General features: G+C 38.9%; 2 protein-coding genes across 2 annotated transcripts; one reads left to right on the top strand and one right to left on the bottom strand.

Moving 5' to 3' along the window:
• Positions 1-9317: 9317 nt before the first annotated feature.
• SGCG (sarcoglycan gamma) lies at positions 9318-80708 on the top strand. The gene is made up of 7 exons (XM_054384406.1): positions 9318-9512; positions 25290-25391; positions 29527-29614; positions 44536-44655; positions 54784-54856; positions 78124-78247; positions 80482-80708. The coding sequence occupies exons 1-7, from the start codon at positions 9318-9320 to the stop codon at positions 80653-80655; spliced, it is 876 nt and encodes a 291-aa protein (XP_054240381.1). The 3' UTR covers positions 80656-80708.
• Positions 80709-86560: 5852 nt separating this feature from the next.
• On the bottom strand, positions 86561-106862 carry SACS (sacsin molecular chaperone). Its single transcript, XM_054381346.1, has 5 exons — positions 106832-106862; positions 105407-105553; positions 102691-104173; positions 102070-102161; positions 86561-98258 (listed from the first exon to the last, which is right to left on the bottom strand). Exons 1-5 carry the CDS (start codon positions 106845-106847, stop codon positions 86698-86700), a joined length of 13299 nt encoding a protein of 4432 aa, XP_054237321.1. The 5' UTR covers positions 106848-106862; the 3' UTR covers positions 86561-86697.
• Between the last annotated feature and the right edge of the window lie 37317 nt (positions 106863-144179).

Consider the following 144179-nt stretch of genomic DNA (forward strand, 5'->3'; position numbering starts at 1 on the left):
TTAACTTCAGTTTTATAAAATTTGCTCCAATGATGCAGCAAGTGATGTTGCAGTGGGTAAACTGTAAGCAGTACTTCTCCAAAATATTATTAAAAGGTATCATGGGGTAGCAGACAGTTTGCAAAAGATCATAAATCCCTGCAAGCTACACAAGCAGAGAACTCCTGACTGGGAGGCAGTGACAATGTATAGCATGTTCTGTAGTTGGGAAGTGAAAATGTGTAGATCCCTGGTTTCCTTCTTCTCCATTTAAGATGAAGTGAAAGTTATACTAAGGAGTCTTACAAGGCTTAACGCTTATTACTGATACCAGAGTCCCCACTGTAATGTTAGTGCATGCTTAAATGTTACTGAGATTTAATCTCATACCCACTCAATTTCCAAGAAAATTAGGAGGGGAGGAAAAAAGAGGTGGCTGTCAGGGAAGTTCTGAGTGTGTTATTTTGGCTGATTCATTCATTGTTTCCTAGACAGACAGCTACTACGGTCTGTGTTTGAAGAAATAATTTCCATTCCCACTAAAAGGCTACTTTGGGAAGAATATGACTATATACGGTTGTTAAACAAAGTGATGTCATGGGATAGAGAACAAACTTCATTAGTACAGTCCTGGACTTGGGTTGGGGGAGAGAAGGGGGAAAGAAAAGCATGTGAAGGTCATGCTGAAGAAAATTTAATTTGGTATATTTCTCATCTGTATATATGGTAGCAATATTTAAATATAATGAAACTTTCTGTAGGTCCAGGAAATTAGTGTCTTTTATGCTAGAAGCAGAACTTGTCATTAAGCTTAGAATCTTAGTCAAGTGAATGGGAATAAAATAGTCCTCTGTGGCTGCAACAGAATCGCATTTTAAACTCTTCTTTATACATAGCTGCCTAATTTATCCTTTTTTCCTTTTTTTCACTTGACAAATCTAGCTGCTGCAGGTGGATTTCAGATCTGCAGGAGCCATATATCTACAATTATAACAAAGACAGAAGAAAGCAGCATAGTTTGTGACTCTGCAGTTATAGCACCAGTAATTCCAGCTCCACATGCAAGGCAGGAGTAGATATATCAGAAGTAGCTACACCTGGTGTTCAGCAGGTAACTTGACTTTAAGTTGGGTAGCATAGGAAAATTTTTCTGTGTGGCTGATAGGTCAGGGAAGGCAGCAGGATTTTGTGGAAAATTGCCTATTCAACTAGACCAAAAATTGGGTGGAAGACTGCAACCATGGAATTGAGGGAAGCGCTAAAGCTAGTGAGAGTCTAAAAAACTATCAAAGAAGTGTCAGTTAAATCTTAGGCTGAAATATGGGTAACTGAAGGTCAGGACATCCCTGGTAGCAATCTTTAAAATAATTTTACTGCCACATGCAAGACCATATAGAAAAAACATGAGTAAGGAAAGAGGCTCAAATTCATTAGGAGCTGGGGATATTTGTGGACTATTTAACAGAAATGGAACCAGGCACCTGACACTGTAAAAAGATTGGAGCTATTTAAACTTCATGTTGAAGGGAAGCTGAATAGGACATTTGGAACAATATGAAGAGGGAAGTCATTAAAAGCATACATCCCTAGCTGCAGGATTAAAAAAGAACCTGCCAGCATGGTATGGTGAACAAACAGAATCTCCCTTGAACTGGAGGTAGAAGACTGGGAAGTAAAGGAAAGTTCTGCATATTTCTAGAGCCTCAAACCAAGATAGGAAAATTAAAATGCTTAGCTTTAAGGGACCTAAGAAACTATATGAACCTGAATGGCCACACTGAAAACATAATAGACAGAGAATAGTCTTGAGTAACACCAAGTTAAAAATATATGGGAAAGAGAATCAGATGTGCAAATGGTACTATGTTAACAGAAGTTTACTGTAGATTGATAAAGCAATTGTGTCAACAACTCAGCAGTTATATTAATATGATCATGGACTTAAATATGCAGTCTAAACAGACATAATAATAATAACAAAAACTGTATAAATGTGATTGATAATAGCAAGAACTATATTGCAAATGACCTGACCAGGGTGATTACAATGACTGTGACTTGCTGTAGTGCTCAGTGCAGGCTTCAGAGGAAACTCTATTTTTCCTTTTACCTTTGTAGTAGAAATGTCATAATTAAGCCTAACATTCAGAATACATTTTTAAATCTCATAAATGACTAGTTTTGGGAGCAGTTTCTCAGGAAGCAAGAGTCATTTCCTGATTTAATTCTGAGCAATGCACAAGATCTCTTTCATGTTGTTGTCAAGGTCTGTACCTTTTTATTTCCAAGAAGTAAGCTATTCTAAAGTCAAAGTTAATCCAGCTTTGAGCAAGAAATAGAACTAGATGATCTCCAGAGGTTCCTGCCAACTTGTGTTTTGTGATTCTGTGATTCTCTTGTGGGAAAACTGTTGCATGATAAATCAAAGACTACCTGTCATCATCTCATGAACAATTGAACCCAGTAACACAGGTATGCACCATTGTTCCATAAAAAACCTCTGTCTTCTGTCATACTGTAGAGGACAAAAAAGAAGGTCAAGCAATCTCCTTCTACTTTGTCTGTTTAAGAGAAATAAACCTCACAATGAGAAGAGTCTGCAATAGTTTCTGTTCTGATACTGACTGCAATACATTATTGTTCTCCTGGTGGACTTCTTGTCCTTTGTGTAAACACTTAAATGATCTTGACTCCATTACTGAATCTCAGTCTTTCATTGTTAAGTGAAAACTCCTATTTTCTCTCTTCTTAAAGATGTATTTCTAAAATCTGTAATGTGAAGATGTGGGTGGGACACACACAATCACTTCTACCTCAGTTATTCTAAGTTCTTTGTGTTCTTGAAAAGATTCTTGTTGTCTACCAAGACAAGAGTAACAAGTACATTGGAAGCCTCAGGGATGTAATAACTCTGAGATTTTGGTGTTTTATTCCACGTTACAGTACTCAAGGTCAGTCAAAGAAATTTAGTTGTAATGGTGACTGAATTTCAGAGAGAGAAAGTTCACATTTGTTTTTTTTAATGAAAGCATTTTACATGAAAGTCGTGGGATTTTCATACCAGAAACTGACTCCTTCAAATGTTAGTAAGGCATGCAAAAGTTAAAAATAGTTTATAAACATCTGTCTGGTTTTTTTTCCCCTTGGCCTTTTGATTTTGAAGGAAGTATCACGAAAATTACATCTTTTCTGCTCTGATTTATGTTTTAGGAATTTGTTAAATGGGGGGAAATAAAGTAAGTTGAAGGATTGAAAACAAAATTTTTGAAACATTTTTACTGTGAGAACCAAAAGTACACAAATATTAGACAAATAATATTTTTTAATACAGCACTTCATCCTGTGGTGTCAGTGGCTACCTTTCAGCTATTGCAGTGATACTTAAAATGAGCAGAGCTGTTAATTGTGACCGTGTCAGAGTTATTATGTAAATTTGCACTGCAGGGTATGCAAACAGTTAACTAGGCTATATTAATATCTTTGCTGGTTTCCACAAATTACACTGCAGGGATCCATCTCTTTTTAGCTGATGACACTAGTTTACAATTCAAACAGTAATACATTACATAATACACAATCTCAACAAAGAACAAGGTTAGGCAAGATTAAATACAATATGTTGGAATGAAGGAGGGTGGAAAGGAATTGTAAAATTTTCCTTCGGTCTGATTTTGTCTTGAAAGCTTTTCCATGTGGATTCTAAATGTTTCCTTTTTTTCCTATTTTTTCTTTGAGTAACAGGTTTGTCTCAATGTTTTTTCTTCTGTTGTGAAAATCCTTCAACTGCACCTATTTCCTATTAATCAATGGGCTTCTTCCATCCTCCACAAAGGCAAAAGTATACATGTCTGAATGCTATCAAAATGTGAAATCTTGAGGTACTTTTGATGTTCATACTACATAATAATACCCATCTAGCCTGATGTGTTATATGAAAACAACACTGACAAACACAGAGTTCCCTGAGGATACTGTTAAGTAGATCATAAAAGTAGTTCTGACTTGCCTGAGTTGACAGGTGGTTTTATTTCAGTTTACATTTTGTTTATAATTGTACAAGAATTTATTTTAAATGGTTACAATGATGTTTCTACTGAACTGTTTTAATGTAACACTATCACCTCTTTCATTCCTACACATACTGTGAATTTTCTTGCATGTGAATGAATATACTTCCATGTAAAGAGAGGAGTAGAAGCATTGATGACTGAAGTTCCTTGTCAAAACAACCTGTATAGTATGAGCATCAGTGGTGCAAATTTCTTCATGAAACCTTACCAGTTTTTAACTCTGATTTCAAAGGTTCTCTTGAGTGCTAAAATTTTTGTCCCTTTGCTGAAAATCTCAACATAGTTGGAAACAGTCCAAAAATATAAAATGCTAATAAAGATATCATTATCAATGGAATGATAGTTGGTTATTAGTATTAGCCACCTTAGTAGTATTATATTTAAATTGTGCTTTCTAATATTTCATTCCTATTATTACTTGCTTTATTACAATATGACAAAGCTTACTCAAGGAATAAAGTTCTGAACTGTGCATTAAGGCAAATTTTATTTACATTTAAGAAAATGACAGCCATTTATGAACAAACCCAGTGAAAACACGTTTTTGCTATTGAAATAAACTGAGATTGCTTATTTTAATTGAAATAGTGTCCTATTATATATCTTACAGGTAAATATTTCCTGAAACTAATAGGATTAACAAGCTTCTACTCAGGCTTGCTTTTCCAAGCAGGCTTACTGATAAGTTTGCAAATTCCTTCTTCAAAACACAGCTGTCTTAACTGAATATTCCAGAGCAATCAGAACAGATTTTTTTTTAAGTCGATGCCCAAACTAACCTAAATCCAACAGTACCATTATTGATTGACAGTTTTTCAGTATCTAGATACTAATATAAAAATCTTCTGGACCTCTGAATCGTGCAAGTCATGGAGGCCAGTCTCTCAAGTCTTGCATGAAAAAGACAGAATAGATCCAAAGAAATGTTCTGTCTTGGGTATGTATTTTTAGTGGACATCTTTGGTAACACCACATAAAGAACATACATACATACAGCCCTTTTATCAGTAGTTCATATATGTATTCTTCTAGGCATGAATTTCAGGCATTATGTGCAACCCTTACAAGTAACACCTGAACACATGAGAATCTCACATGATATCTCTCATTTGAAATCTGTGACAAATCTTTTGGTGGCTGATTAGCATTCAGTATTTCTTTTAAATCAGTAATGGGCAAGAAGTAATTGGTTGATCCCAGTAAAACAGAAGATGACAACTGGAAAATACTTTCAAATAGACTATCATGAGGAGAGCTCATTCTCATGGATTATGGCCATTGTATACAAAAATCTGTAAGGAATACTTGAGTAGTTGAGCTTAATCTTAATTCCATCTGATTGCATGGAGCCTTGAGTAGGAACATCAAGGAATTCTACTTTTATTATGATATTGATGGCATGATCCAAATCATATGTATTGTCATGGCCCGTTTGAATGGTGTTAGAAATTTCATCCTGAAACTAAATAGCCATTTTACCCCCACTATAAGTTGCCAGGAGTGTTCTTACTGTCTGTAGTTTGTCACTGTGTGCTGCCTCCTTGCAAAATATAAGGATAACAGTTTCCAAAGTCATTGTCCATTTTGCTTCTCCAACTCATGTACACTGAGGTGCTATGTAATTATTTCCTTTTCAGTGCTCCTGCACAGCCAGCCTACAGTTTCATGGTTATTCCATTTAGCAATCACATTTTTGCATCACAGTACTAAATACCTATTGTTTTCCGAGTGTCTCTTGAATCCTGGCAGGTTTCACCATTTAACTATGAGATCTGCCTGTCTGAGGCTTTCCTTTCAGTCCAGCTTCTTAAAACAGCCTGAACCTACAAAAGAATTTCTTTCTGACCTCTCCAGAAGTCACATCTATGATTATTTTTCGATGTTTTCTGTTATTTATTCTATTATTATTCTATGTTTTCTATGTTATTTCAACTCATGAACTTATAAATAATACAGAAAGTTGATTATCCCAGAAGAAACAGTCCAACATTATTAATTCTTAAAGGATTTCCCCTGTAATTACTTGGTATTGGGCCACTAACTGTCTTCATGAAATACTGTCTTAAGTAGAAAAATGTAATCCTTTTCAAAGCAGTCAGTTGTCTAAGCCATCATTACCCATTTGATAGGACCAAAGCATTTTTTAACAGTATTAATAATACTCAAGAACAACAGTACTGTTTTCTATCAGAAAATAATAGTAATAGTAGCAATAGTAGTAAAAGTAGTAACAATAATAATTAATAATAATTTTTGCAGGGAACAGTGCTGTGCTGGGACATGACTCCTGTGAGATTTCTGAAGGGCTGAAAACAATCACTAAATTCATAGGGTTTTTTGGTGAAATGCAAAATGGATTTTGACCTTGCCTCATTAAACAGCAGTACATAATACATTGTGTGTAAATCCCTCAACTCACTCAATAAACGTTTTACAACAAGATAAAAATGGAACAGAGGAGAAAAAGAATCAAAGTAATCCTATCTTGTTAAATTACATGCTTCTGGAAATCATTCTGGTTAGCATTAATTTGACCAAATGCTTATGTCCAAAACATGTGGTTTTGTACATGTGAAAAATTTGTGCCAGGCTTGGTTTATTTCTCTTTTTATGGAGAGAATTCAAACACATCCAAGGTGCAGTTTGTTGGATGTCTAAAATATACATCTAAAGTAAGTCAGATAGATAATTCCCAGCAGAGGCAGATTTATTTCCATTGATGATAAAAGGAGTCCAGTATCTGACTGGCTCAGATACTGACAGCTATATTTTTGGTATCTAACAATGTGAGATGAATCCTGACCTCAGAGACCACTGTAATGAGGTTAACATAAAAACTTGGAGATCTGAGAAATTCGTTTACTCTTTATCAAGGGGTGTTTACCTTGAAGCTGTAGCTATCAGCATCACAAGAAACAGGCAAAGCTTAGATATCACAGCCAGAGATCTGTTGTGAAAGGGTCAGCTAACTCCATGATAGTGGGCAGTTTCTGATTTTCCCACAACCTATTGAAATGACCTTTCAACTGGGACTTCTGTTACTATGGCAATTATTTCTGTATCTGGTTTCTTATTATACTGATACTTAGCAAGAGTGTGCAATGAAGGAAACGGTAAGAAACTCAGAGGATACTCTGAGTATTAGGGTATTATATAGTTGTACTGTACCCGAGCAAGAACTGCATGGGTTATTTCTCAAAATGTATCTCTTGGTGTCACCAGGTAACAGGTACTGCGTTCTAACCTGTAAGAGTGTTCAGGAGCAATCTGTGTCTAAGAAAGCATAAAGGTTTTTCAAAGCATTTTATGAAATCCATTGTATGTATTAATCTGCCAGTTTGTCTTGCTTGGCAGAGCATGGTAAAGTAGGTTTAAGATGGGCTACTTCTATATGAGTGATATGGTTTGTTATACAATGATTATTGGAAATAATGAGCAATTGTACAATGATTATCAGGAAAAAGCAAAGTAATAGCAGCAACTCATGTATGAAGAGTATCCTATAATCAGTATTAGGTGCTTGAGTAATACATGCAACTGAAAAATATCATGTGATAGTTTTAAACAAATGTAGTGCATGTGGTGAATATTAACTAACATCTTGTAAGTCTACAATGTTTTGCAGTAATGTTAAGCTGAGTGATTTCAGAATCTGATTCTTCACTAATAATCATGATACTATTTTCAGTATTTTCAGCAGATTAAAAGATTTATGTACACTGTATCATGAGCAACTGAGACTGAAAGCAGCAAAAAATTAGGTAGAATATTGTCTCATAATAGCTGTAGTGCAGTTACATTATGAACTGCCAATAATGAAGTCTCATTCTTAATGTAAATAAACAGCAAATTAAAAAAAAATTATTTAATGGAAGTGCAGAAATTAAATTAATAGTGTATATATGCAAAAAGATAATGCATGAACTGGTATCCAGATGTAAACTTAAATTGTGTTCCTTGTGTTGTAAGCTCAGTAAGAAGCTATAGGAACAAATGTTGACATCTTTCTAAAGACAAGGGTTAGAACTGAGAGCCACAATCTTGCTACAGACAAAGGGTGACTCTGAAGGAGACCTGAACTTCTTTAATGACTTACAGTAATTCAGCATCTGGGCAAGGATGTAATTTAATCATGTGTTTGATAGTTGTGTGAGCAGAGCACAGTGATCTCATTCCCAGGAGTAAACTGAGAATTGAGAGGAGACCTTGTGTGAAACCTGACTGAAGGTATTTTCATTTAGAAACATTATATTGTAGGAAAGTTGACCAGTTCTTGGATCTAAGATACTCGTGAAATATACATGGCTCATGGGACATGTGAGAACTCTTTTCTTTTTGACAAGTGTGGTTGGGCTTTTTTTTTTTTTCCTCTGTTTTATATTGGTGGAAATGAGACCAATGTTGCCCACTGTTGTTCTAGATAAGCAGCTTTAGCTGCTGGTATTTATTCTTGTGGCTGAAATTGCAAGGTTTAATGAATGGTTCAAATTGCTGGTGATCTCTATGCTTCAAAGGTAGAAGTTTCTAGTGAACATCCTCATGGTTTAAGGAAGTGCAGTCTGGTAAGATTTCTTTAAATTCAAACAATGCTTCTTTGAAAACAATAAAAAGTGAGGGAGGGTTTTTAAACCCAGTGAGTATTGGGTTTATTGCTAATACCTTTATGTATGAATGTCTGATAAACTGAGAAACCATCATTTCCCTTACATTTTCAGAAATAATTTCTTTTTTATATAGAGAGAGATTCTGAAGCCTAACATATTTTGGCATTTCAGTGATACAGAGTTAAGTTTTGCCACACAAAGAACACATTTTATTACTGAATTGAGGAAAGAATATGCAGAATTGTTTTTAAACCTGTGCTTACAAGATACCATTAACGCTTGTAACTATTTTTCCAGTAAAATAGTTTTGTTCTGTAAGCCACAGATTATGATATGAAACTATGAAATATTTACTTATGAGAGAATTAGGTTCTTATGAAAAATGGGAAGAAAGTGTAGCTGTCTTACATAGAGTAAAATACATTTTAGCCTCCTGAAAATGGCAATTGATGCAGCTCATATACTAAAACATCACATTGTGTATACCAAAAAGCAAGACGCAAGGGTAATTTGTATGCAACATGATGAAAATGCTTTCCAGGTGAAAGTTTCTAGTTTATAGTAACTTCTTATTACAACTATATCTTCATGTTTTCCTTACAGGTTATACAGGTAATTTTAATTTAACTCAACTAATCAGTCCCTTTTCTTCTTTACATAGCAGATGGTACGTGAACAATACACTACAACAACACCGGGCACTAGCCTAGAGAGGCCGAAGAATGAATATGTCTACAAAATTGGAATTTATGGCTGGAGGAAGCGTTGCCTCTACCTGTTTGTTCTCCTCCTGCTTATCATCCTAGTTGTGAATTTTTCTTTGACAATTTGGATTCTTAAAGTGATGTGGTTTTCCCCAGTAAGTGTCCTCTTTAATTCTCCGTTCTTTTCATATACTCCTCTCTTCCCTGCCTCACTGCTTCACTTATTGTGTAGATACCTCAGCTTTTCTATATGTCATAGATAGTTCTTTTTTGTTCTCAACTATTTATTTGTACTTTGATTGAAAGTATATAAGATATAGCTATCTTTCAACATACTTCCTGGTCTGTAATTTCTGTATTGGAAATAATCTCTGAAAAACTGAGGTTGATGATACCTTATATTGAGGTGTGTTCTACTTGTTCTAAGAGAATGTATTTTACTGTTCTCTCATAGTCACTGTTTAATTTCTATTTTATAAATATGTTTGCTGTAATTTTATCTCATCTGGAATTCCTTAGTGTTAAAATGTTGCTGACAGTTGCTGCTTTTTCTTAGCTTCCTTCTCCTATTTATCAGCATCTTAAGTTTAGCAATTTATTTGCCCAATTAATTACAGCTCAGAGGTAATTATTACTACTTCCTGCTTGATGCTAAGCAGCTATATTATTCAGCATACACTGTCATGTGTATTTTAATATTTATAATTTAATTTTACGTGTAGTAGATGAAAGGGCAACTTTCAGAAGTCTGCAAGATGTAGCTTTAGTCAGAATGCAATAAAATGCATCAGTGACTAAAGAAGCTAAACTAATTTGTTCCTGACATGCAGTCATGATACACAGATGAATTGAATAGATTTGTTACAAGAAAAACAAGAATAGTAAATTGCTACAGCTGCTGAAGGTGTTGTTTTAAAGTTCCCATTATCTATCATTATTACACCTCTGTCACTAAATGAAGGCTATTATATCTTTGTAGGAGCATTTCTGTATTCATTCTCTATAAAGAAAGTAGGTTAATTTTAAGACCTACTTACTAATATAGTTATTAGTGCTTGAATTCCCATCAAGTTCTTTCCCTATGTAGGTTCTTTTCTGCACTGTTACTGTCATACAGATTGCAATGCAGAACATCTTAGATCACATACAATTTTTCTGCTATTCAGTTTATACAGAAGATGTGCACTTACTGACTGCACATCATGAATCACAGAGAACATGAATATTTTCTTTTCTCTGTGGCTCAGGTTTATATTTTTAAGGAAGTTTTAAAATTATTTTCTGTTGATTTGGTTTCTTTTTATGAAACTGGGTATTTCTTCTCTCATATCAGTACATTGGTCAGGACTGAAAAAATAACATTAGAAATTCCACTTCTAAGAATTCCTATTTCCCACTAGTTATCTATGAGGAAACCACCAAATGCTGTGATCTGCTGAGGGACAGTGTCCTTCTGCCTTGGCAACAAGAGAAGTGGAATAACAGTTCAAGTAGTGCAGATTTACATTCTTTCACAGGTTGGACTATGAATGCCATAGTTTGTAAGGTGTTTTCTAATACTCTATTAAAGAATCTGTATTCCTACTAGGTTAAGTAGGGACTTAACAGTAATGCCTTCATTCAGTTTGGATAGGTTTAGAGAGAGATTTGTATTTCAGCTAAATATCAGCTACAAGGACATTTGTGCAAAGCACACATGTATGTGTTTGTGGTCATTCAGAATAGAGGTTTTTTTTGGCTGAGCATTTTTTTCATAGACTGTATCTGTCAAGACAAGAAGCAACTTTGAAGATACCAGAAATGCCATCCAGAGAAGCACTGTTAGCCTCTAAGAAAAAATCTTAGAAAGAGTATAGATTCTAATTGCATGTGATGCATTGAAGTAACTCAGTCTTTTTCTGTGTCTATGGAAATACTCTTTATAAAGAACGAGTGTAAGCAGTCATAGAAATTGCCAGCAATATCATCAAGCCCTTTTCCTGATGGAATTAAGCATTTATGACTCCAAGTTTTTGGTTATCATTTGAAAATAGATTTTTATGGTTCTTGACTTCCAAGCTTGACAAGTATTTGCTATTTGGGAAATCAGTTTATATCCAATTACGTATTCTCATTATTAGGGAGAGTTTAAAAGCAATTGTGAGATATTATCCTATACAGTCATCATTTTTTTGGCAAATATTAGCCTGTCAACTGTGATAACACTATTTATATTTATTAATTATGTGTTCTCGGTGTATTATGTAGAGATTGCACTCCATACAATGTGTAATATTAATAACAGATATTGTATTTTTAGCTAATACTTTAAAAGTATTCAGCCCTAGGGTTTTTTTTTTAAATACAATAAAATGTAATCCCTCTTAACTATTAATAGCTAGTAAAATATTAACTGTTTCTGTGTAAAACAACGAGGTGTGTGTTTTGCTAAGGCTGATAAATGTATTTAGAAACAAACCTGAGAATCTTTAAAAAGTGTTTTTATGGTAGAGCTCAGAAGAGAGCTTATGCTCAAAGGAAATTCTAAATGTGGTTGTAGCATGTAGTTTTACTAGGCAAACAGTTCTGCAGTATAGTGCACAGTAGTGTTGGTGCTTTGCTGTTTGATTGGCATAGTTCTATAGCACAACCCTTTCATCAGCCTACTCAAAGCTGGCAAAAATTTTAAGTAGGCATCAAAGCGTCTTTTATAGGATAAAAAATATTTTCCCTTTCTGTAACGCATCCTCAAATCTTTCACAGTATCACAGATGTTGGAAGGGACCTCAAGAGATCATCAGGTCCAACCCCCCTACCAGAGCAGGATCTCTTAGGGTAGTCTGCACAGGAACACATCCAGGTGGGTTCTGAAAATCTCCAGAGAAGGAGACTCCACAACCTCCCTGGGCAGCCTGTTCCAGTGCTCCATCACCCTCACTGTAAAGAAGTTTCTCCTCATGTTGAGGTGAAATCTTCTATGTTCTAGTTTGAACCCATTGCTCCTTGTCTTATCACTGTGAACCACCAAAAAGAGCCTGGCCCCCTCCTCCTGACACCCACTCCTCAGATATACACATTGATCAGATCCCCTCTCAGTCTTCTCTTCTCCAGACTACATAGCCCCAGGGATCTCAGTTTCTCTTCATAGAGGAGATGCTCAAGTCCCCTAATCATCCTCGTGGCTCTCCATTGGATTCTCTCCAGCAGGTCTCTGTCTCTCTTGAACTGGGGAGCCCAAAACTGGACACAGTATTCCAGGTGTGGTCTCAACAGGGCAGAGTAGAGAGGCACAAGAACTTCCCTAGACCTGCTGGATACATCTTTCTTGATGCACCCTGGGATCCCATTGGCTCTCTTGGCCACAAGAGCACATTGTTGTTCCATGGAGAACTTGCTGTCCACCAGCACTCCAAGGTCTTTCTCTGTGGAGCTGCTTTCCAGCAGGGCAGCCCCTAACCTGTACTGGTACCTGTTGCTATTCCTCCCCAGATGCAGGACCCTGCACTTGTCCTTATTAAACCTCATGAGGTTTGCCTGCACCCAGCTCTCCAGCCTGTCCAGGTCACGTTGGATGGCAGCACAGCCTGACAGGTGTCAGCCAACCCCCCCAGTTTTGTATCATCAGTGAAATTGCTGAGGGTACTCTCAATCCCCTCATGCAGGTCGTTGATAAAGATATTGAACAAAACTGGACCCACTACTGATCTCTGGGGGACACTACTGGGGACAGGCCTCCAAGTTGACTCTGTGCCACTGATGACAACCCTCTGAACTCTGTTGTGGAGCCAGTTTGCAATCCACCTCACTGACCAGCCATCTATGCCACATCTCCTGAGCTTTTCTATAAGGATGCTATGGGAAACAGTATCAAAAGCTATACTGAAGTCAAGATACATGACATCCACTGCTCTTCCCTCATCTACCCACTTGGTCATAATTTCATAGAAGGCTATCAGGTTAGTTAGACAGGATCTCCCACTGGGAAATCCATGATGAAAACTCAGATCCTAAAATATTTAACTAGAAAAGTACTGAATGTAAGAATATTCCTTAGTCTTACTGTTCTTTTCCAAATTCATATTGTGGCATTGACTATAGAATCGGACATTTTTCAGCCTTTCTGATTGAAACTGTCTTGATTTATGTGAAAAAGCTGGACTTTTATTGTGCTGGGGATAACATACACTTTAGCAGTCAGATGTTTACAGCACTCACCTTGGAGACAGAAGCTTCTGTTGTAGCTTCTGTTGCAATTAGTGTTTAAGGAACTTCTATGAAGCAGAACAAACTAGAAAAAGAGGGAGTAAAAAATTCACAGCATAACTGTATTATCATCCTTTGGTTAGAGCATGGATCTCTGGGAGAAGATAGGAGAAAAGGTTTTCCTGGGAAATGGAAGTGTTTTAATCTGGGAGTGCAACAAACAAGTCCTGCAACAATTTATTCTTACTAAAGAGGGCATCAGTACCTCTTCACATTGCCCCTCTTTGTATCTGTAGACTATTGGCAAGATGATCACTTACAAGATTTTGACTGTGTCTGATGACATTCAGATAATCTAACTGCAAGAATCATAGAATGGTCTAGGTTGGAAGAGACATCCAAAGCTCATCCAGTCCAACCCCTCTGCAGTAAGCAGGGGCATCCTCAACTAGATCACATTGCCCAGACCCCTGTCAATATCTCCAGAGATGGGGTCCCAACCACCTGCTGCCTGGGCAACCTGTTTTGATACACCTAGATCTGTTGGACAAGTGACCAGGACTTTCAAGGATCTATATTTCAGAATTTGATTCCTAAAATATTTAATTATCTCCTATACTAATTTCCCAACATATAAATTCCATATTGACAAGACTCTAGAAGGATGCATAAATGGAAATCAATTTTGAAAAGTTGGACAGTGTTTAGCTAATTTGCATAACATTGTTTTATACAACACTGAGCATCTGAAAGCTGTGTAGAGATTAGTTGCTCAGTTGGAGGCATTAACAAGAGCTGTTTGGCTTCTCAGTTTGTTACACAACTGATATGATTTCACAACAGTAATCTTTTGCTGCCTCAGTGATTTGAGTTGTTTTTTGGTTTTGGTAGTGTTTTGTTTGTTTTTTCTTTTTGCATTTTTACTTTTCTATGATCTTTATATTCCTTAGAGAAAACAAAGTTCATGGGACTGTTTTCACATTTTCTCCTGAATATAGCAATCTTTAGCTGTCCTACCCTACTGTCACATAGAGAATGAGTACTCACATCCTCAGAACTTCACCCATAATACTGATCTGTTGTGTCAACATTGTAACCAGTGAAGACTTGGACCAAAATTTTTAGGTTGCTATTGAATTTCATAGATTGATATCCTAGCGCTCCAAAGCTGAGGTGTGAAAAATGCACCTGAGCAGATGATTACCTTTTCCAATGCTGAATTCAGTTATGATAACATTTAGGTTACGCTAAATTGTTGTAATGTTAGGAACAGTGGTGCCCCAAAGATTATTCCCAACTTTTCGTAGCCATTGTTGAAGAAATACATTACTGTGCAACCTGATCTAGGTGAACATGCTTTATCAGGGGAGTTGGACCAGATGTTCTCCAGAGGTCCCTTCCAGCCCTTACCATTCTGTGACTCTGTGAAACCCATGTTTCCATGGGTTTTAGTGGATACCACAGCTATCACGTCCTCCTGGAACAAGAAATGCCAAGGCAATTGTGTTGTATTTGACACTGATAGGAACAGATGGTCATGAAACAGGAGTGTTCCCCAGGATAATTTGCTTTCTTTCTCCAGTGTGCAGAATTTGGCATGAAGCACAAGTTTTTCTCTGAAAAAGATTTTAAGCACTGTGTCAGTAAGAGAGGCAGACAGGTCTTTATAGTTTTACATGTACTGCCCATCAAACATGATTCAAATCTGCACCCTGTCCCCTGTTCTCCTGCCATCCATATTAAAACTTACTTGGGTATGAGTCAGTAACAAGAGGAAAGTCTGTGGATCAACTTATCATGACAGGAATGAATGCAGTATATGGAGGGCCAGGCACAGAGTGTCCAGTCCATCAATGCATATTCTAAGCATGGTTCTTCCTAAGTACAGGACAAATGTTCAGCCTGCTCTGTCGCCTGCAATTCAGCTGAGCATAAAGTCATGAGAACTGGGAAGATCTCAGCATGTTTCCCATGGAGGGAAGGGATGCAATCCAGAGGGACCTTGGCAGGCTGGAGAGGTGGGCACAAGCCGACCTCATGAGGTTCAACAAGACCAAGTGCAGGGTTTTGCATCTGTGTCGAAGCAATCCCAAGCACAAATACAAGCTGGGCAGTGACTGGCTGGAAAGCAGCCCTGAGGAGAGAGACTTGGGGGTGTTGGTGGATGAGAAGCTCAACATGAGCCAGCAGGGTGCACTTGCAGCCCAGAAAGCCAACCAGATCCTGGGCTGCATCTGGAGAAGTGTGGTCAGCAGGTCAAGGGAGGTGACTCTCCCCCTCTACTCCACTCTGGTGAGACCCCACCTGGAGTACTGCGTCCAGTTCTGGAGCCCCTATTACAAGAGGGATATGGACATGCTGGAACATGTCCAGAGAAGGGCCACCAGGATGATCAGAGGGCTGGAGCACCTCTCCAATGAGGACAGACCGAAAGAGCTGGGGCTGTTCAGTCTGGAGAAGAGAAGGCTCTGAGGTGACCTCCTTGTGGCCTTCCAGTATCTGAAGGGGGCCTACAAGAAAGCTGGGGAGGGACTTTTTAGGCTATCAGGTAGTGATAGGACTAGGGGGAATGGAATAAAGCTGGAAGTGGGGAGATTCAGGCTGGACATGAGGAAGAAGTTCTTCAGCATGAGAGTGGTGAGAGCCTGGAATGGGTTGTCCAGGGAGGTGGTTGAGGCCCCATCCCCGGAGGTGTTTAAGGCCAGGCTGGATGAGGCTCTGGCCAGCCTGATGTAGTGTGAGGTGTCCCTGCCCATGGCATGGGGGGTTGGATCTAGATGATCCTTGTGGTCCCTTCCAACCCTGACTGATTCTATGATTCTGTGATTCTGTTTAGGCTAAAGTGTGGGTTTTACTTCCAGTTTCTCTTTAAAACACACATATTTCTGGACTGGGAACAATAGGACAGTTGCTACAGTTAGACAAGCAAATGTAGGGTTTTCCAAATATTATTCACAGCTGTTTTCTTCTCTTGGCCTGTAATTAGTTAGTGCTCTAACCATTCATCTCTTCTCAGAAACTTTTTTATCACAGACATACCATTCTGCTAATTTTCTCAGGTTCTAACAGGCAATTAATATTTTATTATTAAATTGGGGGGGGAAATAATTAATTATTTTAAAATTTTTGAGATTATTTCTCATGGTTTTCTATGAGACAATAACAATGGATAAGAAAATGTTACTAAGCAAACTAGATAATCTTACTACATATACACATTAGTCGGTTGATAAGGATACTGCTCTAGATTTATAAATACTACATGTATTTTGACAGAAATTAACTGATCATGTTATCAAATACTTATGTAAACAACTATTGAAGCACTTGACAATTTCGGGCACCAAAGATGGAAGGAAATACTTACAGAAATGTGAAAAATATGAAATTAGGAATGTGATGGATTAAGAAAGCAAAATTATAACTGAAAATCAAGTAACACTTTCTGACAGTGAAATTTACCAGACTGTGTAATAGCATGACTTATGAAATTGAAGATGCTCAGTCATTTGGAACATTTAAAACCAGACTAGACAGCAATAAAAATGTAGGGCAGAGAACACTTATTCACAGCAAGAGTTCTCCTTCACGGCCAAGACATACAGTAATGAATTTGTACAGCCTTTTCATGAGTTTTATGAGTAACAATGTGTGCTTCTTGGAACTAGCTTCCATTTTAATAATGTTACCATTTTGTACATACAGAAATGAAATAAAATATTTGATCACAAATTCTCATCCTAATTTTCACTGAAATATTTTCATGTCAGAAAACCAATATTCCCTAGTTTCTACTCTGAATAGTCTTGAACAGCTGTGTTTTGCTATTTTACGTTTAAGTAAATATAATTTGCCTCTAACCAGGCCACAGTCATTCTCATTGTCTCTATCAGATGATAAATGTTTACATGTTTTATGCAAAGAGCAACAGCTGATAAGAAAGGCATTGAGATACTGCAGAAAATCTGTTACCAAAGAAAATAAGACTAGAAATATGGTGGTGTGATATATGCTTACACACATTATAGAACACTCATTGAAATGAAAATATCTAAGTTCACTGTTGAAACAATTTCTAGTATTGATAAAGAGTTTCTTAAAATCTGAGTACAGTGAGATTCTAGTGTATACTCAAGTTTGAGAACTGTGGATGCATGAGATCATAAGGGCTTGACTACAGATTCTGCTTTGCTAGTTTTAAGTTGTGTGAAGAAACCTAAACGAAGCTTCCCTTGGCAAAATCTATGCCAAAGGAAACCCAAATGTCCTGGTGTCATGGTCTGAAGTACCACCTTCTTTTCTGAGCCCAGATACAAGCAGTAACTCCTTGGAATACCTGAATTACTACTTTTCTGTGTGGGACTCTAAGGACATGTCCTGAGCTGATCTTGGCAGGGGATACAAAGAATAGCATGAAGGGTTTCTACAAATATGTCAAGTGCAAAAAGGAGGGTAGAAAGTGTAGAAGTGTAGAAAGTGTAACTCCCATGATGAGAAAGAATGGTGAGCCAGTAGCAACACACAAGGAGAACGCTGAGGTACTCAACAAATTTTTTACCCAAGTCTCTATTAGCAGGCTCTCTCCTCATACCTCCTGACTTGATGGACCACAAGTCAAAGACAAGGGGGGCAAAATCCTTCCCGAGGGAACTGGCTGATGTAGTTCCCAAGCCAAACTCCATGATATTTAAAAAATCATAGAAGTCAGGTTAAGTCTCTGATGACTGGGAAAAAAGAAACATTAGACCTTCATTAAATTTCCAGATGACACCAGCCTCAGTGTTGCAGTTTACACACTAAGGGAATGTGATGTCATCCAGAGAGGCCTGGACAATCTTGAGAATTGAATTTACCCAAGATAACCAAACCTCTGTTCTTAAACTTTATTTAATCAGTGATACTAAGATGAGCAGAAGGCTGGGTAATTCAAAATGAAGTGGGGTTGTTATTGGAGATGATCTATTTTTAATTGCAACACACTGCTGTGGCTGCTATTAAATATGATAATTTTGGTTTAAAATAAATCTGCATGATAGCTGCAAGACAAAACATAAGGTAAAATATTTAATTAATTCCTTTCACGCAGAGCTGGAGATATGTTCAGGAGTATATTGTGAGAGATACAACATCCTTCTCCTTTTTTCATCTCACATTTTTTTCTTTTTGACTATTCTGTCAGGGTAGAGATGCTTGTGCTTACACAAGGTGTATGCTGACACAAATGTAGAGAATTGAGACCACAGGATGAAATATCCCCTGGTACAAATGATAGGATTTACAGTACTGAATCAATACATAGCCTGTGTAATCGTATACACCGCGGAAATATCCCTGATTTCTTAGAGGAATTCAAAAAATAAACATCATGAACTGTTTTTCTGAAGAAAATCCTTTCTCCAGCCTTTACATATCAAAGGAAATTACTTAATTCCATTTCTTTAGCTAAGTTGCATGATTACAGATGTTAATATAATAAAGTGAATTAGCCAACTTAGAAAAACTCAGTTCCCAAATAAATATTATGTAGCAGTGGGAGCAGCAGTCTTGTTTTTCTGATGTTGAGTACATTGGTCACAGGGAATGTAATGCCAGATGTAATGGCATTTTTATTAACCAAATATTATTCAGCTTTGAAATAACCATACCGTACAGAACCAGGGACAGAATTTGGTCCTTGTCAAGCAAGGAAATGAAACTGGAACTGAATCTGTTTTGAGAAGCTATTTTTTCTGCTTGAGTAATACCTGTTGAAATTATCATAGGATCATAGAATCAACCAGGTTGGAAGAGACCTCCAAAATCATCCAGTCCAACCGATCACCCAGCCCTATCCAATCAACTAGACCATGGCACTAAGTGCCTCATCCAGTCTTCTCTGGAACATCTCCAGGGACAGCAACTCCACCACCTCCCTGGGCAGCCCACTCCAATGGGCAATCACTCTCTCTGTGAAGAACTTCTAATATCCAGTCTATACCTCCCCTGGCACAACTTGAGACTGTGTCCTCTTGTGCTGCTGATTGCCTGGGAGAAGAGACCAACCCCCACCTGCCTACAACCTCCCTTCAGGTAGCTGTAGACAGCAATGAGGTCACCCCTGAGCCTCCTCTTCACCAGGCTAAACAAGCCCAGCTCCCTCAGCCTCTCCTCATAGGGTTTGTGTTCCAGGCCCCTCACCAGCTTCGTTGCCCTTCTCTGGACACGTTCCAGTACCTCAATATCTCTCTTGAATTGAGGAGCCCAGAACTGGACACAGTACACAGTGGCCTGACCAGAGCTGAGTACAGGGGAAGAATAACCTCCCTTGTCCTGCTGGCTACACTATTCCTGATACAGGCCAGGATGCCATTGGCTTTCCTGGCTGCCTGGGCACACTGCTGGCTCATGTTCATACCTTTCTTTACTTAAGAAAGCCAGTTATTCTATATATAAGGGCAAAGAGGACCTGGAAAATATCTTGAAAGTATGCATCTTAAATATCGATCCTATTTTATGAAAGAAATCTTCCCAAAACTAAGAAAATGTCAATGGTATCATGGATTTACATCATTTGTAGCCATTGCCTTTCAAAACTGTTGAGTTCAAAGTGGCCATCTTTTTTAGATCAAATGCCCATTTTTTGGATCATGGAATGTTACATACCCACCTTCTAGCTGTATCTACAAGGGAGGTTTTAGTCTGTATCCAGCCCTAAGCCAGGTGAGACTAACCTCTCTACCGGGAGTGCTTGCTGTTGCTAAGAGCTCTGATTTGACTAGTGTCTGTGACAGAAAGACTCCACTGTCACCTAAGAAGACAAGATGGATAACCTTCTCTGTCTGAGCCTAAGAAATAGGGTCCTTGCAAGAGAAAATGAGATGAGGCATCAATAACATTATTATACCAAGCACGTACTTAGCTCCAAAATAGATATTGTAAGTCAAACAGAGAGTTTCATCAGATTCATTACCAATCCTGTTTTGCTGATTGCTCTTTAACAATCTCTATCCCCAGCCTTATTATCTCAATGAAACAGTACACTCTTGTTTGCAAAGCAAGTTCTCTAAATAGTAATTGCTGCAAGAAGTACTGCAGTGAAAGCTGGATCTATAAAGCCATTAATTGAACTAGCTTTGGGGCACAACAAACGCTATCTTGGTCTGAAACTGCCAAGGTCTTTCCCTGTGCTGGCCTAGAAATAGGATGTAAGTATCCTGTAAGAAAAGGTGTTATCTGAATGGAAATTCTGCACCCACATTACTCTGATGTTAATATCATTATCAGTTCCAATCAGCTTGGAGATAAATCAGATCCAATATGGGCTTGGGAGATAAATCCCAAATGTGTCATCTGATGGTCTTCTGACTCTGTAAGCCAGCATGATGCTCAGCTACTTGACAGCAAGTCACTGGGAGTGCAGGAGCCCTGGAGCTGCATCTGCATGTTTCAAAGCCTCGTAACCCCATAGCAATGTGCAATGTGCATCTTTCCATGTGACTTTCTTGGTCATGAGCCACAACAGCTGTAACAAAAGGCAAAAGAGGAAAAGTCCTTGCATTCAATAAAAAGACAGGCCTTTAGCACTAGCCATATCAGTGTTGTCAAATTTTATTTATTCAGTTGTTTCTCCATCTTCCTCAGAACAGATATTCATAGCCAGAAGGTGGTGGCCATTCAGCCACAGCCACCAGCCTAGCTTTTATGACTTTTTGGTCCTAATGAAGAACTCAGTCCTCCTACAGACCTCCAAAAGAAACTTAAAGGCCTTTCCACAGCTTCTGGACTTACTGTAATTCTCAGCTGGTTTTGTGTAGAATGGAGCTTCTTCCCCTTATTTCAAAGGAAAAATATTTTACATTTGTTGTGTCTAGAATCCATGAGAATGATAAACCATCCAAGATGGTCCTCCCATCCAGATGTTTCATAGTATAATCAGTTTTATCTATGATTCTAGCAGTGGTGGCTACACATTTTGTGTGGTTTAGAGTATCCCTATGTAGCAAATTCACTGAAGAGATGTCAAAGATCCATTAGACCATGATTTCTGAATTGAAAAAGCCTTTTGTTGAGCTTTTCAAGGCTTGAAGCTACTCAGAGCATTATTTGGGGGTTTTTTGTTGTTGTTTTTTTTTTTTTTTAGAAGGCTCTGTCTCTGTTTCTACAAGCACTTAACCTCCTCAGGAGCATTTTCAAATTATGAAAAATGTTTCTGCTATATTTGAAGATGTCCTGTTACTCCAATTAGAATATGCCTAGCAGTTTTGAAATTAAAACTGGTCACACCTTTGTGAACACTGATGCTAAATTGCGTCTTTAGTGCACAAGGGCTTGGCAGCTACCAGTAATTTCCATGCTAGTTAACTCCTTGCAGCAACAATTAGCTTAGTGTTTACAGTTCCATACAGCCCAGCCCTTGCCTTGCCGAGGGCTTTGAGGATGTAGGAAATAAGAGTCTTAGAGCTATATGCACAACAATGTTTTACAGCTCAGGACCAGCACATGCAAGCAGTGACAGTCATGAGCATGAGGACAAGATCATAGACTTGCCATGCATTTCCTGTGTTTAATGGAGCACTTTTTGTTGTTTCCTTATCAATCGCTTATTGTAAAGCTGCGTCAAAGTCTGTGTCTAACTGATATTTGGAGCCTTTCCTCAAGGTGATAGGAATATTTTTATTCAATAATTTGAAGAGGACCAAATCAAATCCTTGAAACCGAAAGGACCAAGGTTGTTCATCACTGAGGAAGACATAATACTCAGTAAATAATAATTGGCTTCACTTAAAGTGGTAATGTAAGAAGCAGAGTAGTTTCTGAGAGAACATTATGTGTAACTATACTCTTCCTTTTTATGGTACTTACAATCGGATCTCAGAGCATTAGGGTAATTGTTTATCCTAAATCCATCTCTTTTATATTCCATGTAACTTCAATTTGCCAATTATAAAAGAGGAGTAATAGAATTTCTCCATCTCACAATGCTGCATATCTCAGTGCTTTTACAATTTTGGAAGCTCAAATATCATGGTACTAAGGAAATAATAATTGTTTACAGTCACAAAGGTAATAGAAGTAAGGATCATTATACGAGATCCACATTTTTGTTTTCTCATATATGTTGCACAGTTTATCTGTTAATCATCACAGATAGTCACTTATGCAGGTAACCCAAGTCTGAATTTCAGTACGTTTTTGCGCTTCCCAGGAGTCAGTGAGAATGGATAATGAGGCTCTTACTGAAATACGTTAGGATATGAGCTCTGTGTCAATGCTTAAATGAAATAGCTGATGAAGAAAATAGGACATACCTGAGGACATACTTATACAAAGTAATCCTGAGTGATATGACTGGATTTACTGAAAAATAAGAATTCATAGATAAATTAATGTGCTCAGTTCTTCATATGGCATATTATTCTTGATGTCAAAGGCATTCCTTTGTCTGTATATAGTGGTTTTAGAATAATCATTGCTGAAAATCTGAATGATTAGAAAGACTGTGCTGAGTAAACTGCATAATCTTTTATTTCAATATCAGTTACAGTACTTTTGTCTCTATGAAAAATTTCTTCCTGGGAAAGCCAAAGGCAGGATAGAGATTACCACCCAGGAGTTTGGTAATTTTCCCTGATCTCCTTCAGAGCAAGAATTAATTGCTGCTTCTCCCTCTGCCTTCTTAAATTTCAGATTTGTCACTATCGTTTTTTATATGCACTTTACAATACACAGTTTATTTAGTTATTTTCAAGAAAAATGTACAAACTGTGTTTAAACCTGATGGTTAATATAATCTACTTTAACCTGATGGGAAGAGGCATGAGATCAGAGCAAATAATGAGACCCTAAATTCAGCTAATTAAATGAGAGCAAATCGTTATTGGTACTCCTTTAGAATATTTCATGTCAAATCTTTCATAAGTGTTTGTCTTAAAGCCTGTGTGGTTTTATGGTGTTGGATTGATCTCTGTTGTGTGCAACAGCTTAGGAAAAACTGTCTGTAGTCTTCATTAGAAAAACCTATTTCTAAATCTCGCTGTGCAGGCTAGTCAATGTCCCTGGAGGTGTTTAAGGAAAGACTGGATGAGGCATTTAGTGCCATGGTCTTGTTGATTAGTTAGGGTTGGGTGATTGGTTGGACTTGATGATCTTGCAGTTTTCTTCCAACCTGGTTGATTCTGTGATTCTGTGAATTATGATTATGAAAGGTGACTCATCGTAGGTATTATTTTAGTTTTGCCTCAGTATGTGCCAGGGTTTTTTTAAAAGCTTTACAATGGTCAAGAATTTGAAAATTGTATTTACTTCCACTGACAAAAGTCTGTACATTATATATTTCAAAGCAGTAAAATATTTGACCCCAAATAACAGATTCCATAAATAGCTATTCCAAAAGCCTCTTTCCTGGAATAAATTCTTGCTCAGGAGGAATCACAGTTGTACTCTTCAGCGGAGTGAATTGCTGACATGAGTATTTCTTACTTTACTGAATTTAAGCAAAGCATATTTCTCTCCTTGTCTTTCTTCAAGCTTGTTAAAGGAAAATAGCTACAGATTATCACTGAAAGCTAGTTAGACACATTATTTTGCATTTGATATATATACATATATATGTAAAATATATAATCTCACTGGTTAGAGCATAGCCTATTTGAAAACAATTACAGTCCCTAAATATTATAATTTTTATCAGTAGCCATAATTCATTAGAGGAACAGGTTATTGATGTGTCATCAGTGGCCTATTATATATCTCTTCTCTGATGATGATGAGAACAATCTGAAAAGTATTTGGAATGAAAATACTTTTTGGAGTTGTTTTTTATTTAGCCCTCCCACCTACTCCTTGCAGTTTGAGCCAGTTTACTCAAAACATTTCCACATGTGGCCAAACTGTAAGGCTGCAATTCTTTTGCTAGCTTTTACCTCACGTTTTATGGCAGGGGTAGGAGTAAATCTTGGCTAAAGGCCTGCGAAATACCTTGCAACTGAATCCTGCAAGACCGCACATGTACTTACTGAGGTAATTTTGCACTCATTTTTCACATTACCAATTTTATGATAATGATGAGAGAATGTAAAAATAATGAAATAAGATCTGGGCTGGGAAGCACAACTGGGCTAAAATTAGGAGACTGAGAGAGAATGAAGAAGGTACAAAAACTGAGGAGCAGGTGGTAGAGAGAAAGGAAGAGGGCAGTGTGAGAGATGCAGCCTTGACTTACAATTAGAGAATACCAAAAAAAAAAAAAAAAAAAAAAAAGCCAAGGAATGAAAAAGTAATTTAAAAGAATTATTTCCTGAAAGCAGGAGCAAATAAAGTTCCCTCTTTGTCTGTTCAATGGGCTTAGAAATGTTACATTCCGTGCAAAATACATTATGGATAAAATAAACCTTGAGATGTTAACATAAGGTTTGTTTTATGTGAGTACTCTTGTAAAAGTTTATTGTTCTTGACATTTTTAGAAGGCAAGCACAAAGTGCATTTGTATTGAGCACAGCCAATACAAATGCACTTCAAGTTAATAACTGCAATATTGCCTTTTTCCCTCAAAAACAAAACAAAACCCCCACTTTAATAACTTTTCTTGAAAGCTATGGTTTCTTACAGAAAAAAAAGAAACAAGGAATTTTCAAGTTTTTAAATGCATTAGTATGGGCATCCTTATCAATAGACTGGAGGCAGGGAGCTCTGGGAAATTTCTGTTTATGAAAAGAAAACCCAAACAGAGCAACAATAACAAAGTGTGGAAAACTCTTGCATCTTTTCCTCAGACTGGAATGGGACACCTGCGTGTTACAAAAGAAGGCCTTCGTCTGGAAGGGGAATCAGAATTCTTATTCCCTCTTTATGCCAAAGAAATCCATTCTCGAGTGGTAAGCAGATAATTTTTCAATAATGCTAAAATGAAACTCATGCAGTTATGAACAGCTGAATTCATGCCAAGTCCAGGCATCTGTCATGCAACTATATATGTGTGTATGTGTGTGTACATACATACACAGATATTTTTGCCTACTTTACAAGGATCACAGGATGGTCATTATGTCAATGTTCTGATGCTATGATAGAATTAACATTTCTGCTTTTGGGCATGAGATAAGGAGCTCTAAAAGAAATTAGAAATGTCACTGTATGTAAGTAATGCTAAATTTTTAAGAGTGTGTAGAAAGTTTTTCATTATCATTACAGAGCTTAGTGTAGGCTTCCCTTTGAAAATGTTCATTTTGTTTATTCATCCATTACAGCACAGTTTCCGTATCTCTAAAATTAGTAGATACTATTGGAAAAGTTACAGTTTCTTTAGTAAGTTTGGGTTTTGTCATTTCTAGGACAATGATATTAAGTGTATGATATCTTTGTATGTTGATGGTTTTTAAATCTACAGGACTAAATGGAGAGATGCTCTTGTCCCCTAATCATATCTGTAGCTCTCCACTAGACTCTCTTCAGTATTTCCTTGTCTCTAGACCTGGACGCAGTGCACCATACATGGCCTCACAGGGCAGTGTAGAGGGAGAGAGGAAGCTCCTTCAACCTGCTGCTCACACTGTTCTTAATGCATCCCAGGGTACCACTGGCCTTCATGACCACAAATCCACATTGCTGACTCACAGTGAACTTGTTTTCCACCAGGACTCCAATGTCCTCCACTGCTGGGCTGCTTTCCAGCAGGTCAACCCCTAACCTGTAGTGGTGCAAGGTTCCTCCTGTGTGCAGGACCTTATACTTGGCCATGTTGAACTTCATGTGATTCCTCTCTGCAGCATTTCCAGTAGAATAGCACCTCTTACTTAGATGGTGAAATTCCATTATTAAATCTGTATTTCCATTTTGTTTCTTAAGCTGTATTTCTGCCTCATAGGCAGTGGGAAAACCATTGATGTGCTTAAGTGAATTTCCCTTGAGGTAGTTTATCCAACAAAATATGTTATTTAAGATCAGCATAGCTAATGCTTAAGAACTCCCTCTGCCCCAAAAAATTATTATGCAATGTTAAGCTACTTTTCGTGCTCTTTTAATATTCCTTCCAGCTTTTAACACATTTAGAACAATACAGGAAGAAAGAGGTATGGCAGCATCTAATATAAGCTTAGCTGTTTAATGACCAATCATGATCATTAGTAGCATGGATTAATTAGAGTCTCCAGGCTATTGCATGTCTCTGCCCCCTATGAACTAATAACTCATTGGAGGTTTTTTGTTTATTTGCTTGTTTTGTGAAATATTTAAACTCTCTAGGGCTTAATTGCCTGTATCTTGATCTCCTGAGTGCCATCCATATATTAATTCTTAGTGAAGTTATGATTTCTTTCTCTAAGTTTTTCTTAGAAATTTGGTGCACTCACAGCTATAACAGCAGCTTTCTGCCTTGCCTTAATAGTTTTCTCCCAGCAGTCTCCTAACAGCTTTTCTTACCTAATGAGGTCTCCAAAATGCTGAGAAAATATGTAGCAGAAGATGTACTGGCTGTGCATGATCTCCGGAGGCTGTTACAAGTTTATTCCTTCATTATGAGTCCAACACAGAGTTGTGGGCAACACTATTGCATCTTAGCTAATACATATTCATAGCAAGATACAAGATGAGAATTTATAAATATGTGACTAGATTTTAATTAGTTTAACAACATATGTATGAGATGCCTAGATTTGTGGGTCATTTCACACATGTACTAACATGTTACATATTTTTCTGACCTTTGCTGAACTTCCTTTTCCACTTCGTACTAACTTCTTACCATAAATATGAACTTACTTTTTTCTTCAGACTTTTTGTTATTCATGTTAATTCTGATAGCTTTCTCTTTTCCTGATATAATTTGCAAAATGAGATTAATTTATTTTGCCCACTTAATGACTTCTTTTGAGATAACCTATCTTCCTGCTTGTATGATATGTTTTTTTTTTTTTAAATGAAAGTTGGACTCTCAACTCTGTGTTGCTTTGACCACTGTTATTAGGTAAGTGTTTGTAGTAACATTCTTCACATAATATATGTTCAAAATTCTTAGGTTATCTCATACTGTAAGTGTTAAATTACAATGGGAACTTACCTGGGAGTGATTTTCAGGGGTTAGCCTTTCAATGTGCTGCAGAGCCTCTCCTGAGTCCAGAAAAAGTACTAGAAGCCATGTATGTGAAAAAGATTGATCTTTAACAACATTCCAGTAGTTAGAAACTCTTTTATCTAGGAATGAGTATGCCCTCTGAGGTCACAACCAGGCAACTTACTAATACCCTCTTCATATCAAGTATTCCCTGATTCTGGGTTCTTGTCCATTAGATACATAGTATGCTTTAGTATGAAAGCACCTGCACTGCAAACTTTCTCCCCTCTTTTTAACTCTACCAGTTAGGTACAATTTACTGATCCAAATGCGTGTGACAATACCCAGATGATTTTATAACAGTTAACATTAGGTAAAGCCAGTGGCCAGTGTGATCTCCCTGAAAATCAGCTCCATTTAAAGACAATTCAGGTGGTAAACTGAAGAAAAATTTTAGAACCCACTCAGTGCCCACTTCACAAACTTTTTGGGACGCTTCAAATGACCTCTTGCCGTGAACCAGTTTCATTACTGTCTTATGGGGCACAGTGGTCAGCTAGGTCTGTCAAAACAGTTACTCACCTGCTCTTCAAGACAAGGAGAAGCTTCAGAAGGCTCCAACAGTCCTCTAAGTTTGAGTGGAGGATACAGAGTCATGAGCTGGTTATCCTGTACTAACCCTGGTCATCAGCAGCTTCCTGTTCCAGTTGCTGCTTCTTGGGTGTGGTCTCTGCAGGCATGGCAGCAGAAAGAGTGGGAGTCAGGTGGCTGCTGGTTTTGGCTTTCTGTTCTATGCTGGGTTTTCCCTGTATTTCGCTCTACTTCCTCTGCAAATAGGCTAAGATAAGGTAATCATGCAGTGTATTATTAGATTATTAGACATGCCTTGTATTATAGATTAATTAGGTTATTGGCTAAGGTAATTATGCATGGTGCTCATGATATCTCATGTTATATTAAACTCTTATCTCTGTATCTCAGCTCTGAGTTGTGTGTTACTTTTCCCCTCACTTTTGTGTTGGGGGGAGCAGGCAGTTTAGCCCTTGCGTAAACCATTAGATCATGGTGAGGTGTGGTAGGGATGAGTGAAGACACCAGTTGCACCTTCTCAGCATGTTCTGGCTTCCATAAGTAGCACAGAATGGTTACTCTGCAAATGCCCCAGCTGTGATGCAACTTATGGAGAGAGTTAAGCCAAATATGAGTGCCATTGCTTTGTGACCTTCAGATGTGATTTTCTATACTGGGACAGCAGATGTGGAACAGCACAGGGTGCATTAGACTCAAATCGTGGTGCAGGTCAGTGGACAAGTAGCTAATGCTGATCAGCCTGCTGATATACTTCTGGCATACTTCCAAGTGACAAACAGGAAGATGATTTAATTTCAACTGATACTCTTATCTGTACTGTCATCTATTACAGTCAGCTTTGATATAGTCAACTTGCCACTTTCTCCATCACCCACCCAATTGCCTTGCCAGGAAAGTCAGGGCCAGGTGCCAAAATCAAGCCAAAGCATGCAGGCTTCATGGACTACAAATGCATGTTTCTCACCATATTGATAGAACAGTGGAAATTTTCAAAATGGGTTACTCACACTTCAGTTAAGTGGCAATCTTCTAGGACCCTCAATTATGTATTGAAATGAGTAAATCTAGTACTTTACCATTTTTTTCCAAAGGATAAAATATTAGTGTGATGGTTTGAAATGATGTTCATGTGACTAGTAATACAGATTTTGTCCATCTGAAGTTTTTTTCTTTTTTTTTTTATTTTAAGTCTGATATGGTTGAACTAATCAAAAATACCTGCCCAGGTTATTTGATAACATCCACAGATGGTTTTGTAGCTGAAAAGCTCTTCCAGTGACCGACCTCATTTAAACAGTAGACTAAATGTTTTAAATTGTTAAAAGTTCTAATTATTCTACTGAATCTACTCTTTTTTCTCCATACTTCAGGACTCATCACTGCTTCTCCAGTCTACCCACAATGTGACTGTGAATGCTCGCAATTCAAATGGGGAAGTCACAGGCAGATTAAATGTGGGTAAGTCTAGATGATTAGTTCTCTGTTTTGGAAACACTGTATTGAATATTTTCAGTGAGCTTCCAGGATATAAAGCACTAAACGCATGATTATATTTTACTCTTCTGGCCATATTTTAATAACCCAACTGCTACTCAGTAAGTACCCAGAGTATATTTTCAGTTTCTCAGTCAAACATTAACTCTGTAAGTATTCAAAGCACTTCTTCATTGCAGAGTTACGGAAGAAAGGTCACTGAAGAAGTTACTCTTTTTCTTATGTAAATACCTATTGATAGCTGCAAATCATTTTCTAAGAAAATGTGACAGGAGAACATGGTGAGAGAGGTCTGCATGTCTTTATTTCCTAGTATTCCAGAGACTAATACGTTTAAAAGGATGCAAAAAATGTACATGTTTTACCCTCTTTGGTAGCAGTAAGATTCGTTGGTTTACTGAGTGAAATCAATAGACCTAGGCGGATCAGGTGATAAATATTGGCAGCAGGAATAAGCAGACTAAGACTCTTTAATAAAAGCACATTTTTAAAGCAAGAATGGCAATGATACATGTCAGGTTTCCTAAGGTTTGTTAAATTTTTTTCAACCTTTATTTGACTTTAGAGAAAAAAGTATCAGTTTATTAATTAGTTTCTTCTAAAACTGAGAGGATATGCTGAAGTCATTTACTAGACTGGGGCTCAGATAAGCATCGATGAGCAATTTTCAGTGCTGATAAGACTGTGTCACTTCTATAAAAATTCCCATTTGAAGAATTATCATATCAATTCATTAAACACTGTGCAAGCTTCACTGTTTTCAAACAAATATAAAAATAAAAAGTAGCATTTGAAACTCATCAAGGAGCCTGCTATTCCCATTAAGAATGTATAATTATACAATTTGGCCTTTCAATGTTTTTTTTTTTTTAATTCCAGCTATTCATGAAGATCTGAATTATTCCTCTTAAGAAAATGCTGCTAAATATTTTTCAAAACTTGACAGCAGCATTCAAATCTCGTTTTGATAATAATTAAGGGTATGAATATTATTGGTAAAGTTATTAAATAATTTGTAATAATTAACCATAGAGTGACCACATGAGCAAAACCAAACAGACCACATGGTCAAAATTTTTGTGACATGGCACATAAGCTGCTGATTCTGTCTGCTTTGTCATGGGATCAGATGTGTATCTGCACTGTGGTCATGTGCTAATCCTGCCTGAGAAGAAGCTCTTAGGAGATCTGATTTTAGGATCAGAGCACTGGAACAGGCTGCCCAGGGCGGGTTGTGGAGCGTCCTTCTCTGGAGACTTTCAAAACCCACCTGGATGCATCTCTGTGTGGACTACCTTAAGTGATCCTACTCTGGGAGGCAGGGTTGGACCTGATAATCTCTTGAGGTCCCTTCCAACCTCTGATATACTGTGATACTGTGATAGATCCTTTGGGAAGGGCAGAATGCACAGCTGATCATTGACCAGCACTCTAATTTGTCCAACCTGATCCATGCCAATGTCTGAGAAATTTACAGGTAAAATCATGTCACACAGTGGCCCAAAAGCCTAGAACTGCTAATAGCAAAGGTGTGCTATAAAGATGTTCATGACTACTTGGTCCTGTATTGAACTAAGGCACCTGTCAGAACAGTGACCTTATTGTTAATAAGTGGTTTTGCACGACAGTGAAAAGAGCTATTCTGATTGCTGCTGAACTCAATTCTGTCATCATGTTTTAATACACACATAACATACTTAGGGCACTTTGTCCCTATGGAAATAAATAAGGAGCCTGAATATTTCAAGATAGAAACTCGACATACCTTTGGCAGATGAAAGTGCATTACTTCTCAGACAATGTTTCTGCATGAACAACTAATAAACTTTGTTGGGGTAAAAATGTCAGCACTGAAATGTGTGTTCAGCACCTTTAATGTAACTGAGATTCATAAGTGAACAGTCTAAGATATTCAACCATAATGTACCTTTCCTGTTAACTTCAGTGCTGGAAGCAGTGTAAAAAATATATTTTACTGAAAGAAAAGATACTTTAGTTGTTTTGCCAGCCAGTGTGTTTAGGTCTTACATTAGGAAAATGAAACCTGGCAAAAATGACAACAGATCTCAGACAATGTTTTATTTTTTCCCATTCCCAGTCACTACTTAGTCTTCTTCTGAGAACATTAATAAAGAGCAGTACAGAAAGTGAGGTGTAGTGTGATACTTTAAATAAATAGAAAGTTTAAAATATCTGCTCTGTAGGGCTATAGACATCTAGATTGTATAAAAGTTATAAACTGATGACCTAATAAATGGAGAAAGGCTCACAAGATTGAGAGTCAGAGGGAATTATGAAAGCCATGGAGAGAGATGCTTATAGTTAAGGCAAGGATGTCTACAGAACATATGGTAACTATTTTCATTAGAATAGCTCCTGTGTTTGAAATCAGGAGTAAGTTTCAGATGTCATTAGCACAGCTTGCTGATCAACATTCATAACTAAAATATCTAGAACTATATTTGATAATCTGATAAAGCTGCCATCATCTCCAAGACTCCTGTTCTTATCATTTCAAAGCCTTATTCAACCTTAGATTAAAAAAGAAATGTGGCACCTCTGATTTATACCCTGAGACATAGTAAAACAATTTATTGTAAGAAATTATTGAACTTTTTCAATACTGAATGGTAACAAATATATATGATATAGAAATAGACTATATAGTCAATTATTAAATACTTGGTATCAAACAGTAAATGATGCTTCATCTAATAAACTTATCCCTACATATACAGCCTGCCAACAAATTAATATAGTGCAGTCAGATTTTGCAGTGGTGTTCCAATGCCATATATTAAAACAGTGGATGAAGAGCAGCGTGTTTCTAACTATCTTTGCTGAAAAGCAAAGGGCTGGGTTTTTTTTAAATATCTTTTTTAATTTCAAGAAATTTAATTTCAAGCGTGTAAGAAGGCTTCAATATACAAAAGATCCTAAGTTCTGCTTGTAATACATCTTTATCAGGAGGAAAACCAAACAAACAAACAAACCCACAAACAAACAAACAAAACACAAAGAGGAAAGTCACACAAGGTCTGTGAGAACAGATTCTGGTACACTGAACTTCTAGTTCTCCTCCTAGTTGAATCTTTTACACCAAGGAACAGTAACATCAGTAGCTTTAGGTCAGGGGTTTGGTTTCAAGTATTAAAGCTAGAGGGAATTTATTTAGACAGCTGTATGATGAAGCTGTTCTATACTTGGACACATTAAATCAGCACCACAGAAAGCATAGGAATACAGCAGTAGTCAAAATGGCTTATGTAGTCTGAAAACAGAATTACAGTTAAAATTCTTCCTAGAGACTCTTTTCATGTCCATCACATTAATCTGAATAGTTGCTACAATGAGAGCATTAGTGCTATCCCACCCCTCTTTTTTCAAACAGCAACAACATTCTAAGGAAACATGTAAGTGTCAGTACCTAATATATTGCTTCATTAGCATTAATTGCCATCTTTTAACTACTGCTTTCCGATGTCAAATAATTTCTGGTGTTCTTATCAGCTTTTCGATATTTCATTTTGGTATTTTTTCATCAGAGACATAACAGGAATAAAACAGTGTTAATGAAGCATGATATATGTAAGAAGAGTTTGATGGTGTTTTTACAGGGAAAACCCTGAAGCCAGTTTCATAAACTTGACTTAATTAATGACATTGTAAAATCATTTAGTTTTTCCTTCTTTATTTTTCCCAGAAGGCTTTCATTAAAAACTTCTTTTTTGTCCAAATAAGTTCTTTCTTATCTTTAAGATAAAAGCCAGGATGTATTTCTTGAAGATCTTTGTACTGCAGGAAGATGATTATTGGCACAACTTTAATTGCTGTCCAGCTGGGTTATAACACGGAAAGATACAACATAGGAGTAATTAATAGAAAGATTAACTGGAAACTTCTAAGTCTTCCTATGACTGAGAACTTAAAATATTTGTTCCAAGAGGATTAAAGTAAGGACTTTTACTTCTGGAAGCATAAATAATGTAGCTCCCCCTGAGTCCAATCATGGCAAGACATACATTCTAGCTTTATTTAAAAGTAAAATTTATTTGACTCAGGTCAGGCAAAATTTAGGGAATGACAGGTGGCTGGTAAAACATCCTGCAAACTTGTCAACCAATCCTCTTTTCTAATTTCCTTTTTTAATCCATGGCAGATGTGTTTCTGTCCTATATTAAATGCATATGCTATTCATCTTTTGTGAGACCATTGTGTATTTAAATGGATATAATTTTGAAAATACCTAAACAGCATAGGAAAGTAGAGTGGTAATCAATAGACATTTAAATTAAAGCTGGCTAACTCGTAATTTAGTCATTCTATCTACAGTTTAATATTTAGGCTCAAATGAAAGCTACCCTTTTCTGCAAGAAATACCATTGATCTCTATGTACCATGTATAGTAAGGTGCTTACCATAGCAAGATTAACACACCCTCTCCCCAGATATGATAATCTTTATGAAGAAATATGTGATAATGTTCAGGGTCAGCAATGCTGAGTTAAGGCAGACTCTAAACATGCTCTAGAGTTATGTGTATTGCCAACTTGCTCAAATATGCCAGCATCACAGTTAAGGGGAAATTTAACCTGGCCAAGGGGATTTGAACCCTTCACTGTCACTTCTTTTCTAACTGTGTCTAGAAGAAGTGAAAAGCAATGTGCATGTAAGTCTACAGAACTTAGCTCTGGAAAAAAAAAGGGTTAATGTCTGGGAAATAATTTTTTAATTGGAATAAGAGCCAGATAGTGGACTCCTGTCTCTCATCCGGCAGTAATTACTCATCCTATTAGGCCCATTCTCTCTTTATTTTAATGGAAGGAATTAAAAGTAAGTTTAAAAAAGGGTATTTATTAAATATTTTTTAACCTCAACTTTCAGAGTCTTCTGTAAATTTGCAGTCCCCAAAATATTTTGGTACCTCTGGTATAGTAATCATTAACATAAGCCTGTGCATGATAATTTTGAAGATAATTGTTGTTGCTAAAGATGAGGTCAGTTCCTGTACTTCCTTCCTTTAAAGCAATAAGATTGAATTATTGGCATTGGTTAATGGTAGATTAATTTGTAAAGGTTAGCTTAAAATAACTGAAATTATTGTGACTGTGATCTAGTGGAGAGTTTGGATAACCAAGTACATCTAAAATCCTAGTCATTTCAAGTGTAATAGTACTTTCTTCTTAAAGCTAACATGACTCTTGATCTGAGTCAGTGGCCAAAAAAGGGATCTAGATCTCTCTTTGCAAAAGTCTGCAGAAGACAGGGAGGTGGTTGAGTCACCAACTCTGGATGTGTTCAAAGGTCTTTCGGATGTGGTGCTTGGGGATATGATTTAGGGGTGAACCTTGTAGAATAGGGTTGTCGGTTGGACTTGGTGATCCTGAGGGTCTTTTCCAACCTGAACGTTTCTGTGATTCTGTGAAGACAAACCACAGCTCATCCTGGTGAACTACTTGAACGTATATCTGCAGTGTACCCTGGTGGCAATGAGGTCTAATAGCATACGGGGCTTCACCTCTCCACTTGTGGTAAGCTCTCTCCAGTACGAGAGAGATAGGAGGAGATACGAGGAGATATGAGGAGACATGAGGAGACTCACACAAGGAGCCATTAAGATGGTCAGGAAGGAGAGGCACATGAAGAGACTGAAGAAATTCTGTTTGTTTAACCTACAGAAAAGACGGTTTAAAGGTGGCTTTTAACATCTGCCGGTGTCCTGGGTTTGCTGGGACAGTATCTCAGGCTGCAGGCCATTAGCAGTTTAGAGTGAGTCAGGACAGATGACTTGAGTTGGTTTACAGGTGTGTCCCAGACCATGAGCATCGTGCTCAGTACAAAGGAGGAATTCTGCTGAGAAGAGGGGAGCCTCTTGCTCAGGCTCTGTTTTGGGGTTTTGCTTACCCATTTCCTGCTCTTGAGGGCTGCTTTCCTGGATATTGTGACTGCTACACTTCTGCTGGCTGAGTATCACTTTGTATATCTTATATTGACACTGGTATTAATTTGGCTATTTCATTAAATCTGGTTTTGTTTCAATCTGTGGGTCTTCTCTCCTTTTCCTTATGCCCCTTCTCCACCGGCAAGAGGTCATCAGGTGATGCAGTAACTTCTATAGTTACTCTACAGATACAGGCCAAATGTAAACAGCCTGCTACTAGGAGGCTAGAGACAAGATGAGGTCAGACTATTCTCACAAGTGCAGAGTAAAAGGACAAGAGTCAGTGGTCATAGGTCACATTGAGGCAAAATGCACCTGCATAAAAGTGAGGGGAAATATAACTGTTAGAATGGTTAACCAAGGGAACAGGTTGCCCAGGAAGGTTGTTAAACCCCCTTCCTCAAAGATATTACAATTCTACCTGGAGAAGACCCTGAGCACATTCATCGAACTTCCAATCAAGTTGACTCTGCTATGAGTAGGAGGTAGGACTAGGTAAGCTCTAGAGGTGACCCCTGACTTGCATTCTTCTGTGATTTTGTCTTGCCCAGTCATTGGCTGGTGTTCTGGATGAGCTCAGGTTTCTTATACATCCCATCTCAGACTTTATAGTTCAATGTAGAAATCTTTTGTTGTCTAAAATAAGCTACATGGCACAAGGCAGCTATGTTGGCAACCTGAGTCATGCCCCATCTGTTCAGTTGGTCCTCTCATATTGTCCTCTGAGCAGATCCAGTAGTTGTGCATGGAATACTTCTGGAAAACAGTGTTGGCATTGACCTCATGAAAATACACTCATGGATAGGGTGGTTAATGTATTTGCTCAAAGATGAGAGGCTCAGATCAGCTGTCCTCTCTGCATACAGGATTTCAAAATTATGATGCTTTATCTCTTTTAGTACTTCTCAGCTTACATGTCTGGGGGACCATGTTGCTTGAAGTTGTAAGTCACCTTTAGGTGAGCCTTTTTGTAAAGTCACTGTGTGAGAAACATGATCTTCTATTCCTGCCATGGCTTCTATATGCAATATTTCATTTTACAGCATTCTCCTTCAGAAACTCATGTCTCAAGGCTTGGGTAAGTGCACTCTGCACTAGATACAAAACTGTCTGGATGGCTGAGCCCAAAGAGTGATGGTGAATGGAGTTAAGTCTAGTGCCCAGTTACTAGTGGCATCCCCCAGGGTTCAGTACTGGGGCCTATCCTCTTTAATATCTTTATCAGTGATCTGAATGAGGGGATTGAGTGCACCCTCAGTAAATTTGCAGATGACACCAAGCTGGGTGGCTGTGTTGATCTGCTAGAGGGTAGGGAGGCTTTGCAGCAGGGCCTGGACAGGTTAGACCAAAGGGCCAAGGCTAATAGTATGGCGTTTAACAAGGCCAAGTGCCAGGGTCTCCACCTGGGTCACAACAACCCCATGGTAAGCTACAGACTTGGGGATGTGTGGTTGGAAAGCTGAGACTGTGAGAGAGACCTGGGGGTTCTGTTTGATAGTCGATTAAATACAAATCAGCAGTGTGCCCAGGTGGTCAAGAAAGCCAATGGCATCCTGGCTTGTATTAGACACACTGTGGCCAGCAGGAGCAGGGAGGTGATCATCCTCCTGTACTCAGCACTGGTGAGGCCACACCTCAAGTATCATGTTCAGTTCTGGGTCCCTCACTACAAGAGGAACATTGAAGTTCTGGAGTGTTTTCAGAGAAGGGCAATGAGGCTGGTGAAGGGCCTGGAGCAGAAGAACTAAGAGGAGCATCTGAGGGCACTGGCATTGTTCAGTCTAGAGAAGAAGAGGCTGAGGGGAGATCTCATCGCTCTCTAAAACTACCTGAAGGTAGTGAGGAGAGGACCACACTCTTCTCCTTGGTGGCAAGCAACAGGACTAGAAGAAATAGTTTCAAGCTGCACCAGGGGAGGTTCAGGTTGGATGCTAGGAAATACGTCTTCACAGAGAGGGTTATCAAACATTGGAATGGTCTGCCCAGGGCAGTGGTCACCATCCCTGGAGGTGTTTAAGCAGTGTGTGGACCTGGCGCTTAGGGACATGGTTTAGTGTTGCCCCTTCAGAGCTTGGTCAAAGGTGGGATATGATGATCTTTGAGGTCTCTTCCTACTGGATGTTTTCTGTGGTTCTACGATTCGGTGAAAAATTCAGTTAGGGCTTTTTTTTTTTGAATAGAGACTTTCATAAGGATAATGCCTAGATGGAGAAAAACACTTAGTTAGCTAAATCACTCTGAGAAGGGAAAGTACTACCATCTAAATACTTAGCACTGGGTTGAATTGCCAGGTCATAAGATCAGTGTCTGCAATGATCATTCAGAACCAATTTTTAAAAGAGCTCTAGACTTGTGTTCAACCATAAAGAACAAGTATAAGAACTGCTGACAGTCAGGCATCCTTACTTTGATCCGAGAGAGTATAATTGTTGCATACATTGCATAAAAGGAGAACTGAGAGAAAAAGAAGAAACAAGAGAAGCAAGTATTCTATTAATAGCATGTATTTTTTTTATTGAATGTATTTTTCAAGGTGATGAGAGAAGTTTGATATGGATGTAAAATGTATATATGCAATATGCTGCATATTCGCTGTGATAATGCATTCATTCTAATAAAAAAAACAGCAAGTAATTCCATACCACTCCATATGAAAATCTGACTGATTTTATACTTCTAAAGTAATGACTTTATATTTATTGGTATTGTGTTACTAGAACTAGAGCTGAATCTGTGGGAGTGTTACATTTTTAATACACTTTTAATGAGATCTTATTTTAAGCAAGATGCTTTAGTATAATAAAAATTAACTAAAAAATTGCATAGCAAAACCCCAAAGCTTATATTTCCCTTTCAATGATTTTAGGTGGTAGGAAAAAAGTTAAGCATACAGAGTAGGTTACAGCCATCAGTTATCAGAAATGATGAATAGCAGAAGAGAGTAAGAAAAGATCTGAAAAAAATAAATAATTTCCTTGTTGTAAAGCCTTTTCTTCTGAAAGATCTACAGACACTGAAAGTGCTTAGTACTTGGCAGAACTAATTGGATTTGAAGGGTCTGCCTACTTGTTACCAATTACATTGACATTATGCCTTTGTGGATGTGTATTTCATGGCAGGCCCTATTTTTCATAGAAGATTGTTTGCTGCCTTGCACTTCAACATTTGTATTGGCTTGGAATTCAAAGGTTTGGTAGCCGTAGAAGGGACTTTATTTAAATGCTTTTTGGCTGAAGTGGACTCACTAAACTAAAGACCTTCCTTTGTTGGAAAACCTCCTAGGAAAGTCAACAGTGAGCAAGAGAAACAAAAAGAAAGACTGTTTAGCAGTGTGCTCCTTTGCAAACAGTAGATCTTCTGTTTCTGGAACAATTTTTCATCATTTAAAAGTGTATCCTCAATGTCAAGAGACAGGTGATGTGATGATCACACACAGGTTCTATACCAGAACTTCAGGAGGAAGTGTGAAGAAATAATGGGCAATAATTGTTCTGCCTGATTAGCAAGGATAACCAATTGACCTGGGAATTCCTATGGCATTTCTGGTAGCAATGGGAAAACACTTTAAATGCTCTCTATAAACCTTCATTCAACTGTGTTAGGTTTTTAATTGAAGGATTTTATCAACAAGTATGATTATATATTATTAGTTGACTTACATGTAGTTAATGTACTGGAGTTGTAAACAAAATGCGTTTAGGAATTAGGAGATTAAAGTTTCAGATATTGAATTTGGCTGCTGTCTGTGAACTGAAAATTAATCTTACTAGGATCACAACACAATTAGCATTCATAGCTAGTGCATGTGTATTGTGGAATACAACTAAGAGAAATTAATGACCACTTTTGGTTACAGAAATGTCACAGAATCCTAGGATGCCATGGGCTGGAAGGGAGCTCAAAGGATCATCTAGTCCAACCCTCCTGCAGAGCAGGACCACCTATACCAGATCCCACAGGAACACATCCAGGCAGGTCTTCAATATCTCCAGAGAGGGAGACTTCACAACCCCCCTGGGCAGCCTGTGCCAGTGTTCCAATTTCATTGACATTGGGAAAAAATTTTAACTCATGTTTACATTTCTTTAAAAGTCTATCATTGCCTTTTGAAATTTGTTCCACATGTACTGAGATGTCTCATCTCTAACATGAATAAAACAAATGCTTGAATCTGGTTAACCCACCACTCCCTGTGAAGATTTAAAACACATTGGTTGTTATCCATACTATTCTTTGATAATGAGGATTATCTTTAGGACAATCCTTGTCCCACTTTACTGGGGCATTTGTGTTGAACTCTCCAGAGCTGGAGATTGTCATTGATCCCATCTGTAAGAAACAGTCCCTAGTCAGGGACATTGTCTGGGAGGTCTCTGTGTGGCACAGGTCAAGAGAGTGATAAGTAGCATGCTGCCAGATTAGCAGAAATTGGCAGTGCTTGTGTCTCATCTGCCATGGCTTTTTCCAATTTATCAGTGTAGATGTATTCATTAGCTTCTTAAAACTTCCTGCTCAGCCAGGGTGAGCACTTTTCTACAAATCCTGTTCTGCCTCTTGTTACTCATCTATCCAAGGAGAATTTTCTCTCGTTTTCCCCTATCTCATTATTTTAAGGTAGGACTCAGTCCATTTTCTCATATTAAAGGCATTCTGCCTTGTCTGGAATAATCTGATATTAAATGGGTAGATGAAAAGAATAGTGGTCTAACATTAAAAAACAGTTATTTGGGAGTAAAAAGACTGAATCCCAGCCATGTTCCTGTCACTGTTGGAATGGAGTTAATGCATGCCTGTAGTACTTTAATTTAACTGATATATATCACCTCTCCAGTTGTATCAGTATGATATTTGTATGGACATCATGCCTCAAATTTGCCTTTTAGAGGATAGATGAGGAAGTCAGTCTGCACGCATGTATTTGTATATGTTTATTTTTTTTAGGTAGAGGAAATAGAATTTGACCCAAGGTATGTAAATATCACATAGTATGTATATATTCATCCTAAATTCAAGCAGTTGAAGCAGCTGCTGTATCATCAATTTGTGATGTCACGTTTCTCTGTGAATTAATCTACATGCCATATAAATCAAATTAATAAACTGTCAATATTCTGGCAATATGCAGATGTACAAATTATTTACATTAATCAGTCTGTGCTGTTTGAGTTCTTTCCTGTTCGTACTATGAGAAACATGAAAAATCTTTCTTTGACAAAATGGCTTGTGAAGCAGATTCAGCAAATCATCGAATCAAGAAGATAAATGTACTCTTAGAAGAGATCAATATAGGCCCTTATCACATCATGCTTCTCTGGTACTTCTACATCCTCTTTTTTTACCCCCAATGCTTTATTATCAATGGAGGCTTCTGTGTCTACCAAGGTGCAACAGTGTGAGAGCTGAAATCCCCCCCCACTGACAGTAACCAGGCTAGCTCAGGCTGGAAGCAAATGAAAGCTGTATTTACAAGCAAATCTACAATCTATGACGAAACACAATGAATATGTACAAATATACACAACTCACAGCATTTACAAATATATACAATCAACAGAAAAGCACAAGCAAGCTCCCTTTGCTTCCCCCAAAGAAGGAACCTCCCAAGGGGCCTCTCCCCCCACACACCAGAAGAAATCCCTCCAGACCCCCCTGGCAGAAGGCAGAGAGTTAAGCAGCAGAGAGGCTATTAGCTTGCCAAGGTCAGTGTGTTTTCTTCAGCCAGAAAAGAAGCAGCAGCAGCAGCCAGACAGCCCAGCAAGGAAGATGAGAACTCAGACTCTAACTGCCCAAACTCTGTTTTGAGTAGAGATTCTTAAACTTTTCTAGCACTCCAATGGAAGTGTTTAGCACAAACATTATTTTGCTTTCTTACACCCAATAGTGACTTATTTACATTCTTTAGCTTTCTCTGCTTGAGCTTTGCAAAGAAAACTTAAAAAGACAGTTTTAAACCATCACACAAGGTGCTGAGAAGGAAAGAGCAGAGGTGCCGGTATCGAAGCCTGCCAATTTATTTTCAAAGATGACTGCCTTTGTACCAAGGAAATCAGTAGATAACATTCTCTCTAAGCAAATGGTATCTTCACACATTAAAGTGTATTTCTGTGATCACATGTAAATAATTAACAATTATGTATAAACTGCAGCATATAGTTCTGAATCCTTCAAAGATATTGCTACATATTGTTTGCAGGCTTGCACAATTGTTCAAATATACTTAGAGCACTTTCTAATTCATATTTTAAAGATTACCCACACTATACAACATCACAGCTTAGAACTGAAACTATGGGAGGTCTTGGGGCACCTACTTTACCTTAAAGTGCATATATCTAAAATGTAAGTCTTCAGGATCTTCACTCTGTTGTTAAATTCTTTTAATCAATAAATATTCTATAGCTATATAAAAATACCTGCTTCCAGCATGTCAGGCTTACTGAAATATTGACAGCACTGGAAAGTACTTACCTTTGTCAGAGCCTACAACGCATTCCCATTTCTGTTTTGTCTGTTGGAACTAATCCAGTAGATGTTTTAGTTGCTTGCTTTTTAGAATGAGGTCTGACAACAAGCAGAATCAGAAGAAAAAGTGTAGCACAACTTTCCTCCAGCAGTCCTATAGCTGCCTTGTTGACCCTGGAAGCTGGAGACTTAGGTTCCTGTTCTCTAGAGAAAGTAAAGATTCCAATCAGTACGTTCCTTTTCTATGCAGTGTAAAAGTCTTCAACAAAGGGGATCAAGAATCACTCCGATATCTCTTACAGCAAAAACCTTCACCGTGCCTGAATCACCCAAGCTGTTTCATGTCAGACAGCACAGGCTTTGATTTGTGTTTCCCTCACTCAGTGCTGAGTGAGTGTTTGGATGAATGGGAAGGATGAGGATCTGGCTCCTACAGCACCAGTAAAGGTGATAACAGATAGTTTACTTAGGCTTTTGATTTGTTTGAATAAACAAGAATCTACATACATTAAAGAAATGGGCAATTTCCTTACTTAACCATATGACACCTTAACCAAGGTTTTCTAGGAAAGTATTGATAGGGATCTCTCTTTGCCTCCTTGACTCACTTACCCAGAACTGCTACTTTTACAGTTAAAAAAACAACAACAAACAAACAAACAACCCCACCACTTTTCACAATACACTTCTCGGAAGTATTGTCACACATTTCAGAGGAGTTTCAGAGAAGAGCCACATTGAAATCAGTAAGGCTGTGCCTGGGTGCACATGTCCAACAGAGTACTGTGAACTGTAGAGTTCACCTCTCCATCCTGATCATTTCCAAGTAGATTCAATATTGGGTTTTAGGCCTTAGAACTGTTGCCCTAGTTTAGGGCATTATGGCTTCTATAACCCTTCCTGTGCTTGATGGGCACTTAAAAGTAGAATTTTCTGTCTGCTAAATGAAGCAATAAACAATTTGATATTCGTTATGGTATGTATTCCTCACATGAGCTACCATGCAGACTTTAGGAAATACCTGAATATATTTCTTAGCAGTGTCAATCATCTGTCACCTCATGCCATCCAACAAAAGCAAAAAAAAAAAAAAATCCTATTTCTTGTGAGAATTACTGCCTGGAATATATTTAACATGTATGGAAGTAGGCATGGTAAGACAGACTCTTACTAGGAAGGAAACAGCTCAGTGCCTCTTAGTGCCATGGATAGTCTGTGAATTACCTTTATTAAAAATTTCTGAGAAGGAGTCATAACTGCTTTGGCCATTTTCTGTAATTTTAATTCTGAACATATATTTAGATGATGACTTTATCAAATAGGCATTCAAACGGATGTGATGAGAATTTTTAATCGATTGAGTTGTGAGGGGAATACTAAGGGTTTGATTTATATGTGCTTTACAAAGCCATTACTGTAGAAAAGGATGTTTTACTGAATTTAGTGTCTGCTAATATGTAAAGACACTCTTAAAAAGATTTTAATTTTTGGAGTACCAGATTTAATTGCAAATAGTTTCGTAGCTGTTTGAAACTCTTCAAAGAATATAATCAGTAACATTTGTTAGATATATGGAGCTAAACCGACATTTGTTATAAAGAGCTGAAGATCCATCTCCCCTAAGAAGAGAGACTGAGATTCCTGGGACTGTTTAGTCTGGAGAAGAGAAGACTGAGAGGGGATCTGATCAATGTCTATAAATATCTGAGGGATGGGTGTCAAGTGGAGGGGACCAGGCTCTTTTCGGTGGTTCACAGTGATAGGACAAGGAACAATGGGTTCAAACTAGAACGTAGAAGATTTCACCTCAACACGAGGAGAAACTTCTTTACAGTGAGGGTGACAGAGCACTGGAACAGGCTGCCCAGGGGGGTTGTGGAGTCTCCTTCTCTGGAGACTTTCAAAACCCGCCTGGATGCGTTCCTGTGCGGACTACCCTAAGAGATCCTGCTCTGGCAGGGAGTTGGACCTGATGATCTCTTTGAGGTCCCTTCCAACCTCTGATATAGTGTGATACTGTGATACTGTGATCCTGCTCTTACATGGAATGGTTGTAATTTCCAAGTATTCAAACCTCTCTAATCAAAAGGGAAGATTCTGCAAAGACTTCGGTAATTAGTATTTATGCTAAAAAAATAAAAATATTAAAAAAGATAGACTCATACTGATCAAAGACTCTTAGCAGCTTAAACACCAAGAACATGAATGGTTGTCTTGATCAATTCTTGAGGGATTGCTTAAATTTCCTGGAAATACAACTTGAAAGCATGACTCCACATATAATTTTGAACAACAAATTAGACTTACCCAATTTCAGTATTTACAGGTTTGCTCTCTTTAGAATATCTGCGTGCTTCATGATCCTTATGTACTTAAGTGAGTCACTAAATTATTAAGACTCCAACTCCAATTATTAGCAGTTTATGTTGAAAACTGAATAAAGCTGATGCAATTATTCTGTTATTCTACTTATGTTTCACAGGTCCTAAAATGGTAGAATTCCATGGCCAGCAGTTTCAGATCAACTCAAAGGACGGCAAACCACTTTTCACAGTTGATGAAAACGAGGTTGTCATTGGCACTGATAAACTTCGAGTAACAGGTCTGTAACACTTTAAGAAATGCCCAACAATAGCCACAAGCAAAGCACAATGAAAATGTCATTTAAAAATATATCACTGTGTATGAATGTGAGTTCTGTTTTTACCTCATGAGAAAGTAGAAATATGAAGATATTCTGACCATTTTCAATAAATAATCTCAACTTTTTACAGCAAAATAGTAATATATATTTATTTATGTATGTGTGTATTTTATTTTAAAGTGATTGGAACTTTACTACTGCATTTTTTCTGACTATTTTCATGTTCCCACTGCACACTCTTCACTGAGGCTGAAAAACATTTCTAGATATTGCAGTTTGAGTGGTATTGAGCTTTATGTGTGAAAACTCCTTAGTCTGTCTCCGATATTTTCATAAAATTTTCTTTTTCAAAGTGAAAACCACTATATTTCTGCTTTGTGTCTGACACATATGTCACAAGATGGTATTCGTAGTAGATTTAAAATGCCTGCTGTCAAAAGACACGTTTGTCTTAGGCTCTTTCTGCAAATCACCAAAGTGACACCTTACTTTGTAAATGAGTAATCACATGAAAAGCTGTTTCCTTTCATATGACCTGATAAAGTCAACCTTCATTTTCCAGGTGTAAGGTGGCATTAAAAGAGATACACCAATGTTTGATTTCTTTTTAAGCAGAAAGAGCCATGAAAGGAAAAATTTTAATTATCCTGTACCTTGCTTTCAATTCAATCTTTAATATTTTTAGCCTGATTGCAACTAATATGTTTAACTTCTGCTAATTGTTGGTCCTCTAAAATCTTGAGGTCTTATTTTGAATGGATATATTTGCATTATTTCACTGTGAAAAACTACAAATGTGGTGATAACTATACAATTAGTGTTTCAAAGCCAAAGTTAAGTCATAATAAACGTGTTAATAAATTTTGTTTACGCCTGAGGGTCTTATCTTAAGTTTTTTACTTTTTAACCTAATTGAAATTGCAACTTTGTTTAACCAGAAAACCATATCAAATAATTATTATTTGCCCAAGGGATGCTAAACTTTAATAGAAAAGCATGTTTAACAAAGATATGGAAAACCACATAATTGTTAACTGATTTGGGAAAGGTCTATCTCTGCTCAAAGTAAGTACAAATTACTCATACACAAGCTGAAATTGTTATGCTAAAATATGTGTTCTGACTCGGCCAATATTAACCTTTACACTGCAAGAATAATTGTTTATTTTAGCAGATACTGTAGAAAGGCACATTGACTGTTCCTCTTTTACACTGTTGTTCAGTTCAAAAGCAAATCCATTAAAGTCAGTGAGGCTATTTCAGTGTAAAATTAATATAAGTGAGAGGAGATTCATGCCTACTTTGCTTCAAATTTATTTATTAAATTGTGGTTTAAATTATACTATTACCACAAAGGATAAATTATTAATACTTTGCTTACTGAGATTTTAAACATTTTAGATAGAGAACAAGATCAATGTGAAATGCATTTTGAAACGTTCACGCCATAAGAAACAGAATACCTCAGGCTTAAAGTGTGCAAAGAACATTTTATAGCTTTTATTTATAATATATTGAACTATTTGATTTTGTTTCTTATGTGAGCCATGAAAAGCTCAGTAACAATTTGTAAGAAAACCTGACAGTTTTCAACTAAAATACAGTACAGCAGAGAGCAAATATCTGTGATTTATGGTATTTCTGGAATAATGAAAAAGTCTAAAACCAAGGGAGTCAGTCTCTTCTCTCATGAAGCAAGTGGCAGGATGAGAAGGAATACCCTCAAGTTGTACCAGGGGAGGTTTAGATTGAATATTAAGAAAAACTTACTTTAATGAAGGAGTGGTCAAGCATTGACCAGGCTACCCAGGGAAATGGTGGAGTCACCATCCCTGGAGATATTCAAAAAATGTGTAGACATGGTACTTGAGGACATGTGAGCTTGGTGATGTTGGGTTGACAGTTGGACTTGATGATCTTAAAGGTCTTTTCCAACCTCAATGCTTCTATGATTCTAATCTTCCTGCACAAGTTATCTTAGAGTCCCTGACCATAGAAGTCCCATTTTTCACTCCCTTGCCTGCCCTGCAAACTTGACAACTAGAAGACTATCCAAAGACTGGAGAGCAGTGCAGGGTCTAGTTGGAGGCCTATGGCTAGTGGTCTTCCCCAGAAGTCAGTACTGGGTCCAGTCTTATTCAATATATATAAGGGTAAGAGGGTGCTGGCACTGGGCTTGGCAGGACTCATTGGGAGGGCTTTAAACTAGGTCTGAAGGGGGTGGGCGTGGAAACCAGTCTCCCTGGAGAGGAGGGAGGACCACATAAACTGGTGAAATCAGCAGCCCAGCTGAAGTGCATGTACACCAATGCACGCAGTATGGGCAACAAACAAGATGAACTGGAACTCTTGGTTCACCAGGAGAACTATGATGTAGTTGCCATCACAGAAACATGGTGGGACGATTCTCACAATTGGAGTACCACACTGGGGGGTTATAAGCTCTTTAGGAGAGACAGGCAAGGGAGAAGAGGAGGAGGGGTGGCCCTGTGTATTAGGAAATCCTTTGATGCCTCAGAACTTGAGGTTGCAGAAGAAAGGGTTGAATGCTTGTGGGTTAAAATCAGAGGGAGGCCGCACAAAACTGACATCCTGGTTGGAGTCTGTTATAGACCACCCAACCAGGACGAGGAGGCCGATGAGATATTCTATAAGCAGCTGGAAGCTGTCTCAAGATCATCAGACCTTGTCCTTGTGGGGGACTTTAACCTACCAGACATCTGCTGGGAACTTAATTCAGCAGAGAGGAGACAGTCCAGAAGGTTCCTAGAGTGCATGGATGACAACTTCCTGATGCAGCTCTTAGGTGCATCTACCAGGGGTAAGGCTCTGCTTGATCTGCTGTTCTCAAATAGAGAAGGGCTGGTGGGAGATGTGATGGTTGGAGGCTGTCTAGGGTGCAGCGACCATGAGATAGTGGAGTTTTCAATATGCAGGGAAATAGGGAGGAGCAGTAACAGAACCCTCACTTTGGACTTTCGGAGGGCAAACTTCAGGTTGTTCAGGCAACTTATTCAGAAAGTTCCCTGGGTAACAGCCCTTAAGAACAAAGGGGTCCAGGATGGTTGGACCTACTTCAAACAGGAGCTCCTAAAGGCACAGGAACTGGCAGTTCCCACATGCCGTAAGACGAGCCGGCGGGGAAGACGACCGGCCTGGATGAGCAAGGAGCTCCTGAAGGATTTAAGGGAAAAAAAGAGGGTTTATCACCTTTGGAAAGGGGGGGAGGCAACTAGTGATATGTTTAAGGATGTTGTTAGATCATGTAGAAGAAAAATTAGAGAGGCAAAAGCACAGTTAGAAATTAAACTGGCCGCTTCCGTGAAGGACAACAAAAAGCATTTTTATAAATATATTAATGCTAAAAAGAAGGGCAAGAGGAGCCTCCACTCTTTATTGGACGTGGAGGGTAACATTGTAACTAAGGGTGAGGAGAAGGCTGAGATTCTAAATACCTTCTTTGCCTCCATTTTCAACAGTAAGGCAGGAAGACTTCAGGATAACTGGCCTCCTGAACTGGTTGATGGGGTCAAGGAGCAGTGTTGTACTCCTGAAATCCATGTGGAATTAGTTCGAGACTTGTTGAGTCACTTGGATATTCACAAGTCCATGGGACCTGATGGGATTCATCCTAGGGTGCTGAAAGAGCTGGCAGATGAGCTGGCCAAGCCTCTCTCCATCATTTTCCACCAGTCCTGGCTCACTGGAGAGGTCCCAGAAGACTGGAAACTGGCCAATGTGACACCCATCCACAAGAAGGGACGGACAGAAGAACCTGGGAACTACAGGCCTGTCAGCCTGACCTCAGTGCCAGGGAAAATCATGGAGCAGATTGTCTTGGGGGCAATCACTGCACACCTGAAGGATGGCCAAGGAATCAGGCCCAGCCAACATGGGTTTAGGAAGGGCAGGTCCTGCCTCACCAACCTGATCTCCTTCTATGATCAGGTGACCAGCCTGGTGGACATAGGAAAGGCTGTGGATGTAGTCTACCTGGACTTCAGCAAGGCCTTTGACACCATCCCCCACAGCAAACTCCTGGCCAAGCTGGCAGCCTGTGGCTTGGACAGGAGCACTCTGTGCTGGGTTAGGAACTGGCTGGAGGGCCGTGCCCAGAGAGTGGTGGTGAATGGTGCCACATCCAGCTGGCAGCCTGTCACTAGTGGTGTCCCCCAGGGATCAGTGCTGGGCCCCATCCTGTTCAATATCTTTATTGATGATCTGGATGAGGGGATTGAGTCCATCATCAGTAAATTTGCAGATGACACCAAGATGGGAGCAGGTGTTTATCTGTTAGAAGGTAGAAGGGCTCTGCAGAGGGACCTTGACAGGCTGGACAGATGGGCAGAGTCCAACAGGATGGCATTCAACAAGTCCAAGTGCCGGGTGCTGCACTTCGGCCACAACAACCCCATGCAGAGCTACAGGCTGGGGTCAGAGTGGCTGGAGAGCAGCCAGGCAGAAAGGGACCTGGGGGTACTGGTTGACAGCCGCCTGAACATGAGCCAGCAGTGTGCCCAGGTGGCCAAGAGAGCCAATGGCATCCTGGCCTGCATCAAGAATAGTTTGACCAGCAGGAGCAGGGAGGTCATTGTACCCCTGTACACGGCACTGGTTAGGCCACACCTTGAGTACTGTGTCCAGTTCTGGGCCCCTCAGTTTAGGAAAGATGTTGAATTGCTGGAGCATGTCCAGAGAAGGGCAACGAGGCTGCTGAGAGGCCTTGAGCACAAGGCCTATGAGGAGAGGCTGAGGGAGCTGGGACTGTTTAGCCTGGAGAAGAGGAGGCTCAGGGGTGACCTCATTGCTGTCTCCAACTACCTGAAGGGAGGTTGTAGCCAGGAGGGGCTTGGTCTCTTCTCCCAGGCAACCAGCACCAGAACAAGAGGACACAGTCTCAAGCTGAGCCAGGGGAGGTTTAGGCTGGAGGTGAGGAGAAAGTTCTTCACAGAGAGAGTGGTTGGCCATTGGAATGTGCTGCCCAGGGAGGTGGTGGAGTCACCATCCCTGGAGGTGTCCAAGAGGGGATTGGACGTGGCACTTGGTGCCATGGTTTAGAAGGTCATGAGGTTTAGGGTGACAGGTTGGACTCGATGATCCTTGAGATCTCTTCCAGCCTTCTTGATTCTATGATTCTATGATATTCATCCATAATGTAGATGAAGGAAGACAGTGCATTCTCAGCAAGTCTGGTGATTATACAAAACTGGGAGGAGTGGCTGAATACAAGGGCACCTGAGGAGGAATAACCCCATGCATCAGTACGGGTTAGGGATTGATCTGCTGGAAATCAGCCAGAAGGCAGCTCAGCAGAAAAGGACCTGGGAGTGCTGGTGGACAAGTTCACAATGAACCAGCAATGGTGACTCTGTGCTGCTCTGTGGCATTTTTGCCAGCTGGGCAGAACGGGCTGCCCAGGGAGGTGGTGGAGTCAGTGTTTAAAGTAAGTGTTTAAAGTAAGACTGGATGAGGCACTTAGTGCCATGGTTTAGTTGATTAGATGGTGTTGGGTGATAGGTTGGACTTGATGATGTTGAAGGTCTTTTCCAACTTGGTTAAATCTGTGATTCTGTAATGTGCCTCATGGCCAAGAAGGCCAATGGTATTCTGGGGTGCATTAAGAATAGTGTGGCCAGAAGATCAAAGAGGTTCTCCTTCCCTCTACTCTTCCCTACCGTGTCTCCGCAGTTCAAGAAAGACAGGCAACTATTGGAGGGTCCAATGAAGAGCCACAAAGATGATTAGGGAGTAGAGTATCTCTCTTATGAGGAGAGGCAAAGACCTGGGACTGTTTCACCTGTAGAAGACTGAGAGGTGATTTGATCAGTGCATGTAAATATCTAAAAGGTAGCAGTGGTGAGGATGGGGCTGGGCTTTCTCGGTGCTGGCCAGTGATAGGACAAGAGGCAGTGGGTACAACTAGAACACAGGAGGTTCCACTTGAACTTAAGGAGAAAATTCTTTACTTAGAAGTGGAACAGGCTGCCCAGAGAAGATGTGGAGTCTCCTCTGGGGACTTTCAAAACCCACCTGGGTGCATTCCTGTGCAACCTGATCTAGACATACCTGTATTAAGCAGTTGGGTTGAACTAGATGATCTCCAGGGGTCCTTTTCAATCCCTGCCTTTATATGCTTCTGTTATTTTAAAATAGGTTCAAGGAAATAAAATTATATACAATAGAAAAATAATTAGCATTCAGTAAATATAAAGTGGTCTCAACTACTGCACAAAAACTTACTTTTTGACAGATACAAATTATAATTTATATATCACAACTGTTGTGTTGGGTGATATTTTGGTGATAAGTAGGTAAGAAAGTAATAAAATACAGTTGCTTACCCTCCACTCTTCTTGAAGAAAAGGGCAGAAGGAGTCAGTGTCCTTATAGAAAACCATATTGTATCACCCTTTTTTCAGTTTACTATTTATCCTTCTGTTGTCTTTCGTAATCTCTTAAAGTGTTTGCTGAGTATTGTTGGTAATTTTCTAGTGCTCTGTTCTGTAAAAAGGTTTTCAGTTTGAGTGGGTAATGCTGAAGTTCAATGTTCATTGTTTAATTTAAATGCTTTTGTTCAGAAGGTAAGTTAAGTAAGAGACAATTTAGGGGTATGAATAAACATTCTGTTAGATTTTGAAGAGGCAGACAATCCTTGCAAGACAGAGTGTGTGGGTGGTAATGAACCTTGCCAAATTCAATCCTCTCATTAAGAAAATTAGTATCAATTTTGTATATTTTAGGTTTAAATATTTTGTCTTCATAAACAGTCTATAAAACAGTAAATATAGTAATATTCATCTACAGTTTAAAAATTAAATTACAGTTTAAAAAATATAGTAGGTAATGAAATTAATATAGGGCTGTCAAAAAAAAAGATGCCCTGAGATTATTTTATATTTATTTTAGTGTCATGATGTCCAAGCTTAACACTGATGATGAAGGGTTGTTTTTATTCCCAGGAAGGCAAGTTGCTGAGATGTCAGCTCTAGAAAATTCAGATAAGCCTTTCTGTTCCCTCTTACATCACCTCTCCCCCCTCAATCTAGAGCACTAATACTGATGTTTCCTGTTGCCTTTCTTCCAGTAGCCCCTATTTCCATGCAAGTGATACTGTCTGCTACCACTTACCTGTCTTTATATAATCTTAGATTTATGGAATCATTTAGGTTTGAGAGGACCTTTAAGATCAAGTCATTAACCTAGTGCTACCAAGTCCCCCACAAAAGCATGTTCCTAAGCACCACACCTGCACATCTTTTAAATGTCTTCAAGGATAGTGACTCCACCACTTCCCTGGGCAGCCTGTTCCAATGCTTAACATCCCTTTAATGAATAAATATTTCCTAATATCCAATCTAAACATCCTCTGGCTACTTGAGGCCATTTCTTCTAATCCTGTCACTTGGTACTTGGGAGAACAGACTGACACTTCACTTTCAGAGCAGAGTGTCTGTTCTGGGAAGTGGGAGACCTGGGCTGAATTCTTTCCTTGGCCCAGAGGACTTCAATTCTGCAGCGTCACTTCCCAGACAGTGCTCTGTAGTACTATATAAGATGTTAGGTGCCCCGAGTGAGGGGACAGCTGGGAGCAAGCACTTTTGATGTCTGTCAGCAAAGTGAAGCTCTGCCTCTGGCAACACGATTTCATTCTCTTTCATGGTTCACCTTCAAAAAAGAATGAGAGGGTGAGATCCCCAGAGTTGTTCACTGCTGTGCGTGGGCTTCAATCTCTTCCAGTGAGGAGGGAGTGCCCCAATGACAATGCTGTTTTATAAAGGCATTCAGAAAGATTATTTTTAATTAAAATTATATAATTGCTGGGGTTTAGTGCTGACTCAGAGACTCCTAGTTTGTTCAGGCTGACAACTAGCAATACATTTGGGCTTCCCAGGGGTGTTTGGGTCTCTCTTACACTCTCTGCCTTGTTTTAGAGCCACAGTGGTGCTTAAACCAAGAGACCTGCCATCCTGACCAAGAGATAGGAGCAGATCTCTGAAGTAGGGATCTGCCTTATTTCAAACAAGCCTTCAGCAACCATGATTACACTCATAAATCTCTTTCTGTATAGATTTCACTTCCCTCCTCCAATAAGTTTTGCCAGGCTTCTCTTTCTGATGTCTCTCTGTGTATATCTGGTCATCTTTAATGCAACTAGTCCAATCCTTGCTAAAATCATCTAATTTACCAGTTCACATCCCTTTCATAGACATATAAGTAAATCATATAATTTCTTTTCTAAACTTACCAAGCTCTTTCTCAAACACAAACACTCTTCATTTTTATATCACCAGAAGTTCTGTAGTGCTGTAGTGATTGTATGGATTTCTATAGATGACAGAGGAATTGCATAAAAATCAGGCAGAACACAATAGAGCTTTTCAAAGTCTGCCCACGCTGATGATGTCTAATGTGGAGACAAACCTCACCAGCTGAGTTTGAAAGACATCTTTTCCTTTTAAAGTCTGCTATTTGTTGTTTTGTCAGCAGTAGCAGATAATAGACTGTATTCATGATATTCATGATTAAATTGTGAGGTTCCATTTACCTTTTTTCACTCCCAATTATTACTCTTAAGAGAGGGTATGCCATTTCTTCATTCTGTGAGTAGCCATTCATGTTACTTTTGCAAAATATTAACAAAAATGATTATTTCATTCCCTAATCTTTCTAATAATTGAAACTGTGTGGTTTATAGCAAGTGGACTAAATAAAAAGTAGGGCTGTGAGACACAGACATAGCAGGAAAATTTATTGGAGTTGCTCCAGTATGTACTAGCTGTTTCAGTGCTTTAAATCTGAGGACTGTATCTACAATGGTGCCACACCATAATATGCAGATCGTGCAGGTGCTTTGCAAACATGAGGCTCAAAATACTTCACTGGAAGAGAGGCTCTTCAAGTAAGACAGGTTAAGGCTTGTAGTGATAGGATGAGAGGGAATGGATTCAAGCTTGAGGAAGGTAGATTTAGTCTAGATATTAGAAAGAAATTCTTTACAGTGAGGGTGGGGAGACGCCAGAACAGGTTGCCCAGGGAGTTTGTGGATGCCCCCTCCCTGGAGAAGTTCAAGGACAGGTTGGATGAGGCTTTGAGCAACCCGGTCTAGTGACAGAGGGGATGGAACCAGATGATCTTTAAGATCCTTTCCAACCCAAACCATAAATCTGTGAACCTATGAAAGCTGAAGAGGGAGTTGCCCTTTATGTGCAAGAGCAGTGTAAATGCACCACCTCCTCCTGAAATGGATGAGAAGCCCTCTGAGAGCTTATGCATCAATACTAGAGGACAGATCAACATGGGTAGTTGAGAGGGTTGTACACTGCTGACCACCTGATCAGGAAGAAGTAGTGAGGCCTTCTTTCAGACAACCAGAAGAAGCCAGGTGATAATTGCTATGTCTTTCTCTCCAGACCAGCAGTGTTATCAAATGCACAACTTTCTTGTAGACCTTCAAATGAGGTGGAAATGTAGTAAGTGCTCCAAGATCCTCACTATTATTTAGATAACAAGAAATTGACACAAGGTCTAATTCTACCACTGTGGCCATTGTATCTAATGATAGGCAGCACTGTAACAAGGCATGAAAATTCGAACTATGCAGTTTCATACAACTGGCATTATAAGAAACTATGCAGCTTATCTAACAATGGGAATTCATTTGTATCTTATCTTCATTATACCTCATCCCATGACACAATGCAGCTAAGCTAGCCCTGAGAATTGCTGAAAAATCTTTGGTGAAGCTACATGCCATAATTTGTGCTATGTATAGTATAGTCGGGAAAAAAAATATGATCATTTAAGTCTGTAGTATTTGCAAAGATTTTGTGGGATTTTAATTCTCTATATTAACTCTAGTGGAAATTACATTGTAAAAATCTTATTTACTTATTTTACTGTCCCAAGTAGTTTAAAATTTCTTTGTCCTCAGACTTTTTAGATTTCCTTTAAAGAATTTACACCTGTACTTTTACTTTTACTTCACCTGTGCATTGTGTTGCTTCAACTGATACTGCAATAACAGAACCATAGCTTTTTTTTTTTTACATTACACTTTTACAGTGTACTTCTTTTCTTTTTTTCCAGGGCCTGAAGGAGCACTTTTTGAACACTCTGTAGAAACACCACTTGTGAAAGCAGAAGCTTTTAAACAGCTTAGGTAAGAATTTAAGCATAGAAACATAAATTTAATAACTGAATATTGTTTGTGATAGCTATTCACATTTTTATGAACCCAGGATTTTTCAACAGCACATATAGGACTACTACTAACTTTTTTCTGGTTTACATGACAAATTATTGTCTTGAAGGAAAAATTGTACATCGTTCTGCAATTCTGAAATACATTATGAATGATTTATTGCTGATGGCCACATAATGTACTGTTGAAAGTTTATCTGTAAAATTCTACTTTTAAGATTTGAAACAGCATGTCATTGACCTATAATTAGCCAAGATGTTTAAAAACTAGTATCAGTCTGAGGAAAGAGGCCAATAAGAAAAATTTGGAAATGTGCAAAGCTCTGTATGACTAAAGAGCAGTAATTTCAGTTTCAGAGGTCCTTAATTCTTGGACAGCATTTCTTTGTGCTTCATTCTATGTAATTTTGAGTATGCAAGATCAGTTTATAATATTTTGGTTATGATGGGATAATAAACTCATGTTATGTTTCATTTTATAATCCAGTTTAAAGAAAGATTTGAAATTAAAGAGGATCTCTTTAACAGTTATATTTTCCTTTCATACCTTTCCTTTCATACCAGTTTGCTAATTTTCTGTCATAATTTCACTTCTTAGATTTAATTCTTCATTAGGGAAAACTATTAGAGTAGTGGAAGATGACTAAAGCTTTGAAGCACACTGTGTGTCTTGATGAATTTTCAGACTGAGAATAGCCAATGAGAGGGAGACTATAGAGATACTTCTTTGAATTTTCTCCTCGATGATTAAGATTTACTTAGAGTAAGATGCCTTCTACTTGTATTTGAAGACCAAATGATGGCAAGGCATTAGTTTTTATGTGCTTTCAAAAATGTGTTTCTACTATGTTGGAATTTGGCTGTGAAAGACTTTGACCAATATGTAGGATCCTGCATTTTAAGGAGTAGAATAATTTTGTTGCAAATTTGTTATTTCCTACAATTATCTCAATGTTGATAAATTTCGTAACTGCAAAATCAAGAAGCTCTCTGTAAATTTTAATTGGATACATATCAATTATTTTCTATGGTTGTCACTTTGCTTAAATGCACCATTAATTAACAACAGGCTTAAAGCAAAGAGGTTTATCCTATATGCATTATGCTATGTTACATTTTAAGTTCTTATCTGCACTTCATTTAAAAACAACCACACTGCTTCAGACTGTGTACAACTATTGTTATTATAAATTTTTCATCTGTTTTTGAAATGGGATATCATTTAGAGCAAAACATTTAGATTAATTCAAAGTGCTCATAAGGTTCTCATGCATGGATGATTTTACCTCATGGCTTATCTCTTCAGTGATTTTTATCAGGTCAGCTATGAACATGTTTTGAGCTAGAATATTGCTGTATGTTAGCAGAGCTCAAGTGTAATAGTTAAAATCCCGTTCAGTTCCATCTTCAATTAACTTATGATAGTGGGAAGCACAAATTCTTCCAGAATTTACAGTGTTTGCTAATAATTAATGTCAAGGGAGTACCCACACGGCCAAATCAACACTGACACTTGTGAGTGACAGTATTTGTCATAAAATCCAGATCTCCTGAACATGTGTGCTAGAAACTGAGTTAGCTTAACCCAAGGAAAAAAAGCTGGATATCATGGCATGAAGCTGTGCAATGTGTACACCACTCACTCATGTCCTGACAAGCCCTTACCCAGAGCAGTTCAAAATGCCTTATTCCTTTAATTTTTATTAAATTCTTTTCTGTCTTTACCACCTGTAAAGAGTGTCAAGTCTGAAAGCAGAGATGGCAATGATTCCATGGAGGGTTTTAGGGGAGGATCTGCATTTGTCTGCAGTGCAGATGCTAAGTTAAGGTGTAGGCAAAGACCAATTTTACAAAGCTCATGCTGGAAAAAGTTTACTTTCAAGGGTAATCTTAAACATCAGTGTAAAAAAAAAAATCATGCATTTTGTTGTAAAGGAGCTCAGACAACTTCACCAATTAACAGCTATTTTGTAATGCATTATAAATACCCTATTTCATTCCACACTGTTAAATACAGGAATCCAGCTACTGAAAGCTCTTCAGTATGAAAATTTAAAATACAATTTTAGGTACTACTTTTCTATTTTAAATTTGAAGGTGCTTCCTTTTCAGATTAAGGTAGTGAGTACCAAGTTATAGGTAATATAACTTAATTGCTCTCCTCAAGCCTTATGTCCACACTTTCACCCTTTACTAATCTTCAGCTATTTTTTCCGCTATTTTTCCTTCTGTGGTTGTGTTGAGCCGTGTGAATACAATATCAAGTGCCATGGTATGCAGCATTAAATGTAGGATAAGACTGTTTCAAGAAAATCCATCCACATCAAAAGCAGTTGCGTGTTGCAAGGAGCTGACTGGAAAGCTGTTAATGCTCATAACTTTTCAGCCAGTGTCTTATGAACAGAGGCCACATTCATTCTCTGACATTCAGATTTAGGGCAGGGTTGTAAACAAAGCTGACACAAATGGCCTTCTGAATTACACATTCTGCTGGCTTTCCTGTCTAAATGCTGAGGTTCAAGATAGACTGCTTTAGTGGAAACAAAGAGATAAGTGTGTTAGAACATATCTTTTTATAGCTAAGTAATAGAGAGAGAGCAATGCAATTATACTGTGGTCAGTCACTGTCTTTTCATTCCGGAATTTGAAGGAAACATATAGAGTCCTTTTCAGTCTAATAAATTGAATTCATGACTCACTCCTAAAGAGAAGGAGATGTTCTTGCTCTTACTTCCAGCTGGTAGGGAGAATTGTAACAACAAAACACACATTTCAAAATTGAAGGTTTCCTAGATTTAAAATAACACTGCCTACTTCTAAATTCCTTTCCTGGAGTTCTTACATATATATAAGATACATAGCTTCCCCTTACAAAATTTGTTGAGATTTTGTGGACCTAGTGGAGACCTAAAAACTGGTAACAAATGTCTGACACAAACATCTCGATGGCATATTTACAATCAATTGGAAGATTTAGATGTATCTAGGAAATATCCTCCCCAGACAAACACCACTGAGAAGGTACCTGCTTGAAATTAACCAGTTGTCATTAGTGAGAACAGAAATATGTCTGAACTCTACTTTTTGCAATTCAGTTTCCTGACACAGTCAAGTACCCACACAGTTATGAGACCCCAGGAGAGCAAGCAAGTTCTTCTTGTGTTTAGGGAGTTCAGCCAAGAGTAGGAGGTGAGCAGAGGTTTGCAGTTTTGATTTTAAAAGTAAATCACAGAATCACAGAGTCACAGAATCACAGAGTCACAGAAAGGTTGGAAAAGACCTCAAGGATCATCAAGTCCAACCTGTCACCCAAGACCTTGTGACTATTAAACCATGTCACCAAGTGCCACGTCCAATCCCCTCTTGAACACCTCCAGGGATGGTGACTCAACTACCTCCCTGGGCAGCACATTCTAATGTTTAACAACTCTCCCCATGAAGAACTTTCTCCTCACCTCCAGCCTAAACCTCCCCTGGCTCAGCTTGAGACTGTGTCCTCTTGTTCTGGTGCTGGTTGCCTGGGAGAAGAGACCAACCCCCTCCTGGCTACAACCTCCCTTCAGGTAGTTGTAGACAGCAATGAGGTCACCCCTGAGCCTCCTCTTCTCCAGGCTAAACAATCCCAGCTCCTTCAGCCTCTCCTTGTAGGGTTTGTGTTCAAGGCACCTGGAAGAATAACCAGATCAATTTCTTGACCACTAGGTCATTTCCTCTTTACCTGCTGTTTCTTGCTGGATTACTTGGTTGTGCCAAGATTGATATTCAACAAAAAGATTGGCACAATCCTGCTCTTTATTCCTGCTAAACTATTTCATAGTTTAGTGAGTAGACATAATAGATACAGGTTTCATTGTCCTCAGGATGAATTGCTTCATAATTCCTTGCTGAATAGCAAAATCATTAGGATTGTATTATATGTAATATAGCATTATAAATATTATTTTATACATTTATATATTATATTGAAATTATAGAAAGTGTTGCCTCTTCCATGATTCTCCATGAAAGTGACCTTGTACTTTTGTGTGTATTCGGCATGTTGAGAATTTACCTCAATCGGGTCTCCTGGGGTTCCATAGAATTTAGCTGCCACCTCTAAAGGGATCACAACTGTGGTGGATTGGAAATTCCCCCCCAAGCATTAACTTTACCAGACTAGCTCAGTTTGGAAGCAAAAGGAGATATATTTACAAGCAAAACTACAGTCTGCAATGGAATACAATTAATATATACATATATATACAGTATGTACAATATTTACAGATATTTACAATTAACAAAACAGCCAAAAAAAAACCCCTGGCCCAAAAAAAGACCAGGACAGCTGATTTCCCTGCCCTGTCCCCAATACCCCCCCCCCTCCTCCTGACCCCCCTGGCAATAAGGAAATAGAGAGAGAAGAAGCAGATAAGCTTAATACCAGACTAAGAAGTCAAGGTCAGCAGAGGTGTGTAGAAATCTTCCCAATGAAAAAAGCAGGAAGAGAGCAGAACAAACTGCCCTGCACTCCTAAACAGAACTGAACATTGTTTTCTCAAGGGAGCTATCCTTCCAATGGAATAATTTAGAATAATCATTATTTTCCTTTCTTACACCCAATAGTGATTTATTTACATTCTTACCACTTTCGGCTCAAGATCTGTGAAAAATTTTAAAAGGCATAGCCCTAAAACCAGCACAGCAACAAAGTTTTAATGGGAAAAAAAAAAAAGTACCTTGCTTCCCAAAAGGAAGAAATTTAAACAGAATTATAGAAGCTCATGTTCTGGCACGTTTCTTGTGACCCAAAATGTAGGTGATAAACCTGTAACAACTAATAGAACTAGCTTCTGTAGACAGGCATCTATAGCAATTGCCTAAAAGCTAACTTCTCCACAGGTTCCATGTTAAGTACTGGGAGTAGCCTCTTCCACTGTTATCCACAGTTTCATGCCAGCATACATATCCTTTTATATCCCCAGTTATCAAATAGCAATCTCTGTGTGAAAACTAATGATTCTCTTTAGACATTTTTCCAGTCACATTTTTCTGATAACTTACAGCATTTTAGAATATTATTTAGCATATTATTGTATTCCTTCTATGTTTTTATATCCTTGAATACCATGTAACTCATACATAGCTTTGTCATTTTGGTACTATTTACTTGTGATCTCCATGGCTTGGGGTATATAAGGGAAAGCAATAGAGGAGCAAAACTGTTCTAAATCTCAAAACAAGGTTTCTGAACTGAGTATTCACATCTCCCAAACTTAAAGGAAATGTGCTTACAGAAGTGACATCTTTCCATTTATTAACTAACTGTATACTATACATAACAAATTCACTACTGAGAAATGAGGACCAGATTTGCTTTCCTATTTCACAGTATCACAGTATATCAGAGTTTGCAAGGGACCTCAAGAGATCATCAGGTCCAACCCCCTGCCAAAGCAGGATCACCTAGGATAGCCTGCACAGGAATACATCCAGGTGGATTTTGAAAGTCTCTAGAGAAGGAGACTCCACAACCCTCCTGGGTAGCCTGTTCCAGGGCTCTGTCACCCTCACTGGAAAGAAGTTTCTCCTCATGTTGAGGTGAAATCTTCTCTGTTCTAGTTTGAACCCATTGTTCCTTGCCTTATCACGGTGTACCACTGAAAAGAGCCTGGCCCCCTCCTCCTGACACCCACCCCTCACATATTTATAGACATTGATGAGATCCTCTCTCAGTCTTCTCTTCTCCAAACTAAACAGCCCCAGGGATCTCAGTCTCTCTTCATAGGGGAGATGCTCAAGTCCCCTATCATCCTTGTGGCTCTCCGTTGGATTGCCATATACGTGTCTAACGGCCAGCAGCTGTGCCTTCTGAGCACAAATCCTGTGGGAAATCACTTCCAGTACTGTTGGTTTGTTGCATTTTGCCAGTTCTTCAACTGAGGGTTTACATCCAAGTTCAAAAGTGACCCAGGTTATTCTGTTGGTCCTGTGTTTGAACAACACTATAGCAGGAATGATGTCACTGTTCCAGACAGTCAACTTTTGGCAGAGTATGATTATATATATATATATATATATATATATATATATACATATATATATATATAAAGTTAGCTGAATGTGGGTGTATTTAATGGCTTATGAGTGTATTCTGAAAAGATTTCAATATATCCCAGGAAAACAGATATATGTTAAACAAATACATAATATGGCATTTACTAGAATGTTAAATATATAATTTAAGAAGCATTGCTTTATATTTTAATGAAATGTCTATATCCAATGCTTAAAAACATAAAAATGTGTATTTACTTGTTTGTAACTTACATGCTATAGAATATGGATAATTTGAGGTCATAATTATACATCTTAGAATCATAGACTCTACTGGGTTGGAAGGGAGCTCTAAAGGTCATCAAGTCCAAGCCCCCTGCAGTCCCTCAGTAAGCAGGGACATCCCCAACCAGATCAGGATTTTCTAGGTTCTTCTATTCCTTCTAAATATTTGGTTGAAATAAATTACTGTACTGTTGGATTGCTGGTAGAACTCCCTATCTATATATTCAGAATAAATGTTCTCTTTAATTTTTACGTCTGTTCTATGGCATCCTTCAAATCCACTTTTCTTCTGGCTGCTACAACTCTGATTCTTTATGAAAGACTTACCTTTATCCTCATCCTTCATCACTGATAATATGATTTCCTTTTACACTTGAAGTGCTTTCAAGGGTTAAATTGTGTAGTAAGACAAAGGCTGGTAACTGAAGTTGAGGGGTTTTATGGTCATATGAGTAAGAATTATGAAAGAGCTGCATAGAAGCCAACCAGGGTAAAAACATTTGCTAAATCATTGCTTAATCATATTTGTAATACTAGTGCTTACATGCCAAAGGCCTAAAAATATCATCAGACTAATTGAAGTACAGTGATTTTTATTTACATTCATTATGCAAATCAAAAGCCCAGTCAGTCAGAAGAGAATTAATTACAGAATGGAAAAGTAAGCCTATGGTTATGATTCACTATTTGTAAAGCATCTCTGCTCCCTGACTAGTGAGATATTTCTTCTGCAATGTAATTTTTATGACCCCTGGCATTAATATTCTAGGTATAAATTTGTGTTTGTACACTTTACGGCATTCAGGTAAATGTTTCTTTTGGGAGCTTAAAGTATTTCTTTCCCTTCACCTGATGGACTTATATCTATGAAAAGGCATAGTTTAGAAGGATTGGATGTTACAAGACATCATGCCTATCACCTTTTCAGAAGCATTTTTGATTTAGATAGTTAAAAATACCTTATTAGCAAGGGCTTCCACACACTTCTTTTAAGTAGTGGTTTTACCTGAAAATATTAATCCTAAAGTGAAAAGAATTTTCCCAGCACAATCTGCTTTCTCTTACAAAATCTTGTTCATTGCAATTTAATTTACAAATTATAATGCTTCACCTGCAGGGCATATATATAATTGTAGGGAGAGAGCTACCTTTGGGAAGAGAGAGCCTAGTTTTGAGAAGGCTGTGTTTAGTCTTTGACTTAGCAAAGAAGGTAAACATCTTTTAACTGAAGAGAAAGACTAGGCAGAATTTGGTTGGATGTGTTAAAAGGCTTGTTTGCTAATTTTAACCTATTATACACTTCGCTTAAACACATGTCAGTAATTAATAGCCAATTAGGACATGACAGCTCTGCTTAAAGAGACGTATATAACTTGTTTGTGTAACGTAATAAAGGTCTTCACTTGGAAATGTCTTCGCTTGGAAACATCTTGGCAGCATGCAGCCTGTGGAGATCGTGCTCGTTGCCATCATATATATTTTGTCTATGGACTGTATGACCTTAGGGGATACACTTACCTCTGCTTATTAGATCATCATAATTCTGAGTCTGCAGCAGGACTCTGTCTTGCTTTTACAGTAGATGTTTTGCCTCCTGAGGTAAGAAGGACATTTGGTGACCAATGGAAACAGAGCTTCAGGTCTCCTAATGAGCCTGTTGCCACATGGATGTGTTGGCAGTCAGAGATGCACTCCTGAGCAGCTACAACAGGTTTCCTGTTTTGAAGGACTGCTAGCCTCTGAAACGAGTGGGTTATAGGTACCTCAGTAACAGATCACTTAAGCCAGTCAGGTGGCTAATAGTCTTCCTAAAGCCTCGGGTTTTTAGAGATGCCACTTAACACATTAAAATCAGTAGGTGTTGCGTCTGCTGCTTGTAAGGAACAGTCATTCACATATTTTCCATGGCTGCTTATGTCAGTAGTGCAAAGACCAAAAGTGTAATGATTTTTACACCTACACTGTTGACCTAGCTACCTGAAAATGTCAGACTGCTCGGTGAGATTGCTAGAGTGAACTTGCCATCAGTGATTACTCATACTCCACCAGAACTTGAGCTATCGTGAAAACGTCATTAATGATTGTCGTAGTTACAGACACCTTGCAGATGACCACCTGGAGCTCTATATGTCAGTCCGATTCTGCTGTCACTAGTGTAGGATGTAACGTTGAGCTGGCTAGAGCATCCATTACATTAGCTTTCACTTACATATCTGTCTGCATGTATATCAAGGAAGCTGGGAGGCTAGGCATGAAACAAGCATCACCTACCATAAAGATCTGCATGTCGCAAACAATGGAAGAAGAAAGGGAATCAAGCCTGATAACAGTAATTCTTGCAAGAGATGATGTACATGTGCAACACTCTTTTACCTCTCCTTCAGCCTGGGTGTGCAGGCAAGATATATCAGCTGTGAGGAATCTGATGAGAGTGTGGCATGCTCAGCCACTGTAATGACGAATCACAAGAGGGGAAGGGTATGACCTGCTTGTCAGCAAAGCCCTCTTCACCTGAATGCTTCTTTTCATACTGAACAAGTGGACACTATGTACAACACGTACCAAAGAATTCCAGTTACTTTAAGTCTTTCTATGCTTCTGCATATTAGAGAAAAATTTGCTTGAGTTATGTAGAAGAAAGGCATAGCAATTTTCAACCTGAAAGATAATTCTATGAAGATACTCATAATGAAAATAATAATCACATTTTTTTACAACAGTGCTGAAAATAGTGCTATTATATGAAAGTAAAATTTTATAATACCGTAAGTTACTTCATAATATCATTAAAGTCATTTGAAAAAGATAGCCCTGCTGGAAACATCTGTGATGTGCCAGATTCAATCACATTCAGTGGGGCCTTAGTCATTTTTAATTACCTGGAGAGTCAGCACATCATAAAATTGAGGTCATCAGAGAGACCTCTTTTGAATTAGCTCTGCTTACCACTCTTTATCACAACTGTCAGTCTTGAGAGAAGCTTCTATTTTAATCGTATCTCACTTCTTGTCTTTAGTCTTCGTTCTTTGAACAGCTCTGCATTGAGTGACAGTCAACAAACAGGAAAAACACTTCAATATTTAAGACGGATGGAGAGCTAGTAAATGAATAATTATACTGTAATAATCATACCTGCTATGTTTTTAATAGATTATAAGTGGTGCTTTTATAGTATTTTCAAAATACCATCAAAACTCTTTTATTCTGTTTTTAAGAGAACATGCAAGTGCATTTGTCCTAGAATTTTGAACATTCCTTCTGTATTTCTTACATAAAATAATTACTGTTAACCTAAACCTTGGGAACTGGGAACATTTGTTGTTCAAATCTGGTTTTGTAATTGTGCTTGTGCACAGAGATCACCCTTCTGCCATAAGCAGTGTTAGTGCCTGCTGTGCTTATGCTGAACAGCTCGCTTGAATCCAGAGTCTTGTATCTCTGAGCTTTACTGGAGTCATCTCTTGCACTCATTTCAGATTCAGGACATAAATACAGAACAAATTTGGAACACAAACTATTTCAATAAATAGAAGTATGATAAGAAAAAAAATTATTTAAATTAAAGTATGATGAAGAACATGCCAGCTCACATCTTCAAGAACAGCAAATACTCCCAAGGTTTAAGAATGCCACTTAAAAGGAATGGTGTGCCTCAGGAATCTGCCCTTTATTCTTGATCTTTTTTAGCATAAGATAAGCTAAAAAAATCCATATTCTGCTACACATTTATTTAAAAATATATACATATGGAGTAGGGTTAAAAAAAACCAAAAACAAAAACAGAAAAACAAAAACAAAAACAAAAACAAAAACAAAAACAAAAACAAAGCCTACCTCATCTCTATCTGCCTAACAGTTTGGACTATTCTAAAATATTACTTCAGTGTTTATGCATGTGATTCAGCTAGTAATTCAGCACACACTTCTGCTTACCATTCTGTTCTTACATAGTCAGGCTATGATCATACAACAGTGTCCAAACCTAGAGGACCTATGTGTGCCCAGAATAAGCAGATGCATTTCAGATGCTCATCCAGATTTATAATTCCTCTCTTTGCAAGCGGAGACATTGATTTGTTCATTCATTCATTCATCCATTCATTCATCCAACTGAAATGGGAAGGGATCCTCCCACAACCCCCACCCAGCCAATTCATTTTCAGAGAGACAAACATACTGGCCTCTGGGGTTTGCAACTGCTCAGGCTGAAAGTTCAGGTGAAATTGGTTCAACTTGTTTAGATATCTAGAGTGTAGCTTTCTGCATTAGATCTCATCACCTCTTGACAGAAGGGAACAGGTACGGTTAGGACATGTTACATCTAAAACAGATCATATTAAGAATGGCATAGCACTGCCTATTTCTTTCCATACATTTTGAAGGCTGCATATGGGATCTCCTAGAACCCTTTCTATAGGCAACTATATCTTTTTAGAGGAATTGTTCACTTAGCAACTATGCCCTGTTTGGTTAAGCTCTGGAGAAATGAAAAATCATCATAAGAAACAAGGACACATACTGTACTGGGAAACAAATCTCAGAGTAAAGCTTTTCCACTTGTAGCCCTATATTCCATAAATTCATCTAAATTGTTAATCATAGTTTATATAACCTTTTAACTAAGATTAGCAAATGCTGCCAATTACTGGCTCTTGTTTGATATCAGGCACAAGGAAATGAGTCCTTCCAAGCTAATAATTAGCTTGGAGGCCTTGGCTGTGCTAGAAGTTTATCTTTTCAGGAAAGTCATGACACCATCATGTATACCTAAAAGAAATGTCTTTTATTTCTAAGTTGGAGAAAATCCATAGCCCTCTTACATTCATGAAAGACTTTGAGAATTTCAAAATACAACCTTAATGTTTTCATCACTATCAATTTTCTGAATCCCCCTTCAAAACCTTCAGTATATCTTCTGCATCACATTCAGACTTCTTCATACTAATTTTCATAGCTGTGCATCAGACTTCCAGGCCTGCATTTAGATTTATAATTATAATCTTCAACGGTTGTTCCACTGACACCAGAAATTCTTGTTCTGAGGGGTTTTCTGACTTTCTGTACTGCTCTGCACCACTCACCTCTGATGTCTTCTTGTAATTTACTTCTTTCTTAGAGATTAAAAATCTGCAAATTCGTATCAAGTAAACAACACAATCATTCCTTTCTTCTAATCTTGGAACATCAGCTTGCCACAGCCTGAAGCACAGGAGAAGATGAAAGCTTTATACTGTTTGTGCTTTTCTTTCATGGAGTTTTTAATGACAAAGAAGTCATTAAAGGAAAGCAGTCCAGCTTGCATTCTTGGGTCCTGCAGCTCTGATGTTTCAGTACTTAAAATTTACACACTGATTCGGCAGTAGAGCAAGTAACAGACTTGACCCCATATCCAAGCTGTCTGAGTTATAAGATTGTAATATGTCCATGTGAGTATTTGTGATCTGGCTTCTTGGTTTCTCCATTCCCCACCAAGTGCGTCTTCATTGAATATTGACTCCATTGGTATTAGTGGTATTTTATAATTTCACTGTGGCTCCCCTTCATTCCAGCCAAGCACAATAAACCCAGCTGTGTCATGTATGACTACTTCTTCCTAAGAGCTGGCAGAAAGGGAAATAGGAAAGTGGTTCAGGGGTCCTTTTTTTTTCCCCTCCAGAGTTGAGAACTCAACCTAGAATTGAGTGTTTGAGTAATGGAGTACTCCTAGCCCTTACCAACACAGACGTCTGGAAGTAGAATCTAACAAACTCTGTGTCCTCCAGAAAATCCAGAGGCTGTTTAAAATATATTCCTGTGATCATACAGAATCCATTAAAGACTTGTTTGTTTATTTTTTAAGCCCAGTAATGATAGATTATTAACAATTTACACCTTGTGGATATCAGAACAAAATTATTGACTTAATCTTATTTTTATATTCTGAAAGGAATTTTTTTTTTAAGAATCCTGCAGCAATATTATGCATACCATACAGAAGTCCTGTACTGCTATTAGTAACTCTCTTGTAACACCTGCTAATGCTTCACACATTAGGACTGTCATTGTGTGTATGTAAAGGTGAAGAATATTATTGTCTCATGAAAGATGGCTGCCAGAAAAAACAGAGCCTACTACATAGTTTTGTAATTATCTCACAGTCGTTCTGCTCTTACTTTGGGATTTTTCAGGGCATTACAAATTTAGAGGTCAGAAATGTTAAAAGCTGCCAGTAAAGCCCAACGTATTTTGATGCTTTCCCAAGTGATTGGAGACAAAATGACAGACCTTCTAAGATGACGTTTTCATTAATCCATTTAAGCAATAAAGTGTTAAGGAAAAAAAAAAGTGATTTTTAAAATCAAATTACAACAAATTGCTCCATTGTTTTATAGGCTCTTAATTGCAACAGTGCGACCAAAGATTATTTTGTTTTAAACCTTCAGAATTATTTTAAAATGTGCTTTATGTACATCTGCTTCCTTCCAGACAAATAATTTTTCTTTAATGCAGTTCCTGTGTATGTACACTTGCCTCTAAACAGACACCCTCATAGCACATTTCTCTGAATCCATTTGTACCCTATTTGTTTTTTTTCAGGTATTATCAGAGAACTTTTCTGTATTTTCACAAGATCTTCTTTTTAGTTATTGGCACAAAAAAACTTCAATTTGGAGAGGTATTAGCCTTGGCAGACTTAGGTTGAAAGTACAGCTCTAATATTAAGCTGTATCTTGTGCTGCTGTTCCTGTAAGTGTCTGCAGTGAAACAGCCAGGTGCAGTTGTAAGAAGCTGCAAAGAAGTTCTTTTTCATTTTAAATCATTGTTATTTAATTTTGAGTCATTAAAAACACCCAGGTTTGCATATTACATGTTATTGTGGCATCAGTAATAGACTAACTTGGGATTCAGTGTAAGGGAGCTGTTGATATTGATGTTAGTCTTACTGAACTAGCATGTCCTAATGCAGACAGCCTCGAGGAGCAATAACCCTTTGAAAATGGGTTCTTTGAACTAATCTACAGAATTTCAGATGATGTAGTGTAACCACTAGCCAACTAATGGACTTGACAGGGGAAAACGGATGCTGGTATTCAGTCAAACTTTTTTCATTATAGTTGATTTAGTTTAACGCAGTGCAGCTCAGACTTAAGAGTATGAAAGTAGAAGGAAGAAATATAGAGGACAGCATCATCCAGGTAGGAAGTAATTACTCCACCTTTAAATGAAGGAGTTCAATATGTGTGATGCAAAATGGGACATTTTAAAAAGAAAAATCAGTCAAAGTTTGAAAGATTTGCAGTATTTATGTCAAAACAGAATTTTGTGCCAAGGCTTGGCTAAGTATCTGCTATATTTTTCATTACTGTGCAGAAACTGAACCAGGAAGAAAATTTAATGAGTCATTAGTATTTTGCGTGTTTTGACATTCAGTAAGAGCTATCAGGGATTACTGTTCAATACTAATCTTCCTGTGTCCTTAGATATCACAGTATCACAGTGTATCAGAGGTTGGAAGGGACCTCAAGAGATCAGCAGGTCCAACCCCCCTGCCAAAGCAGGATCACCTAGGATAGTCTGCACAGGAATGCATCCAGGTTGATTTTGAAAATCTCTAGAGAAGGAGACTCCACAAACCCCCCTGGGCAGCCTGTTCCAGTGCTCTGTCACCCTCACTGGAAAGAAGTTTCTCCTCATGTTGAGGTGAAATCTTCTACGTTCAAGTTTGAATCCGTTGTTCCTTGCCCTATCACTGTGTACCACCAAAAAGAGCCTGGCCCCCTCCTCCTGACACCCACCCCTCACATATTGATAGACACTGATCAGATCCCCTCTCAGTCTTCTCTTCTCCAGACTAAACAGCCCCAGGGATCTCAGTCTCTCTTCATAGGGGAGATGCTCAAGTCCCCTAATCATCCTCGCGGCTCTCTGTTGGATTCTCTCCAGCAGGTCTCTGTCTCTCTTGAACTGGGGAGCCCAAAACTGGACACAGTATTCCAGGTGTGGTCTCAGCAGGGCAGAGCAGAGAGGTAGAAGAACTTCCCTAGACGTGCTGGGCACACCCTTCTTGATGCATCCCAGGATCCCATTGGCTCTCTTGGCCACAAGAGCACATTGTTGCTCCAAGTATACACAGTCACTTGAACATGCTGTGAAACTCAAGTTTCCTGTTTGCAAGATGATGTAATTTTAGAAGCCATCCCAAAGAAAACAATTTTACAAAACAAAGCAGAAATGTGGCATATACCAAGACTGAGATCTCAGTCTTATTGTTTCGTTCTTTTTTGTCTTTGGACCTGCTGCTGCTGGCAAACAACCTAAAGCCACAAGGCAGAACACCAAGATCTGTAGCTTTGGGTAATGATACTCTTTTTGCTACATTCACACTTGCCTGACCTCACAACGTCAAGCTGCTGGGAGATAAGTGAATATAGGTGCAAATGGCCGGCATCAGTGTATGGCTGCTGTTCACTATCCACCTCTACAACTGCAGCTTAGTTTTGCTCAACACATGTCAACAGGAATCCACTTCCTCATAAAGAGAGAATATAGTTTGAAATTCTGCAGGCTGGCCTATGAATAAATGCTGACAGTCTTCTTTTTTCCTTTGTAACAAGGGAATGCACTGCCTATGGTTTACTCTCTTATAATGTCTAGCTGCATTGCCAGTGAATTAGACTGCTTCCAGACTAATCAAAAGGCAAGTGTACTGCTATTACCTTTTAAAGACCAACATGCATTCAAAAAGCAGGGCTGAAAGCAGACACCTACAGAGGACCAAGGCCAATTAAGCCCACAGAATCCTCTAGGTCACATTTTTTACTTTCAAGACATTAATTCCTCGAGAGGTTAAAGATTCTTTTTTCTCCCCTTTCTTCCTCATGATTTTTTCCTCCCTTCATTTCTTACCTTTTGCATTCTTCTTTTGCTCCACAACGTGTAAAAGTATAAAACAAGGAACAGGTTTCCCAGAGAGGTGGTAGAATCCCCTGGAAATGTTCAGGGTCAAGTTGGACAGGGCTCTGAGAAACCTGATCTAGCTGAAGATGTCCCTGGTCACTGCAGGTTGGCTGGACTAGATGACCTTTAAAGGTACCTTCCAACCTGAACTTATCTGTGATTTTCTAATTCCATGAAAATAAGGTTAAGAATTAAAAGATATATGTATTCATAATTTCAGAAAAAGATGAGCCAATGAGCCTAGTCTTGGAAGTACACATGCATGCACAGGCAGAGCTGCATAGGACTAGCTTTCCCAGGAATGTGAACTTGCAGGAGCAGATACTCTGGGTCGTTAGTGTCAAACCTGTTGAACTCACTATAATGGTTTTATTTGGCCTTGGAACAGTTTAGTTAAAGCAGTTCATTTTTAAAAAATGCTTTTGAACTCTGAGAAGTGCAGAGATGTGGGTCAAACAACTGTGTATGCAGGAATGAAGAGGAGGAGACATCCTTATGAGGTCATCAGGTTTGATTTTTAGCATCTTCATGAACACTCGAGGGAAATGTGAACAATATACAAATACACACCTGTGGAGCAAGTACCATTATTCCAGCACCTCTGAGTTGCATTTTCTATATCTTCTCTTTTTTTCTTCATATTCTTAAATATTTTCTCTAATACTGTATTTCCCATATCAATGCCTGGGAACAAGTGTGAAGCAGCATCTTCAGTCCTACAAAGACTAAATGACAGGGAGAAAGGAGCATGGAATCTGTCACTCTGCTCTGCCCCCTCAAATGACTTTCCTCTTAATTATATATATTTATTTGACCCTTTTGCATGGATCCTTTTATTTTGATTATATTAAAGCACTGTGGGAAGAAGGCTAAGCATATTAGAGAAGTGGAAGTTATGGATTGGTATGTTTTGTGAATTCTCATAAAAATCAACACCAGAAGGCTTTATGAAGATCTTTTAATGAAAAGGCATTATGAACTAGCCAGCATTTAAGTTCTGCCTGGACCCAGCTCATCTTCTTTCAATGTTTAAAAGAGTTTCACAAATGAAAACATACCATACAGGTGAACATCAGAGCAGTATCTTAGGAAGGATCTAAACAAACATACTTCTGTGAAATAATCTCATATAATGTAAAATAAATCAAGCTCAGTGTATTTTCATTTTCTTTTCTCCTTGTGCAAGGGCTACTTTTTTAAAGTTAAAGCTGAGTCAGTTGTGGTTTGCTGATACAAGAACATATTTAACTCAGATACTGAATACAATATACACTGCTAAATCCCTTACCATATCTTTACAACCTTAGTGCTAGGTTTATATTTCATAAAATCTTCTCTGTATAATAAAATTGAACAGGATATTTTAACCAAAAGGCAAAATGAGGGAAAAAACAAAAGATTATGTTAGCTATATGTATGTATGGGCACACCAGTTGTTGGGTGCACCACAGTTTTAGAGGCAGCATCCATCTATCTGTGCATTCCACTTAAAGTAACCCTTGTCTTACTCAGGTTGGTGCTGGGAGGAATGCATTGGGGAACTTTTATCTAAAGTCATACTGAGGAATTATGTCCTTATTAAATTCAGGAGAGATGCTGACTCGTAAGATGTAAAGGACAAAAGGTGGCCAGAAGGAAGAAATAAACTATTCCCCAAATTCACAACAGCTGTCCTCCTCTAAGGGTTGAGCTGCCCCATGTTGCAGTAGGAAACCTGAGCTCCAGAAGGCTATGGTACTCTTTTTGCAGTACTAGACAACTTTCCAATGCGTTGTGGTGCTTAAAAATCAGCATCATTCTGTCTCCTGCCACAATATGATGAAAAAAGAGATCAATATTCCTGCAGCAATCACAGGCAGTATCAGCTTCTTTACCAGAACTGCAGCAGGCTGTCACTCCCTAAACAGCCAGCTGAGCAATTTCTGTTAATCTGATATCTCCATGAGTTAGCAACATGCTTGTAAGAGAAGGTGAGAATCTCCAAGCCTTTAGGTTATTAGGATGGTTTCAGATCCAGAGCCTGAATGCTGTACAGGTTCCCTCAGGAGACTTTCACACAGTCCTTCATGAATTATTCTGCACATCTCAGCATACAATTTCCTTGGCAGCCAGTCAAGGCAGTATAGTTGACTTCCTACAAGTAAGAAGATAGAGATAAAAATATTATCTTCCTTGTAATCAGTTGCTTTAGTTGCAGTAGACTACTGGAGAAGCTATGAAATATTAGAAAGGACCACCTACTCACCCATCCTTCCCTGCCTTTCATTAACTGACTGCAGTTTCCTTGTGCTTTGCCAACAAACCTACAGGCTGTAGGACTGGGGTGAAGGAGATCAAGTCAAAATATTTACTCTGCAAGTGTGGTTTTGCTGCTTCACATTCTGTGGATGTGTCTAAAGGAGCATCTTAATTCAAATTAGGCACATGCTTTTGAGGGAAATCTCCCAACTGCCTGAGCTACCCAGAACTTGGTTCTCATCGTGGAACTGTTTGGTCTACAGGAACAGGATGATATTTGGATTAAATTAAACTGAAAGCTATGCTATCCTGGAGAATACCTTTCCAAGCAGCCAATCTTCAGGGTCAGGCAACAGCTAGTCCACAGTACACCTCAGAACATGTATAGTCAGGGTGTCAGGTCTTTGGCACTAAATACTGTGCCACCTAGATCAATTTCTCTTGCAACCACCACTTGCTAATGGATCCCTGGAAGCTATCACAGTACCTAGAAGCTACTCATAAGTACAGAATCCATCTTCCAAGAGGAGATACAGGCTGTGATAGATGTCTCATTTATAACAGCACATTACATAGATTAATTCCTCTAGATGACAAAGATCCTCACTCTGTTCTGTTAAATATAATTTATATGCCTGTAATAAAAAAAAAAAAAAAGTGATTGTTAACAATATATTCCATCACTATTCTACTACCCAAATTCAAACACACACTGTAAAACTACCAAAAACTCTAAGCCAATCAATTTCTGCCCTCTCAGTCTCCAAGAGCCCTCCGGCATTCACAAGCAAACCAAATTCTGTTTTGCCAAGACTTTAGAGAGATGCACATCAATGTTTGGCTCAGCCCAGCCTAATTATTCCTCCTTTTATTGTCCAGGGAACAGATTTTAAAACTTCCTTATCAGCCATTATCTTCTGACTGACTGACCTAAACCATTCACAGTGCAGAGCAACTTCCTCTATCATCTGGTTTAAGTAGATACACTAGTCACTGATTTTCTTGGTTTGGTTTGGTTTGGTTTGTTGGTGTTTTGCTCTATGGACACCACCAATGTTGATAATTGCAGTGCTCTGTTCATATCTTTCTAAGACACCTTGAGTTCATACAAAGAAGGTTGTATTGAGGTGGGAATCGGTCACTTCCACCATGTAACTAGCAATAGGATGAGAGGAAATTGCCTCAAGTTGCACCATGGAAGATTCAGATTGGATAGTAGGAAAAATTCCTTTACTGAAAGAGTGGACAGGCATTGGAATAGACTGCCCAGGGCACCAGCAAAGTTGCCATCCCTGGAGGTGTTTAAAAAACATGTAGACATAACATTTCAGGACGTGGTTGGATGGGCATGGTGGTGTCGGGTTGACAGTTGGACTTGATGATCTTAAAGGTCCTTTCCAACTCTAATGATTCTATGATTCTATAATTCTAAGTATCTCTATGACTTAACATTTCAGCTAGGGTAGTTCTATGATCCCCGGATCCTTATGCATACGAAAGTCCAAACCTGCCCACCGTTGACAAACTGGAATTGCCTCAGGTCTGGGACCACTGAAGAATTTTAAGAGACTTTTTGGTCAGGTTCTAAGAGGTTGAGGAAGTCACAAGAAAGGACAAAGTGAGAACTTAGAAGGGGCATTTAAAGTTAGGGTTCAACTCAGCCACATCATTTCTACCCTAGGTGCCTGTTTTAGTACACCTGGGCGTGACACAATGAACCTTTACATGTTGTATGAAGCAATATATCATTAGCGTTTCTGAATGGTGCCTTTGCCAAAATCTCACAGTTCCAGAAAGCTTTAAAAATCACTGCTTAAGCTTCACTGCAGTTTCCATTGCCAAGAAGCTCCAGTGACTTAATCAGTTCATCTAGAAATAGGACTTCTATAAGCAACAGAAATTTAGGATTGTGATTAATATAGCAAATGCAATCCTGCCATGTAATTTAAATTATAAGTCACATCATAAATCTGTAAATGCTCCCCAAGTCCGTAGGCCAGCACTAATTTTGGTAGAAAGTAAGAAATATTTCTCTAGTGTTTGTTTTTCATACTCCAGGTCTGACATGCTCTTCAAAAATCTAACATAGTCTGCCTTCTTCTAATAGTCAATAGAGCTTAAAAAGAAAATGTGTATATTACTTACATAGGTAAAATACTAAAAAAAAAAAAATCTATATTTCAATATTTATAGCTTTTTGCTAAAACAAACTACAGCAACAGCTATATTCAACTACCTTGACACTAACTTATGAAAATATATTCATCTTTAAGTATTGAAAATACAAACTTTGATTAATTTTTCATCGTATAGTGCATACAAATAAGCATCAACAAATATGCCCTTGAAGCAGACCTCCCATATAAATCACTCAGGGAAAAACTGAGCTCCCTTTCATAAAACTGTAAATCTAAGGATCTAAAGTAAAAAGTCATAGAAAAGTCATTAAATCACAAACACTGCTTAATAAAGATTGCTAACACTATATTAGATGTCTGAGGCGGAACACACTCTTTCTTGTGCACTTGTGCTCAGCATAATCATTACAGAAGTTTGTGATTGTGGTGGGTTGAAAATTCCCCCCCAACATTAACTTTGCCAGCCCAGCTCAGTTTGGAAGCAAATGAAAGCTGTATTTACAAGCCAAACTACAATCTACAATGAAATGCAATTAATATAGACAAATACACAGTATTTACAATATTTACAGGTATTTACAATTAACAAACAACATAAGGACCCCCCTCAGCCAAAGACCAGGGAAGCTGTAATGTTTTGTCTCTCCTTGCCTCCCCCTTACCCTCCTGCACAAAGAGAAGAAAGAAAGAAACAGAGATATATTAAACTTAGCCCAAATAAAAGCAATGCAGCCAAGGTCGAGCAGAAGCAAGTTAGTATCTCCCAGTCTGAAGTGAGAAGAGAGAGAAATTGTTTCGGGAACCAAATGTTATGGGAGATATCCCTCCAATGGAATTGTTTAGAATAATCATTATTTTCCTTTTTACACTCAATAGTGATTTATTTACATTTGTACTACTTTCTGCTCAAGATCTGTAAAAAATTTTAAAGGCATAGTCTAAAACTACCACAGTGATGTAGGACTTACAGGAGGAAATACAAGTATTACACATTCCAGTACACCTCCTGGACACTCTGTACCTTCTGGAGGACTGCAACTTTGTGGCTTTCTTAAGGCACCCAGCTCAAACTGGGACATTGAGTCATGAGATAAGGCATCAAACTGTTTTATGGATATGGTCCCACTGTGGAACCATGATCTCTGGTTAGGAATTGAAATGATCAGTCTGGAGTTTAAACTAATTGAAAGTAACTAACCCAGGAGTTGTTGGAGAGAGGCAGATCATAGAAACAGGGAGTTATGGAATGGTTTGGAAAGGACCTTTGAAGATGAAAGAAGATAGAATCTTCTGCTGCCTCTGGCCAGAAGTGATAAGTCAGTATTGCCTGACTTATTTTCTGATTTGGGGATAAAAAATGAAGTTTCAGTGACTGTGCTTGACTGCTCAGTCATGAGTTTGGGTTTTAAGATATCAGCTGGATTTAGCTTCTTTAGAATTCTGATACAATTGATGTTTCTCACAAGCACAAACTGCCTTCTTTTAAATTTTAGTTTTAATGAAGTAACTGCAAAAAAAAAAGGAAGAAGTGAAGCAGGCTGAGTAAATGAAACCCATCAGACAGCTACATCAGGATTGTGTGTAAAATCGTTTCATCCCTTTAGCAAGTGATTGGCACTCACTACCTGATGGATACCTCGTAAAGGACCTGCTAGGGCACAGTCCTTCACATCTGCAGCTGTCGAGCAACACCATGTAGCAGCACAAGGAGTGTGTGCTGATACACCCACCTCCACCCCCACCCCTCCCCACCTCCATTCCCAGAAGACATGGTGGGTGAACAATGCAGACTCAGGAATGGGGACACATGTCTGAGTTCTACCTTGCGGATGAAGCCCACATTATCTCATACACCTCCAGTGAACCTGCAGAATAGAAAAGTGTAACATGGGTTGTAAAGTAAACTGAGACAAGCAATTGATTAATTTCCTCTAGCCTTGATATCCACCTGTTTAATCACAGAATCACAGAATGTTAGGGGCTGGAAGGGACCTCGAGAGACCATCCAGTCCTACCCCCCTGCTGGAGCGGGATCACCTATACCAGAGCACACAGGAACTCATCCAGGCAGGTCTTGAATATCTCCAGAGAGGGAGACTACACAACCTCCCCTGGGCAGCCTATTCCAGTGTTCTATCTCCCTCAGAGTGAAAAAAAATTTCCTCGTGTTTACATGGAAGTTCCTATGCCTCAGCTTCCCTTGTCCTGTCATTGGGCATCACCAAGAAGAGCCTGGCTCCATTCTCTTGGCACTCACCCTTTATGTATTTATAAACATTAATAAGGTCACCCCTCAGTCCCTTCCTCTCTAAACTAAAGAGTTGCAGCTCCCTCAGTCTCTCCTTGTAAGGAAGATGTTCCACTCCCTTAATCATTTTTATGGCTTTGTGCTGGACTCTTTCAAGCAGTTCCCTGTCCTTCTTGAACTGAGTGGCCCAGAACCGGACACAATATTCCAGATGCAGCCTCACCAGGGATGAGTAGAGGGAACAGCATTGGCAGACAGTGTAAAATTCAGGATGGTGTCATCAGGAAGGGTGAGACAATATTCAGGAACAAAACTCAGTAGGTATCAACTCTGATTCTGTGGTGCTCCCAGTTGCCCCAGACAAAGCAGTTCTAGATAATGACCAAAAGAAGCAATATCATCACTAGTTTTGTTGCTGAGCTTGGGTTTTTTCATTCCTTCCCACGATTTTTAATTAGTACTTCTATCTGTGCTACTTATCATGAAACTGATACCAAAATACTGAAGTAACAAAGCCTTATCTCTTTAGAAAACAAAGCTGATTCCTTCTCAGCTGACCCGTGCTCAGCTCACACAGTACGTTCCTGCCATCTGGTGGCACTTTAGGGTTTGCAGCATTCTCTTACACTGAGGGTTTCAAACGAAAATCCCAAAGTGGGGTTTGACTTTCCCATGCCATCTAGTTAAACACCACACATACACTGAATGAAGTCTTAGTCTGACTGATAGCAGCGTCCAAGCTTCAGACTGCACTAATTGTATTGATTGCAGTATGAAAATTAATTCAAACTAAAGAATGTAAAGAAGAGTTTCGGGTTTAGAGAATAAATTGTCATTATACTGAAATAACCTGAGGTTATCTTTGAAATAATGCCTTGCATTTGTGTTAAGTTTTTAATTTTAGGGTGGTGGAACACTGGAACAAGTTGCTCAGGGAGGTGATGGAGGCCCCAATCCTGGGGACACTCAAGGTCAGGATTAATGGGGCTCTGAGCAACATGATCTAAGTGGGATGTCCCTGCTTATTTAAGCAGGGGTTTTGGACTGGATGACCTTTAGACGTCCCTTCCAACCCAATACAATCTATAATTTTGTTATGAATTCATCTATGATTTTTATTTGGGATACTGGGGTGTTTTCAAACATTACCTCCTTTTTCAAGTCTGCCTGAAGGAAAAGAAAAGAAAACCCAACCAAACAAACAACAAAACTCTGCGTCTTTTATATTACTTTAGCCAAGATCCTTCAAGTGTGCATCTCAAGTGTGCTCAAAGTTTACGTATTATTTCAAAAATCAAGGAACATATGAGAATGTGCAAATGTCAGATGTCCTGCTCCTGCTTTCAGGTTGGAATCACCAACTCGATCTTTGAGCATGGATGCACCACGAGGAATTAACATCAAAGCACAGGCTGGCAATATTGAAGCTCTGTCCCAGATGGATATCAAACTACATAGCAGTGATGGTGTGGTGAGTACAAGCCCTTCTGTTTCCATAACAATGGTTGAGCTTGCTGCCAAAATATAGCTAATAACTTCAAGGTTGTTTTCAATTTTTGTTAATTTAACTCCTCAGATTCTAGGAGACAGGATATTAAAATGAATGGTGCCAATAATAAGATTTTTATTTGTGGGTCAGATTAAATAATACTACCAACTGGTATAATGTTAGCCTAGAGAAATGCTTTCTAATAAAACTTTGATGGCATTGAGTTCTTCACTAGCACAGTGATCCCCAGGTACCCCAGCATGGTCCTTGGCCCAGAAGTAGATGCTTAAGCGCCAGAGTTGCTGTACTAAGTACAGCACTGCAGACCTTAAGAGCTGTCCTGTCAGCGAGAGCATGCAAAATGCAGCAGCCTATTTATCCCATTTGCAAGGCTGTACAGTGCTAGCTCTTCTGTAAAGGAACTCCAGACCAACCTGTGTGTGCATCCTTACCCAGCTGGCATGGCTGTGGGTCTTCAGCACTCAGGGTAGTATCTCACCACCCTCTCAGTGAAGAACTTCTTCCTTACATCTAATATAAATCTGGTGTCCTCTGGTTTAAAACAGTTAGCCCTTGCCCTATCACTACGCTCCCTGATAATGAATCTCTCCCTTTCTTTTCTGTAGACCCCCTTTAAGTACTGCAAGGCTAGTATAACATCTTCCTAGAGCTTTCTCTTCTCTGGACTGAACCCCAATGCCCTCAGCTTGTCCTCACAGAGAAGGTGCTCCAGGCCCTAGTCATTGTTATGACCTTCCTCTGCCTTTCTTATGCTCTCTCCCCCCTGTCAACAAAGCCTTTGACACCGTCTGCCACAACAAGCTCCTGGCAAAGCTGGCAGCTCATGGCTTGGACAGATTCACTCTGAAATGGGTCAAGAACTGCTAGAGGGCTGGGCCCAGAGAGTGGTGGTGAATGGTGCCACATCCAGTTGGCGGCCAGTCACTAGTGGTGTCGCCCAGAGATCAGTGCTGGGCTCAATCCTGTTCAATATCTTTACTGATGATCTGGATGAGGGAATTGAGTCCATCATCAGTAAGTTTGCAGATGACACCAAGTTAGGAGCAGGTGTTGATCTGTTGGAGGGTAGAAGGGCCCTGCAGAAGGACCTTGACAGGGTGGATGGGTAGGCAGAGGCCAACAGGATGAGATTTAACAAGGCTAAGTGCAGGGTTCTACACTTTGGCCACAACAACCCCATATAGGCTGGGGACAGAGTGGCTGGAGAGCAGCCAGACAGAGAGGGACCTGGGAGTGCTGGTTGATAGTAGGCTGAACATGAGCCAGCAGTGTGCCCAGGTGGCCAGGAGAGCCAATGGCATCCTGGCCTGTATCAGGAATAGTGTAGCCAGCAGGACAAGGGAGGTTATTCTTCCCCTGTACTCAGCACTGGTCAGGCCACACCTTGAGTACTGTGTCCAGTTCTGGGCTCCTCAATTCAAGAGAGATGTTGAGGTACTGGAACATGTCCAGAGAAAGGTGGCGAAGCTGGTGAGAGGTCTAGCCCTATGAGGAGAGGCTGAGGGAGCTGGGGTTGTTTAGCCTGGAGAAGAGGAGGCTCAGGGGTGACCTCATTGCTGTCTACAACTACCTGAAGGGAGGTTGTAGCCAGGTGGGGGTCAGTCTCTTCTCCCAGGCAACCAGTGACAGAACAAGAGGACACAGTCTCAAGTTTTGCCAGGGGAGGTATAGGCTGGATATTAGGAGGAAGTTCTTCACAGAGAGAGTGATTGCCCATTGGAATGTGGGCTGCCCAGGGAGGTGGTGGAGTTGCCATCACTGGAGATGTTCAAGAGAAGACTGGATGAGGCACTTAGTGCCATGGTCTAGTTGATTGGATAGGGCTGGGTGATAGGTTGGACTGGATGATCTTGGAAGTCTCTTCCAACTTGGTTGATTCTATGATTCTATGAGATCTGATCTCAACCCACTCATCACCCAGCCTGCATCCATGTTTGGTAGTGCCCCAACCCAGGTGCAGGACCTTGTATGTGGCCTCCTTGAACTTTATGAGGTTTTTCTAAGGAAGGCAATGGGCACCATCTTATCCCTTTCCCATTTTCCAGTGTCTGCCAAGAGCCTAAACTTTGTATATACCATGTGTGGCTGGAAAGGCTACTCTTAAACCACTGCTGAGACGATGGCCAGTTGCTTCATGGTACTCTCTTACATTGTTCTCTCTAATGAGTCCATTTGTCCTGCTTTCTCTCATGCAGCTTTTGCTTGATGCTGAAACTGTGCGACTGCCCAAATTGCCCGAGGGTACCAGGGGTGGATCCAGTATTTCTCAGGGGCTCTACGAAATCTGCGTGTGTCCAGATGGAAAGCTCTACTTGTCAGTGGCTGGCATGGGCTCCACTTGCCAAGAATACAGCCGTGTCTGCCAGTGAGGCACCAGAAAAGGTCACCCACTCCCTCGCTGGTCTGAGTTTCGTATTGTTGTTAAGAGTGCTACTGAAAGCAGAATTTTCGAAATTTCCAAAACAAAGTACTTCAGTTTAGAAAACAAATCTGTAGCTACAATTCTGGACTACAGGGTGAAAGGGGAAGAAGAGCACAAAAGACATTTCAACTTCAGAAGAATGACTTGAATCACATTACATGTTCTGTCAGTAACATTTTGAAAACAGCCTTACAGAAAGCATAAAAAAATAATAAAAGGAATGCGTTTCCTTGCTGAACTTATTATTCAGTCAAATGATTGTGTCATTTTTAATATTTTTGAGCTCTGTGGGTTTTTTCTCTTACACCGTGTAAACACTGCATTAGTGGATGAAATTAAATGGAGGGAACTACTTGAACTCTTTGCTAAGACAAAGCATTATTTAAGGAATTCAGAAAGTGCCAGCAAATGGTCTATGCAATTTTGTTCTTGCAATAACACAAGAGATGAGATATGTGGTATTTGTATAAGTTCTGTGTAAAAGGGTGAATTTGCTAATAGCTTTCTGATTTAGTTTGGCAACATAGATGCTGATTTGCTTATTACTGAGATTCATAAAAAAATAACTAACACAAAAAGCTCCAGGAGTCATTTACACCCCAAATCTGTTCACTGTACAAGAGAAATATGTTAGAATATTTTATAATAGCAATAGTTTGTTGTACTGCCTGTACCTTCATACTCATTTAAACCTTTTTATATTTTAGGACATGCTAACTCAACAATGCAATTTGCTATGCCAGCTGTACTACTAACACAAACAAAAAATATATGTGGCTCCAGATTGTCTGACACAAGGAACTGTTTGGGCAGTAGGAAAAAAATCCTTTTTTGCAGCCCACATGATTCAATTGAGATGACTATTTCATTTCCATCTGCAGTTGTTGACTGATATTTCTGATCCTGTCAGAATGGGATTCCATCACAAGCAGAGAGATTAAAACTACTCTTTACTGGTTTTTATATTATGACTTTGGATACAAAATACTCACCAGAGCTGACAAACCATTTATTGACCTTGTAGAGAAACACAACTGCAGACTCATTTCCCTGTACAGTGTTGCACTGAATACAAATAGTTTGCACACCTCTGGGTAGCAGGATTTGTATTTAACAGTTTGTTGTTTAAAGCTCTTGGGTTTTTCTTATTCTTTGAATGCTTTTTTGTATATAGTTGATACTATTACCCAGGTAGGGGCTGCTATCACATAGTGCCTTGGTGTCAGCCACTATCTAGTTTCAAAGGCACTTGAATTGTCATCACACCTGTTTCTGACATCAAGGAATATATGCCCACTTCCATGTGGTATCAAAACACTCATTTGATCTAATCTTATCTAATCTAATCCCTCAATGTTAGCTAGACACTGTAAATAAGTGTATTAGTTGCAATCTGCTGGCAATGGAAACATAGCATTTTAATGTATATATTTTAAGGTTTTGTTTTGGAAGTACATTTTCAAATGTGATTTGCTAGTTAATGCAGAGCAGGGGATTGAATACAGACTTTCCACATATCACAAGAGTAACCAAACCCCTAAACTACTGTCACTGAAGTTGGTCTGGTTTAGTTATCATTTTCATGAAGCCATAGTATACATCTAGGCAAATCAGGGTGCTGTTCCCTGGCTAGTAACCTTACTAAGCATTATGGAACCTCAGTTACTCATTGCAGTAACTGCTCCTTTTCTTATGGGGATAAGCCTTTTGGACTTGCCTCAGTTCACAAACGGATTCAGAGTAGTACAGAAAACTGAACAGGTATGCTGTGTCCTCATGCTCTGCCATCATCCAAATGACCAACTTCTCCCTCCTAATTTTTTAAATTTTGTTCTTCTTTTCATCATGCTGCAAAACTGACAATGAAAATATAGTTGCATTATATAAGTTGTGTAGGTTTTCTAAAGCATGGATGGTGACTTCTTGTCACTGAAGAACATTTTTAGGATGTTTTCTTTTAGGTGTAGTTAGTGGAAAAACAAAGTTTATTCTAAAATTACTACAGTGTAGTCATCTGATGCTATAATCTCAATTGTTGACAATCTCAATACAGTTCATGTATCACTAAATTATAATTTTTGATATCTCCATATAGATATCTTTCCATGTGTCTTTAATACTTCAAATTTATTGTTTCTACTTGAATGAAGCTTCAGTAAATAACTACAGAGTAATAGAAAATTATGGCACAGGAGAGTACGCAATTCTCTGGTTTATTTTCAGAAGTGTTACCAAAACGGAGAAGGAAAAAAACCCACCACTACACAACATAGTGAACTGTATTGTTTGCTTTTTTTCCACAAAAAAATAATTATTTAAAGCAGTACTTCTAACTGGTTAGGATCGTTATACAGTGGAAAAGTAAAAATATCAAAACAGTAGTATAATTTTATTGGTGACTGCCCAAACACAACCCTCTTTGTTTCCATTTCACAGTCCTTTAGTACTGACATTTGTCTATCTTTATATAGGTTTATGCAAAAAGAAATTGCAAGAATTAACTGAAAACTGAGTTCTTGAATAAACTTTATACATTTTGAAAAGTCTACTTCTCCTTTTTGTGTTCAAACCCACCACAGTGAAACACAGCTTAAATGAATGTTTTCATTTTTAGAACAAAATGATCTTCCCAAGATGCTAAGAATGTGAAATTTACATTATTTTTAAAATGTGAACAAGAATCCTAAATTTTTAGCCACAGCTAAAAATTTACTTTCCCAAATCAGAAAATGCTTGACAATTTCATTGGATGTGTAGAATTCCTTTATCCCATCTATAGCAGGTGACAGTAAGCAAAAATATCATGCCAATGCTACTGAAATAATCATCCAGAAAGCAAACCAAAAACATAACATTTTGATTAAAAACTCAGTGACAAATACCTCCACTCAAAAATGAGTATGTCTTCTTCAAATGAAAACATCTACTTGGGCTGTCAAATTAATTATTTTTGAACTATTATTTCTGCTCCTGTTCCACAATACCAATCCAGTCATCCTCACAGTGTTCAGATCCAGCAATAGGAAATCTCAAAGTCGGTACTAACCCCCTTTACTTTGATTGGAGCAATTACAATAGATTTTATTGAAACCTCATTTAAAGCAACCCAAGTATGAAATGGATGCAGTGCCTATACTAATACTTTTTATTTTTCAAATCACCATAGTATCTTGATGGTGATTTAAGTACAAATATTGCAAAACTGCACTTTTTTATACAACAAACCATTGCTTTTTCTTTCCGTAGCTGGCTACACAAAATTTATTCCTTAATAAAAAGATTCTTTTGTTGTTGATCATTACAGAGGCAATTATTTCTTTTTAGAACAGGTGCTAATGTCATTGTTTGAGAAGAAAACTCCTAAAGCTTCAACGAGATTAGTAACAAACCTGCCAGGGCTTGTTAACAACCACGGTTCCTTAGATTTAACAGGGATTAAAATGGCACCTATGAAATCAGTTCTATCACAATATGATTTCCTGGTCTTACTTGGCCTCTTCATTTAGGCTAGTCAAGCAAATAGAAAAAAACAAACAAACAAAAAAACAAAAAAACAAAAAAAAAACCCAAACAATTAAAAAGACTTCCAATTGAGACACCACTCTTGACTGTCTCTCTACATCCATATGTAAATTTTATTGCAACTGATCAATAGTATCAACCCAGGAATGACAGAATTTTTTTACTCAGATTTTCTTGCTCACCTTGATTAAGGATGTAAAACTGCTTCAAGACCATTAGCTCCCAAAGAACTAGGACGATTTTCTTTCTCGCAGTGTCAGCACTCAACAATATATGCAAAATAAACCAAAATAAAAATACAGCGAAATAGTTTAGTAGTTCTGCATATCTAGTGCAGATATGATCCGTAATTTTATTCATAAGGCAACATAAGTTGCTTAAAAAACATCTATGTGCTTAGATTTCTATCCTCAAGATCTCATCTAAAACTGGGAAAGCGTTGCTCCTGTTCGCATGTTTCCATGCTACCTTGTTTTAGCGCCATTTAAACTGAAAAATATGAGAAATGTTTCATTTTTTCAGTGTTTTGCTTAACCTGAATAATACTTTGTTCACTAAGTCAAATGAATAAGACTCACAAAGGAATCTATTTTTAAAAAAGCAGAGAGAATTAATTGAACTGATTTGTTTCATGGCACACTAGGATTTGTGTTTTACTTACATGCTATTTATTGGGCGGAAAAAAATAAGCAAAATGTACAATTTCTTACGTTTGTCATTGCAAGAAAAAAAAATTCCTTGTTAGTATTTGTACAATTATTTAGAATAAATTGAAAAGAGGTTGTGTGTTCATCTATATAAAAGAAAGCCTGAAATAATAAGTAAATTTAGTTACTTTACAAAACCAAAACATACCAAACTGAAATATATGTTTGCATTTTCCTTATTAAAATTATGGCACGTACTAGCAGAAATAATAATAGGGCTTCACAATGAGAAGCAGTATTGTTTTCCAAACATCACATCTTTTCCCACTACAATCTGGAAAAGAACAAGCCCTTTATAATTTGCACAAAACTGAAGAAGCCTTCATCATGATTTTTTTTATAACACTATTGCACCTGTATCAGCCCTGCACTGTTGTCTATTTTCCTTTGTATTCTGTAAGACAAATTGCAGTTTCACTGTGCTGTCAAGTAAACAACTGTTATAGCACATCACTGGAAAATGTGTAACGTTTATGTTAAATGTGGCTGATCCAGCAAAGACAAATCATTCCACTGAGTATTATTCTTCCGTATTTTTATTATTTTTTTTACCTTTTTTTTTTTTTTTTTACAAATAGCTAATGTTGAACATATTGCATGACATTACCAAAAGTATTACAAACTATAAAAGAAAGAGCGTGAACTAAGAAATCGGATTTCTCTAGGGTTGTAGTGAACAACAAAATAAAAAGAGCATTACATTGCAGCACCTTTAAATGTGTAAAACAACAAAAATACAGTGCTCAGTACACACCAGGAATGGGCTACTGAATGGTACTATTTTCAGTGTTCGTGGGGGGAAAAAAAAATTATATATATATGTACACACACAAAGGCACACACACGGGGAAAAAAAAAAAGTCCTCAAGCATTTAGACACCCAAAAACTGAGTTTTGGTGTTCAAGAAAAAAACAAAAAAAAAGGAAATCATAAAACACCATAAAATGATGTTCACCAACTTTGTATCATCGACATGCATTTTTCATTAAACAAAAGATGACAGGCTCTAGAAAAACAAATTAAATAATTATTTTATAGTACAGTAAATACAATCAATGCATAGCATGAAGTTGCATGTTGAATCAAGTATCATTATTATTCAGTATTAAAATTAATGTAACAGTTCGCAGGTACTAAACTACCCTTTATGTATTCACAATGGGATGCTGCAGCAAATTTGTAATCAGATCCAGCTGATAAGAGTATTACTGTGAGTGACACAAATGTCCATGGATCACAAGAGAATACAGAAAAGCTTTGGAGCAATACCTCCAAAATTATTTGAATTTCCATCCCATCTCCCATTTCATTGTATGTCCAGTCTGATGATTAGTACAGTGAAAACTGATATGACAGTTTTGGAAACATTATATTAAATGAAGTCTAATATAATCCACGCCTCATCTAAGAGAAAGCTAAGCTTTGGTTATATAAAGTGCAGTTCAATAATATGCCAATTAATCACAACGGTGTACATACAGCTAACTTTTGCAGCTCAGTTTCCTTGCAAATTTTAAAAAATATTCATGTTTTACAGTTTGCTTGTACAGCAGGCTCAGTTTAAGAGAAAAAAAAATAAATTAAATCAATTTCAATTCTAAGTACTTCAGTACCATCCACCTTTGCGCACTACACTTCTAAACTGCTTGATATTGCATAACCTCTTGGATGTTCAGTAATCTGCACAATTGCATTTGTATCCCATCACATGAAATCCCTAAGCTCTTGGCAAAAGAGTTCCCTAACCTCTTCAAATCATTTATAGTTTTTGTTGTATGAAGTTTTCAAGTTTTATGATGATACAAGCAGTACATTCCATCACTCTCATAGCAACTTCTGAAGTAAATCTGTCATTGGGAATCTGTGGGAAAGGAAGTAAGTCAGGGTACCTAGTTTTTAAGCTATCTACTCCATAAGCTTCCAATGTCTGAACATCATTTGTAAGTCCCTCAAGTTGCTGACTGTATTCCTCTATTTTTTGTGCAAGGGCTGCTGGTTTCACATCTTTGTCTGATTTGCCCTTCACAGCGTAGTCAGCTGCAATCAAGGCTAGTTTAGTAGAAAGGTAGCACTTAAAGCACACCCATTCATTGGCATTTTTATGAAGGTCATTTCTTGCAGCTGAAAAGTTAGCTCGGGCCTGCCTAAGCCATCGTCGTGCCTCTACAGGATTGCCAACAGACCTGAATGTAGGTGGGACAAAAAAGCGTTGTGTGTGAGATGGCCCAGTGGAAGATGGACACTTTTCTTTATACTGTTGCCTTTCAGATTTGTGGCTTGTTGCTTCTTGATTCCATGAAGTATAAAATCTTTGAAATGAAAACTTATCTGACTGAAATCGAGAAGCAGAGGACGAAAATGGTCTTCTTGAGGCTCTGTCCGTATTTTGATCCATAAAGGCCTGTTTTTCTAGCCTGTTAATCTCATTCTGCAAATGTTTGAAAACTTCATTAGCTATATCAAGATTCTCTGCATTTTTATCTGGATGCCATTTAAGATACAGCCTCCTAATTATCTTTTTTCTTTCTGATTCTGGAAGCTTCCAAGCTTGCTCAATTACAGATGTCACTTCTCTTAATATTTCTGGCAATGAGTTTGATTTTATCTTTTTTGGAGAGTGATGTTTTGAGGACGTTGTTTTGTGGCTCTCTCTGCCAATGAAGAGAGGCGGAATTGTCCTTGGTCCATGTGCTGGAAATTCTGTAGGACTGGTTGGGGTAGAAGGTGCGCTATCCCTGCTTTGAGAACTTTCCTCTGGTCTGGAAAATTTGTACAAGTCAAGAGAGCTGACTATTTTGTATTCACTATATCCAATATCAATCTGGTAAATCTTCCCTAGAAAACTGGGACTTTCACCATCTTCTCTTTCTACTTCTTGTACAATGATTGCATAGGTGTAAGTTGGTTGATATGATCCATATATATCACCACCTTCGGCATCAACAAGGTAGCCAACATATTCACCAGGATAAAATACATTCATTGGATCCATAAGAAGTGTGTAGTGAATTTCAGCAGGTATAGGAGTACCAGGTGTTGGTAGTTCAAGTTTTGATGGCTCAGAAGAGTCATACTTCACTCCTAAACTGTCAAGCTTCTCACCAATCCGGTAAATATCATTACAACCCAGCATGGCAATTAAATATGAGGTATCAGAAATCAGGTTGTCAGTTGCAGATTTTAAGGTCATTGCTAAAGCTAACAGGAAATTTATGTCTTTGCTGTCAGAATGCTGTATGTAAAGCAGTATTACTGCATTTCCGTATCTCTTCAGGAAAGCAAATGTTTCACTTTTGCTGTGGGGAATAGGAGCAAAACCTTTAACTCTTAACGTTGTTTGCAGCTTCTCAAAACAGGAAACTTTCAAGCCTTCTCGCAAAGCTTTGCAAAGCCTTACTGCTTTTTCTTCATTAGCTAAAAAAGCATTGTCATTTTCATGCTTCATAATCCTAATCAATCCTGTGATAAATTGTTCTGAGGACAACAGTAACTGTAACCTTCCCTGCAAAGAACATAATGCTCCAAACTGGCAAACTTTGGGGGACTCTTCATCCAACTGTTCTTCAAGGATACTGCTAAGTAAGCGAGGTCTCAGTTTCTGAGGGAACAACATTATCAATTTAGTGTGAAAACCATGATCCTTGCCTAAGTAACACTGGCTAAGATCAACAAGCATTTGCACACCAATGTTACCTTGGATTCTGCTTTTGTAGTGGGGTGCATCATCAAAAACCAAGATACTAGACTTCACTAACCTACCATCTTGACTGGGAAGGTAAAGAGCAAAGTCCCTCATATTCTCCAGGTCATTCCTAACCTTGACAGAATCATTCTGAAGACTTTTGAACAGGCCAGATACTACTCTCTTAACTGTGCGCATTTCATTAGGATCCAATTGCTTTCCTTCCGAGCTCTTGAATATGCGACTCAGAACTTCAACATACTGCTTTGTTGAAATAACATCTTCAGTACCCAAATGTTTAAACAACTGATGGAAAGTGCCAAGTTCTAAAGGAAGTTTGTAAAGATAAGGTTTAAAATCAGATTCATACTCAAGGTTTATTACTACTTCTTCAGGCCTAAGAAGCTTCCAACCTTCTTCCACCATTATGAAAGAAACTCCTCGAAGCTGAAAACGGAATTCCCTTTTCTCTGTACTAAGAAATTCATAAATACTTCTTAGGACCTTGGCCCTAGTTTTCACCATGTCATCATCCAAAGTTGTTATATTGCATATGTTTCTGCAGTTATTGATAACTTTGTCCAGGGGAGGGTCCAAATTAACATTCAGCATAGTTAAAACCTGCTCAAGTTGTTCTTGCGCACCAAGGCTACTTCCTTCTTGCTCTTTGATGCTTAAAGGTGTTGCTTTCTCAGGAAGAATGGGACATGAAGTCCACAGTAACTGCAACACATCAGTCTGTTTGAATTTAGGATTCACCTGTGCCCCATTGAATCGTATAAGAGGAAGGGTCCCATTGACTTCTTGATACTGAGGATGAAATCTCACAAATTCTGCTGGAGCTCGCTCGGGGCAGAGAAAAGGAATTAACGACAGTTCTTTCAGAAAATTACCTGATAAAAGGTCAGTTCTTTCTTGAAATATGTGATGAAGGAGGACATCAACAGTATTCTGGAGTGTTTCTTTAGACCAGCTTTCTGTATTTGCTCGCATGCTGATCTCCTTAGCAAACTGTAGTAACTGCTGCTGTGAAATGATGAATTTCAATCCGATATGTCGAAGAAACGTTACCCATGATGGAAGGAATGCAGCTTGATTTTTCGGTTTTGTAAGTTGCTCTAGTTTCTTAAAAAAATCTTGAGGTATGAAGAATTTTTCATGAAGCATAACTTCAAAGACTTTCACAGTCCTGTCATAGAAATATTTGGCAGGTTTTAATCTATTGCTTGCATCATGAATGACCAAAATGCTCTCAAGCTTTTCAAACAGCTGTTCTTTGATTTCTGAAGTTTCTTCAATGCCAGTTAGCCTATTCTTTAAGTAGATCAAGTGTTCCAATTTTGCATCGTAAGACAGACTTTCAATTTTTGGCAAAAGATGTTTCAAGTACACTTCAAGATCATCCACAGAGACACAGCCAAGCACGGTATACAAATCTTTCAAATGAACCTTCTCTTCAAGAAAAGCCGATGAGGTTGACTGTGTCCATCTGTCTACTTCTACCGAAGGGATGCTTTTTGTGAGGACGTAACACGTCCCATATTTTGAAATGCTGATGTATCGGCCACTGATTGATTTGTAACATGGAAGAGACTTCAAAATTTTAATGTCATCCTGAGATGTCAAATGACATAAATTGCAATTGAAGTACATTAAGAGAGCCTCAAAGTCACTTTCTGCTAACTTTTCAGTCCTGAAAGTTGATGTCTGTACCATATATTGTATGGCTTTCAGAATGCTTGAAGGATTGTCTATATTTGCTGTACATCCCGACAACAAAGGCACTAAAGCACTGTCTTTGGAACAAATTTTGTTCAATGCCAGCTGAATACAGCCAGTTTTCATCAGAGCATGAAAAACCTTATCACTTTGAGCATTTGGAAAAACAGCTATATGCATGATGCTGAGGGGCAGCAAAACATCACATTCTGGCACAACAAGCTGATTAGCTGAGACAGTAAACCTTACACCTGGGAGCAAGGTCCAGTCCTTCAAAGTTTCAACAACATCGTCAAATTTTGCTTGTGTATCTTCTTGCTCTTCTTTAATATTTATAGACTCACTAATAAAATGCCAGGCATTTTTAAGCCAAGATTCACTTGCAAAGTTTTCCTTCCATTTCATGCAACTACGAGTTTTATATTCTCTAGGCAACACAGATGACAACAACTCAGCAAAACTTTTGATATCAAAGACTTTAGCTACTTCACTGCTAAATAAAATGTTGTTGTACCTCAAATACAATGTGTTCATGAAGAGATCCTTGCGAGATGGAATTAGTTCATGGTACGTCGTTAAGAACTTGGGTCGTTTTGAATCAAAAATTTGCAAAACATTGTCAAGAGTAATGAGGAGTGGCAAGCCTTCAATCTGGATTTCATTTTCTTCTGCATCTTTAAAACAGTAGTCAACCAGAAGTTTGAGACTATGGAAGAGCTTCAAATTTGTCTGCTGAAGACGACAGGGCAACTTCCCAATGTGGCAATTGGAGTCTGGAAAAGAAAATGTCATCAAAAATGATCGGACATCAGCAGGTGTCACATAGGTGACAGGAATATCTGCATCTACCAAACAGTGGTAAAGATTTGCAGTTTCATCACAGTTGTAAACCAAATTGAATCCAATTTCTAAGAGTAAATGCTTGAGTCTGTAAACATTTTCAGCCACTGTCTTCCGTGTTGTGATGTTGTACTCTGTATTTTTGAGATGCTGCAATTCATCTTGTAGTAAATTGTCAAAGAATGGCCTGCCTTTGTTCGCAGTAGACATGTTAACCCATGTGATGATAACAGCAGAATGCAAATCAGAACCATCAATATTTGGAGCTCGCATAACAGGTAAAAGACGCTTCAAATCTTCATAAATGCAGGTGTAAACTGCCTTTACTAAACAATACCAATCTGGCTGAATATCAAGTCGATTAACTGGAAAAAAGGATAAAAACTTTTTTAAAGTGTCCTTCACAGCATGAATAGGTGTGTTTTGCAGCACTGATACTGTAGGATCAGTGCCTGGAAAATACCGCTTCTTCAGTTGAATCAGCAGTTCAACATAGGCCGGTGCTATCAGCGCCGTCATTAGGCTACTGTTCCAGTCGCTTCTTACTCCAACACCATTATCATCACGCCACAGATTTCTTCTTGCAGAATCCAGAGCAAAGTGTCCATTCACATGAAAAGGTAATCCAGTTTCTAATGACAATGGTAAGAAACAGAACGCTCTGTGGGGTTTTTTGTAATTATGAGTAATGCAAGCTGCTACCCCACCACGTGGGAAAAGAGTAATGTCCTCATTCTTGTGGGCTGAAACCACACTTTTGGATACCTTTTCCATGGCAGAAAAACCTGACCTGTTACAAATCAACCAAGTTGTAAGATTTCCTTCAGAGTCCTCAGTATCCATTGTGTAGGTAATCTGTTGCACAGGTATTTCACTTAGCTGCTTTTTTTTAGTTACACTGTCAATGACAGATGCGTGGAATTGTTTTCGTTTCAGTCTGTCTCCATCAGTGATTTTGCCTTGCACAGAATACAACACATTCAGTGCTCCTGTTGTTTTTTCTATCTCACAAATAGAAATTTTTTCCATATGGTTCAAAAACATCAAGAGTTCTGCTCCATCTGTACGCAGCTTATCTAAAAGATTTTGGACCATTCTATCTGAGCATGGAACTGTGGAGATTTCTGATACTTTTGCCATTTCTCCATTCCGAAGAGGAAATCTAAACATTGTGCAATTATCCAGCTTAAAGTGGTCTCCTAAGTAGAGGTCCAGTACATCTGAGAACTGTGTTCTGAAATCTGCATCTAAATCTCTAAACATGCGGCCAGGACTTGTTGATGTTGCACCTGGTGCATATCTAGCATGGGGATCAAAAATACAAAGTATATCATTGCCAGATATGAAAGAAGGGCAATCAGTAATGTGATAAACAGAATTGAAACCTATACCATATTGGCCAGTTTTACAGGGATTTCCTACTTTTGTACCTTTTCCAAGGTTCTGAATTCCTCGAATATCATCTTCTGTAAAAGGCTGATTGTTGTAAACACACAGTGCTGGCCCTTGAAGTGGTGCCCATTTTTCATCAAATATTCTATCGGCAGGATGCTGCCTAGGATCAAACACAAAACAGACCTCTGTAGCTTTTGCATCATCTGCATTCTGAAGGAGCTCTTTCAGCATTTCTTTTTCTGACGGATAGGCATTAAGAATGCTTTTAATTCTGCTTGTCAGTTTTTCTTTCTGGCCAAATTCCGTTCCAAGAGTAGTAAAACAGATATTGGATGCATATCTTTCTAAAGCTTTATGGCGCTTTGGTATTGCTCCAAGCTTTACTGCAACTTCTCTTGGAATGTCACCATGACAGTATTTAACAGTTGTGTCTTTGACTTTAATCCATGGACAGTCATTGTAACACAAAGATTTTGCAGGCAGAAGCGCAAGACGAGTATCAGGTAACAAAATCTCACCATACTTTTTCTCACAAAATTCCTGCTTCTTCTCTCTAATGAGGCCCCATATTCCTTCACTAATGATTCTCCTGCAAAGCTGAAAGTTGTCTTCTGTTAGCTGTTTGTTCCCTCTTTCCTGATTTATTAATTCCAGAACTACAGCAAAATCCTCAACTGTAAAAGCCTGTCTTACACCCACACTTTCAAACAGTTCACGAAAACTGTTTTTGTATTTATTGGGCAACTGATAGAGATAGGGTGCTGCTTCAAAATTCAAATGAAAAGAGATTTTTGTTGGATCAACATACACATTCTCAACCAGAATAAAACTAGAGTTTGTCAGTTGTTCAATTATCATGGCTTTTGTCGACTCATTCTGTAACATTGCCTCATGCAGGTACTTGTAACAAGCATTAGTGATATTTTCTTGATATAATGTGATTCCATCAAATGACTTTGCAACTTCTTCTAACTGATTTATGACCAAATTAACATCTGGTTTCTTCAGTAAACCCAAGAACTCTTTCACAGCTAATGACAAAGAACCACAACCTTTAAATGAGTGGGAATTTTCATTAAGAATTGGTTGTATTAGGCAAACTATATCTTGATGATCAGCAGTAAAAAGATCAGCTGCAGAAAAGAGTGCATCGGGCTGAAAATCACTGCCTTTCCAGTGCAGGGAGAAGCCTGCTGGCTTGCTAAGGAAAGGAAGGAATGGGATGGTTTGACATTTTGCTGCAAATTCTTTAGCTCTAGGGTCCCCAGATTTTAGTTTTTCGTCGACAAGGCTCAATATAATACTGCTTCTGAGACAAGCTGCAGCATGATCAACCTTGTTAATTTCGGCCACTGACTCTGCACGTTCTATCAGATCCTCCCATAAAATGTCATCTTTAGCCATTCCCAGCTGAACAAGTTTAACCAAAATAACTGGGTTAAGATAATCCTGAGTGGTGCCGTAAGGAAATCGTCCATCTTCAGCATCATACAACTTTGCAACTCTTCCTTCAGGATGGATCAGTCTTGATGGTGTAACTAATGGGTGTCCATCCAATGAAGAGGGAATACATGGAGTAACACGAAGAATTCCTGAGAACTCCTCAAGCTTTTCATTGAGAACATAACGCATCAAAGGATCACGCAGCTCTGCGTCAATCTCCTGAACATTAGGGAAAAATACTTCAGAAAAGAACTGTTTCTCAGAGAAAGTGTTCTCCATTAAGATGTATTTGCATCCTGCTTCTTCGAATCCTGTCTTTACCCAGGACGGGAGATCTACAGCACAGAGATTTTTGGAACCAGTTTTCTTAAGGTACTTCACAAAGATCTTAAAGGCTGCTGGTCCAACATCTGGTCTTTTCAGTATAGAGTCATCTAAAAACCTTACATTCTTCATGGAAACCCAAGAGAAACCATCAGAAAACACTTTGATCCCTTCTTTGCCTTTCATATGAGCTATGTCTTCATAAAACCCTTGACAAATAACAGAAAAATCATCATGAACTGAATCAGGATCTGGCCACACTGCACAATAACTGTAGTCAACTAGCTCGCCATTGATTGCCATGTCACGTAGAACACAAAGTGCTTCTATGTAGGCTTTTACAATGACATTCCTCATGAATACTGTATTCCATCTTCCTTTTGTGTCTGTTTTCCAGATCTCTTTTCGATTTGAAGTAACTGCAAAGCAGCCATTTATATGAAGAGGTAAGCCTGTTTTTATTCTTAGAGGTAAATAGCAGAATACTTCACCTATGGTGTTGCAATTGGGTTTCACAATCCACCTTTGATCCTGGGTTTCAGACAGCAACACTCCTACTCCACCACAGGGAACAAGACCTAGTCTTCGTCCACTTTCATGTAATGAAAATTTTAAAGCATCTCCAATGTCCATGCAAGAACATATAAGCCATGTTGTTGAATCTACTGTTTTCTGTGGCAATTCATCACCTGATCTTTTTGTCTGTCCCGATTTAGCCATTTCAAAGAAAGAAGCTGGATCATCTTCCGTACCTCTGAAAAGTGGAGACTGTAAATCAGCAATCCGTCTAAATACATGGTGAAATTCTTCTACTACTATCTGTAAGATACATGAAGACTTCGGTGATTCAGTAGGAAGCTTTTTATTACTGCTACTACAGACCTTCATGAGTTTAGCTGCTTCCTTTAATACACTTGCATTTGGTGCAGTCAAGGCTTTGGAAGAACACAGATTTTTTTTGATAGTGACAACATCTTGTGCCACCCCAGGATCATCTGCCTCAATTTTCAAGTATTTCAATACCATCGAATTTACACTCTGAGCAAATATTATCAGTCTATGACCACAAATGCTGAATTCATCCACAAGAGAGTAAATGTCTGCTGTATTGTAAGAAGCACTGCTGACTTCACTCACTTTAGCTTCCTGCTGAGTTCTAAATGACAGTCGGAAAAGCGTTCCTTTGTAGCTGTAAGGAGATTCTACAGTCAGTGGTAGCTGGCAACCGAAAACTCCTATAAACGGCTTAAACTGGTTGGGAAATTTTCGCAGCCTCTTCTGTTGTTTACTCCAGTTGATTTTGATCCCAGGGTTAGATTTATCTCTAATATGCTTACTGATATGGTTAACATTTGGATCAAACATAATCATGAATTCCCGACTCAAAATAATAGGAACATCAGTGATATGATACACAGAATTGAATCCCAGTCCAAATTTTCCTACTTTGTCAACTTCACTCCTTTTTAGAGACTCTCCTAATCTAGTTATATTTAAGAAGTCAGAGTCTGAAAATTCAGAATTGTTGAATGACCACAAAGCTGGACCATGACATGCTGCCATTCCTGGATCCAGGAGATTCTCTCTTATATCCATATTTCTTCTCATGTCAATCAGGAAATTACATTCCGTTGCATTAGCATCATCAGCGTTTTGAAGAAGCTCTTTAAAGATATCTGAAATGGAAGGGTATTCTTCCAAAATGTTTTTAATTCTTACAGTCAGAGGCTCTCTTTGCCCAGACTGCTCAAATCCCATATTTTCTGGGTTAATCAATCTTGTGCTAAGGCATGGGACATTTAACCACTCGGCAGTTTTCATTGGTATGTCTTCATGAACCAGAATTATTGGTTCAACAGAATCTTCTAGCAAATCATTTAAGTCATCAACTTTGATATCACAATAACAGCACTCATGAATTGGCTTCATTGCAAGTTTATAAGGAAGTTTGCCACTGTATAGTGGCATGGGTGTATGCAGGCTCGCAGGAATCTGATTGCTGTACAGCCATCTTATGATGCTCAGCATGATGTGAAGATTTTGCTTACTCTCTTGTTCTGAGAGACACTGCTCACTCTTTAGATATATTTTCTGAATGACCATAGAAACGTGGTCTGGTGTTAACTGCTCGATTGAACCACAGCCTTTAAACAACTGCTGAAACTTCGCCATAGTTTTTGGCACATAATGTAGGTAAGGTTGGAGATCAAGATCAGGTACTGACTTTATTACTGCTTGTGTGAGGGAACAAAATGTTTTACCTGTCCAAACCCAGGGAAATTTCAGGGCTTTAAAAGCTTCTTTACCTTCTTCTAAATGGTCATGCATAAATCCATATATCTCAAGCAAGATATGCTGAAATTGGTAATAGTCCTCATCACTGAAGGTTTTAGAACTGTGCCAATCAACCACTACTTTGAAATGTTTTAAGACTGCTTTTATGCTGGGCTTGGTTGGGATGCCGAGTGCTTTTTCTGTATCCAACTGCACATTTTCCACAAGAGGAACTGAGGAACCAACTAAGATTGCATGAGATATATCACACATTTCTGGTGGTGAACACAGATTACAATGATCTCCTTTCCAAACTAAGGATCCTGGGTAATTTGGAGGTCTTTCTTTACATGCGGGAATCCACTTTATTTTTTTCAGAGCAGCTTTTGTTTCAGATGAGTGAATCAGTGCATGATTTTTGTTCAAAATCATCAAGAGAGTTCTAGCTTTTCTTAATAGTAAATCATGACTTGAGTTAGAGTTAGCATGCAAACTTTCAATTTTATTTGCTACTCTCATAATATCACTTTCCTCAAGATTGGCCTCATTTTTTAAGCCTATTTGTCTCAGAGAATGAAGAATATCTGAAGATGTGAAAATAACAGGAGGGAAGCAAATTTCCTCCTCAGCATAAAATAAATTTTGCAGAAGTTCTACCTCAGGATCAAAGAGTTCATTTGCTGACACTATCTTTTCCTGTGAAATCTTAATAAACTTCAGTGGTGTCAGCCAGTCTATCACTTCTGTATTCTCATTTTTCAGAAAAGTCAGATTTTCAAGAACCCATTGCATTATCTCTGTTGTTTCATCATGTGAATAAAAATCACTTCTTATATCTTGTATAACAAGCTTCAAGCAATCTGTGCTCTTTAGTTGTTCTATTTTTAGCAGGTTAGCTAAGCAAATAGTAGCTTCATCACTGCTTTCAATTACTGGAACAGAAAACCTTAGACCAGGAGGAATTTTAGCAGTATGGTGTAATACCTTACTACCTTTTAGCCCAGTAAAAACAGGGACACTTTCATCAGATGATTTTTCGATTTTTTTGAATATTAGCAATTCCTGAATAATTTCTCTCTCTTTTTCACTTGCATCAGTTAACCTAGCTAAGAACGCCCTAAGAGCATCTTTATGTGTCGACGGAAATGATGCAACCTGGTTGCATAGTTTCTGCAAGGACATTTTTTCCATTATTTGTAAAACAGCACTTGGTAATGGTGGATGCACGTATTTTTTTATAAGTGGATGTTGGATAGAAATATCCAGCTTCTTGAGTACAACTCCACCAACTCTCTGAATAATATCAGCTAAACATTCCGGGAGCTGAGTCTCAGATTCATCTTCCAGAATGATAGGTGAAGGATTCCTAAATCTAATCAGTTCCACTGATGTTTGGTTTTCCTCCAGCAGCGTCTTGGGGATAAGCGGCATGTCATCAAACACACTCAAGTCATCAGAAAAATGTATATACAGGTTCTTCCAGACCATCTTAAGCCAGGAAACTGATGGGTGATTTTTCTCTTCCAAACCTGGACACCACTGTACCACCATGTCTCTGCCAGGCCACACAGTATTCATAACTTCTTTAATGAGACGGGCAAACCTTTCTGGGTTCAGAAGCTGTAGCTGAGTGCAGGGCCTTCCTGAAATCATAGCAAAAGAGTAAAGCCATGAAAATCACAGAGCAGAGCTACATAAGAAAGTGGGTTTAGTTAGGGAGGGGGAAGCAAGGGAAGGGGAAAAAAAAAAACTAACTTGTGGCTTGCCTTTTATTTTGTGGAAAAAAAAGTGTTAAATAGACTGCAGACACCAACTACCCTTGCTTTTAGGAGGTAATTAAAAGCTAATACATTCCATATTAGTATAAACATAAAAACAAATTGGAAATTGGAAATGTATTGCATTCGTTAGTTTGACACAAGAGTTTTCAGGCATACTTAGCAACTACAGATTTACTGACAAAGTAGCATGTTCAAACATTTACGGGGTTTGTTGTTTGATTCTTTACACTACTTATTTGCCTAGCGCTAAATAAGATTCTAATCTTATAATTGCAAAGACTCAAACAGATTTGAAAGATCATTTATTAGACGCAGCAAAGAGCAGCTCAGTGAAGATGATTGTATGCTAAAACTGACAACCAAGAAAACTCAGTTGTGCAAGGAGTGCTGAAACTAAATGCTTTTATTCTTAACAGAGTCCTCACTAAAAGAAATATGTGCTAACACTCATGTCTTAATCATCATTAAGACAGCTTGTATTTAAAATCTACAGAATGTCTGGGGCTAAGAAAATTGTACAGAATATAAAAATAAACACTAACTCCCAATGACATTAAAAACTGACAAAAATGGAAGCAAGACTTCTATTTGAATTTCAGATTTCTTTCATCTAGATAACCACTGCCATTTCCTCAAAAGCAGCAGTTCAATTAAAGAGACTATCTACTGTCCTTGCTCTATTGGAAATCAGTTGTAAGACATTCTTCAGGAAAAAAAGAAAAAAAAAATCAAGAGCTATGCTTTTTCCTACAGAGCTATGCATTCTGTTAGTTCTATGAAATAGAAAACAGAGGTAAACACCGCAGCCTGGTGCAAGTGAGAAATACATGCATCAGTGGACCAGAAAGATAAGAAGTTACTTAAAAGCTAAGCTTAAATCCCTTTATTTAAGCACAGAACTTTAGAAATACTGTTTTAAAATCTGTACAAGTGATCTTAAAACACTTGAAATCTTTCTAAGTTGGATTAAAATATAAACCAAGGAAAATATTCAAAATTTCCATGTAATATAGGTACAAGGTTTTCTTCAACAAAATGCATTTTTCCCTCAACTGGTTTTAGAATTCCTTTCACTGTTATCTCTGGCAGCTATCTTTTGGCAGCTCTATTTGGCAAGTTTTATTTGTAAGAAAGCTGGAGCAATGAGAATCACCAAATTCACACAAATATCAAGCTTCAATCCAAACCCATACATCTTCAGTTAATAACCATACCTGAAAATCCCCAGAGAAGCTGTTGGGCTAGAATATAACCAAATCCACTTTTAGAAAACATCCCATGAGTTACACATGAACACACTAAATAAAGAAGCAGATATTAACTAGAAAAATACCGTACACATTTTAGGAGAGGAAAAAAAGTAAGATCTGGTTGTCTTTGTACAATACAATAAAAAAACTTGCATACCATCTTCTCAAAGAAATAATACCCAAAAAACTGTATTTCTGCAACTGCGTAGGGAACATTTCTCACAAGTGATGGCTTTAAACCAAAAAAAACCCCATAGATTCAGATTAGACGTACAGAAGAAATGTTTCACTATGAAGGTGATGAGGCACTGGAACAGGCTGCCCAGAGAAGTTGTGGATACCCCTTCCTTTCAAGTGTTCAAGGCTAGGCTGGAAAGGGGCTTTGAGCACCTTGGTGTAGTGGAACGTGACCTTGCCACATTAGATGATCTTTAAGGTCCCTTCCAACCCAAACCATTCTATGAATTTCTAAAGCTATATAAGTAAAATTCTTGACAGGTAAGATTTCAAAATCTGACCAAAATCTCTCTAATACTATTTACAATAATGTATAACTTGTAAGGTACTGCAGTTTGTACTTTAAAAGTATGCAAAGTCTTAGAATGAAGAACAATTTAGGAGGTAGAATGGAGAGAAAAGCAGGCCACAATGTTGCAAAGGATTAACTAAAAGTCCTTAAGCATTTCCAGAAGTTTTGGAAGACTTATACTCATCATACTATTTTCGAAAATATGTTCTTATATTCGGTAAGAGGCATACTACCAACCAAGTACAACTCCTTAGATGAAAAGGCATTCAAAGAAACCCCCAGAGGAAGAAAAAGACAGAGGCAGGACCTTAAATGTGAACAAAAGTCTTCCCAGGAAGTAAAAAGACTAGACAAGACTTTGTTGCAGCTCAGGGACCAAGCTAGAAGTGGAAGAATGTTTTAGAAGAGCTGCTTAAGATGTGTTCAAGCATATAGTCTGTTAAACCTGTGTTTTGTTTAAGTTGTTTTGCTCTGGTGGTTTTTGTGTTGTGGTTTTGTTGTTTTTTTTTTTAATTTAAGCATGCTTTTGGATTGCTTTGTGACATTCACTTGAGGGAAACTGCCCAGGACAGTATGTCTCAAAAGTCAATTTAAGATATCATCACAAGGAACTGGCATTTTTCAAAGCTAACATTACTGTCTTTCATACTATCTTCCATCCACCTAATCTCACTATGGCTGTCTTGATCCCTATGTATTTCTGTTCTTTTAAAGTCCCAGCAATTACAAGAGTAAACAATAGTTCTTTGTGTTTCTATCCCAAATTAAGAATATTCACTGTTTGGATACACAATTTAAAATAGTCACTACTTTCAACAGTAGCTATCATCTTGCCTCAAAATTAATCTGACCAGGAAGAATAATAAACAGTGAATATACAAAGGATTCAAGGGGAAAAAAAGGTCAGAATGCAGACTGAAGAAAGAGATACTGTGACTGACAGAATGAAGACTATGATAAAGGGTATCAAGAAAAGCAAATCAAGACAATGATTTATAGCATTCTATGTCTGGTTCTAATGTCTTCAGTCTCAGAAAGAATTCTGATGAATTGAGCAATTTAAAAGGAAGGAGACAAGAATCTTTTTCTGAAAATTACATTTTCTAGACATTAAAGAACTGCTCGCCATATACTCACAGCATTGAAAAATACACTGAAGAGTGACTTGGTTTCAAATTGTGTTTACGTGAAAAGACTTCTGAGGCTCAGACTTCTTATTTGCCAATCAAATGCATAATGAAACACAAGGTAGGAAAGGTAAAGACAGACAACCTCCAAGTAGAAAAGAGGTAAAAATATTTCATTGTGAAGGTAGTTACACATAGAATCATCTTCTCTAGAGATACAGCAAACTTCTTCAACAAGTCTTTTCATCAAGACCAAAAGCATGTCAGTAGGTCCATGTTGACACGAACATAAAATATGAATTAAGACTCAGGAAACACTTTATGAAATTGTATGAAGCTTGAGGCTAGATGTTTAAGCAGGTTTCATCTGGTTTTAGAAACATGCAATGATGTGAAGACTTGTGATTGTGAGATCAAACATGATCTACAACACAAAGTATAACTGTTGCATATGCAAATACTACAAACGTAAAATAGAATTCAGATTGTCTTATGCAAGGACTACTATTTCAGGAAAAGAACCCTGAACACATGCTTTACCGTGTATTGATTCTTCTATTGTGAATTTTCACCCTGCTTCCCTTGCCTTTTCCTTTTTGTTCATTTATAATTTTCCTTTGCGTCATTTCCAGTTCAAACAGTAGGCTATTGTATTTTAATGATAACTCAGTTTCAAAAGAGACATCACTTCAAACCTGGGTTTAGAACTAGTGTGTCCAATCATTAGACATCCATTTCACAATTTGAGATTACAAAAGACACATTACCTCGGCTTTTGGCAGCTTCCTTCAAAGCACTAAGAATCTCTGGCTTCAGGTCATCAGAAAGCAGCTTTCCTTCCAGGCCAGGGAAGAGCGACCTAACACATCATTTAAAAAAAATTATAATAAATAATATATATATATATATCTCAAATTTTAGCAAATATCTAATTTATTTCTGTTGCTGCACAGACATTATCAGCATAGTAATCATCATGGTAAAAGTCACATGCAAAGCATTTGCTTATATATGCAGAACAGGGCTATCAGTAGGCATTTTCTTGTAAATGAGAAAATCATGTATTTAGAAGCAGTAAGAAAGCAATTATTCCAATTACTTTTTTCAAAGATGGTATAAGCAATTTTTGTTTTGATAGAAAAACTTGGATTAGAAAATTTTTATCTATTTTTGTGGATGAGGGTGTCAAGGGCACCTTCACTAAGTTTGCAGACAGCACCAAGCTGGGTGGGAGTGTTGGTCTGCTCAAAAGTAGGCAGGGTCTACAGGGAGATCTGGACAGCCTGGATCGATGGACCAAGGCCATCGGTATGAGGTTCAACAAAGTGAAACTGAAGCCCTGTTCTAACATTTGAACTACATTTTTTAAAAACTTATTTAAAATATACCTGGGAAACTCTTCTGAGGTTATGTAAACTACATCTTGTTCTGACACTGATGAGGAAAAGGGAATAAAATTTCCATTCTGTAACGGCAAAAGCTCCAATCCAATTAGTTCACTGTAGACTCCATCAGAAAGCACAAATTCTAGAAGATGAAGCTTTTCTTCAGCAGGTCCACTGTGTCCAGATTTCCTTAGTATTTGTCGTACTACAGCAGGAGTCACTTTTTTCACAGCTTTAGCAGTGGAAATAGTAAGATGCACTGCACTAGCAATATTTTCTGGTACCTTGGCAATCTGTTTCCCTGAATTCTGGAGGTAGTTGAGAACAGCCTGTGTGTACTCCAAATCCTCATCCATTTCAGAAAAGTACACCTGTTCCACTTTTATCCACTGATTACTCACTGAGTAAATAACTGTATTCTGGAGCAGCTCTTTAAAGAGAGGTACTACAATTGGTTTCCAGGGCACCCTGATTTTGTTCTCATCAGGCCATAACCTATAAATTCTTTCAGCTGACAAAGGAAAATCTGAATTCTTCTCAGTCTCCATTCGCTTAATAGCTTCCAAAATAAGGGTGGTATATGCCTTTGGCATTACATTTACTACAAGCAGATCATTCCACAAAGCTGCTGGGTCTCTCCATTGATCCAACTCTCGCCACTTGATACTTCTCCTATTGTCTGTGAGTCCAAAGAAACCACTAACATGAACTGGGAGTCCAGTTTTGCTTTCTTCACCTGGAGGCAAAGGCAGAAAACAAAATGCTCTTCCTGAAAACTCTGCTGCAGCTTCTTTTCCATCCCCATTAGATGATAAGGACATGGCTATTCCAATAGTAGGAACAAATTTCAAGTCATCAGCTAAACAATCCAGTTCAGTACACATTCCTCGACCACCTACACAATTACATACTAACCAAGATGTTTTCTGTGCATCCTTAACACTCTCATCTTCTACAACTATATTTACATGGTATGTCACACATGTTATGCTATTGCTTGGAACTCCCTTACAATACTGACTTATTGCAGTCCCTAAGATTTTGATAGAATTAGGTCTTTCATGCTTCAAGGCCTTGTTCTCACTAGCAGTTACTCTAAAAATTAGCTTCTCAGTTCCATCAGCTTCCCTAACATGCAACGAAACATCTTGAACACTCTTCAAAAAGAGCAATACTGTGTCTGCATCTGCTCTGAAAGATTCAAACAGCTCCAAAACCTTCTGTTTGTCGTAAACATTGCTGCTCAGTTGAGAAGGCTGCAGACGAAGTGGGAAACGAAAAAAGGTGCCAGGAAAGTTTCCATTCTTAAAGGTTTCCTTTGTGCTGCCAAATACACCAATGAATGGTGCAAACTGGTCTGTAAGTTCATTGATTTCCTTGCTATCTTCTTTTAGATTCCAACACTGCCCTGATTCATGAGGTCCAAAAAGAGTTTGATGAGGATCAAGCATTCCAATCTGGTCACCGCTGAAAATACTAGGGACGTCTGTATACACGAAAAAATACAACTATTAACAATACTAAACCAATATATTTTTCAAATGCAGTCTTAAAGAACAAATTTTAAAAGAGCAAGAAAAAACAACTATTATAAAACTGTGATGAACCAATTATAACGCCCAGGGAAGTGGCTGGAGATATTTAAAAGACATGTAGATGTGGCATGTAGGGACATGGTTTAGTGGTAGACTTGATAGTACTAAGCCAATGCTTGGACCTGACGATCTTAAAGGTCTTTTCCAGTCTCAACGATTCTATGATTCTGATAACATCGAATAATTCAATGTTTATTGACAGGAAGAAACAAGCATAGTCCTATCCTGCTATTAAATACATAACGGATCAATTTGACTATTTGAATTCTAGCAAACATTGAACAATGGAAATAAGTTTTTTCAGCTATGTATATTTCCAATATTTTTAGGGAGAAAGAAGCAATTTACTAAAAACATAATCTATTATGTTAATTCTCTGCAGATCCTGAAGGCTTGTAAGAACTAATCTTGTATATTTAAAAGAAAAAATTCCCAGAATTATCAAACCACTGAACATATTAACTAAGATTTTATTCTTGCTCTAATAGGTAAAATATTGTGGGAAAAAAAAAACACAAAACATTCTGTCTTACAAACTGACTTCACAATTTAAAATGTTATTTCAGCAAAACCTTGACTCTTATCCTGTACTATTACAACTATGTAGACTGTATGCACTATTTACATTAGAGTATAGCAGTAAAACATTTTGCCAGTGTAGTAAACTTCAAGACTGAATATTACCAGTTTGTGAAAGGGCATGTACTATGTCTCTCAAATGTAAATTTGCATATACCTCACTTAGAGAATATCCTTTCTCACATCAGATAAAAATCACTGCTTATCATGCAAAGAACCTGCACAGAGCTTTCACATTTTTACCCATGTATCTGTCCTATATTATTAATATGAAGAGTGGTGCCTAACTGAAGTAGGAGTGTTCATTTCAACAGAAGGGATTAAGTACATAAATGTTACTAGAAGAAACAAACCCCCTCAGAAACCTTCAAAATCCAAAGGATATCTCATAATTTTAGGACAATGAAAATGTTTAAGGAAACTTAGCCAAAAAGCTAATTTTAAAATGCACTATAGAGAAAATATTAAACATTTGAGGAATATCTAAAATAATGAAATAACTTGAAACATCAACATGTTAATTTTAAAATATCTACTGAGAGTACCTGTTATATGATAAACTGAATTAAAGCCAATTCCAAATCTTCCAACTTTCAGGGGATCATCTTTCTTCCTACTTCTTGCTATTTCCTGTATACCATGCCAGTCCTCAGGGGTAAAAATCGCATCATTGTATGCATAAAATGCTGGCCCTATAATAAATAGGTGAGTGTTACAAAGATGACAGAAGAAAGCCATTTAGTGTTAAAAGTACCTAGCAAATTAACTCACAGAACTGAGGGAAGTATTTCTTTAAAGTATGCATATACAAATTTAATGAGGAAGCTATGTCTCAAGTCAACATCAAATGATGCTTAGTGATGAAAGGGAGATACAGAGTAGCAGCAAAAGCAGAAGTGAGGAGATGGATTTACCTCTGTATATGGTACTTAAAAGATTTATGTTCTCTTTGGGATCTAGTTGTGACGTGCACATTTTTAAACAATTATTCTGAAAAGCTGGACAGAAAGCAGAAAACAACAAAACTTCTGAAAGAAGTGTCCTGGGGCACAAGGCTTAAACTCAATCAGTTCAGTCTATCAAAAAGATGTTTGAAAGATGTACTAATCACAGTCTATTAATACCTCAACTGGAAGGGAATACATAGCAAGATGCCACAACAACCCACATCTAGAAAGTAAGACAGACAAATTCAAATTAGCAGACATAATGAGGCTGATTAACAACTAAAAAAAAGCTAGAAACAAGAAGTGGATCATCCATCACTGAAATCTTCAAATCATGACTGAATGCCTTTTGGGATGATTATGCAAACCTGTTTGATAAATAGATAACTGACCTCTATCACACAAAGCCATAATAGATGATACAAAAAAAATTTACAAGAAACTACATTTGCAGGCAGCATGGAGTTTGGTATAAGGGTGAGAGATAAGACATGGGGAAGAAAAGAGAACTACCCTGACAATGATGAAATGTAAGGGGCTAGGGTCATCTTTACATTAAGAGCTGGAAATAGTTCTCAAAAGGTAGAGGTTAGTATGTAGAAAATCTGAATTACTGTCTTAATATTCCAAGCATTCTTTTACCCTATGTCTTCATAATTAAACCTTGTTCACTTGCTCTAATAAAAATCCTTTCTTGTACTTTGAGATGCTGACTGAACTCAGGGAAGTAAGTCACAGCATCACAGTCATTGTGGGAGAAGTGACTTAGAATAAAGCAGAATATGAAGGCTGTCTCAAACAGCATTAACTGAAAGCAGTTGGAAAGCTGCTGCTGGCAACATGCAAGAAGACAGCGTAAGGCCTTCAACAGCAAATATCAGCTCTGGAAAACAATTATGGCATTATAACATAGACAAAATATGCCCCTAGTAAGGTGGTCATCTCCATACAACAAGGAGAACAACACATGTAACACATGCACATTGAAGAATAATTGCCAAGATTAATAAATATTGTACTTACCCTGATATTGTGCCATGTCCTTTGACCACAGAGTTTCAGTTCCATACTGAGTTTCATCATATAAAAATCTAACCTCTGTGGCACCAGCATCTTCTGCATTCTGTATCAATTCCTGGAGCAGCAAAAAAAAAAAAAAAAAAGAAAAATCCAAACCCCAAAGAATTATTATTACAGTATTAATGTTTTATATATTGTAGCAATGGCCCTCCAACTTAAACAGCAGAAAAGTAATAAAAAAATGTTTTAAGAGTAATTCTTTTCATGTTTCAAACAAAATAATTTTATCCAGTTTACCTGAATGAAAATAGGTATCATTATAAAAGGAATATTAATGAAAACACCATAAATACCAAAAATACCAAACACAGGTAGCTACAAAGCTGAGAAATACACTACTAAGCAGTTACTACTATAACTATACTATCTCAAATCAGTCTCAAAACAATGCAAGAAGGCAGAAAAAAGCATTCTTTCTTTTAATATTGAAGTTTACTGTTATGCACACACAACAGCTGTATGGCAACAGTGAGGCAACAAGTTGTCAAAGTCACTCAGTGATTCTGTGATTCTGTGATCAACACAATTCTGTTTAACATGTTACAGTATGAAGCAACCATTCAAGAGCCATGGTGCTCGCTTCCAACACCAGTTCAGCCAAGGGTTGCAAAATAGTTCTGACCAATAACTCACTACATCATGAACAAACAGAGCTCACCTATTGAATGAAACCCATCAAACCTCATGAGGTTTAGTAAGGACAAGTGCAAGGTCCTACATCTGGGGAGAAATAACAACAGGCACCAGTATAGTTAGGGGTTGCCCTACTGGAAAGCAGCTCCACAGAGAAAGACCTTGGAGTGCTGGTGGACAGCAAGTTCTCCATGGAACAACAATGTGCTCTTGTGGCCAAGAGAGCCAATGGGATCCTGGGATGTATCAAGAAAGGTGTGTCCAGCAGGTCGAGGGAAGTTCTTCTACCTCTCTACTCTGCCCTGCTGAGACCACACCTGGAATACAGTGTCCACTTTTGGGCTCCCCAGTTCAAGAGAGACAGAGACCTGCTGGAGAGAATCCAACGGAGAGCCACAAGGATGATTAGGGGACTTGAGCATCTCCCCTATGAAGAGAGACTGAGATCCCTGGGGCTGTTTAGTCTGGAGAAGAGAAGACTGAGAGGGGATCTGATCAATGTCTATAAATATCTGAGGGGTGGGTGTCAGGAGGAGGGGGCCAGGCTCTTTTTGGTGTTTCACAGTGATAAGACAAGGAGCAATGGGTTCAAACTAGAACATAGAAGATTTCACCTCAACATGAGGAGAAACTTCTTTACAGTGAGGGTGACAGAGCACGGGAAGAGGCTGCCCAGGGGGGTTGTGGAGTCTCCTTCTCTGGAAACTTTCAAAACCCACCTGGATGCATTCCTATGCAGACTACCCTAAGAGATCCTGCTCTGGCAGGGGGGTTGGACCTGATGATCTCTTGAAGTCCCTTCCAACCTCTAACATTCTGTGATTCTGTGTAATCTCCGCAAGGTATTTAATTACAAAAAAACCACGTAACTCTTCTTCTAAAAGAATAATCGTGGCAGTCATTCAGGAAGATATAAAAGACAGCCAAGGCCTCTAGAAATATTAAATAAGTAGTATGGAAACCTTCATATAGTCAGAGACTTGCATTCATGCCATGGCACATGGAACAACTGCTACATTCAGCTGTAACAGCACTGTATTTGAAGAATCTGAACAGTTAAATCAATTTTAACAGATCAGCAAAATTCCTGGTAGTAATCTCTCCCTAACAGCCTGTTAACTCTAAATTGTAAACCACAAAAAGAGGAACATTTCTACTTTTAGATTTAGCTATCTGATTTCTAAGGATGTTATGTTATTTTTTTATGTTGGGATGAAAATGTGGGGTTGCATGGTTAAGAAGGTATGAGCCCTTCATGATTTAAATGCATCTTAGCACTTGTCCTATGAACAGACACTGCTCAGAACATAGCCAGGGTGAAGTTTACCAAAATAGTTTGAGATATGCTTATCTTAAGCACTCACCCCTACTTCCATGGTTGTAAAGAAAGAGGCAGCAGGAACCATCATCATCTGTCACCATTTATATTTGTGTTTTATATATATGGATAGATATATACATATGTATATGTCTTTACCAAACCCCTTTATTACAACCTAGTATTCCCACTTCCTAAGGAAGTTCATTTCCTAACATCCATGTGATGAAGTATTCTGGATGAGAAGTTTAATATCCTGCTGAACTAATTATCTCCAATGCTCTTCAGAAAACAGAAAAGAAACCTGGCACTTCCAGACAACAGCATGGGAACCTACAATAAATTAGAAAAATCTTCTACAGGAACCTGCCTTTTCCCCTTGCAGGACTTGACAAAGTTAGAATTATCTGTATTTTTAAGATCATAGAAACAAACACTTGTGTTGGAAAGAACGTTCAAAGATCATCTAGTTCAACACCCCCCTACCACAGACAGGGTACATCTTCCACCAGATCAGGTCACTTAAAGCTCCAGCCAACATGACTTTAAGCATTTCCAATGATGGGGCACCCATGACCTCTCTGGGCAACCTATTCCAGTGTCTCTCCACCCTCACTGTAAAACATTTCTTCTTGTGTCCAATCTAAATCCACCCTTTTTCAGTTTAAAACCACTGCCCCCTGTCCTGTCAGTACAGGCCTTGGTATCAAGTCTCTCTCCATCTTTTTTGTAAGCACCTTTCATATGTTGCAAGGTCGACAGATGACCCTGAGCCTTCTTTTCTCCAGGCTGAATAACCCCAACTCTCTCAAGCCATTCTTCAAAGGAGAGATGCTGTGGCCATGTCTAAAGTAAGGTGAGGTGAACTCCATTCTACCAGTTCACTATCCTAGTTACTGAAAATTAATGCTGCCATTTTCATTCTTAGGTTTGTACATGTAACATTCAAGCATGGAGCACTGCAACTGTCCTGAAGGGTCAAACCCCAAACACCTAACACTCCCTGACAATGAGCTAAGCACCTGCAAATATGCTCACCTGGACAGTTCCTGGGGTCCAGATGGCCAAGGCAAAGGTATAACACGTGATTAACATTGTAAACACCTGTGAGTGTGCAACCCTGGACACTTCCTGGGGTCCAGATAAACATGTACCACGTGTAATTAACTTTGTAGCACAGCTGTGAACTGTGTGTGCCCCTGGCCGTGTTTGGGTATGCCCCAACCCATAGGTCCAGTTAACAGGGTTCTGTGTTACCAAAGGGCATTAATTGTCTTGGGACGTAATTTAAACCAGCCAAGAAGTCAGACAGCTTGCCTTGTTCTCACCCAGACAGCAACAAGAGTGAAATGCTGTTCAAGTAACAGCTAAGAATCTGCTCTAGCAGATTCAGGCCTTGAACCTGGACCAAGGCAGAAAGAGAAGAGCTCTAAGGGAATTGAATCCCAGAAGAGGCAGCAGCCCAGTGAGGGTGCACACATGAGAGAGGTCCCCTAGAGTCCTCTCTGAACCAAGGGAAAGCTCCAGACTGTGAACTGGGCATGACAAGAGAGAGGCCCCTTAGCCCTCTCCAAGCCAAGGACTGCTCGAATTATAGCCACAGCATCTGGGAAGATACCAGACAGAGGAGCAAGTCGTGATAACCCAGCCAGTCTGCTACTGAATCCCATTTGTGGGAAACCACAGATCACAGCACCTGTGTTTCCAATCTGAACTGCTCTATTGGAAACGTTAGATCTGTGCTTAAACCATTTAACTGTCTCTATATGTGAAGTGTAAAACTCACAACCGAATAATTGAACCTGTGAATATATTTTGTACATAAGTTACAGTGGTGTTTGAAGATACACCACCCAAGATATTAATTATAAAATATATAAAATATACATTTTTATTACAGCAACATAACAAGCCCTACTGCTGCATACTTTGAAGTCACCCAGACCAATGATATAACATCATAAAGAACACTAACCTCAGTTCAGAAAATCCTGTGGAACTCCTTCATTACAAGAAGCACTTTCTTGACTGAGAATCATTTTCTGAACATACAAAACTGATTTATTTTTATCACTCTAAGTCAAATCTCCCAAATTCCATTCAAAGATTCTCATCTTAAAAGCGTTCATAACCTAATGATGAAACTTTGTGACACTGTCATAGTTCACTGAGGAATATAAATTTAGCTACCAAGAAATTCCACAGCAAAATCTTGTATTAAATGCTCCGGCTTATCCCAATCTTATATTAAGATAATGCCTTCCAAAGATTTTATATACTATTACATGGTTCTACCATAACTTATAGAAGAGATGAATAAAGTAAAAAGCTAAATAAAGATTTCTGACAACTCATTCACTCAACATACATCATGAACTCCCTGATTTAATTCAAACATCTTCATTTTATCTGTTTTTTTTTATAAATTATAATGTAATTTGTGACAAGCAAACTCAGACATATTAAACACAAAGAAAACCCCACAAACCCACAATTCCTCCACCAAAGTGGAAATGTAACTCCTGTACTAGAATGAATATCTTATGAGGTGTAACAACAGTCAGATTTGCTGCAAAGCATTAAACTAATGGCATTACGTCATGCATAATAAGTAACTCCTAAATATACCATTTGGTGTATACCTTAAGAATCTGTCCTCCTTCTGGGTACCTTCTTAAAATATCCTTAAGAAAATCAACAAGTGGTGGAGTTGTTTGTCCAAAGCGACCTACAAAAAAAAAAAAAAAAATCTGTGCATGAGGCTACTGTGCATTTAATTTCAGACACATATGAAAAAAAAAACTACTAAATTATTACTGGGAGTTTAGAAAAAAAATAATGTTCCAGTGTAGCAGCTTCTAAAGGACTACTACTTTTTAAGTAGCAGGGCAGTATTCTAGACTAGCAGTGGGTCTAATTTTTTTTATAGCCAGTAATGATCCCTACCAACAGCTACATCAAGGCTCTTAAAAAGCTAAGTTTAACATTCCTGGAGCAGAACACGAAGAACAGGTGAAGGAATACCTGGAACTTACAAGAAAAATAACTCTTTCTCATTTAAAGAAAAGAATATTTGCAACTAACTCCAGATCGTGTTAGAAAATGCTTTGATCTTTTCATACCTCCTCCTTTCAATCCTTTTGACTGAAGCTCCAGAAAAACTTGATTTTGAGACTTATGTAGATCCACAATCTTAGTACCATCTGATAACTGAAATAAAAAAATAAGACAGATCTTGATCCAAACATTCTGCAGCATAATTTACTATAGTTTCATATTTATTATACGAAATCTGGGTTTATCTAAAAGTATATAAATACTCTGAAACATTTAGTATTTGTTTGAGTCCTTGAGGTATAGGATGGGCTCCTTTGCCTAACAATATTCCTTGGATGAAGTAACAGGACAGCAAAAATGGCCATGAACAAATCAGGTGGAAAACATGCCTATAATAGTATATAATGTAAGCCATGACCTCCCATATGTACATCTGAAAAACTACACATTCTGGGTACTTCTGAAAGCACACAACTAAAGCAGTCATTATTTTAAGGTGTGTGCCCATAAAGAAAATAAACATATCCAGGAAGTACATGGTTTATGCACTCCAAAAAATACATACAGTTATGCAATTTCATGGGAGTATCAGTTGGAAGCAACTAGTAATGCAAAATATGTAGAGATAAAAGTATGTCACAGAAACACCCCTGAAGAATTCAACAGCCTCATCTCCCTATTACCTCTACATGGAGATCTATGGATTCTCTGGGAACAACACAGAGAAACTGAGCCAGACTAATCAGCAAGTTCCCTAGCAGCCATTAGGAAACCTATTTAGTAATCATAGCACCTAATGGTTCTCCTGTGATTCAAGTTTTGTGGGGCACTGAGGATACGATCTGCTGACCAGACCACCAGACCCATCCCACAGGGAATCCTGCTGCCTCCCTGGAGTCTGGGTTAGACATGTTAGTAAGAAACTCCCCAGTCTGGTATGCCCACTGTTGGTTATGCATGTTGGCAGTGATGAGGCTGCAGAGAGAAGTCCACAAGTAATCAAAATGGACTTCAGGGCACTGTGGAAATTGACTGAAGGATCAGGAGCACAGGTAGTGTTTTCCTCAATCCCTTGAGTGGTAGGGAAGAAAAGAACAGGAAAACACATCTGATTAATTACATGACTCAGAGGCTGGTGCCATCAGTAGGATTTTGGTTCCTTTCATCACAGGGAGGTTTACAAGGCACAGGTCCTGTTGGTGACTAACTGCCCAGCTATATCAAAGGAGAAAATGGATTCTCGCCCATGAGTTGGCAGGGCCCATCAAGAAGGCTTTAAACTAAGTTTCAAGCAGGAAGGGGATAAAACCAGGCTCACTGGAGATGAACCTAGGGGTGGGCACATCAATATTGGGGGTGAAATCAACAGCCCAGCTCCAACGGACCTATACCAATGCACTCAGCATGGGCCACAAAAAGCAGGAGCTAGACACCATTACATCAGATTGGCTATGACTTAGTCACCACCACAGAAACGTGGTGGGATGACTCTCATGACTGAAGTGCTGCAATGGATGACTATGTACTTTTCAAGAAAGGCAGGCCAGCAAAGCAAGGTGGTGGAGCTGCTCTTTATGTGAGAGAGTAACTGGAATGCATTGAGCTCTGCCTAGGCACAAAAGAAGAACCGAGTTGAAAATGTGTGAGTAAGAATTAAGGAACAGGCTTATATAGGTGATACTGTAGTGGGTGTTTACTGTAGGCCACCTGATCCAGAAGAGGAAACTGAGGAGGCCTTCTACACAAAGCTTAAAGCAGCCTTGTGATCACATGCCCTGATTATCATAGGAGACTTTGACCACCCCGATACTTGCTGGAAAGACAACATAGCAGGGCACAAACAGTCCAGGAGGTTCCGCCTATGCATTGATGATAACATTTTGACACACGCAGTGGAGGACACTATGAGAGGTGCACTGCTGGACCTTGTGCTAACAAACAAAGAAGATCTGGTTGGGGATCCAAAAGCTGGAGGCAGTTTTGGCTGCAGTGACCATGAGATGGTAGAGTTCAGGATCATGCACAGAAGTAGCAGGGTAGTAAGTGGGATTGCAACTCTGGACTTCAGAAAAGCCAACTTTGACCTCTTCAGAGATCTATTTGAAAGAATTCTGTGGGTTAGGGTTCTAGAAGGTTGGGCAGATGAAGAGAGCTGATTGGTATTCAAGCACCACCTCATCCAAGTTCAAGATTGGTACATACCCATGAGTAAGAAATCCAGTAAGGGAGGCAAGAAAATTGCATGGATAAGCAAGGAGCCTCTGGAAAAAATGGAAGAAGGAAGATCACAGTATGTGGGAAAAGGGACTAGCCACTTGGAAGGAATATAGGAACACTGCCAGACTATGTAGGGATGTTACAAGGAAATCTGAGGCCCTCTTGGAACAGAAACTGGCACAGGATGTTAAAAAAATAACAAGAAGGGCTTCTTCTTTTCAAAGGTCATGGAGAACAGAGGAGATGCCTGAGGACTGGAAAAAAAAAACAATGTCACTCTAATCTTCAAAAGGGGCAAAAAGGCGGATCCAGGAAACTACAGGTCAGTCAGCCTCACCTCCATCCCTGAAAAGGTGATGGAACAGCTCATTCTGGAAGTCATCTCTAAGCACGTGGAGGAAAAAAAGGTTATCTGGATCAGTCAGCATGGATTCACCATGCTTGACCAATCTGATAGCCTTCTATGATGGTGTGACCATCTGAGTGGCTGAGGAGAGAGCAGTGGATGATGTATACCTTGGCCCCGGCAAGGCTTTTGACACTGTCTCCTATAACATCTTCATAGGTAAGCTTAGGAAGTATGGGTTAGCTGAGCAGAGAGTGAGGTGGGTTGAGAACTGTCTGAATGACAGAGCACAGCAGGTTGTGATCAGTGATGCAGAGTACAGTTGGAAGCCTGTGACTACCAGCGTTTCCCAGGGGTCCAGTCTTGTTCAAGATACTCATCAACAACCTTAGTAAGATTGCCGATGATACCAAACTGAGAGGAGGGACTGACACACCAAAAGTCTGTGTGGCCATTCAGCGAGACCTGGACAGGCTACAGAGTTGGGCAGAGGTTACCCTCATGAAGTCCATCAATTGCAAGTGTAGAGTCCAGTACCTGGGGAGGAATAACTTCATCAATCAGTACACGTTAGGGGTTGATCTCCTGGAAAGTAGCTCTGAGGAGAAGGATCTGGGAGCGCTGGAGAACAAGTTCACAATAAGCCAGCAATGTGCCCTTGCTGCCAAGAAGGCCAACAGTATTCTGGGGTGTATAAGAGTGTGGCAAGCAGATAAAGGGAGGTTCTCCTCCCCCTCTACTCTGCCACAGTGAGGCCACACCTGAAGTACTGTGTCCAGTTCTGGGCTCCCCAGTTCAAGAGGGACAGGAAACTACTGGAGAGAGGGCCATGGAACTACATGAACTACAACTGAATACCGCAAAGACAGTTATGGAACTGGAACATTTGTCTTACAAAGGGAGGCTGAGAGACCTGGGGCTCTTTAGCCTGGAAAAGGAAGACCAACAGGGAATCTTATAAATGCATATAAATAATCTAAAGGGTGGAAGTCCTGAGGATGGGACTGGGCTCTTTTCAGAAGTGGCCAGTGATAAGACAAAGAGCAATAGCTACAAACTGGAACACAGGAGATTTCACTTGAACTTATGGAAAAACTACTTTACTTTGAGGTTGATGGAGCACTAGAACAGGCTGCCTAAAGATATTGTGGAGTCTCCTTCTCTGAAGGTTTCAAAACCTACCTAGACGTATTCCTGTGCAATCTGATCTAGGCATACCTTCGTTAGCAAAGGGGTTCAGATTAGAGGATCTCTGAAGGTCCCTTCCAACCCCCACCATTCTGTGATTCTGTGATGTTATCATGCCTAGCACAGCAAGATATATGGAATTAGAAGTTGCTCTGTGCTAATTAGAAACTTAACTAATTCAAATTAGTTTCCATTTATAGTAAATGCCATTGAAAATTAATTATGATAAATTATATTAGTGTTGGTTTATAACAAAGTTCAAGAATACTTCCTCACTTCGACAGGTAAAAACTAAACACCAGAAAGAAGTTAGTCAGTGCTTAGACATAGATGCTTACCATCTACCTACATTTAACAAGCCACAGCTAATTCTAGTCCAACAGTATGTGACCATAATTTAAAAACATTAAAAAGAAAATATTCCTTTTTACTTACGCCAGTATTAATAGTACTTACAGTGACAGTGAGTTTATTTAAGTTCCTACAGAAATGTTATATTTGAGCTGGTCATGTCTCATGTAAAATAGCTTACACTGGGTATACTACCTCCTCAGGACTCACAAAGGTAAAAAGTAAACAGAATACTGTAACTCATCTCCAAGTATTAAAGGGATAGAACATGCAAATTTTCTCAAGTAGGATTTTTGTACCAAAACAAAAGAGGAAACTAGGAAATTGAACAGATTCAAATTAATAGTTTAACACTGTAAGGAACTATGAAAGAAAGAGATACTGGATTTTACTTAATATCTATAAATTACATGTAGCAGCTTTAATGGAAAAAATATTTACTGATGAATATTCTACTACCTCAGTATATATATATACCAGTATAGAGGAGTTCAAAAGTCTACAAAGGATTTTTAAAACTGCTACAGTACAAACATTCCCATATGTATTCTAGATCAATATTATTTTTTTTAAATCAGAATAGCTATTACAGTTTGCTTATTGACTGTTCTCAGTACTGCTAAGTTCTTAGCTTCAAGATGAATTTTGTAAATTAATATAAAGAACTTCTTCCCAAAACTGGAAGGCCTGGAGAGAACAAAATCGAAGCACACATAAAACCAGGCACAAAAATGAAAGATAAAGCACATGGGTAGTTTTTTTCAAACCTGAGCACTCAAGGAGTATTTCTGTTCTCCATGTAGGTTCTTAAAAGTGCCTTAATCAACACAACTATTAGCATCTAGTTCTTTCCTAGCATCATGGAATGGGTTGGAAAGGACCCTTTCCTTTAAGCACTGGCTGGCTGACCGAGCCCAGAGAGTAGTGGTCAATGGAGTTAAATCCACCTAGAGGCCAGCCACAAGTGGTGTTCTCCAAGGCTCGGTATTGGGACCAGTCCTGTTCAACTTCTGTATCAATGACTTGGATGAAGGGATCGAGCGCACCCTCGGTTAATTTGCAGATGACACAAAATTAGGTGGGAGTGTTGATCTGCTTGAGAGAAGGGAGACTCTACAGAGGGACCTGGATAGGTTGGACCAATGAGCTGAGGTCAACTGTACCAGCTTCAACAAGGCCAAGTGCTGAGTCCTGTACCTGGGCCACAACAACCCCATGCAATGCTACAAGCTTGGGGAAGAACGGCTAGAGCTGCATGGCAGAAAAGGACCTGGGGATACTGATTGACAGGAGGATGAATATGAGCCACAGTGTGCCCAGGTGGTCAAGAGGGCCAACAGCATCCTAGCCTGTATTAGAAATAGCATGGCCAGCAGGACCAAGGAGGTGATTGTCCCTCTGTACTCAGCATTGGTGAGGCCGCACTTGAAGTACTGTGTTCAGTTCTGGGCACTGCAATACAAGAAGGACATCAAGGCACTGGAGCAGGTACAGAGAAGGGCTGCTAAGCTGGTGAAGGGCCTGGAGAACAAGTCCCCTGAGGAGCGGCTGAGGGAACTGGAGCTGTTTAGTCTACAAAAAAGGAAGCTGAGGAGACACCTTATTGCTCTCTACAACTCCCTGAAAGGAGGTTGTAGAGAGGTAGGCACTGGCCTCTTCTCACAAGAAACTAGTGATAGAATGAGAAGGAATGGCCTCAAGATGCACCAGCGAAGGTTTAGGCTGGACATTAGGAAAAAAATTTTAATTGAAAAGGTTGTCAGGCACTGGAACAGGCTGCCCAGGGAGGTGCTTGAATCGCCATGCCTGGACATGTTTAAAAGCCATATAGATCTGGAGCTTGGGAACATGGTGTAGTGGTAGACTTGGTGCAGTGGGCAAAATGGCTAGACTTGATGATCTCGGAAGTCCTTTCTGGCCTGAATGATTCTGTGATTCGAAAATCATCTAGTCCAACCCCTCCGTGCCATGGGCAGGGACATCTTCCACTAGATCAGGTTACTCAAAGCTCAATCCAACCTGACTTTGAAAACTTCCAGTGATGGGGTATGCACAACTTCTCTGGGCAAGCTGTTCAGTGTCCCATCACCCCCACTGTAAAAAATCTTTTATGTCAAATCTTTCAGTTTAAAACCTTTGTCCTGTCAGTACAGGCCCAGGTATAAAGTCTCTCTCCAACTTTTTTGTAAGTGCCCTTTGTATACTGAAAGGCCATACTAAGGTCTCCCTATAGCCTTCTCTTTTCCTTTATTCACTTGCAAATCTCCTTGCCCTATTCAAGCCTAACGTCCAAGTTTTCCTCTTTTCCCTTGTCTCTACTCATCCCGTACCACCAATATCTCTAAATTCCTAACAGCGTGGCTAAAAGCACACCAAGCAGTACTGAAAACAGTGACCCCAGGTTGATGCTTTCACAGAACAAGGTCATTCATTCGATTCCCTTCCCTGTACCCAGACCTCAATTTTAAACGTGTAAGAGCTTCCTGTCACAGTGATGTCAACTCTGCCGTTGCAACTGGACAGCAGGTAGAAAATCACTTCAAGAACAGAAACCAGATCAAGCAGATCAGCACTCTCAAGTCAACCTTCTGCTCCTCCCCAAAGAAATAAAATACATGGGTTATGTCAGAAAACGACAGGAAAAGTTGCATGATAAAAGCTGGCACCATCAAGAGAAGCAAGAGATGTAGCTGCTTCTCCAAACGACCTCCTTGCCTTCCCACGGGAGACACGCCTAGGGATACGCACACTGTGCTGCCCGCACAGCAGAGACCTGGTAAGTCGCAAAAAACAGCCGGGTGGGTACTTTCGCATCACGGCGCTGTGCGAGGCCACCAGATAAGCAGAGGCGCCCCCGCTGTGCCGCACCCCCTTACCTGCCTCCCACGGTGCCACAGCCGCTGCTCGGTGTGGGGGAAGCCGGCTTCCGCCTCAATCCGCGCCTTCACGTCCCCCACAGCCGCGGAAGGCGGCAGCTCGAAGGTCCTGCAGCCCAGGCAGTCATGGAGGACGGTCACCCGGGCCAGCCTGCGGCAACGACAGACACCAACTAAGGAGAGTCACACAGCGCCCTGCCCCGATGCCAACCCGCCGCCTGTTCGGCTCTCCCCTTCAGGTACCCCAGAGGCCCAAGACAGGCGCAGGAGCCCACGAGGGTACAAAGGTGGGCGGGCCAGCGCATATCTCCATCTCTGGGCTGGAAGGAGCCGCTGGGCTTGCGGGCAGAACCGCTCCTGCAGTGCCACACGCCTCTGGCCTTCCCTCCCGTGCCGCCCCGCCACCACTCACATGCCCGCCGCGGCACACAAAGGACCGTTAGCTCCTGCCCCGGCTGCCGCCGCCGCTCCCAACACGGGGAAGGGGTGGGGCTGCCCAAGGCAGCGAGCAGGCGGGGCTGCGCTCCGAGATCTGCGCCGCGGAAGAAGAGAGAGGAGGAAGCAGGGGGAGAAGACGTCCTGAAAGCAGCGGCAGTAGCTGCGGGTGGAGGTGCGCCCGGCCCGGCCCCTCAACCGGTCTCCCGCGGCGGGTGACAGTTGTGGCCCAACTGCGGTCCCCGGCTCTGCGTCCGCGCAAGTAGGTTCCGCAGACGGGGATTGCCGGCTCCGCGGAGCTGGGGAAGGCTTCCTTCGGCCCTGTGCTGGATTCACAGGACTAGTCGCTCCAGCTGCCTTCCAGGGCCCTCGAGTGAGCGAGGCTGGTCTCTTTGGGCGAGGGAAGGATGCAGTTTGGCTTGCCGACGGTGCACGTATAGCACGAGGCTGCCAGACCCGGAATTAACGCTGAGATCCAGACTAAATTCCTCCTCCAGCAGGGCAGGCCAGCAGAGCAGCACGACGGCGTTTCACAATTCCCAGCGTCCAGGCACCACCCGGAGTGCACAACGTTACAGCTGATAAACCCCATGTTTCTCAGGGATGCAGAACACAAGGAAACGTCATTTTTCTGCGCTTCTTTCAGTCACTTGCTTTATCATGATCTATATAGTGTATAGTAAGTCCTTGTGCCATTTAAGACTTAAGCAAAGTGCTTTCTGTCCTGAAAACAGAGCTTTGGTCTACCTGAGATCCCAATGAACTAAGGGGACCTTGGGCAGGGGTGGGGGCACAGAAAATTCCAAACCTCCAAGGTTCATGTGTGCAAAATTTTGCACCTGGGACCATGGGCTGTGTATCAGTGAAAGGCTAAAAAGCAGGCCTGTTTCAATGGATTTGATGGATAGCAGGCTGAATATGAGGCAACCCTGTGCTATAAGGCCAACCAGCAGATAAAAGTGAGTCTCTGCTCAGTGCTGATGAGGCTAGATCTAGGATATCGTGACCAGAATGGGAGGTTTTGGTATTTTTCAGTCGCAGATCCCAGCAGAGGACTACTAACAGTCAGGGACCCAATTCACAAGACCTACAAGGAGAAGAAGATAGGGAGTTGGGCTTGTTTAGTCTGATGAGGAAGAGACTAAGGCACAACATAGTAACATTCTACTAGTATCCGAAAGGCAGTTATGAAAAGCAAAGGAACCAAACTCTTCTTAGTAATGTAAGACTAGCAAGGGGCAGTGGCAGCAAAGTGCAGCTTGGGAGGAAGGCTTGCCACTATGAGAGTAGCACAATACGGGCATGAGTTGTCTATAGATGCTCTTCATATTGGAATATTTTCAAGGCTTGGCCATGACTGACTTGATCTAATATTGGTGATCCTCTTTGAGCAGAGGCCAGTAATTCCAACTCAATCCAACAGGTCCTCAGTTCCAGTGCTTGACTAAAACATTTATGACTTTACTCACTGACAGGGACTTAAAACTGCTACTTGACGGAAACAAATAGCAGTTTCCATGGAAGACATATCCTGGTTTCAGCTGGATATTCTTCCCAGTAACCAGTATAGTGGTGCGTTTTGGATTTAGGATGAGAATAGTGTTGCTAACACACTGATGGCTTAGTTGCTCCTGAGCAGTGATTACACTAAGTGAGGCAATATTCAGCTTCTCATACTGCATTGCCAGTGAGTGGGATAAGGGTGTACAAGAAGCTGGGAGTGGACACAGCCATGATAGCTGACCCAAACTGGCCAAAGGGATTTTCCATTCTATGTGACATCATGTTGAAAAATAAAACTGCGGGGACTTGGCCTGCTGCTCAGGGATGTAGTAGGCATAGGTCTGCAGATGGTGAGCAATTGCATTGTGTATCAATTGTGTATTATTTTTTCTATTATTTCATCTTTTTAACTTCCGGTTTTGTTACATCCCCTTAATAGTTTGTCATCACAAATTTTTTCATACTATGTCCAAAGGAATGAGAAGGCTGCCTTCCAATCTCTTGTTTATCTTTTTATGCCTTGATACCAAAGGAATATACTACCTCCAGAAGAGTGTGCCATGAGGGACACAAGTGTGAATGACTGGTCAAGATGGAAGGAGTTAAAACCTGATATAGTTCTGCCTGTGTCAGCTACTTAAAATAGTCTCCAGTTGAACCACCAAGGCACACTGGCAAAATCCAATTTCTTCTTCTCCAGGAAGAAGGAGTGATTCAGCATTTTATGAAGTATACACAACTGTTTGAACAGGACCCTGGAGAGAAACGGCTATTTCACCTAACAGCCACTTCTCAGTGCCTAACATCTCTTACAGTAGGGGCACAGACAGTCCTGTCAGTGGTTGGCTGAAGTTCCCCAACCCCTATCACATCACAACACAATACTCCCAAATTATGTCCTGTGATAAATTATCATTAATATTAGAAAGAAAAAAAACTCTGTGTACCACAGATTCTAATATGTGACCTCTATAGTAGTTGGGGAAGAGTTGCGAAGAACTGGAGATAAAGGGACAACTCTCCACAGGCAGAGTGGACAAGGACATTTTGGTTTAGTAACAAAGATTTTTTTAGACATGAGCGGTGCTATGCCACTTACCCTTAGAGTTTTGACCCCTTCCCTGGGGCCCCATCCCATTTTATTTATTGGCTAGATGTTGCTATTGATGCTAATAAGCAAGACTCCCACTGGTTTCAGTGATGCCAGCATTTCAAGTTACCACTTGCATGGCATAGCTTCCTACCAAGAGAAAGCACTGATTTCAGTAACAAAGATATGAAAAACAAACACTGATACTAGACCCAAAGAATGGGGGAAGATAAGCTCTTCTCAAACTCCACCAAAAAAAAAAAAAAATTGAAATATTCCAAGTGCAGTTTCAGTAGAAACCTCTTTGCAGAAATTTAATTGGCATGGAAATGCTCCTAGAGAATTAATTGCAATGCTGATTTCTATCAGGAACATCTTGGCCATTCATCTGGCAAGGAAAGTAGAATATAATATTTTTATGACAAAGTGGTTTATGCATATAGAATTATAGAATACATTGGTTTGGAAGAGACCTCTAGAGGTCAGCTAGTCCAATCCTCTTGCAGTAAGCAGGGACATTCCCAACTGATCAGGTTGCTCAGAGCCCCATCAAGCATGGTCTTGAGTATCTCGAGGGATGGGGTCTTCACCACCTCCCTGGGCAACCTGTTCCAGTGTTCCACCACCCTCAGAGTAATTACTTCCAAGCATATCCTGTTATCCATTAACAAAATCCTTCATTTGTACAGTTTGTGACAGTGACTTTTGTAAACTCTATTTTTTTCTGATATATAAATAAAAATATCCTAGAAAAGTGACTATGTAGAAATCACAGTCTGACCAGAAAGGAGTACATGTTCCAGTCCATAGATTATTGCAGTAAAAAAGAAAAAAATTCTTATTTTTAATCCTGCTTATTCTTTTGGAAAATAGAACTACAGAAACTCTGTAATCCTGCTGAAGTTACAGGTATCACATATATGTTTCCTGTGTAGAACTACTATTAAGGTTAAAAACAAAAACAAACTCAAACAAAAAAAGCCCAACCAACAACAACAACAAAAAAAAAAAAAAAAAACCACCAAATCTGACCTGGCCAGGGGAGAATTTTTTAGCCATGGCAGTTAGAAAAAAAAAATACAATTTGTAACTAAAATAACTGGGACTGCTTGAGATTAAAAAAAAAAAAAAAAAGAAAAAGAAAAAAGAAAAAAACCCAACAAAAAACTAGACTTTCACATTATAACATTTTTATAACCATTTTTCCAAGCAGAATAGCATTTGGATTTAAACATACATATGGAGAATTCTCCTGTGGCTATAAACAAGTGTTCTGTTTGTTTCAGAATAACATCATATAACCCTTACATGAAGGAGCATGCAATTTATATAAATGGAAACCATCTCTGCAACATTAAAGTGTTCTTATAAAATGAAATGAAAACCATAGTGACATTTCCTTGAAAACAGATAATTTTGTGTTGTAGAATCATATTTCCAATTGTTTAAGTGTGCAGTAGCAGAAAGATGGATTCAAGCCCCTTCCTTCCTTATCAGTGTACTTAGAAGGATGGAGTAGGTCTCCAGAAGGAGTGTGTGGTGTGATAAGAAATACATAATTAGGTCCTTAATGCAAAAGGAAACTCCCTGCAATACAGCAGCTTCCAGTTCAGCAAATAACATTCTGCAGTGCTGGCAGGCAAATAGCAGTGACTCAACAACCATACCTAGGTTTGAGACAGTGCATGCCAAACATGAAAACAAAACTTCCTATGACATGGTTTAACTTCATTTTTAAGTCAATTCCTTGAAGTGTTTCTAATAGATGTTCTAAATATTACACTGTATATACTTCATATTAGCTGAAGATTACAGCTTGTGTTGGTCTGTAGTCACTGCCCAGGAACTTGCTTTATCCTTGCTTACTAATGCCTTTTGAAGAAGTTTGAGAATAAACTTACCATTAGGTGATGACAAATGTGTTAGTCATTGGAAAGCCACCCTTTACTGGAAAGTTTCTATTCTATTTGAATAGCTCCATTCACAGAAAACTTTTTTTTTTTCTTAAAAGGAATCACTGAAATGGACATAGTCTAATCTAGTACAAATGACCCATCTGGCCTGTGAAGCATCTGATTCAAACAAAATGTCTAGCTTTGTCCTAAAATTCACACAATTTAAGTAATCTGCTGAAACAATTTTATTATAGATTGGTGCAATGAGTTTAAAATTGATTCTGTTACTTGGACACATGAACCATGGTAGGCAGCTTCTAAGCAAAATATCCTTAGTCAAAGAACTGGAGGAAAGTATTATCTTACTCCTTTTGCAAGGTGTGTTTCTAAATGTTAAATATCAAATGACCGGGATATTTTTGAATTAGTACTAAAAACAAACAAGACATTTAAGGTCACAAAGGCCAGGAAAAGCCATTTATTTCCATATAATAATTGAGATCTCATAGTTACTTGCTTTAAAGTTCAAGTCAGTTCCTTGATGGCACTAAGCAAATGCTAATGGAAAGTACTTAAGAGACCTATAAAACTTGTTTCAGTTCATTCTGTTCAAATATAGAGCTGAGCCAGAAGGTACAGATAAAATTTCAGCATCTTCTCCAATGCTGAAGTAAATTATCCTCTTAGAATTATCTCTAGGAAAAGGCTACTTTAAATTATGTCCTCAAAAAAACACCTGCCCTTACTCATAACTAGGACAGTAATAATTATTCCAAAAATCACTAAGAATCACAGGGATTGCTATTCCAGATGCTACAAATAACAAATTACCAACATAAAATGCTTGGCATTTCAAATTATGGAAAAGATTAAAACCAAAACAGTGATAAACTCCTAAGTTTGTTTTTAGAGAATTTCATTAGGAGGGGCTACAGTGTGGCAAGAATCATAGAATGTGAGCAGTTGGAAAGGACCTCTCGAGATCATTAGGTCCAACCACCCTGTCAAAGCAGGATCACCTAGGGCAGGCCACACAGGAACACATCCAGGTGGGTTTTGAAAGTCTCCAGAGAAGGAGACTCCGCAATCTCTCTGGGCAGCCTGTTCCAGTGCTCTGTCACCCTCACAGTAAAGCAGTTTCTCCTCATGTTGAGGTGAAATTCCTATGTTCTAGCTTGTATCCATCATTCCTTGTCCTATTGCAGGGAAAAGAGCCTGTCTCCCTTCCTCTTGACACCCACTCCCCACATATTCATAGACATGAGTAAGATCCTCTCTCAGCCTTCTCCTCTCCAGACTGAACAGTCCCAGTTCTCTCAGCATTTCTTTATAGGAGAGATGTTCTAGTCCCTTAATCATCCTCACAGCTCTTCATTGGACCCTCTCCAGCAGATCCCTGTCTTTCTTGAATTGGGGAGCCCAAAAGCAGACACAGGATTTCTGGTTGGGTCTAACCAGGGCAGAGTAGAGGGGGGAGGAAAATCTCCCTAGACCTGATGGACACACTTTTACTAACACACCCCGGGATAGCATTTGCCTTTATGACCACAAGGGCACATTTTTGTCCCATAGATAACTTACTGTCCACTAGGACTCCAAGGTCTTTTTCTTTGGAGCTGCTTTCCATCAGACAACCCCTAATCTGTACTGGTGCCTGGTGATGGCATACATTTTTAATAAGCAGTGGTGGTGTTTTCCTTTGACCTTTGGTACCAGTAGAAGGACCAGATTTAGAACATCTACTTTAACCTTGAAACATCAAAAAAGCAGAGCCTAAATTTGCAAATTTATTTCAGTGCTTAATGTAGGTTCCTAAATACCATAATGAGTACAGGCCTAGGTTTTCTGCCTCCATTTAGGACACAGGGTAATCAGCTTGCAAAAGGTTGTTTGGTGTTTTTTCCATACTACCTTAAGACATTTTTCTTATTTTCCTTCTAGAATACTTAATAAAGCTATTATCTTTCTACAAAAGTGAGGAAAATCCACTTAATGGCCATAATGAGATCAGCAGCCCCAAATTACAGATGCATTGCACATCCCTCTTGCTTCTGAATACTGCATCTAATCATGCTCCAAAGTTTCCTATTTTCTAGGCCTCATTGAAGAGAGCCCTATGGATCTGGAGAAAATTAGAATATCAAACAGGATGAAATACAAGACATGTAATTTTCTTAAATAATTAAAAGCTACAACTTCAAGCACCCCTGCAAGTATCTGTACATTACAGAGTGGATTATACTCAGTAATATCCTTTCAGATGTGTATCAGTTCTGCTTTCATAACAGGTTTTCATACAGAAATAAAAGCAACACTTTATCCTGCTGACAACAGAAGGATGGAGAGGCACCGAAGAAACATGAGCTGTAAGTAAAAGGCCTAGTGAAAGAAAGGAAGCAAAAGGGGAAGAAACAACATAGGACATCCTCTTATAGGAAGACAGAGAGAAGTGAAAAGTATTCCTGGGTTACATGACAAATTCAGTCACACAACTGTAATAGCTGCAAGTAAATAGTGCTCCAAGCATTGGCTTATACACAGAAGTTGCAGAATTGTTCACTGGGAATCACAGGCTGTGTTTTCATGTCCTGTCCTACATAGGACATCAAGTGCTCTCAGCCTCCTGCACACCCACTGCATGTCACTCCCCAATCTACTGGTGGAATTTCTAACATGGTATTACTCAATTTAGCAAACTCACACTATTTGAATTGTTTGAGTTAATCTGTCTCATTTTGACAGAGCTGAGACACAAAGCACAAGGCAGCTCTGATAGGTTCAGCATAGACAGTGTGCTAGCCTGTAGCTTCAGCAAGGATAAGACAAAGATGCCCTAACTGCTCTCAGTGAAGTGGATGGTAAAACTTCCACTAGCAAGGGGCAGGGAATATTTCAAAATGCCATCATCACTGCTTACATCTTTGTTAGTATGACAGAACAGATTGGATATTTCCCTTGGCTATCTCTCTGTATTTGGACACACAAAAAAAAAAACAAAAAAAAAAACAGGAAACGTAGAAATAAAGGGAGTTTTCTGCAAAGGTTAAGAGAAGAGAAGTGGGAAACAGGACACCTGTAAAGGCCACAGAGCAGATTTTTAAATGCACAGACTATAAGCTTATTTATGATGCATACATATTTACACACTTACAGAGCTGATTAGATGTAATGTCTATTATAATCTACGCAAAATACTGAAATATGGGTATGATTTAAATGCTAAGTTAACTAAGCCTGTATTAACTTCACTTCAATTAGCCTGCTTGTTCCTATCTTGAACAGAAGTGGCCACATTGAAAAAAAATAAAAAGAAAAACATTTGCAGCAGCAAAGGGTTTTTCACAGTTGGTGAAGACTGGGTTAGCAGCTGATGGGTTGTGACAACTAAAGCTGTAGTATGACTGTATCCCACCTGAGCATCAGCACTGCAAGTGCTGCAGTGCAGTCACTGAGTCATGGAACAGTTTAAAGCACTTCAGTACCCTAAGATTTTTGTGTATGCATAACGATCAGATTAATGGCAGCATGTGCTTAAAAAATTAAGATCTACAGTGCAATCAATGGAGCCATTCTGGGAAATAAGTTCTTGGTAATTAGCTCCAAAAGACTTTTTTTTGTTTGTTTTTGTTTAATATTTGTATGGCATCTCTGTGTTGATAGAGGAATGAGGATGGGAAGTTGAGGGAACGGCATACCTATTGCCATTAAAGTAATAGTAGCAAATATATATAATTAAAAGTTAAGTCAAAACCTGGACTGTAAGTCTGTACTTCAGCTATTGTCTTTATATTGCACAAATTCCATGAAGCTTCAATTGGGAGCACAGTCTTGTCATTACAGACAGTTTACAAAAAAAAAAAAAAAAAGGCATAAAAGCTTGTCTCTGCTCCAGAAAACATCTATTTGCAGTGTAATAATGACTTGCTGGAGGAAGGGCATACACCAAAATTTGTGAAGCAAGCTAATTTGGTGTGACACCACACAGGCACAAGGGTCTGCTAATGCCAAGCTTCAGGTTAGGCATCTAAAGCCCTAATTTTGCACACAGATTTCAAAATTTACACTTGAATACCATTAAATTTAGCTAGGCTCAATATCAGTATTGTATTGAAGTTCAAGTAAAATACTCTACCAAAATCTTTAAGATCTATAATTTTTTATGACTGGTATGACTAATACTGAAATTAAAAGAAAAAACAAATCTAATGAGGATTCTGCAATATCACTACATTGTCTAATGGAAACTTCATTTAAGTAAGAATTTCATTTAAAAAAAAATCCATACACTTCATGGAACCAAAGGAGCAAAAAAAAAAAAAAAAAATCACTGCATAACTGACATGACATGATATCTGTCATTTCTGATCTTGGTGGAACAGCCATCATTTGATAGTATCCAAAATTGTCAATACTGAAACAGAGAATTTTAAATTGTTGGCTCCATAAATAACAATCACTGCAAAAAAAACCCACAGATTGAGCCATCCACATGTAAAAGACTAGACATGAGTCTAGTCAGCTTGTAGTCTCTTTGGCTACAACTTTTAGGCCTGATTTATTCAATCCCTCCTCTGTCCAATGCACAGTCTCCAGCTTGACTATTGGCCCTGCAGCTCAATCAAGGACAATCCATATTTTCCAGCTCTTGTCCATGGCAGTTCAGTAGTTTCATCTCTGGTCTCATTTCACTCCTTGGTGCTAACTAAATTGACTATCAGACGAGGTCTTTAGAAGATAACCTTCATGTCATACTGGATTACAGAAGAGCTGCTGCTCAAATAATTTCTTAGATTTCCAAGCGTATCCCAGAGATTCCCAGATGTACAAAATTTGCATTACAAAAGCCTAGTTAATCTAGTAAAAAGGGAGACACAAACCCCAACATTTTCTATCCCACAGTCACCTAGCAATAGAAATACATACATTCTGTGAATTTTCACAAGATTACATATAGGAAGCCAGTGGCACAGACCCTGAAAATAATTGGCTGTTGCTAACAACAGCTTTCTAAGACAATGCACAGCTCAACTTCTTATCACATGGTAAAAAACAGAGGCTGTATGTTATAGAGCTGGACATCAGTGGGGATTCTGCAGATTGCAAGGCTGAGGGTGGTGGGGGCTATAATCTTCCTGCAGGCACACTGAGAGCAGAGAAGAACACTGGTAATCACAACATCAAAACAAGCACTTATCTCAGGAGATTTGTTTAGACACTCTTCATATAAGGAACTTGCTTTGTTTCTTAGCTGTTAGTGAGATCATACATTCTTCCCAGTAAAACAGTATCTTGAATTCAACGTTAGACAAACGCAGAAAAGTAAATTCTCTTTCACTTACTTGAAAAAAAGAAAATCATACAGTGAAAGTAGGCTGTACAAGTAAAAGGAAAGTTAGAGTATGAATCCATCCCTCATAGGAGTGATTAATTTCTTCAAGCAGTTCTCATTAATTTCACAGATACAATTCCTAAGCAAATGCAGCAGAACCTGGCACCTGTGTATGAATTTGTAACATAAGAAATCAATTTCCCCTTTAAAAGTACCAATACTGAACAAACACTAGGCAAGTTTCAGACTCCATCTTTCACTTACTGATCATGACAATTTCAGCAAGAACATGTCAGCCTATCAGAGTTAATTATTCAGGTGTTAACTATTATTTTTTACCTGTTCTTATCTTGGATCTCCATTGTCTCTTTTTCTTTGATATCCTCCCAATAGGAACATGAAGCAGATACTGGATTTATAAATTAGGAAATTAATTTTTAATCTTCATTGCTTGGTGGATCATCATCTCTCCAGTGGACACAGGAAAGCCCAACCATGTGAAACTCAACTCAATATTCACTCCATCCCTGAACCAAAGATGTCTGTGTGCCTCATCATCTGCTACTTCTCCAGTATTCTTTTAAAGCCACTTCCTTAATTGTCCACAGAAGTTTATTCTCATATAATCAGGAACTGACTTGATAGGACAGGTCTCAAAAATCAAGGAGGTCTTGTACAGTTTATTTAACTGAATTCAGGCTATATTCTTGTGCAATTGGTTTCTATTTATCTTCTGGAGAAAGAGTGGAGTTATGGAAGCTGCTGTTTCTGCTGTATCTTCCTTTTTTTCTGGAACAGGCACAGTCAGAAGAGTATTTGTGAGGGCTAAATTCTGACTTGAGTTCTCCCTCACACCTGCTAGAAGACAATTCTTAACATCAGCTCAGAAGTTCTGGAAGAAGAAACACAAGAGAAAAGGATTGGGACATTAATACAAAACAGAATTGAACTGCAGGGTATGGAAAAGTAATTTCCTCTGAGGGCATAGTTGAGGTTACTAGTATTAAGTGAGTCATGTATCTAATTATAAACTGCCTTGTGCATTACAGTACTTGCAAGCACATGGAGAACTGGAGGACTGAAAAAGAGCAGTTAGGAGTTTCCTGCTTCCCCTCTAGCACATAACATCAGTACAATAATGAACACATGTAGTTGTAGTATGCTGAGTAAGGGGACAAGTTTTCAGTTTCTTTCTTTACATCAGTATCTGCTTTAAACAAAAAACAAAACACAAAATAAAAAAAGGCTCTAGGATATATATTGCAGCCATAAGAGTAAATAACAGGGTGGACAAAACATTTTTGGAGAAGGATTTTGTCCTACTCAAATGGCTTGCAGCTAGGGGAAGAGATTAACTAGCTTGCAATGACTTCCCATAGGGAGGATCCAAAGTCATCCCAGCTAATCCTCACTCCCAGCTATATAGGTCAAAATCTACCCTATGCTGCATATCATTGTGGTAGTTTGAGGCTATGCCTTTAAAATTTGTTACAGATTTCAAGCAGCAAACTGAGCTAGTCTGGTAAAGTTAATATTTGGGGGGGAGAGGGTGGGCAGGGCAGGGGGGAATTTCAACCCACCACAATCATTTTGGGAACTATTTCCTTCAGGCTGATGCAAAGAATTTTTGTAGCACCAAAATAATGTGTAAGTGAAGCAAGGCATATGCTGTTAAGCAGCAGAAAACATTTCATTCAATATACATGTTATTACCCAAAGAAGTTATGTTTGAGAGAGCTGGGAGAACAGCAGTGGTATTCCATTATTATTCTGCATCTGTGCAAATATAAATCCTTGTCTGGGCCTCTGACAGTGTTGGCAAGTCTTTTCAAAATGTGCAGTTGTGTTTGTCCCTCTTCAGATACTAATGCAGAGACATTCTTTCCTGACCCAGAAAGGGAAACAACTGTGGCTAAATTACAAAAGGTGAATTAGTTTACTATATAAGTATGCTACTGAAATACAAATGGTATAGATGAAAGAAGGGTAGAATTCATGGCTTGATTTTTTTTTAAATGCTTAAGAATTTACCTACTCAGTATATTAAATATCAAACATATAAACTGAAGAGGAATTCTTCAGTCTACCATGAAAAGCAGCATGGAAAATGTAACTTTGCATAATGTGTTATTAAATGGCTTCAATATATCACAGAATCATTCAGGCTGGAAAAGACCCTTGGGATCATCAAATCCAACCATTAACCTTACGCTAAAAAGTTCACCCCTAGACCATATCCCCAAGCACCACATCTAAATGACCTTTATGTTTAAAGGGATGGTGACTCAACCATGCCAAGCTGTATATCTACACATGACCCAAGTAAAAGTCTTTTAAGTCATACTTTATTAATACAGAATTAAGCAAACAGCCACACAAACCCATCCTCTTTTGCCCAGGTATGAATGATTCCACAGAGACTAAAACCATTGCAGTCCTGCTGCATAATGGGTTGCAACTGGGAGTGGAGCACCAAAGAAAGGCATTTTGGCTGCAGTACAAAGCCAGGCTCAAGGGGGTCTTGGCATTCCATAGCTGGAAGACCAAGCCAGCAAATAGTTTCCCTAAAAAGTTCCACCTAACGTTTCTATCATTAGTAAAATCACACATGAAAAATGTTTAAAGTTATTTGGGCAGCTTCATTTGTCTTGGGGAAGTAAAAAATAGTCTAATAATAGAAAGTTAATTATGACTTTAAGAGCCAGCTTCTCCATAATTAGTGAGTGACACACTTTCTCAGGCTGCATTCTATTTCTAGGTTTGGCCTTTCAAAGATTGTTGTTTATTACATTGCTGTGGGGAAGCTTTTTAATTCATTGCAACTTTGTGCATGATTTTGCATATAGACTGAGCTGGACTCACATGCTCAGAAGACTCTATCTAAATACATTATCTAAGCCTCTTGTTTCAAAAGAATTTATATGTTACTTGCTCTTGGTACTAACACACTCTAGGAAAATAATATCTTCTAGGATTTTTGACAGTGACAACTTGTCCAGAAAATGGATAGATCCAAAATACTTGAAAGCAGCTTAAAAATTATTGATTCAATACCTAATTTGCTTAGCAGAAAAGCAAATTTTATCACAGCATGAACTGACATCTCTACACCAGCAAATCATTCTGATACTCCTCGAAGGATCTTGGTCTTGCCAGCATGGATGTGACCAAATGGTGTTGTCAGTTTGCTACCAGATCACATTGCAATCCTAGAAAGATTTTGACACGGTCATCTCCGTGTTGTCTCCCATGGTAAGAAAGAGAGCCAATGTGGCTGTCAGATACCAGATACAGACTGACCCTGGCATGCTAACTTCCTGAGCTTACACTTCTTCAGTGTCTGAGGTGCTCATACAGGTTACCATGTAGCTTTATATGATATTGAGCTGCAGTACCCAAGAATATTCTGTCACTGAATTTATTAGTATACACATAATAATAAATATCTCTCCTGGGACAAAAAAAAAAACCCAACAGTGACAACCATTGCCTATGCCAATTTTCTACTGTGGGATTTATTAGCTTTTACACCAAAACACCTTTGCTGGTGGATTTTATGTCTGTCTTTAATTTTGGTGGAGGAGGTTTAGTAGTCAGTTTGTAAAAACAGCTTTGTGGATACCTGTCATTAGTTGTAGGTATGAAACCACAGGCATAGGTATGGAAATACTGAATTTTTCCTGCAAATCAGGGAGGTACATACATATATATATATATTATTCTTCCAGAAATTTCTAGTGTGAAAACCAATAGTGGTTATCTGGCAATCTATCTGTTCACTCCTCATCCATCCTTTTAATACTGGGATCAGTCTAAATTTCACATTTACTATGCAGAGTCTAAACTGCATATACACGAAAGTTTCTTCCCTCAACAATAACAACTAAATCAAAACTGTTAATAGCTCATCCAACAGCATGGGAAGCATGCAAAACCCATCAGAATGACTGAGAGCAATCTAAAGTTTAGACAAGAAAAATCTGCAGACAAACACCACAGTAGCTAATCTTCAATTTATGTTCTACACTGTTCAAAAGCACAATTTGATCATAAACCCATCATTGCTTATGTTGATTTCTGTTGGAATAAACAAGACCACAACAGGAGGTATATGTCTTGTGGAAGGTGTCAATGCTCATGGTAGGGAGGTTGGAACTAGGTGATCTTCAAGGTCCCTTCTAACCTAAACCATTCTATGAATCTGTGAATATATCCTCAAGAATAGGAGCAAGCTGAACTGACCAGAGCTGCAGCATAGCAGACATTCACAGCCAAAGATACCCCATCCATATGCATGGCTAATCTTGGCTGTACTTAGGATTTCTCTTCAAGGATATGCTGCTGCACCAGCTCCTCACAGTAATCACAACTTCTTTCAGTATCACATGTACAAAGAGTCCATGGGGGTTAAGCACTTCTTTTGTTTTAGGACATTTCACCGTCCTCTCAAAATGCTTTCTTAATAACTGTAAACTGAATCATAGAATCAGTCAGGGTTGGAAGGGACCACAAGGATCATCTAGTTCCAACCCCTCTGCCGTGGGCAGGGACACCTCACACTACATCAGGCTGGCCTTAAAACACCTCCAGGGATGGGGCCCCAACCACCTCCCTGGACAACCCATTCCAGGCTCTCACCACTCTCATGGGGAAGAACTTCTTGCTCACATCCAGCCTGAATCTCCCCACTCCCAGCTTTATTCCATTCCCCCTAGTACTGTCACTACCTGATATCCTAAAAAAGTACAACTCATCTCATGCATATGACATAGTTTTGTTTCTGCCAACAATGTTTTTACCAGCAAAATGGTAAAAAACAAATGGTTTTTTAGTTTGCCTTGTGACGCAAACTAAAAAACTGCATTTTTTCTAAACCTGTTAGCATGAGGGAAAGAGCCCTTTAAAAGAGAAAAAAGGAAGAATATCTGGCTGACAAATGAGTGTTAAGAGAGGCAGAACAAGCTGAACACCAAATATGCCTAAGGTCTAATCTCCGATCAAGTAGTATGGGATCATCTCAGGGTTAATACGTAATCTCCTGTAGGCCAGTATAAATACAGAATGGTTCCACTGTTTAACTAAATTCTGCTTTCTCCTGGATTTATTGGCAGGAGCGTATGACGTGTTTAATGCTCATAATTAAAATCCCACTCCATGGAATAGCAGCAGTCTGAATTAATCTAGACCACACTGTGCAAATACAACAAGGACTAGTGCACAGGCCAGAATCAGATGGTAAACATTGAAGGAGCGGAGGCGGGGGAGAGAAAGAAAGACCAGGTATCAAAATTTTGATAAGACAGACATCATTGATGTACAAATTGTTTCTGTTAACCACAGAATCATACAATCATAGAATGGTTTGGGTTGGAAGGTACCTCTAAAGGACATCTAGTCCAACCCCCTCCACAGTCAACAGGGGCATTCTCAACTAGATCAGGTTGCCCAGAGCCCTGTCAAGCCTTGAATATTTCCAGGGATGGGGCCTCAACCACCTCCCTGGGCAACCCATTCCAGTGTTCCACCATCCTCATGGTAAAAACTTGTTCCTAACATCCAATCTAAATCTACTCTTCTCGAGTTTGAAACCGTTGCCCCTCGTCCTACCACTACAGTCCTTTGTAAACAGTCTCTCTCCATCCTTCATGTAGGTCCCCTTCAGGTACTGGAAGGCTGCTATTAGGTCTCCCCAGAGCCTCCTCTTCTCCAGGCTGAACAACCCCAACTCCCTCAGCCTGTCATTGTAGCAGAGGTGCTCCAACCCCCTGATCATTTTTGTGGCCCTCCTCTGGACTCACTCCATCAGGTCCATGTCCTTCCTGTACTGAGGCTTCCAGAGCTGGACACAGTAGTACTTCAGGTGAGGTCTTACCAGAGCAGAGTAAAGCAGCAAATATACTTAGCTGGGTTCAAAAGGCATTTTTATCAAAGGTTAAATTAAATGCAAGGCTATCACACGACTGCAGGTACCACACAAATATATAGAGCTGCTTCTCGGAGACAGCTGCTCTGCAGAAATTTGAGATGGATCTGATACAGTGTAACATAATAATGTACTATCAAGCTAGAAATGCTGGAAGTAAAGTAGGTATGTCTTGAATATGTTTATTGTCTAGAGAGTTTTGGTGTAGCAAACTCACAATCACAGAATACATCCAGTTGGAAGAGATCTCAAAGATCATCCAGTTCAACCCTCAACCCAGCACTGAAGGGTCAACACTAAACCATGTCCCTAAGAGCCAGGTCCACACGCTGCTTAAACACCTCCAGGGTCAGTGACTCCACCACTGCCCTGGGCAGACCATTCCATTGTTTGATAACCCTTTCAGTGAAAAAATATTTTCTAACATGCAGCCTAAACCTCCCCTGGTGCAGCTTGAAACCATTTAAACTGGAAGAGAGGAGAAGACTGAGAGGGGATCTGATCAGTGTCTATAAATATGTGAGGGGTGGGTTTCAGGAGGAAGGGGCCAGGCTCTTTTCAGTGGTACACAGTGATAGGACAAGGAACAATGGGTTCAAACTAGAACATAGAAGATTTCACCTCAACATGAGGAGAAACTTCTTTACAGTGAGGGTGACAGAGCACTGGAAGAGGCTCCCCAGGGGGGTTGTGGAGTCTCCTTCTCTGGAGACTTTCAAAACCCACCTGGATGCGTTCCTGTGTGGACTACCCTAAGAGATCCTGCTCTGGCAGGGCTGTTGGACCTGATGATCTCTTGAGGTCCCTTCCAACCTCTGAGACACTGTGATACAGTGAAACTGAAACGAGCAATTCAGGCCATCAGCAGATACAAATCAGTGGCAGCAGCTAAATATATGGCTTTGCATTTACACTGCTTTACACTACATGAACTTTCATGATTTATCACATACAATTTTAAGGTTAAAAGTAAACTAAAAGCTTTCAAAAATGCCAACACTTCAATATTAGTTATACTATTGATAGTATCACAGTACATTAGCAGTTGGAAGGCACCTACAGAGATTATCGAGTCCAACCCCCCTGCCAAAGCAGGATGACTTAGGGTAGTCCACACAGGAATGCATCCAGGTGGGTTTTGAAAGTCTCCAGATTAATACCATGAATATTATATTATTAATGCTATTAATATTATAATGAATAAAAATGCTGCACTTGTTGATTTTTATATAATGGATAAATTGACTGTAGCTGTACAAATGTGATTCTTTTTCTAGAGTGTGGTGATATTGGTGCATTTGACACAGTAGAATCATTGCTTTTTTGATGAAACATGACACACATATACAAGGATAAAAGTATTTAACAGATGAAAAGTGGAGCAGATTTTGTAGTCATTGGGTTTTCTGGACCAGTTATTGTTGTTTGTACCTACCCCTTCCAAGCCACACAACCAACAGAAAGAGCAGCAATACTCTGAGACTTATAATCACTGGTCAGCAACTCCATAATTGTCACAGGTTCCTAGAACAGCAGGAAATTTTATAAACAAAGAAAATTCCCAGCTGAACCTGACTTGGTGACTGTATGCCACATGGGGAATGAGTGCAGAAAAAAATACAGAAGACTAACAAGCTACTCACAGATCTGGGAATGTATTTAACCTCCACTGCATGACCCAGGTACCCAAGCAGGTATTTAGGAAAAGTGTGACTTATGAAGGTGTTATAGGAGTTAATTGCAACTGGTTTACTTTTAGACAGTTTTAATACATACTCAAACCACAAGGGCTAGAAAACAAAGCTGCACTATCAGGAGTGTGGATGAGAGCACAAATACATTGCTTTTCAAAACACACAGCAGAGTCCAGAAGGCCAACAAAACACTAAGGGCTGTTATCTGCAGCAAGGTTACATAGTTCTCACCAGATGAGCAAATCCCCTCTCCTGATCATTGCTTCATGGTGCAGTGGTCACCTGACAGTCACTGAAATTTATTAATTGTGAAAACTTCTTATGAAAAGAGAGATTACAGCCTCCAGCAGCAGTCAAGTCAGGCCATAATGGTAAGCAGGAGATACAGCATGGATACTGGAACACATACTGGAAAACAGTTCAGAGTTACCTGAGCAAAAGGAGCAGCTGCTTATTCTAAAGTCAGATGCAGTAATGATCCAGTGCCCCAGTAAGTAGAGTGGACTGCTCTGTGCTTCTCAAGATGAAGCCAGTATCTCCTCACAGCTCAATGCTGCATGTTAGCTAAGATGAACACTAACCTTAAGCACGGAATAGAGAAAATTCTTCTCAAGGACCAAAAAAAATGTACAATACTTATTAAGAAAGTAAGGAATTACTTATTCAGGAAAGTAAGGAAATTAACAGTAAGTTAATTGAAATCACTAATGCCAACTTTTTCTGCTTCTATCTCAAAGGAACAAAGGAAACATGAAGTAAATGTGGTTAACACAATACTTGCAATATTTCATTTATGGAAAAGGTGACTCAAAGTCTGACTACCTGCACCAATATTAAAGCTCTGAAAATGCTTTGTAACAATATGACTAACAGGGTGATTCTATGCTACTCAAATGATCTTATGGTAACATCTGGGACTGCATGGTTGAACTAAAAATACTTCCGTCGCATTCTGATGAAGTAAAATTAAATACTCAATGCAAGTGTTTCAAAGTGATTTCTCAACAATACATAGCAGCTGGGCAAAAGGATTTAAAAAAAAAAAAAAGGGGGGGGGGGGGGAAGAGCCTTGTGGTTAAAAAACTCACTGCTGCTCTCCCGAAACTTGGAGATGTTAACACCACTCTGAAACTGAAAGTAGCAGTTGCCACACAGACAGACAAGCAGAAGGAGAACCATTTGTGCTTAGAGTTAGTTCTGAAACATTCAATGGCTTTTCCAATCAAATGTAAAACTTAGGCTGTCTCTGAACCATAATACAGAAACCTAAATAGCTCTGCAGTCACAAACATATGAACAATGGGGCTGTTAAGGAGAGAGAAAAAAAAATAGCTGGAGTAAGAGTTATGGCTTGGTTGCACAATACATGCCTTTTAGAGATATCCATCTTAATTGATAAGTTCTGCTTGCTCTAAAGTGGGGTACACTAAGTCTGAGCTGAACATTAAAGCCACTATATAATTCCTAGTCTCATCTAGTCTGTACTGTCCACCATAGCAACATACTGGTCTGTGTAGACTTGTCAATCCAAGAATTTATGAATTACCTAACAGTGGGATGCCAGTCTCATGAGTCCCTGGTGAGAAACCAGGAGGACAGGATATGAACTGAGCCATTGTACAGAAAATACGAACATTTCAGAATAATTATGACAGCAGTCATTTTTGTTGAAGTCTGTCTCTGTAAGTGATACCAGGCTGGAAGTTAAAGTAGTTAGTCAGGTGTTCTGGAAATACAATTCCCAAGAGGATAGTGAATACTTTCACAGATATCCTTCTCTTTGTTTTTAATTAGATTTTATTTGGATTGCTAACCTGATTCTTTTAGCTCCAAAAATATCTCCTGTGAGTATTTCTCTTCAAGAGTAACCTGGAAATCACTTACCTTGATTATTGTTTTACGAATTACTAGTAGCTGGAATAAGAGGAAAACCAAACATCCTTCATGGTTATGTAAAGGTACTTCACAGTTCTGCACACAGGAGACCATTACAGCAGATACATGAAGCGTAAGAATGTCTCTGAAGTGCACTTTGGAGAAATGCACTTCAGGTGAAACATTAAATAAACTTATTTTAAAGATGAGCTTAGGAAGGATATATATTTACCATAAAGTCAGTTATGACATAAATTCTGAATACCTAATCTTGGTATTTAAATTCAACTATTTTGCCTCCTACCTTATAGCATTTCAGGCTCAAGCATACAGAATCAAAATACAACTTCTGTATGTTTTAGACTACCACAAATAATTAAGTCTTAAACTATGTTCAAATGTCTAAAACAAGCAAACAAAAAATATATATACTTAGGAAATTTCTTATCTATTAAGCAAATCAAACTCCAAATAATTATCACATATCACTGGAAAGTTATCTTTCACACAACATTTTATAAATAATTGTTATTTTACCTTCAAGTGAAGGGTTTAGCTGCATTCAAATCTTCCTACTGATCTTACTTCAACAATTAAATTAGGAGCAGATGGATTCAGATCTTTTAAAAAATTGTATTTAATCAGTAAAATGAATTGTTTAGGCATTATGGTTCCCTGAACACTGTGTAACCTCAGTCATCCTATCTGTCCTTGCTACCTCCTCTGGCCTAGCAACTTCCTCTCTGATCACCTTGCAGCACAGATGGTCAGGAAGGAAGGATGTTAGCCTGCTGTTAAGAGCAGTTGTGGTCTTAGACTTCCCATCTTCTAAAGACATTTCAGGGTCTTTGTCATTATTATTCTTATCATTGCAGAGAAGATTGGAAAGAATTGCTTATCACAGTAATTAGAAAGTCTTGAGAAGCAAAACTGTTTCAAGTCTTGTTTTTTTGTGGTTGGGTGTTTTGCTTGGTGTTTTTTTTTTTAGTTGGTTGGTTGGTTTTTCTTTAATTATATAGATGATCTTGGAGATCTCTTCCAACCTGGTTGATTCTCTGATTCTGTGTGAAGTTTCCTCTTTTGTTTACAGATAACTTGGATTCCGGCAAGATTGTTAGCCACAGAACTCTAATGTGTATCAGATACACATAAATGTATTTATTTATTGTATGGATGTGTTTTGTAGCACCTCCTCCTTCAAGGTTTGAAGTAGATTGAAATTCTCAGACCTATAACTCAGAAATCTGCCATTTGACTGACCAAAGCCTGACAAGGAAATTTCAAACATATAGTTACAGAAACACTGTAGTGTTCTGTAACAACAACATCAACACTGAAATTCCCTGACAGCTAACTGAATAACAAAGTGAGCTTTTGTTTTGGGAGACTACATCAAAACAATTTTTACCTTAATGTATCCATTCATTTCTTAGTTAGACCATACATTTAGTAATTCTGAGATATATCTGTGAGCTTTCTTTAAAATAATGCTTTGCTGACACTATGTTGACAACACAAAAGTATTCCCAAACCATAAATAGAAGATAATTTCATTTTATCCAGTTCTGTTGGAGAAATTAGGAGTGAACACAGTGGCTGGTAATATGCTTCATGGGCTAGTGCACTCAGTTGTTCTTAGATAAGACAGTAGATGTGAATTTCAGAGCTGGAAGCTTCTCCCCACCTATTCCCAGCTGCCATTTTCCACATACACAAATTTAAATACTGTCAGCTTAGATGTCCCAAGTGATTTCCAGCACTCGGCCATGCACAGAGGAAGTCTGTGAAGTTGGAAGGGATCTCCTGGAAGAGAGCAGTGCTCTGATGTCATAGACTGTGAGAGTCTTTTTTTTTTTTTAAGTAAGCTGATCAGTCTCCAAATCTGACACTTCTCTGTTTGCATCACCTTCTGGAGGGCTGCCTGAGAACTTTGCTTTTCTGATTAATTTTCTCCTGCTTTAGGCTCAATTTATTCTGGGATAATTCATACCTATATATTTTTGTGCCCACAGGATCTAACAGGTTAAATAGAATTCCTGCTTTTCCTGTGTTCGTTAACCTAATAGATTTACTAAGAATAATCTCACCTTTTCTCTGCTACTTTCTCTTTGATTCTCCTTGGCTAAAGAGGCCAGTTTCTCTTAGCTTCTGCTTAGAGACTTCCATGGCTGTCCCTGTGGTTTCAAGTCATGTCTTCGTGGAACTCTAATTAGCTTCTTATTATCGTTTGCCATACAGCTGGTTCTGTATCTACCATTATTGTAATAATTTCCATCTTTTCCTCCTTAATTGTTAGTTCTCAACATGGTCAGTGTTTCTAAACTTTGGGAGATGAGATTTATGCCATTTTCTTTCTCTGGAAGATAATTTTTCAATAGAAGGTATTAGGTTGACTGCGTGGATTTTGTTTTATTTTAACTCATTTTGCCTTTACTTTCATGTATTTAATTAGTCTCTCATTTCTAAAACCTTGCACACTTTTGATATTGCACAAAGGCTCCGCAGTTGCTTGGATGACTTTCTCAGACTTACAGGATTAACATCTGATTTATTAAAAATATTTCTTACTAAAACTGCAATTTTGTGTTGCAGATTTCTTGGACAGCGATAATCTAGGTTTTTCCCAACTAGAGTGAGTTAACTTTAATTCCTACCTCAGTTATGCAATTTCAGTTTCTGCCTGTTTATCTGCTATCCGTGTCATCTTGGTCCTCATATTGAGCACTAAAAATAAATGGAAATGTTACTTGCCTCTGTTACATGATCTTTGTTATAGGTTGTGAATGAGACTTTCTAACTAAAAAGGACATATCTCAAATTATGCCCAGAAATCATGTGGAAGTTGCTGCAGAGTAAGAGATGCAGATGAAGTGGTACACTGCCCACAATCTGCAGTCCAAAACTGCTGTGAAGGTCCCTGGTATGATGGACAAGATTCCAGCTCAGTCAGATGCTATCGTGTCAGCAATACACACTTGTCATACCCAAAGATCCTTCAAACCAGAGCTGCCTGCATACCTCACGACTCCTGAAGAAGAGGATGACTTGGCAGGCTCATGATGGTATCAAGATTACCTCCACAGAAGCTTTCAAGTAATTCCACATGAAAAAAGCTTCTTTGCAATAATAATTGAGGACAGGAACACTATTAAGGAGAACGCTTCTTTGAGAGCTGCTAAAATCCCCAGGCCACTGTGTCCACTCCTAATTTCTCCAACAGAACTGGATAAAATGAAATTATCTTCTATTTATGGTTTGGGAATACTTTTGTGTTGTCAACGTAGCGTCAGCAAAGTGTTAATTTAAAGAAAGCTCACAGATACATCACAGATTTGCTAAACGTATGGTCTAAAGAAATGAATGGATACATTAAGGCAGAAATTGTTTTGGTTTAGTCTCCCAAAACAGAAGCTCACTTTGTTATTCAGTTAGCTGTCAGGGAATTTCCCTGTTGATGTTGTTCTTGCTTGTAGCCAAGCATTGCCACAAGACTGCCCAATTAAAAGTAGAAAAGCAAAACACATCCACTTTGCCTTTTACCCAGACATACTGCAGGACTGTGTGATTCAGGGCAGGGAGCAAAACATTTTGTAATAGCTGTTTGTTTGTTACAGTTGTGTAACAGTATCAAGTCTAGAATAAAGGGACTCAATCTGCAACTATCAGAAGGAATCACACAATCAGGAACCAGCCTGCAGACACATAACAGCCACCCAAAAAAAAAAAAAAAAAAAAAAAAAAAAAAGGCATTAGACCTGTAAGGAAGAAGTACAATTTTGGACCAGACTGGTCCAGGCCTAGGGAAAAGCGTATATAAACTCCAGTAATATCCAGGACCCCCTTAGGGAAGGCAGATGAAGCCCTCCTCATTTCCAGCTTTACTCTGAAAAGCTCTGAAGTTTAGCCATCTCAGCCTCAGAGACTAAACCATCAAAGACTGTGGCCATTGGGTCAACCAGGCAGCATCAGACTTAGAGCATCTTACAACTAGGTCTTGACTGTCATGTGTTTGGTTGTCACAGTACTTGACTAGAAAAATGGCTTTCTTGAAGCGTGGAGGCTTGTCTGGTGTCTCAGAAAGCTCTTTACAACAGTTCTCAAACTTCTAGTAACAACAGTTGCAACACCCCAGTACTAACCCCAGAATCACAGTCCTAGAAACAGAGCCTGTAGTACCTATTAGCAGGGCATCGTGTTGCCATAACACTGAGGGAGCTGACAGAGTGTCCATTTTAAATATTTTATTACCACACTGGAGTTCTTTCAGATATTTTTGGAAGAGGACAGTAATGAAAGTCAGGGAGGAGATACAGGCAACTACAATTTCCTTTCTTCCCATTAGCACCAGCTGGTAAGGACATAGGGTCACATTATATGTTGTAGTTTCAGCCACATGTTACACAGTGCCTCATCATCATCCTCACTTGATTCAGATCAGCACGTAACAACCTCTGAACTTTTGTGGGAGAAAATACTGAGAGGTTCATCTGAAAAAAACATTAGAGACTCATTACTAGCCAGCCAAAAAGGGAGGTCAGCTTCACAGTACTGGAGAAGAGCATGCATGAGGGCTGCAAAGGCGTTGAAATTAAGGATAGGCAGCTCATGCTTGATGCTTAGGAAAAGAGAGGAATCAATAAAAGCACAGAGCATGGTTGCCTTACTTAGTGGCAAGACTGGAAAATTTTTGCACAACAGCATCCAAGTTGGTGTCAGCAGCACAAGACTGTAACTACAACATACAGAAGAGGAGACTTTAAGACCTGGGACACACTGAAAATTCACTTTATGCAGTAAGATAAAGTCAGTGGCAGTTATATGACAGAGCAGAAGGGTTAAGAAGAGTTCCCATGCTGCTCATAAAAGACATTTACAGAAATGTATATAGCCTTTAGATCAGTTGGACACTGTCTGCCTTTCCATCTTGGAAACTTAAGCAGCACTAGACTGTCTACTTTGCTAGAGCCCTCTGCCCCATGGTCCCCAGTCTAAATAGAATAGGATAGACTATTTCAGTTGGAAGGATCTACAACAATCATCTAGTTCAACTGCCTGACCACTTCAGGGCTGAGCAAAAGTTAAAGCACGTTATTAAGAGCATTGTCCAAATACCTCTTACATACTGCCAGGCCTAGGGCATCAATCACCTAAGGAGCCTATACCCATGTTTGACCACTCTTGGTAAACAAATGCTTCTTAATGTCAAGTCTAAACCTCCTCCAGTGCAGCTCTGAACCTCTCACATGCATCCTATCACTAGATAGCAGGGAGCAGATCTCAGCATCTCCCTCTCTACCTCCCCTCCTCAGGAAGCTGTGGAGAGCAATGAGGTTGCTTCTCAGCCTCCTTTTTTCCCAAACTAGGAAAACCCACAGTCCTTAGCCACTCCTCACAGGACATTCCTTCCAGCCCTTTCATCAGCTTTGTTGCCCCCCTATGGATGCATTCAAGGACCTTCATATCCTTCTTAAATTGTGGGGCCCAGAACTGCACACAGTACTTCAGGAGAGGCCAAGACTGAACACAGCAAGACAATCACCTCTTTTGACAGGCTGGTTATG

This window comes from Indicator indicator, chromosome 1 (genome assembly GCF_027791375.1).
Source record: "Indicator indicator isolate 239-I01 chromosome 1, UM_Iind_1.1, whole genome shotgun sequence".
Lineage (NCBI taxonomy): Eukaryota > Metazoa > Chordata > Aves > Piciformes > Indicatoridae > Indicator > Indicator indicator.

Bases quoted from the DNA above. Each gene is read 5' to 3' on its own strand.
- SACS (XM_054381346.1), bottom strand. The intron at 102,162-102,690 runs GTATATTTTAAA...ATGATGTGTTAG, and splicing joins ACCTCAGAAGAGTTTCCCAG to GTCGCTCTTCCCTGGCCTGG. The intron at 98,259-102,069 runs GTAATGTGTCTT...CTATGATTTCAG, and splicing joins GGAAGCTGCCAAAAGCCGAG to GAAGGCCCTGCACTCAGCTA.
- SGCG (XM_054384406.1), top strand. From the start codon at position 9,318: ATGGTACGTGAACAATACACTACAACAACACCGGGCACTAGCCTAGAG. The intron at 25,392-29,526 runs GTAAGCAGATAA...TCCATACTTCAG, and splicing joins AAGAAATCCATTCTCGAGTG to GACTCATCACTGCTTCTCCA. The intron at 54,857-78,123 runs GTAAGAATTTAA...TCCTGCTTTCAG, and splicing joins GAAGCTTTTAAACAGCTTAG to GTTGGAATCACCAACTCGAT.